Here is a 138386-nt window from a genome sequence, read left to right as displayed (position 1 = left end):
AATAAAATGGTTATAAAAACAGTAATACAATTAGAGTGATAATAATTTGGACAATTTGAATTAGGACAATATGAGACAATAGAGACAAAGTTATGGACAGTCCAGGTACCTTTTTCTGGGCAGCACGAGCCTGAAAAAGGACCCACGTTAACAAAGGATTAAGCCTTAAAAACAATAACCTGTTGCTTATTCATACACGTCATTCATGATGCATAAATTCCATTCGAACACAGGATTCTTTCTGGTCATCGTCATCTTCTTTCTCTTAATCCTTAATGGTGGCATCTTTGAGGCGGGAAGAAGTTCGTTTCTTCTGATAAGAGGGCAATAAATTCTTTTTCTCTGAAAGAGTCAGGTGTCCTGTGGCTGCTGTTTTGCTGCAAGTCCTTTCTTTAAAAAAAGTATCTTACTATCTTTTCTTTAAAAAGAACTATTTTTTCTTTTAAAAAACTCTCCCATAGCACAGTTTCTATTTTAACATTTTTTATAACCTAAAACTACATTGAACACACTACTTAAGAGAATTAACACAGCATTACTTTCTAACACAATGTATATAATATTCATTATAATATTTGCAAAAAGCCAATCATAAAATATGCATTTTTCACAGTAAAGAAATGAAATCCTGTGGCTGAGGGGCCCTCCCAAACTGCAGAAAATGCTGTGGTGTCTCTATGATCACCCTCACAGCATGGCAGAGTTCGGGTGGGGAAGAAATGTGGATTTTTTTTTCCCCCATGGAAGGGGGACAAATTGTCCCTTCACCAGAATGGGTGAAGCTGTTGTGGCTGGAGCTCCTCAAGTGGATAAAAGATTTTACAAACTTGCAGCCGTTCCTAGCTGGAGAAAAGGGGAGCAAAGGCAGATCCAGTAGAGCCAGAAGGTGTTGGAGGGACATGGATTTGATCCCTCTGAGTCAGGGTCAGGAGCTGGCCCCGATCCTGGCCAGGGCTCGGGGGTTCTGTGGCCTGGTCGTGGTGGGTGTTTGTCCTTGCCATGGCCCTGATGCCTTAAGTTTTAGCTTTCATATTTTTCAGATTCTGCGCTGCCTAGGTGTGCAGCTCTGAGCTTCATATTCAGTGTGGTGAGCTCTCTCCACAGAGCAGCTAGACAAAACAATTCCTTTTCTAGCCTGGGGCCAAGGACAACCGATACAAGTTGCAGGCCCAAAAGCATAAACAATGGTGAACTGAGAGAAAAACAGGAAGGATGGGACTTTTTAACGTAAAGATATAATTGGACAATTAACTCCACTATGCTAATGGACCAAAACTTGTAAAAGTGAGAGACCTCGTGGCTGGCCGTCCATTTTGTGACCATTTTGCTCCATCTTGGGTGCAGCCCTGGCTGGGCTCTTGTGTTGCCCAAGGTGGATCCATTGAGGAGATCCTTTTTATAAATCCCTGCTTTATTTTTCTTGTGGGATCTCAGCACATCGTTCCCGATGTCCAGAGATGCCAGGAGAACCCTTGGGGGTCTCGAAAATCCTGGAATGTTGCCAAGAGTGTTTGGTGGCTTGATTTTGATCCATCCACAGAAGTGACAGCAGTTTAAGGACATGAGAATCACTTTAGAGTGAAGGGTGTAAAAGGGACACATTTAGAGGGTGAAATATAAACTTTAAGGTTTTTGGTACAGGGGGGTTATGGAGACAAGATGGAGGGATCAGGGCGTGTCTCGTCCTTCTTCTTTCTTCTTCTTGTCCTCCATCTCCTGTGATGATGTTGGCACTTCGGGATTGGTTTCTGGTGAAGGTGCACTTGCCAACATGGGTGAAAAGCATTGGGAAATAAAGGTAAATATTGTGTACGTAGATTTTAGTATAAAAAGACATGACCGCCCCGTGGGTGGTCAGAGAGTGCCTGTGACTGCTTGCAGGTCAGACCTCTGTTGGGCAGACAGAAAATTTTGTAGATAAGAAACAATAAACAATCAGAAGACCGAAAAGCTGAAGAGTCCAGACTCGTCCTTTGAAACGTGTGCCACCCAAGAACCACCCTACCCGTGTCAGGGCAGAGACAGACAGACAGACAGACCCGACATTTTCTGTCCAGCCTCTGCTCTAGGCCGGCCTTCCCAAGGCACGGGCCTGGCTGGTGTCACCATCACGCAGCCCCGTGACCATTCCTGACCTGCTGGAGCCACTTCTGCCTTTTCCTGTGGCGGGAAGCTCCGGAGGAGGAGTTTGCAAACTCCATTGTTTTGCTGTTCTAGGCAGCTTCTGACTCATGGCAGAGATATTTGCTTTAACTTCACCCTTCGTGTTGGGGAGGGGATGGGAGGGAAGTGTCTCGGGCAGCCCGTGAGGCTGTGACATGTTTGTCCCTGCCGCCCCGGTGAGCTAGGGGCAGCTTTATATCCATGGATATGCAGCTTTTTATCCATGGATATCCATGGAGCAGCTCTGTGCTGGCTCAGAGGCCGATGGGGTTGTCCCCATTGGGGACACTGAGGTGCCCAAAAGCCCCCAAAGCCTAAGGGGACAAACGGCCATTCCTGCTGAGCATCGACCCTGAGGCGCCGCCTTCCAGCCTTGACACGGGGCTGTTTCCTGCCACAAACCCTCCCTCTTCCCGGCTCTTCCCTTCCACTGGGGCTCTTGGTGCGCTCAGAAACTGGGGCAGGAAAAGGGTCCTTCTCAGAAATTGGGGAGGAAAAGGGTCGTTCTCAGAAATTGGGGGAGGAAAAGGGTCCTTCTCAGAAATTGGGAAGGAAAGGGTCCTTCTCAGAAATTGGGAAGGAAAGGGGTCGTTCTCAGAAATTGGGGAAGAAAAGGGTCGTTCTCAGAAATTGGGGAGGAAAAGGGTCGTTCTCAGAAATTGGGAAGGAAAGGGTCGTTCTCAGAAATTGGGAAGGAAAGGGTCGTTCTCAGAAATTGGGGAGGAAAGGGTCGTTCTCAGAAATTGGGAAGGAAAGGGTCGTTCTCAGAAATTGGGGAGGAAAGGGGTCGTTAGCGACTCTTTGCCCAGCTGATAACCTGGCAGGCAGAATTCCCCTGCAAACCTCCAGATCTCTTCTTGGCTTTGCCAAGGAAAAACTGGTCCTGTTTTGTGGGGAGTGCCTTTGGCTGAGGTGGCTCTGAGCCATCCCAAAGCTCCTCTCCTGCTTCACTGGGCACAGCAACTCTCACCTTGCTCTTTCTCCCCTTGCCCAATGGATTGGGGTGGTTTTTAACCCTAGGTTTTCTGTACTTTTTAACAGGCAGCCCCTTGGGAAGCCAGTGCTGTCACCCTGAGGAAGAGGGACAGCTTTGATTCCCTGGATCTAGTCTGGAGAGGGGAAGATGATTACTACAGGAAAAGCAATGGTGTCTATTGCAAGAAGTGCCCTGCAGGTGAGATGGTCTCAGCACTGATCCCACCTCTGCAGCCTCTCCGTGCTCCTGTTCCTGTCCTCGCTCCTCCTGAGGGGCAGCAGGGCTCCAGCTCTGCCCTGCTCCACTGTCATGGATCTAAGCACTCATTTTGGGATTTTCCTTTTCTTGGCTCATTTGCCTCTGAGCTTCGCTGGTGGTGGAATCACAGAATCCTTCAGGTTGGAAAAGCCCTCCAAGGCCACCAAATCCAACCTGTGCCCACTCCCCACCTTGGCACTGAGTGCCATGTCCAGCCCTTCCTGGGGCACCTCCAGGGATGGGCACTCCAACCCTCCCTGGGCAGTGCCAAGCCCTGAGCCCCCTTTCCATGGGGAAATTCCTGCTGTGCCCACCCTGAGCCTGCCCTGGCCCAGCCTGAGGCCGTTCCCTCTGCTCCTGTCCCTGTTCCCTGGAGCACAGCCCGGCCCCCCCGGCTGTGCCCTCCTGGCAGGAGCTGTGCAGAGCCACAAGGGCCCCCTGAGCCTCCTTTGCTCCAGGCTGAGCCCCTGCCCAGCTCCCTCAGCCTCTCCTGGGGCTCCAGGCCCTTCCCTGTGTGTTCAGAGTTTCCCTTTCTCTTCAGGCACCTACCTTACCAAGGAGTGTGAGGAGCAGGGAGGCTCCAGCACGTGTGAGCCCTGTGGACTCGGGGAATACATGGAATATCCCAACGCCTTCCTGTCGTGCCAGGAGTGCTCCAAGTGCAGGGAAGGTACGAGCTGGGGGGAGCAGGGCTGGTGGCTCAGGCTGGGCCCAGCTGAGCTCCCTCAGAGCTCAGTGTCACCTGCAGTGTCCCCAGAGAGTGGCTGGGGCTGCCACATCTGTTAAAGGCCACATCCCTCATGCAAAGCTTGGGCTGAGACTCCACACAGAGCAGGAGGATGAGGCTCCCAGCAGCACTGGCAGCTGCTGGTGGAGTTTGATCCAGGCACTGCTTTTCCCTTGTGGGGCAGGAAAAGGTGGCACTCAACAGCAGGGAGGGACCTCGTCCTGCCCGGGGCTGGGAGAGGAGGAGCCAGGGTGGAGCTGTGTCCCCTCTGTCCCACAGATCAGGTGGAGCTGAGTCCCTGCCAGCCCCAGAGGAACACGGTGTGTGCCTGCAGGAACGGCACCTTCTGCCCCCCGGAGCACCCCTGTGAGATGTGCCAGAAGTGCAAGCCCAGGTGGGTCTGGGGCCGTGGTGGCTCCTGTGGGGTTTGTGCTGCTGAGCCACAGCTGCTGAGCCCGCCCTGTGTCCCCTCTCCCAGGTGTCCCGAGGACCAAGTGATGCTGAAACCCTGCACGCCTTACAGTGACCTCCAGTGTGGTCCTAACATGGCCACGTTCCCCTCCGGTGAGTGGGGCAGCTGGGGGAGGCTGAGGGGTGGGGTGGGAGCTGCTGCTGAGGCTGAAGCAGGAGCAGCTGCTCATACCTTGTTTTATCTGCTTCAGACCTCATGGGCAGCATCATTGCAGGGATGGTTGTGATAGTTGGGATCATGAGTGGGATTGCTTTCTGCTGCTGCAAACGCCACTGCAGCTCCTCAGGTGAGTGCACAGGACCCCTGGAGCACCCACCTTGGCCAGGGGCTCTACACTGGTGTGGGCTGGGTGGGAAGAGAGACCCCAGGAGCACCCACCTGGTGTGGGCTGGGTGGGAACGGAAACCCCAGGAGCACCCACCTGGTGTGGGCTGGGTGGGGAGACCTTAGGAGCACCCACCTGGTGTGGACTGGGTGGGAAGAGAGACCCCAGGAGCACCCACCTGGTGTGGACTGGGTGGGGAGACCTTGGGAGCACCCACCTGGTGTGAGCAGAGTGGGAAGAGAAACCCGGGGAACACCCACCTGGGGTGGGCTGGGTGGGAAGAGAGACCTTGGGAGCACCCACCTGGTGTGGGCAGAGGGACCCCGGGAGCACCCACCTGGTGTGGGCAGAGTGGGAACAGAGAGCCCAGGAACACCCACCTGGTGTGGGCAGAGGGACCCCAGGAGCACCCACCTGGTGTGGGCAGAGTGGGAACAGAGAGCCCAGGAACACCCACCTGGTGTGGGCAGAGTGGGAAGAGGGTCCTGCCTGAGGGAAGTGGGATCACAGCGCTCTTTCCATCTTCCAGGGAGATCCTCGAGCCAGAAGCCCTATGAAATTGTGAGTTCCTGGGATGGCAGGGGGGAATGGCTCTGTTTGTGGGCTGGGGTAATGTCCCCCATTCCCTCTGCTCCCCACTGCTCCCCACTTGGCCAGCAGCTTCTGGGAAGGCTGGAGGAGCAGAGGGATGAGTTTCATCCGGATGGGAAGGCTGGAGGAGCAGGGAGATGAGTTTCATCCGGATGGGAAGGCTGGAGGAGCAGGGAGATGAGTCTCACCCAGAAGTTTCTGGAAGGCTGGAGGAACTGGGGGATGAGTTTCATCTGGTTGGAAAGGCTGGAGGAGCAGGGGATGAGTCTCACTCAGCAGTTTCTGGTAGGCCAGAGGAGCAGGGGATGAGTTTCATCCAGCTGGAGGGACAGGGAGATGAGTTTCATTCGGTTGGAAAGGCTGGAGGAGCAGGGGATGAGTCTCACCCAGCAGTTCCTGGGAAGGCTGGAGGAGCAGAGAGATGAGTTTTATCCAGCTGGAGGGGCAGGGAGATGAGTTTCATCCAGGTAGGAAGGCTGGAGGAGCAGGGGATGAGTCTCACCCAGCAGTTCCTGGGAAGGCTGGAGGAGCAGGGGATGAGTCTCACCCAGCAGTTCCTGGAAAGGCTGGAGGAGCAGGGGATGAGTCTCACCCAGCAGTTCCTGGGAAGGCTGGAGGAGCTGGGGGATGAGTCTCACCCAGCAGTTCCTGGGAAGGTTGGAGGAGCTGGGGGATGAGTCTCACCCAGCAGTTCCTGGGAAGGCTGGAGGAGCAGGGGATGAGTTTCATCCGGTTGGAAAGGCTAGAGGAGCAGGGGATGAGTCTCACCCAGAAGTTTCTGGAAGGCTGGAGGAGCAGGGGACGAGGGTCATCCCTGCAGAGCTGTGGTAGAACTGGGCCAAGCAGAGGAGGCTCTCTGGTGGTGCTCTGGGTGCTTCCAGCCCCCTCCTCAGTGCCATTGACACTTTCCTGGTGGCAGTGCTGGCACATCCAGGATCCACAGTGGAGATCCCAGGGTAGGGGTGGGCTGTGCTCGCCCAGAGCTCCTCCAAGCTCAGGATCCATGCCCTGGGATCCATGGAAGGTTCCTGCCTTCCCAAACCACCACAGTTTGTGTTTCTCCCTTGCCGCTGAACTCCAGTTTCAGAAGCTGCTGTGGTGCAAGACAGAGGACGTGGGGACAGGTGACAACAACCCCAACAAGCAGACAGAGAGGGAAGGGGCACCAGAGAGACAGGTACGTGAGTGGCACCCCCTGCCCCAGCGTGCCAGGCCAAGATCTGAACATCCTGGGGGGCTTCCAGGGCTGGGCTGCTCAGGGAGATGGTGAAGGGTCTCCTTGTGGGGTCAGGATGGCAAAATCTGCTCGTGGCAGTCGAGAGAGTCCTCGGAGGATTTAACGCTGATGCTGAGCAAACACAGCTCTGGTCTCCCCGTCTCAGGGGCTGCTGCCATTGCAGAGAGGAAACATGGATGTCCTGGGCATGGGTGTGATCAGACATGGATGTCCTGGGGCTGGGTGTGGTCAGACATGGATGTCCTGGGGCTGGGTGTGATCAGACATGAATGTCCCAGGGCTGATCAGACATGGATGTCCTGGGGCTGATCAGACATGAATGTCCCAGGGCTGATCAGACATGGATGTCCTGGGGCTGATCAGACATGGATGTCCTGGGCATGGGTAGTGATCTCCTGCCCCAACAGCCCTGGGACAGAGGGAGAGGGTCTCCAATCCCCATTAGTCACACATTGCTGCTGGGGCTTGGTGGGTGCTGTAGGACACTGTCATCGCAGGAGTGACATTGTCATTGCAGGTGATGCTGCCAAGTCAGAGAGAGACACCCTGCAGGACTCTGGTTCCAGCACCAGGGACTGATCCCAGTCGAGGTGAGTGCTGGGGCCCAGGGGAAATGCTGGGGCTGGGATTGCTGTCCCCTCTGCCCATGCTCTGAGCTGTCCCTTTGCCCCTCCAGCGCTGCAGAGCTGCTTTTACACCTTTGGGCAGAAGGTGCCCAAAGCCTACTGGAAGAGATTTGGCCGCAGCCTGAACCTGGAGGACAATGACATCACCATGGACCAGTCCCTGGATGAATTTTACAACATGATGTGCAGGTGGCAGAACAAGGAGGGCTTCAAGGCCTCTGTGAACACCCTGCTGGAGACCCTGGTGCGCCTCAGCCTCAGGGGGGTGGCAGAGGCCCTCAGTGAGTCGCTGGTCCAGGAGGGACATTTTCAGTACGAAACGAGCTGAAGGAGCAGGGCACACGCTCTGCACATGTGAAAGACTCAGAACAGTTGGCTTGTAGCCGTTTGTAGCTGTCCTGTGCTCCTCTGCTTTTGAAGCCATCACGAGTTCAGCTGAGCCAGGAGGAGCTGGTCCTCATGTGAAGCACAAGCCTCAGGCTCCTCTCTGCTGGAGTTACAGGTTCGATGTTCTCGTGGAATCCAAGCTGGTTTCTTGATTTCACTGGGTCAACACCAAGAGATTTAAATAATTTCAATCTGCCTTGGACCAGCTATCTTGGAAGTATTGGTACTACCCAGATTTCTTTGGATGCAGAGAAGGGTTTTTGGCAAACCCGGTGCTTTTGAACTGGATCAACCTTGATTTTCAAAGGATTCCTGGCATCAAGAAATGGCTTCTGCTTCTAGAACATCTCTAAGTAAGCTTCATTCTGCATGCTTGGTGGTTCTGCAAGCTCAGCTGGGGTCTTGGGCTGCTGTTGGTGACCTAAATTTTTAGGTTTTGTTTTTGGATTTTGTTATGTTTTTATTTTTGTTTTTTGTTTACATGGTTCTGCTTGTTCTTAAGAGCCAGTTTAAAACTGCACTTGGAGGGGACAGAGGGAATGATTGATTTGCACAATGGACACTGGGGTTGCCTGGGGAAAGGGACAATGCAGGGGTCACCCAGCCCAGCCCCCTGCCAGGACCAAGGACATCTTCCTCCCCATGAGGCTGCTCCAAGCCCCGTCCAGCCTGACCTTGAGTGATTGCCAGGATGGGGCAGCTTATCTGGGCAGCCTTTACTCAGCCCTTATTTTGAAGGGCTTTTTTGTATAATCTAATATAATGTGAATTTCATTTGGTTTAAAGCTATTCCCATGTCCTGGCACTCCAGGCCCCTGTGCAGCTCTCCTGGAGCCCTTTTAGGTACTGGAAGGGGCTTGAAGGTGTCCCAGAGCCTTCTCTTCTCCAGGCTGGACAATCCCAGCTCTTCCAGCCTGGCTCCAGAGGGGTTCCAGCCCTCGGACCAGCTCCGTGGCCTCCTCTGGATTTGCTCCAGGACTTCCACATCCTTGTGGAGGCCCCAGAGCTGCAGGTGGGGTCTCCCCAGAGCTGAGGAGAAGGGGAAAATCCAGGTTAGCCCCATGGCCGTGGGGTGGCTCTGCTGTCCCTCAGCGTGGAGGGGTGAATGCACAGAGTGTGTGTGTGACTGTGATACCTCCTGCCCATCCCAGGGCAACTTCTCAAGCACTGCACCTCACACAGAGTTCAGGGACAACCTAGCTGAGAAAACAGCTGGGAAAACTACTGCTTTACTTGAGCTGCCACCCCAGCCCAACCCAGTACATTACATGTATGGTGGGAGGGTGCTGAGCACCCTCCCTGCTGCTCCCATTCCCCCACCCTCCAATAAGACAAGCAGAACTTTTGTACGTATTTATTTAGTAATCGTAAACTTTACATATATTAACTTAAAAGCGTTATAAAAATATTGTTTTTGTTATGCATGGTTGTGTGTTTTATACAGAGCTCTGGCCCAGCCAGTCTGCGTCTCCAGTTTTTTACATTTCTGTTTATGAAGGTTTAATTTAAAAAAAAAAAAAATCTTCCTGATTTTCTCGTCTGGTTTGATTTGTTTTCCCCCCAGAACTCTGGTGAGGGGTCTCAATGGCCACCAAGGTCCAGGGTCCCAGTGGACACCAGTTGCTCCACGTGGCACTGAGGACTCAGCCCATGGAATTAATGCTCAGCCACCCCACCAGGAATGGTCCCCACCAGTCCCCAAGGGTCCTTTGTGCCAGGGAAAGCCCTCAGCAGCCATCCTGGCCTTTCTTTACCCCAGACCAGAGCCCCGTGCCAGAGCAGGGGGTGCCACCGTCCCTGTGCCATCGAGGGCTCCGGCTCCACCAGCCAGGGCTCTGTGTGTTGCAGTAGCTGTGTTGCAAATCCATGCAGTGCTTAGTGACAAAAGGGCTCTGCTCAGTCCCCCAAAACGCCCCTGCAGCTGCTCCCCAGCCCCTGCACTGCGCAGGGGCCGTTCAGGAGCGTGGGGCTGGGGTGAAAAGCAGGAGCTGCTGTTGAGCTGCCCGGAGGGGAGGGTTCGTGCCCAGGGGCCCCTCCTGGGCATTGCCCTGTGCCCCTGAGCATGCAGGCCTGGGCACATGCAGGCTTCAGCGCCAGGGCTCGGGTCCTGGCCTGGGCAAGGCAAACAGGACTCAGAAGCAGCGGTGAGTGCCCAGGTTGTGTGAAAAGGAGAGGAAGCCGTGGTCCTACCTGCTCACTGGGGCTGCCGAGGGACACAACACCGAGGGCGAGGAGCCACCTGGCTCCTGCAGCGAGGCTGAGGGCGGCCATGCACAGGGGGAGGCTGCAGGGGCCAGAGGAGCAGTGTGGGGTGGGAGCCACCAGGAGCATCCCTGGGTGCTCCTCCAGCAGCAGCCTCTGCAGGGATGGGCTCCAAGGAGCTTTCCCCATCCCAGCTGGGGAGGTTTGGGTGCCTCCTGCCCTGCCTGGCAGCCCTGCAGGGACACAGGTGGGACAGGCAGAGTCAGTCCGATGGAAAAGCCACCTGGTGTTGTAGCAGGGGTGGGTCCTGCCAGGCCTGGCTGTCCCTGCCCGTCCCAGGAGCGCTGGAAGGGGGGGATGGTATCACCCCAGCCTGGCACAGGGATGTGCCTGTCCAGCTGCTCCTCCCACACACACAGGGACCACGCCGGGCTTTTAAAATACCATTTATTACAATGGAGCCTTCCAGGCTAAAATCCCCAGCCCAGGGCTCAGGGTTGGTTTCTGGTGTGGCAGATTGAGGGAGTGGGTTTGGGTTTGGGGCTTTTTTTTTGCTTTAAGTTTCTGTCTAAACAAAACTGAAGAGTTAAGAACAGGGAGGAGAGGACTCTGGTCCTCTCCATGCCCTGAATTAGGACAAACCCCACTTGTAGGGGAAATCCTGCAGTGCCTGGAGGCATTTGGGGGCCAGGGTCCCCTGCCCTGTGCCTGACCCTGCTGCGAGTCCAAGGGGGTGGCAGGACCCCCACGGTGGCTCCAGGTGGTGAGATGCCATCAGACACCCAAACCACATCCCAGAGCTTCTGGTTCCAAATCCAAGTGGAAGCTGGATGTGTTTCTTCTTCATCTTCATCTTCTTCTTCCTCGTGCTGCTGATGTTCCGAAAAACAAAACCAATTTCCAACGAAAATTCCACACGAAATGAAACCACAGCACAGCCCTGGTGCTCCTGTAAACGCGAGTTCCTCCTGCTGCTCGGGCTCTGCCGGTCCCGCCGCGGGGAGAGCAGGGCTGAGCCCCTCCCCAGCGGCCGCCCCTCTGCTCTGCTGCGGGGCCGCTGCTCCGCCGCTGGGGCAGGGCATCCCGCCCTTCCTCCTCCTCCTCCTCCTCCTCCTCCTCCCCGTCTCCTCCCAGGGCAAGGACGGGGCTTTCAAACCACAGCCGAGGAGGAGGAGGAGGAGGAGGAAGAGGAGGCTGTGGCTGCCGACGATGAAGGAGAGGAAGAAGGGGAGGAGGAGGCGTTCCAGAAGAGCCAGCGCCTCTTGGGCTGCCGTTTGAGGTGGAGGTAGTCTTCCTTCTCCCGCTCCTTCTTCGCCCGCTGGTAGTGATCCTCCTCCTTCAGGTACCACACCGGCGGCCAGCGGTGTTTCTCGAAGTACTCCTGGTTCTCTGCGGGCACACGGGGGCGTGAGGGCGGTGCCGGCACCGCAGGGACCCCCCTGTCACCTCCCCCTGGCTGCCACTCACCTCCCGACATGGCCTTCATGTCGCGGGGGAACTTGCGGCAGACGTTGTTGTAGTTGGTGCAGATGTGGTGCAGGCACCAGTCGGCGAGCTGGTAGGCGCAGTGGAACTGGGGAGGGACGGGACACCAGCTCAGGGCCACCGGGAACGGCCAGGGCTTCACCTCATTGCTCCATGGACATCCAAGGCCAGACCTGGCTGTCCAGCTCCTGGAGCTGCCAGACCCCTCTGTGTCACCTCTGCCCTGCCAGACCCCTCTGTGTCACCTCCTGCTCTTCCAGACCCCTCTGTGTGTCACCTGGAGCTGCCAGACCCCTCTGTGTCACCTCCTGCCCTGCCAGACCCCTCTGAGTCACCTCTGCCCTGCCAGACCCCTCTGTGTGTCACCTGGAGCACCTCTTGCCCTGTCAAACCCCTCTCTGTGTCACCTCCTGCTCTTCCAGACCCCTTTGTGTGTAACCTTGAGCACCCCCAGCCCTCCCAGACCCCTCTGTGTGTCACTCCTTGCCCTGCCAGACCCCTCTGAGTGTCACCTCCAGCCCTGCCAGACCCCTCTGTGTCACCTGGAGCACCTCTCACCCTGTTAGACCCCTCTCTGTGTCACCTCCTGCTCTTCCAGACTCCTCTGTGTGTCACCTTGAGCACCCCCAGCCCTTCCAGACCCCTCTGTGTGTCACTCCTTGCCCTGCCAGACCCCTCTGTGTGTCACCTCCAGCCCTGCCAGACCCCTCTATGTCACCTGGAGCACCTCTCACCCTGTTAGACCCCTCTCTGTGTCACCCCCAGCCCTGCCAGACCCCTCTGTGTGTCACCCCCAGCCCTGCCAGACCCCTTTGTGTGTCACCCCCAGCCCTGCCAGACCCCTCTGTGTCACCTGGAGCACCCCCAGCCCTGCAGCACAGGCTCCTGTCCTACCTGAGCCAGCTCCAGGAACACGAGCACGTCCCCATCGATGTCCACCATCATCTGCGCCGCCTCCATCAGCCCGGTGACCGTGTACTGCTCTGCACAGGGGGACACACACGGGCTCAGGGGTGGCTGGGACGGGGTGACAGCCACCCTGCCGTGCTGCAGCCACCCAGACTCACCTGTGAGAGCCACCAGGTGCGGCAGGCAGAGGCGGTTGGCGAGGATGATGAGCTTCATGTCGTCCAGGTCGGGGCTGGAGCTGAACTGCCCCGTGTACAGGTACTCCAGCACCGCCCGCATGCAGCTCTTGCTGGTGTGAGGGAGTGCCACCTGCCAGACGCACACATTGTCACCTCCTGGCCGTGTCCCCAGCCCTGCCACCCTCCCAGGGGGCTCTCCTCACCTCGTTGGTGGAGCTCTCCACGAAGGGGCCGCCGAACATCGCGGCCATCCAGTCGCAGCTGGAGATGAGCAGGGGCTTGTGGGCACTGATAGCACCATCATCCAGCACGAAGGTGACATCTGGGGACAAGCACAGGGGCGCTGCTGGGACCTGGGGCTCAGCCACAAAACACCTCACCCCAAGGAGAGCAGAGGGAAGGGGACAGATCCTGCCATATCCTCTATTTTTCCCTAAAATATCGCTCATTTTGATCCAGCATTCCCTGCCAGCCCAGAGGAGCTCAGGGGAGAGCCTCAGCAGGCTCTGCCTGTTCCAAGGGTGTTCCCAGGTCACCCCACAGCACATTTACCACATTTGCTAGCAAGGAAATGTGACACCTAAACCTGAGTCCTTGGAGAGCTGGGAAGGAGGCTGGGGATCTCCTGCCTCGCTCTCTGCAGCTTCTCCCAGGGGTGTGCAAGGCCAGCACACATCTGTCCCTGACAGGGACAGCCTGACCATATTAGGATCCATCTCCACGAAACAAATCCAGCCAGAGGGAGGCTGGGACATTCACATCCCCCTGGGATGTCACCTCGTGCTGGTGGCTCGTGGTGCTCGCTGGAAAGCTGGGGAAATCGTACTAAGGGCACTTGCCCCTCATAAATCAGGATGACCCTGTGAAATCCGGGCTGGGAGAGGAGGAAGTCGCCTTTGCAGCTCTTCCATAAATAAACAGAGCTGCTGGACCAACTGAGGAGCAGGAAACCCTGGGGAAGGGCTTCACACTCACTTTCTGAGGGAAAAAAAAGGCGATAAAAATCCCCACACAGCAAAGTGTGACCAAAAACCCTGGGGGAGGCACAGCCGCCCCCTCACACACGGAGCAAAGCCAGGAGCTCTGAGCCCCCACCCGCCCTGTGAGCCCCCAGAAAGGACCAGGCTGCTGCTCCTGGGGCCATACCCGAGAAAGTCCCCTTGGCCAGGCATTCCTTCACCCGGTTGGTCCTCCGGACGTGGAAGGCTTTGGTGATCTCCTGGTTCATGAACGCCTCGTTGTTGAGGATGTTGGCCACCATCATGCGCAGGTCGAACACCTCCAGCAGCTCGGCGATGTGAGCGATGTGCATCAGGTCCCGCTCGTTCTCGTCCAGCTCGCCCGTGTACAGGTACTTCAGCACGGCCCGGAAAGGCCCCGGCTGGATGGACGCGTCCATCTTCACCACCACCATCAGCTTGGACTTGTAGGTCAGCGGGTCCTCGGCCATCTCCTCCTGGATGCTGGTGAAGGCCCTGCTCCACGAGGAGAGGTTCCGGCCGCGCCGCAGCCCGCGCTCGCCGTTCTCGTAGCGGTCGCCCCGCAGGATCCCGTCACTGGTGGAGGCTCTAAGGCACGGTTTGCGCTGGCCGGGTCCGGCCTCCTCGGCGCTCTCGCAGATGTCGAAGCTGGCGGCCCTGAGGAGGAAATCCCGCCCGTGGTGCCTCTCCTCCTGGTGCAGCATCCGCTCGGCGGCCGCCGTGACGGCCGCCCCGAAGCCGTGCCCCGCGCTGCTTTGCTGGTCCTCCTCGCTCAGGTCCATGAGGAACAGGTCGTAAAACTTGGAGGAGGAGGTGGAGAGGTAGATCTTGTGTGCGTAGATTTTGATCTTCTCTTGCAGCACCAGGATGACGTCCGCGCACAGGGGGTCCTCCAGGAGGTGGGCCGGACGCTCCTCATTGTTGGAAGGGGGGTCCGGGACGATGATGATGGGAGGAGGGGGCTTGGGGGGCAGGAAGGGGGCTTGGAGCAGGGGCCGCTGCACGTTGCGCAGGTGGGACTTCCAGAACTGCAGGTGGCGGCGGGAGATGAGGGCGGCACGGATGGCATTGTCAAAGACGTCCTTGACACCAAACTGGGCCACCACGCTCGTCTCGTAATAAGGGATCCCCAGCTCCTTGGCCACCTCCCTGCCCTTCTCTGGGGGAAGGATCTCGTTAGGTTTAATTGGCCTGAAATAGACAGGAGATAATTAATGAAGAGTGTTGGGGAAGATGAAACAGGAAAGCCTTATAAATATGATTGTCTGGCAAAAGATTTTGAGAATATGGAAACTATAAGCGAGACTGAAATGAAAGCAGCTTTGAGATCCCTCAGTTACTGAACAACTGGAAAACAATGGTGTGGCCAGCTGAAGGTGATCCCCTTTTGATGGAACAACACCCTCTGCTCCAAGGGGCAGAGCAGACCCTGCCAGCTTGGCAGAAGGGGCCCAAAGAGGAGTTTGTAGGGTTTAAAATGGAACACAGGATGGTGATGTAATGATTCTTATAGCTGTATGGAAATGCTGTAAGATTTGTATCTTGTACTGGATTGGTTAGTGAGAATTAGAATATTCAACACAGAAGATTTATTGTATTGGAATGGGAACCTCGCTCTCTTACCCTTTTATGCTCCTACCCTTTTTACTCTCTTACCTTTTTACTCCTTTATGCTCTTACCCCTTTTACTCTCTCACCCTCTCATCCTCTCTCCCCCTCTCTTCTCTCAGCCCTGCTCTGAGCTGTGCCTGGCAGCTCCCAGCAGGGCCCTGCCCCCAGGCCCTTTGCAATGAACCCCAAATTCCCCACCTGGCTGCAGAGATCTCTCATCTCCATCCATCCCAACCATCCTACCCCCCAAGCTCTGACAGAAGAGAGCTCTGGAGATAAGGAGGGCAGGCAGGGAGGTCTCTGGGGCACGCGGGTCCCACCTGGCCAGGGGTCGGCGTGCCCGGTTGACGGCCTCCAGGTCGGCGTAGCGCAGGTCGAGCTGGCAGCCCACCAGGATGACGGGGGCGCGGGGGCAGAAGTGTTTGATCTCCGGGTACCACATGGTCTTCACATGGTGCAGGGAGTTGGGGTTGGCGATGGAGAAGCACAAAACCACAACGTCGGACCTGTGAGGGGACAAGGCAGGGGTCAAGGTCCGGTTTGGGGACTCCCTCCCTCCCTCCCTGCCCAGGGTAGCGCCGGGCTCTGCCTGTCCCTACCTGCCGTAGGCAAAGCGCCTGTCCTTGTGGTGGTCACCAAAGGTGTCCCAGAGGCGCAAGGACACGCTGACATCATCTACCACATCCCGGGAGCGCTCCAGCACCTGGGGGAACAGAAACCATCCAGCTCTCCTCAGTCCCTGCGCCTCACCAGGACAACAGCAGGGCTGTTCCCACCGCGGGCAGTCAGCCACAGCCCCACCTCCTCGGGATCCCCACGGGGCGTCCATGAGCCCCCCCAGCCTCCTGGGCAGCCCTCACCTCCTGGCAGACGCGGTACTGGTCGATGGCCCACACCGTGGGCACGTGGGTGGCGAGGAGTTGGTACTGGGTCAAGGTGGCGTTGCAGGCACGGGCACAGATGAGCCGGGTCTTGCCCACCGCGTTGTCCCCGACCACGACGCACTTGATGGTTTCTACGTTTGGCCTCTCATAATCCATGTCAGAATCCATTAATTGGGACCTGCGGGGGGAACGAGGGCTCGGCAAACACAGCCAGGACCAGCCAGGGGCTGTCTCCAGGGCAGCACAGGGGCACAAAGCAGGAGGATGCTGACACTCCCTGGCAGCTCGGGGAAGCTCTGCAGCAGCTGCCCAGCCCTTCCCAGCTCGCTGTGCCCGCCAGTCCCCTTTAAAATTTCATGTTCTGGTGGCAGTGTGGCTGCTGTGCCACGTCAGACACATGGCCTGCGTTGGATTGCGCCCTCCTCCCTCCCAGCTCTCAGGCTCATGCCTGTTCATGTGAGATGAGGCTTTTTTTTTTCCTCTCCCTTCCTCCTCTTCCTTTTCTCCATCTCCAGCATTTGCAAGAGAAGCTTCCAGAGCCGCCTGACTGAGTGCACACACAGGCACTGCCTGGCTCTGCTGTCTGGCAGGGGACACTGACCTGGCCCCCTTTTCCCATCCCATTCCCAAGGGGACATTTGCTCTCAGCTAAGAGCAGCAAGAAGAAACTCCTTAGGTTTCCCAGAGGCTCGGAAGCCACAGGGATTGGGAGAGCTCCTGGGAGCTCTCCTGAGAAAGATGTCGGTGCTGTGGGTGCTGCAAAGCTGATGAGCAGCACCCAGGTGTGCCCAGGTGTGTCACCCATTCCCTGCTCAAAGCCAGAGCCTAAATCAGCCAGAATTAACTCATCACAGCACGAACACGAGGGTTTATGTGGTTTCCAGGGGGAAAAGCACTGAGGGATTGAGGGATACCAAAAAGGACAATTATGTCATTTCCAGGGGGGAAAGCACTGAGGGATTGAGGGATACCAAAAAGGACAAAAAAACCCACATCCCAATTTCTCTGAACTTCCCAAGGCCAGGGATCTCTTCCCCCTTGGTATAACAAGAAGGACAAAAACCCCCACATCCCAATTTCACTGAACTCCCCAATGGCAAAGATCTCTTCCCCCTTGGTATAACAAGAAGGACAAAAACCCCCACATCCCAATTTCTCTGAACTTCCCAAGGCCAGGGATCTCTTCCCCCTCTTGCTCCCTCCTGGCAGCGGCCTCCCGAGCTGCTATAATAAACCACCAGCGCAGTGAGCGAAAATACCCGGTAACGATGGCAACCGAGCCCTGCACGTGGGACCACAGCTCCCCAAACCGGCAGCCTGGCAAGGACTTCCCAATGTTAGCGCCTCCCTCCGTGCACAGCCTCCCTGGGCACACCTGGGGCCCCGAGGGCAGCTGGAGGCAAAGGCAGGTGGCACAAATCCAGGTCACTTCGGGTGCCAGCGCTTCCACACCGGGCTGGTCCCGAGGCAAAACTTCTCTGAGTGGTTGTCACCGCATTCCAGGCCCCCTCCTCCTTTGGGATGCAGGGAATTCATCCCAAGGGCATCGCAAACCAGGAGCAGCAGCAGGGCAGGTGGGCTCCTTCCCCATTAGCCCCTCAAAATCCATTTCCATCCCCCTCTGCTGCCACCCCCTGTCCCCTGCTCCTCCCAGGGATCAGCTGGGCTCTGTAGGACCGGGAGATCTCCGGGGTTGGGGGCTGTGAGTGCTCGGGGAGCTTTGCTGAGGTTATTTTTAGGCCCAGCCGTGCTCCCGAGTCAGCCGAGCTGGTTGGGATGGAGGGGGAAGGCACAGGAATGACAACCGCAGCTGGCACTTGGGATGTTTGTCCCTCGTGGGGAGCTCAGCCCACCCCCAGCCCAGCCAGCTCGGAAAGTCTGGTGCCTCATGGGAATTAAGGGCTAAATCCTTGTGGGATCAGTGCCTGCCGTGAGGAGGGGAAGAGGGGGACAGCAGCAGGGATAAAAAGGGGATCTCAATAAAGCAGAACCTCATTGGGATCTCAATAAAGCAGAACCTCATTGGGGAGCTCTGCTGGCCCCACAGTGGGAGGGTCACAGCCCCTCACCCACAACACCATCCCAGGAGGGGCTGAACCTTCTCAAGCCCCCTCCTCGCCTTCCCCACCATCACTTTTCTCCTGAGAACAGCTCCAAAATCCACCGCAGAGTAAAAATAACCCCAGATGCCGAGAGGTTGGAGTTCCCCCAACCAGAGGAGCAGGGCTGGAGCCAGCAGCCCCCCACCCAAACCACGGGCACCCAGTTCACACCCACACCCCCCAAGGAGAACCCCAAAATTGCTCCTTCCAGGCTCCCAGCCCGCGGTTGCCAAGGCAACTGCACCATCACCCCGGGAGCCGTCGCTTAGCAACTCCCAGGCTCCAAATCCTCCATCCCGCACCTCGCCAGGGGAGGAGAACCCCCAAACCGGGGCGAAACCGCCCCGAAACGGCGGCGATGCCCAAAAATAACGGGGCGCCCGGGGCAGCCGCGGGGTGCGGGAGGAGCGGGGCCCGGCGGCCCCGCGGAAGCAGCCGGGGCTGTGGAGGCCGCGGCGGGAGGCGGTGCGGGAGGAACGGGGCCCCGAGCGGGGCTGCAGCACGGCCGGGCCGGGGGATGCGGCGGGCACCGGGATCGGGGGCGCCGCAATGGGCACGGGGAGCACCGGGAGAGGGTGCGGGAGTTTGGGGAGGGAGCGGGGAGCAGCCGGATTGGGGGCGCGGGGAATTGCGAGGGGTCTCGGGGGTGCTCGGAGCATCTGCGGGGCATCGCAGAGGGGTCGGGGAACACCGGGAGCGGGTGCGGGCATCGCAAAGGGGCTCGGGAGGATCCGGAGCGGGTGCGGGCATCGCAAGGGGTCTCGGGGGTGTTCCGAGCACCCGAACCGGGGCTGTGGGGCATTGGAAAAGGGACAGGAAGCACCGGGAGAGGGTGCGGGGCATCACGAGGAGGTTGGGGGTGCTCGCAGCACCCAGACCGGGGATGCGGGACATGGCAAGGAGACTGGGGAGGACCTAGGCGGGGGATGTGGGGCACCGCAAGGAGGCTCGGGAGAGCTCGGAGAGCCCGATCGGGGCTGCGGGGCACCGCGAGGAGCTTGGGGGTGCTCGGAGCACCCGGGTCGGGGGTGCGGGGCATCGTGAGGCGGACGGGAAGCACCGGGAGGGACACGGCGAGGGGACTGGAGAGCACCGGGAGCCGGCGTGGATGGCACGGCGAGAGGAAGCCGAGCCACCCGGATCGGGGGTGCGGGTGGGCCGGAGGGGCCGGGCCCTCGCCGTGCCCCGTCCGGGAGCCGGGCCGGGCCGGGCCGGGCAGGATGCGCGGAGGCGGAGCGGGGCGCGGGGCGGAAGCGCGGGGGGTGCCCCGGTACTCACACCAACACAGACGAAGCGGCGGCTCCCAGGGGCCGGGGCCGGGCTCGCCCCTCCGGACATGGCCACGGCGCGGCTGGCGCGGCTGGGCTGGGCACGGCTGCGCGGCTCAGGGCCGGGCCCGCGGGGGCCCATGGCGGCGCCTCGGCCGCCCCGATCTCCGCATCCGCGGCCCGCTGCGCTGCGCGGAGCCCTGCGCGGATCGCGGCCCTGCGCGCACCGCCCTGCGCGCTGCAGTCGCGCCCGCCCCGCCTTTCATTCACAAAAAACAAGCGGCCCCGGCCGGGCCCCGCCCCGAGCCCCCCCCGCGGCCGCGCATTGGCTCGGAGAGACACGGGGGGGTCCCGGGGGGGGTACGGGCCCGTCCTGCCGCGCATGGGGACCCTCGGCACGGCCCTTGCAGGAGGCTCCGTTGTGGCCCCCACTCCTGCCCTGGGATCCCCATCCTGCCCCTAAGTCCTGCCCCTGCTTTGCCACGTCCCCCTAAATCCGCCTTGAGACCCCGTAATGTCCTCTCACCCTCCCTTGCAGGGGGCTCCGTCAATTCTGCCTTCGGACCCCCCCGTGTCCCATCGTGTCCCTAATTCTCCCTCCCAGGGGACTCCTCTGTGCCCCCCAATCCTGCCTTCCATGCAACCCCATCCTGCCCCTAAACCTCCCTCTCAGGGGGCTCTGTTGTGGCCCCAATTCTGCCTTGGGACCCCCATCCTGGCCCTAAAATCCTCCCATCCTGGCCCCCAATCCTGCACTCCAGGGATCCCTATGCCCCCTCTGCATGAGACCCCCACCCTGCCCTCCATCCCCTGTGACATCCATAGGGGGGGATGACACCCCCACCCCCCCTATATGTCACCTCCATCTTTCTTCTGCATCCGATTCCCCCCCTCCCCGTGCCCCCCAGTCCTGATCTCTCTGAGACCTTTCCCTGTCCCCAAATTTAGGGAGGTGCCAGCTGCCAGCTGGGCCATGTGTGGTGCTGGGGGTGGAGGAGACCCCTCACAAGCCCCACAGCCCCCCCGGAGCACCCCCAAACCCTCGCAGGGCTTCTGGCGGGGGGGGGGAGGGCGAAGCTGCTCCATCCCTGCGAGCACAGGCCACACGCTGCAGTCCTGCCTTTTTCCCCTTCTCCACGGGGTTTATTGCAGCCCCTCCTCACCCCCAGGGCATCTCCCCGAAATCTGAACCCTCGGGGCACCAAAAAACCTCCGAGTCATCTTTGCAGCGCGGCTGCCGGGAAGGCGGCGGGCACCGCTCTGACCCCGCATATCCGCATCATGTGATCCTCGCCATCCCTGGCCGAGCCTTGCAGCCGCCTCTCCCTGCCCATCCCCGCCGCCGAGCCGCGCTAGGCTCGGCCCCCTGCCTGCCCTGATCCCTGCGCTCGGATCAGGCCCCGGCACTGATGCGGCGCCGCAGCGAACGGCGCAGAGCGCAGCGCTCGCCCGGCCCGGCACGGCCCGGCACGGCCCCCCCAGCCCGGCGCCAGCCTCACCGAACTCGCAGCACGGGGATCTGTCTCTCCATAGCAGAAGGAGATGGAGCCGCTAATGTGGGGAGGGGAAAGCCCTTTTTGGGTTTGGAGGCGGCAGCGGCAGCTCCCGGGATTGCTGTGGAATCGCTGGCCCGGGAGCTGCGAGCAGCCGAGCCGCAGAGCCTGGAGCTTTCTGCTTCTTGGAGTGGGTCACGGGGAAGGAACACGTAAAGCTTGTTTGCCAGCCGCATGATTTGGCTTATTTGCTCTCTTGTAGCAGGTGCTTAATTGTGGAAGAAAGGGTTCCCGGCAGCTTTCTGGGCAGCCAAATTCCCGCCTGCCCCTCTCGCAGCCAGGCAAAACAAAAGCACGATTGTCACCCGCAGGCGGAACGCGCCGGCTGCGGAGCTCGCACGGGCCTCCCTGCCGGCAGAAAAGGTTCCCGAGGCACCGAGGAGGGCACGGGCCGCGGAAAGGGGTCGGGAGCAGCTGTGGAAAGCGTGGGTGCTGCTCACAGCCCCTCTCCTCCCAGGGAGGAGGATAACAAGTCTCAGCTGACTGTTCCCCAGCGAGCCCGTGCTGTGGCATGGCTTAGCATGGAATGGCATGGAATGGCACAGGGTGGCACAGCACAGCTGCCCATGGCATGGCACAGCTGCCCAGTGCCATCCCCCTCCCGCAGTGATCCCCACCAGGGCTGTGGTTAAAAGGCCTTTGCTTCCCGCTCCAATCTCTCCAATTTAAGCCCCTTGAACCTGTCCCCAAGGAATTCCATCAGACCAGCTCCATGATCCTGACTCCACAGCCAAGGCTGAGCTCTGGGGGTCACACCAAACCTCCTTTTTACCCCACAGCATCCTCCCTCCTCCTCCTCCCCAGCCAGGAATGAAGAAGCCCTCAGGATATCCAAGATAGGAGTGGACATTGCTCCAGCCCCAGTAAAATTTATGACGCTCCAGTTTAAAGCCAGGGGCATTTCCACCCCTCCCAGGTGCTGCCAGGACCCTGCCCAGCCTGGCTGGGGACAGGATTCAGCAATGCCAGGACCCTCCCCTGCCAGGACCCTGCCCAGCCTGGCTGGGGACAGGATTCAGCAATCCAAACCCAAACCCAATTTTCCTTATGCTCCTTGGATGCTCTGCAACCGCTGCAGCTTTCCTGGCTCTGCCCCCCACCCTGCCCCCCAAATCCAGCATCATTCACCTTGCAAGGGGCTAAAAGGCTGGCACAGACCAAAGCAATGCATCCCTCACTGGACAAAGCGGATTTAGGACAGGGAGACACCCCAAAAACCCCGGACCACACATTCCCAAAGCCCCCAGCACCAGGACCCTGCCTTTGCCTTTTCTCTGCTGTTTCCACCTCATCCACGGGGAACGGAGGCGTTGCTGTGGCGTGGGTGGGATGGGAGCAAAGAGCAAAGTCCCTGGAGAAAGTGACCGGAGGAGAAGTGCCAGGAGCAGGGGCGGGAGGAGGCAGCAGCAGGTACTTACAGGCTGTGAGCCATGGCTGTCATCTTCCCAGCAGGGCTGCCCTTCCCCGGGCTTTCCATCGCTTTCTCTTGGCAGGCTCTGCAAGGAGAGGGCACAGGGATCTGTGGGACCACCCCAAACACAGACTCACATCCTAAAGCCACCCCCTCCCCACTCGGTGTCACCTCCCCAGCCTGGAGACAGAAAGGTTTTGGGAAGGCAAGGTCTGGGCTGGCCAAGCAGCGTCCTGGTGTGGGGACTGAGCTGTCCCTCGTCTCCCCATTGTCCCCATGTCTTGGTGCCAGCTCTGCCCTCCTCCTGCCACCCTACAAATCAGCCAGAACATGGAACATACACAGACCTGTCCCCTGCTCTGGAGGTTCCACAGGGACAACCTCCCCTCAGCCCCAGCGGGGCTCTCCCAGCTCCCACCCCCTGTCCAGGCACCTCACCCTTGGCCTAAGAGCCTTCCCTGTGGATCTGAGCTCCCTGGGCAGTGCCTGGCTCCTGGGGTGGCCAGCAGGCCACCGAGTCCCCTGGCATGGTGGCTTTGGCCAAGGCTCTGGAGTGAGGCAGGGCAAGGGGCTGTCCCTCCTTCCCCGTCACTGCATCCTGCACACGTCAGGGGCAGAGTCCAGCCGGGGATTTGCTCCTGCAAAGCCAGCAGAGTGCTGGCTCCTGGCAGGGAGTGGGCTCCAGGCACCCACCACGGTGCTGGATCCATCCATGGATTCACCAGGAGGAGCAGCAAGGGTCACCCCTCTGTTTTGCTTCTCTAAAATCCCAAATGCTGCAGTTTTGCTGCCTGGATGAGGCTACAAGGAGCCTCCTTGCTCAGGACAGCTGCTCCAAGCACCCCATGGGCCCCCCAGGCCCATCAGCAGCCAGGGAGGGAGGGGCAGCTCCAAAAAAATGTCATTTACAGGCTCAGTATCCGACTGGAGCCAGGAGAAATCTTCAACCAGAACTTTGCAAAGATGGCAGAATCCAACCCTGGTGGGGGAACAGTGGGGACAAAAGGACACATTGGGATGTGCCACCACACTGGTGGGGAGCAGAGCCTGGGAAAAGGCTGATACCAGAAGGAAGGGTCTAAAACAAGCAAAAAAAGAACATTTTTGCACCTTCCATCCCTGCCCTGCCCAAGCAGCAGGGGCTGTCTGAGAGCCGGGAGTTTGGGGGGCTCTGGAAATTCCCTGCATGCAGGAATTCTCTGCCCCAGCTGGATCCCATCTCCCAGCCCTGGAATCAGGCACCTGACACGGCCAGGGTGACAGCTCTCCCTGCCATCCATAGGGCTGCAGAGCTCCAGGGAGGCATCACTCAGCTTATAAATATTTAAACCCAGAAGGAGCCGTGTACTCCTGTAAAACGCAACTCCTTGCACAAGCCCAGATCCCTTCGCCCCAGCGCTGAGCTAATCAACATTTGGGGCTCTCCAGACGGATCTTTTGCAGCTAAAAACCAGGTCAGGGCGAAACTCAAGGTCTTGTTCCATCCGTGCAGGATTTCTGCACCCTCCAGCTGGGATGTGTTGCATTTACCACCCCAGGGGTGCAGAAAGAGCTGCTGGGGTGGAATCACAGCCGAGGTTGCGCTTCCAGCTGTTTGTTCCCGACACTCCAGGCAGGTTTTGGGGGGCACAGCCGGCCCCACGCTCTGGGAGAGGCTGCAGCTGCAGCCTGGAGCACTGACAGGCTGCTCCAGGCAGGATTCACAGTTTCATACAGCATTAAGAGCTGCTGACGCCTCGTGAAAAAACTGTGAAAAGCTTCTATTTTGGGGAAAGTTCCTCTTATAACGGTGCATCCTGTGGCTTCTCTGTTTCCCTTTTTCTCCTGGTTTCTCTTGCTACGGAGAGCAGAGCAGAAAATAGGAGGATAATGTTGCCAACCGGCCTGGGCTCTTCGTCAGAAAAGGAAAATAACCCTCCAAGCCACCCCCGGCCAAGGAATTCATTCTCATGCCGCACCTGGGTGGGGACCTGGGGCGAGAAGGGAGAAAATGGGACCCTCCTGGGACTTGTTTTTGGGCACAGAGCGTGACAGGGCTTGGTGGGGATTGGATATTTCCTGATGAGGGGAAAGTGCTGGTTTTGCTTGGTTTAGACCTTTCCCTCTGGTGTCAGATCTTTCCTGGACTCTCCTCCCCAGTCTGCTCCCAGCCAGTGTGGCGGCACCCATCTCCCACTATTCCCCCATTAAAAAATAAAAGGGATTAAAACATCAAAGAACCAGGAGTCTGTCTCCAAGCAACTGTCTCCAAGTAGGGATGGAGAGCAGAGAAGGAGAAGCTGAGTGGGGAGAAAACTTCTGGAGAGAGGGAGGGAGAGAGGGAACAGCAGGAAAAGAGGGACGTGGGGGTGAGAGCACTGAGGAGCAGGCAGGAGCCCCGGGGCAGGAGGATCTCCCTCTTTCCTCATCCAAGCCCTGGCTTGTGAAACAGCTCTGGGTTCCCAAAGGCACTTCCACACCCCGAGGGTGAGTGAGGCAGCACTGCCTCTGCCCCTGCCCCTGCCCCGCAGGGCACAAAGGCAGGGAGGTGACCCAGACCTGGGTGGCTGCATGGCCGTGGTGGTGACCTGCCAGGACAGCCCTGAGTGCCTTCATGGCCGTGCTGCTCACCTGCCAGGAGCCACCAAGAACCCTGAGAGCCTTCATGGCTGTGCTGCTGACCTGCCAAGAGCCACCAACAGCTCTGAATGGCTGCATGGCCATGCTGGTGGTCTGCCAAGAGCCACCAACAGCCCTGAGAGCCTTCATGGCTGTGCTGCTCACCTGCCAGGAGCTGCCAACAACTTGGACTGGCTGCATGGCCCTGCTGGTGACCTGCCAGGACAGCCCTGAGCACCTTCATGGCCATGCTGATCGCCTGCCAGGAGCCACCAACAGCCCTGAGTGCCTTCATGGCCGTGCTGCTCACCTGCCAGGAGAGCCCTGAGTGCCTTCATGGCCGTGCTGATCGCTTGCCAGGAGCTGCCAACAACTTGGACTGGCTGCATGGCCCTGCAGGTGACCTGCCAGGAGCCACCAACAGCCCTGGGTGGCTGCATGGCCCTGATGGTGACCTGCCAGGACAGCCCTGAGCACCTTCATGGCCATGCTGGTGGTGTGTCAGGAGCCACCAACAGCCCTGATTTCTAAAAAGGCAAAGTGCTAAAGCACAGGTCACCTGTGCCAGGGCCTTTCCTCCTTCACAGGGAACAATTCCCAGTTCCCAATCTCCCACCCATCCCTGCCCTCTGGCACTGGGAGCCATTCCCTGGCTCCTGTCCCTCCATCCCTTGTCCCCAGTCCCTCTCCAGCTCTCCTGGAGCCCCTTCAGGCCCTGCCAGGGGCTCTGAGCTCTCCCTGGAGCCTTCTCCTCTCCAGGGGAACATTTGTGGTTGTGCTGCTGACCTGCCAGGACAGCCCTGAGTGCCTTTGTGGTTGTGCTGCTGACCTGCCAGGAGCTGCCAACAGCCGTGACCAAAACAGCAAGCAGCGCCCAGGGAGAGCCGCTGGCTTCATCTCAGCTTTATCTCGGTTTTATCTCCCTTCCAGTGGGAGAGCGGGGCCAAATTCCACGCTGGAAAACTCCTTGCCCGCACATCTCGGTGTCTCCTCACACGTGGCTCTGCCTGAGCAGCCTCTTCTCTGCCCTGAGGGCCACCAGGGCACCCCACAGATCCCACACCCCAATTCCCGGCAGCTCCAAGGGGTCGTGGGGGAAGGAGGAGCTGCGGGAGCCGCCTGCATCGCCCCTGGGCACCGGGAAAAGCCTTGAGGGCGCTTGGAGCCGTTCCTAGGGCAGGATCCAGCCCTTCTCCCGCACATCTCGGTGTCCCTCACACGTGTCTCTCTCTGCCTGAGCAGCCTCCTCTCCGCCCTGAGGGCCACCAGGGCACCCCACAGATCCCACACCCCAATTCCCGACAGCTCCAAGGGGTCGTGGGGGAAGGAGGAGCTGCCAGTGCCACCCACACCGGAGGGGCTGCATCGCCCCCGGGCACCGGGGAAAGCCTCGAGGGCGCTTGGAGCCGTTCCTAGGGCAGATCCAGCCCTTCTCCCGCACAATTCCCGCATCTCCCAACTCTCTGAGGCTTTGCGTTCCCCCACAAATTCCGGCGCCCTCTCCATGCCCCAAGGGCGCTCCCGGGGCCACGGGGGATGATTCGCTCCGGGTCTCCGGGGTTACCTGAGCGCAGCGCCCTGCTCTGCTCTGCTCTGTCCCGCGGCTCTTCCTTCCCTCCTGCTCCAGCAGCCGCCTTCCCTTTCCAGGTGCAAACTAGCCCGGACAGGCAGCACCCATTTTTATACGCTCGCCCATGTGATCCAAACAAATGCCCTAGGGATGAGTTTTTGCACTGACACAACTCAAGGGGCTGGGACTAAAAACCTGTTGGACCACAATCCCAGCTCAACGGACAGGAATTTTCCACTCGGAGCCGTTCAGGCCGGCTCTGGGTGCGCCGGGGCCTGCGTCTCCCTGCTACCCCCCCAAAAAAATCCCATTTTTTTCCCCTGCAGTTCCCAAGTCTTTCAGACTCGTTCCTAATTGTTTCCTCTACTACAGCTGGAGAAAACGAACCATGGGATGGTTCCACGGAGGAAGGGATGGATGGGAAATGTGAAGGAATATGTTTGAGGCACTGATTGCATCTAAATTCTGCAAAGCTTTTAATTTTCCCATGATCTGTGGGAAAAAACAAACAAACAAACAAACAAACAAACCCCCACAGCAGCAGATGGCAGCTAGGGTGAGAAATGGGGAGAATCCTTTGCTCCTGGAAAAGGAAACTGGCCTGGGAATAGCACTCCTGCACAGGTTGGAAGGGGATTTTGGAGCTGCCCAGCCTGAGCCCCCTGCTCTGAGATGTTCCTCAGGGATGCAGGGAAGGAATCAGGTCCCAGGTGAGTCCGAGTGACCAGAAATGGCCGGGATGGGAACTGGGAAAGAGAGGGTGAGCTCTGAACGGGTGAGTCAATGGGAACCGAGGCAGCAGCGGGGAAATGGCCACGGGCCACGGAAAGGAGGCACGAGCGTGACTCAGTGGGACCCAGCGGTGACTCCGTGGGAAAGGAGGGAGCCCATGGGATAATGGGGCAGCACCGAATGGGATAATGGGGCAGGAGGGGCCCCTCGAACGCGATCCTCTCGCTGGAGAGCGCTGGCACGGGAGCCAGGGCTGGAGCTGATCCCGATGGGTTTGATAAGAGCAGGAACGTGCAGCTCGGCACACACGGGGCCAGCGCTTGCCTCACCTCCACCCTGAGGTGCCGGGGTGTTCTGGCCTCGCTGCAGGCACAGCTTTGCTCCGGCTCGGCTTGGGGAGGCAACTCGGGGGGATTTTTCCGCCTAATTTGGTGGCAGGCACTAAAAGGCCACGTTTTGCAGGGTCACAGAGCGAGGGAAGCGTTCCCAGCCCGGAGCAAGGGCGGGTTTGCAGCCCCGTCTCGGAGCATCTGCAAATGGCCCCAGTCTCGCCCAAATTGCTCCCAAATGGTCGCCCTGGGGGGATCCCAGCCCTGGGGCTCTGCCAGAGCCGGCTGGGCACAGGCTCAGCCCTGGCACTGGGGGTACTGGTGCTGGAAGGAGGGGTGGGTGGAAAAGGGAGGCCCGGCTGGCTGTGCTGGGGAGCCCAGGCTGTTTTCTGTCGCTTGGCAGCTCAGGGGTTTTTGGGGTGTAGAGGCAGCGACTCTGTGACCCTGCTGGTGTGGGGAACTGTAAATAGGGGAGATTTTGGGGTCCCCTTCAGAGCCAGGGGGCCAAGGGGCTGAGATAAAACATTTGGGCAGGGGAGAAGCTGGAAAATGTTCTGGAAAAGGTGCTCACGCTGAAGGATATGGGAAGTGCCCTCACCCCCTTCCAGCCCCCAAACTGGTTTTGGGGCATCATGAGGGGGTTCAGGGCTTCCCAGGAAAGCACCACCGCTGGGACTCAGCTGTGAGCTCGTTAAAGCTCCACCAGCCCCTGCTGCAAACCAGTTAAACCCATTTAGGGAAGGGTTAAGCCAGTTCAGAGTGATTTGGGAGCCCATTGATGCAAAGGTTAATCTGGTATAAGTGCATCAACAGCGGGGATTTGAACCAATTTAACTGTTCCAGCTCCAGGTTTTCCCTGCAGGATTTGGGGAAGCGCCCAGCCTGTGCTGCCCTTCCTGCAGAGAGCCTTGGGAAGAGGGAGAAAACGAACCGGGGACGGAAGGGAAGAGCCTGCTGGAGGCTGAGCGTGGAACGCTGCCGTTCGTAGCCCAGCCCTGCCCAGCCGGGGCTCCAGCGGTGCCCAGCTGGCACAGGGGAGCAGCAGGGTGGGCACCGCGACCCTCCCAGGCCAGCCCAGCTCGTGGGACCGGGCTGAGCCCGAGCTGAGTCAGAGCAGAGGATGCTCCTTCCTCATCCCGGCTCCTCATTATCCCGCTGCCCCAGGGCTTTCCCACGAGCCTCATCCCATCCAGCCGGGCCCTGGCACCTGCGGGAGGTGTTTGTTTATTTTTTGCTGTCATCGCTGAAGGGCTGTAATCACAATTAGAGCGTCCACGAGGCACGGGGCAGAGATTCATCTCCTTTCCAAGGCCGCCGTGCCCAGGAGAGTGGGAGGGAAAGAGGGAAAAGGTGGAAACGCTTCTCTGCCGATCCCTGGGGAGAGCGGCGGGGTTGGCAGAGGTCACACCGGAGGGTTTCTCAATGCTTTCCCTCCGAGCTGCTGTCGCGTGTCGGTGTTGCAGCAATTCCCGGAGGCTTTTGCCGGCTGCAGGAGCCGGGAGTGGGGAGTGCTTAATGCAGGGATGTTCCTTAATGCAGGAATTCGGGAAGTTCCAGAGGGGCTCAGCGTGTAGGAACCGAGGGATGGGACCGGGATTGGGGCGGGCTGGGCCGGGCCGGGCCCGGGGATGAGAATCGGGAGCTGCCAGGCTGCGGAGCTGCTGCCGGAGGAGAAGCGGCTCCCGCACCGCTCTGCGCTGCCTTGTGACTGCGAAATGAATGTGCTTAATATAGGCCAAGTGAAAACATTCTGCCCAAAATAGAAGCCCTTCCCCAGAAAGCGCCGCAGCTCCGGCAGGAGCAGTCACAAGGTACCTGCCGAGGCGCAGGGGCTGTGCCAGGTGTGCCGCGCTGCACATCCCCTCCCGCTGTCCCCAAGGTCACCTCCCCCGGCTGCAGCTCCCCCCGGCCCTCCCCCGGCTGCCAGAGGAGTTCAGGGATGGGGATTTGGGCTGGGACTGGGGTGGGCTGCAGGAGTGATGGGGTGGGGGCCGCATCCCCGAATCCTGTGATCCCAGGGTGCTGCAGGGGATGGGAGTGGGATCATTCCTGCTCCTGCTGGACCTGAGGTTTGGGATGGGAAGGGGGCAGCTCTGGGGGCTGCAGCCAGGCTTGGAGGGCTCCCAGAGGAGTTCAGGGATGGGGATGTGGGGTTGGGATTGGGGTGGGGTGCGGGGGTGATGGGGTGGGGGCCGCATCCCCGAATCCTGTGATCCCAGGGTGCTGCAGGGGATGGGATTGGATGAGATGGGATTGGGATCATTCCTGCTCCTGCTGGACCTGAGGTTTGGGATGGGAAGGGGGCGGCTCTGGGGGCTGCAGCCGGGCTTGGAGGGCTCCCAGAGGAGTTCAGGGATGGGGATTTGGGCTGGGACTGGGGTGGGGTGCGGGGGTGATGGGGTGGGGGCTGCATCCCCGAATCCTGTGATCCCAGGGGTGGTGCAGGGGATGGGATTGGGATCATTCCTGCTCCTGCTGGACCCGAGGTTTGGGATGGGAAGGGGGCGGCTCTGGGGGCTGCAGCCGGGCTCGGGGGGCTCGCTCAGCTCTGTGCTGTTCCCCAGAAATATCAGACATTCCTCTTCTGCTGCTGGAATACCCGGCTGTGTCAGAGGAAGGAGGGCGATGCCAGGGAAGGGTTTGGGGGTCACAGCAGCCCCAGGGCTGCTCTGCTGCTGGGTTTGTGCTGCACTGGCAGCTCCTCCTGTCGGGATCCGTGCAGCAGCCGAGCTGCTGCCAGCTCCAAAGGCAAAAAGCATCCTGGATCCCTTCCCTGATCCCACTGAGATTCCTGTGGGATCTCTGGGGGCTCTGGGCTGTCCCCTGCGGTCACTCCTGACCTTCCTGGTGACAAGGTTTAATCCAGCTCGACCAGGCACAGCTGCCAGCCAGGAAAATGGGCCAGGAGGGGCTGAGAGTTCAGCGCTGGAGCTTTGGCAGGTATCAAGGGAAAAGCCAGAAATCCTCCCCTCTTAATCTCAGGCTGTGCCAGGGATCTGCATTCGGTGTCTAAAGCTCTGCTGTTCCAGCCTGCGGCTCACAGGAGGGGTTTGGGTGGATAAATTCAACCCCCTCACTCCAGATTTTGCCTCAGCATCTTCTGAATGCTGGAAAAACCCAAAATTCCCTTTAACACGTGGCTCAGCCGTTTTATGCTGTGGGGTCTTTAACCCCTGCCCCTAAAGTGGCTCTGGACAAACCCAGGGGAACTCCCAGCCCCATAAATCTGTCACATCCCTGAAATCCATTTAAAAATTCCCCAAGGAGCAGAGCCAGCCCCGCAAATGGCTTCGGATGCAAATTTATGGCAGCTGAAAATGCCACATGGAGCAAATTTATGGCGTGGCCTGGGCCAAGTGGGGTTTTTGATTCACAAAGCTCTTGCCCAGGGGCTTGGCCAGGACAAGGTGAAGGCGACCTTGGGGTGGTTGGCTTGGAGCAGGGACCGAGTTCTTGGCCAGAGAAGGAGGGAAATGTGAGGACAACCCATGGAGAAGGGAGATAAGAGGCACAGGGAGCCAGGGCACAGCTGGAGCTGCTGAGTGAGGAGAGAGGATGTGGGTTTTGTTTCCTTTTCTGATTGCTGGGCTTCCTGCAAGGCCCAAATTGAGGGAATTCCCCAGGCCACGAGGCTCTTGGCTTGGTGCTGCTTTGCTGCTTGGTATCAGCAGTGTAAATACATTTTTTTAGTGATTTTTCAGCCTGTAGGTGTTGGTTTTTTTTGGAGTTGCTCGGGTGATTTGCTCAGTGGACTCTGGGGCATGGAGGTGCCACCTGGAAAAAAATCAGATTTCTTGGCTTGGTGCTGCCTTGCTGCTTGGTATCAGCAGTGTAAATACATTTTTTTAGTGATTTTTCAGCCTGTAGGTGTTGGTTTTTTTTGGAGTTCCTCAGATGATTTGCTCAGTGGACTCTGGGGCATGGAGGTGCCACCTGGAAAAATTCAGATTTCTTCCCAAATGAGAATAAAGTGCTGGATTACTGAAGGAAGATCTGATGCTTGTGGGTCGTGTTGGTAGCCCAAGGAGCATTTTTATTGCTCAGAAATAATTTTGCTTGTGAACAGCAAAATAAATCCTTGTTTTCCAGAGCTTTGGCTCGCTGGTGAGGAAGGATTTGAGGTTTTAATGGCTTCAGTGGTGACTTAAAAATTTTGTCCAGCCTGAAACTGGGAGCAAGGAAACCCCCACGGGACTGGAGACACCAGGGCACGGTGGTGTCACCTCCCTGTCCCTACAGGCCATTCATGCCCAGGGACAGCTGAGACATCAACAAAACGGGATGGGAGTGAGCTGAAAATTCCAAGAAAATGACAAAATGGCTTTTTTATGGAGCAGGGAGAGCAGAAACACCGGGGTGGGCACTGGTTTATCTGGGTTTCACATCAACAGGAAGCCAGCCCCGGCTGGAGGGGGGGAAGTTCCAAACAATGCTTTCTTGGGAAGAGAAAACAAGATTTCAATGAACTTCTAAGTGAAACTCTGCTCGGGAAGTGACGGTTCTGCATTAAATAAACAAAGAGCTGGAGGCTTTGCACGGGTGGGGGAGCTCTGAGAGCTCCTCACTCTCAGCTGATGGTCATGGGGAACCTCGACAATTTTCTATTTTTGCCTCAGCTGGATCTTAAAGCTCCTCTGAGGAATATTGTGGCCCCTTGGCAGCGATGGGAGAGCGCCCATGTGGGATGTGCTGGGGGTTTTTGCCTCCTCTGCCCCCTCCTTTCCCTCTCCAAGCCCCATTTGTGGCCCCGTGGCTCAGCCCAGGTGGAACTTGGCTCCCAGCTGGGCTGATTTGGCTTTCACGGGTGCTTTGTTGCTGTTAAAACAAGCCCCAGACTTCTCCCTCCCTTCCCTGCCTTCAGGTGGTTGACTTTTATTAAGAGCTTTTTAATCTTTGATATTAACAGGAAAATAATTTCCTCGGCTCCCTCTCTGTTTTGCCAGCTCTGAGAGGCTTTTGAGCAGCTTTTGGAGCTGTTTGCTGGGGATGAAAATGCAAAATATATTTATTTTTGTATCTGTATTGAAATATCTGCTCCCAAATGAATTGATGTTGGGACTGCAGTAATTTTATTCCATTGATTCCTTCATTTGATTAATTAAATTAATCTTGTGCTGATTACTTTGAAAGCTCTACTTTATTTATTATTTATCATTTATTATTAATTTTTTTATTTTAATTTAATTTTTATTTATTTATTATTATTATATAATTTTGTTTGGTTTGGGTTTTTAAAAATTTTTTTTCCAGAATATTGGGAAATATCCCTCATGAAAGCTGGGAGAACTGAGGGGTTTTAAACAGGTTTTCAATGGTGTTTTTTACCCAAATTTTGAAGCACAAGGCAGCATTCTCTTTGTTTCTCATCCCAGCCTGGAATGAGGGGGGAATTCCTGGACTTCCCTGGGCTCTGAACATCACACCCAGCACAGTGCCAGAGGCTTCCCAGCTGGAAAAACCAGATTCCTGCAGTCCCACAGGGTTTAGTCAGGACAGGGAACCTGGGAACACCCTGGGGTGGCCGGGACAGGAGCTGAGCTTGGGTCTCATGCCCTGGAAAGGCTGACCTGGAACAGAGACTGGGCAGAGCTAAAGAACAAAGCAGGGATTTATTAAAAGGATCTCCTGCATGGGTCCACCTTGGGCAGCACAAGAGCCCAGCCAGGGCTGCACCCAAAATGAACCAAAATGGTCCCAAAATGAACCCAGGATGAACCAAAATGGTCCCAAAATGAACCCAAAATGAACCAAAATGGTCCCAAAATGAACCCAAGATGAACCAAAATGGTCCCAAAACAAACCCAAAGTGAACTAAAGTGGTCCCAAAATGAACCCAGGATGAACCAAAATGGTCCCAAAATTAACCCAAAGTGAACCAAAATGGTCCCAAAATGAACCCAAGGTGAACCAAAATGGTCCCAAAATGAACCCAAAGTGAATGAAAATGGTCCCAAAATGAACCCAAAGGGAACCAAAGTGGTCCCAAAATGAACCCAAAGTGAATGAAAATGGTCCCAAAATGAACCCAAGGTGAACCAAAATGGTCCCAAAACAAACCCAAAGTGAATGAAAATGGTCCCAAAATGAACCCAGGATGAACCAAAATGGTCCCAAAATGAACCCAGGATGAACCAAAATGGTCCCAAAATGAACCCAAGGTGAACCAAAATGGTCACAAAATGAACCCAAGATGAACCAAAATGGTCACAAAATGAACCCAAAGTGAATGAAAATGGTCCCAAAATGAACCCAAAGTGAACGAAAATGGTCCCAAAATGAACCCAAAGTGAATGAAAATGGTCCCAAAATGAACCCAAGGTGAACCAAAATGGTCCCAAAATGAACCCAAGATGAACCAAAATGGTCCCAAAACGAACCCAAAGTGAATGAAAATGGTCCCAAAATGAACCCAAGGTGAACCAAAATGGTCCCAAAATGAATCCAGGATGAACCTAAATGGTCCCAAAATGAACCCAGGATGAACCAAAATGGTCCCAAAATGAACCCAAAGTGAACCAAAATGGTCCCAAAATGCACAACAGGCCATGGGTCTCTCACTTTTATAAGTTTTGGTCTATCAGCCCATTGGAGTCCGTGGTCCAATTCCAGGTTTGTGTTACCAAGTCCCACCCTGGTTTTGTCTCTTCAGCCCACCTTGTTTGTGTTCCTGTGTTGGTTGTCCTTGGTCCCCAGCTGGAGCAGGAATTGTTTTGTCTCCCTGCTCTGTGCCCAGAGCTCAGCATCCCCCAAAATGAAACCCAGACCCACCCACTCAAGCAGCACAGAAACTGAAAAACACAAAATCTCAGACCTGAGGTATCATTTCCCCCACCCCAGGAGCCGTTTTGACACCAAATCTGCCTTTTCCTACAGCAGGATCCTCTCCAGAGGGGAAAATGCTGCCTGCAGCCTCTCCCAGGGATTTTCCTGCTTCTCCCAGGCACAAGCAGGAGGAGGAGGAGGATGGAGGAGGAGGATGCTGGTGGCAATCACCCATCCCTGGGGTCACATTTCCAGAAATGTGGCAGGGACAGCAAAGCCAGCAGCTCTGGAGTCACCCTGGCCTGGGTTTGGAGACCACAGGGGTTTAAAAATTAAATATTCCAGCGGTTTCCTGCCCCTCGGGAGCATCACACAGCAGAGGATGTCTGGCCCTGGCATTTTTCCATGGATTTTTCATCCTGGTAGAAGCTGTACAAGTTTCCTGCTGCCCTTTAAACTCTCTCCTGAGTGGAGAGAATACAATCTTTGTTTAAAAAACCTTTTTTTTTAATTTTATTTTTTTTTTATTAGGGAGGAAGCCATGGTTCATCTTACATAGGAAGATGAAAAATTGTAAAATTTTACATTTTTAAAAATGCTCCCATGAGTTTTGCTTCCTGAGCATCCCTGGGAGATCCCTCTGCACCTTTTCCATTGGCAAAACCTTTTGGGCTGATTTTGGCTCTGCAAAGGGTTTTTCTCAGCCTCTGGAGACTGAAAGAGGCTTCACATGAGACTAAAAATAGAATAAAAGGTTTTAAAGTGTCTCTCTCATCTGGGCTTGGGGGGAAAAAAAAATCCCTGTTCTGAGTTCATCCCATTTTGGGTTCTTGGTGCTGTTTGGGGACCTCTGCAGAGGGTTAACCACAAAAAAAAAAAAACAACAAAACACTGCAAAGGGTCTGGAGAGGATCCTGAGGGAGACCTCGGGCCATGGAGCTGCTCCAGGGCTGGAGCCCCTCTGGATCCTGGGAGAGCTGGGGGTGTTCAGAGGGGAAGGGAAGGATCCAGGGAGAGCTTCCAGCACATTCCAGGGCATGAAGGGGCTCCAGGAGTGCTGGAGAGGGACTGGGGACAAGGGATGGAGGGACAGGACCCAGGGAATGGCTCCAAACTGGGAAAGAGGAGATTTGGGTGGGATATTGGGAAAGAATGAGTGTGGGGAGGGGCTGGGATGGAATTCCCAGGGAGCTGGGGCTGCCCCTGGATCCCTGAAGTGCCCAAGGTGAGTTTGGAGCACCCTGGGGCAGTGGGAGGTGTCCCTGCCATGACAGGGGTGGCTCTGGATGGGATTTGAATCCCTTCCAACCCAAACCATTCCATGATTTTCTGACACCTGGGAGCTGAGTTTGCACAGACAGGACAGGGGAACTCTTCACTCACCCACCAGGTGAGCAGTTTCTCACCTGGAAAAGGAACCAAAAATGCTGGAATTCTGCCAGGGAAGCCAGGGAATGGCTTCCACTGCCAGAGGGCAGGGATGGATGGGATTTTGGGATGGAATTCCCAGGGAGCCGTGGCTGCCCCTGGATCCCTGAAGGGTCCAAGGCGAGTTTGGAGCACCCTGGGACAGTGGGAGGTGTCCCTGCTCTGGGATGGGATTTCAGGTCCTTCCATCCCAAACCATTCCATGTTTTGCCAGGAGTTCCTTGCCCACATCTCCACCTCTCCCGGTGCCCAGCTCCCTGCCCTGCCCCTTGCTCAGCTTCCATCCACATCCCCAATTCTCCAAGGAAATTCTGCCTTCCTCACCATTCCTCACCACATTTCTGGGCATTTTCTGCTGATCACCAGCTTTGCCTGTTACTGGACACCCCGAATTTCCAACCCCCCCCATCCATGTGAGGATGCAAACCCCAAACCTGACTCAGCCCGGCATTCCTGGGAAAAGCCTGACTCACGTGAGCCCATTTGCCGGCTCAGGGCTTTAATTACGGGCTGTGCCCATCTCGGCAGCGTGGGAACGGGACCCATTAAGCCCCTAAAAGCTCCCGATCATTCCCAATCCATTAATGTTCCTAATTAGTTAAACCCGGCCGCCTCTCTCCCCTCGCCGGGCTCGCTCGTGTTCTCCGAGCGTGCAGCCACAGCTCCATTATGTAACGATCCCCTCGCTGCTGGAATCCCAACTCACACCGGGCTCTTCCCCACTATTATTTTATTTCATTTACTCGCATGTGCCTCTTCCCCGGAGCCCATCAGGCAATGGGCGAGCAGGGCAGACCCGAGTGGGGCTCGCAGCGCTCCTGACCAGCCCGAGGAGCTGCGGGGGCGGTTGGGGGGCAGCGCCCGGGGGTTGGGGCAGCGCCCGGGGCCGTTCGGGGCCGTTGGGGCGGTTGCCGGGGGTTAAAAGCCGTTGGCAGAGCCGGAGCAGCTGCCTGCCCCTTCCCTGGGCTTTGACTTTCGTTCCCGGTCCCTGTGTCCCTTCCTGCCAAGGAAACCATCTCCACGGCAACCTCAAACCTCCGGGCTGTGCCTCGGAGCTGCTCTGCCGTCCCCAGGACCCCGGTAAGTGGCTCTCTGGTGGCCCGGGGCTGCGAGGTTTGGCTGCTGGGCTCGGCAGGGGGGTGCGGGACCCGACCCCCGTGTCCCCTTGTCCCCGTGTCCCCTTCGAGGTTTAAAAAGGGGTGGCCAGAAGGTGGGAAAAGCGCTGGAGGGGGTGGCTGGGTCAGCCTTGGCTTGGGGACATGTCCTGCTGTCCTGGCTGGGTGCGTGTCCTCGCACGGACCACAGCCAGCCCTGATCCCGATTTTCCGTGGGGTTTGGGAGAGCAGCAGGTGGGGATGGGGATTCTGTCCCCTCTTGTGTCCCCGGGATGGCTGCGGTGTCACCACGTGGGGACATTCCCGGGGCCACGTGGAGGGGAACAAGCGCCAGCCCTGTGGGAAAGGCTCCTCCGAGCTGGGCTGGGCTCGGGATTGCCTGGAAAAATCAATTTCTCCTGGAAAAGAAGAGCAGGAAAAGGAGTTCTGGAATAAATGGGATTCAAGTTGTGGAGCTGCAGGAGGAAATGATGGACGAGTGTCGGATTAGGTTCTTTTTTGACTCCGAGATGCGGTAACTGAGAGGTTTGCATCTGTTTGTGTGAAAAATGCCAATCACTTGTTTTTAGAATTTTAAAAGTTTAATAGTAATAAAATGGTTATAAAAATAGCAATATAATTAGAGTAATAAAAATTTGGACAATTTGGATTGGGACAATACAAGACAATAAAAGCAAAGAGTTACAGACAGTCCGGGTACCTCTTTCTGGGCAAAATAAACCCGAAAAAGGCCCCACGTTAACAGAGGATTAACCCTTAAAAACAACAGCCTGTTGCATATTCATCCATGATGCATAAATTCCATTCAAACAAAGGATTCCGTCTGGGCAGTGTCAGCTTCTTCCTCTGAATCCTGATGGCTCTTCAGGGCTGAGCAAGGCAGGAAGAAGTTCATTTCTTCTGATAATGGAGCAATAAATTCTCTTTCTCTGAAAGATTCAGGTGTCCTGTGCCTGCTATCTGGTGCAGGTACCTCATTCCTCTCTTTAAAAAATATCCCACATACATAGTTTCTGTTTTAACTACAAAAGTTCTATTTTAACTACAAAACCACATTTACCATCCTATTAAAATGTTAATACAGCACTACTAATCAATACAACATAATACATATAGTAAATATCTGCTTAGGGCCATATAATATGCACTTTTCACAGCTTGCAAGCCTTGAGATAAGAAACTTAGAAATACCATAGAATAGGACAGACTTAGTTGAGAAATATAACTAGAAATAAGTTTCAAGGATGGCCTCACAAATAAAACTAAATACTTTAGAGAAATAGAACTGTGAAAGATGCATTATAGTAAAAGCCACGAGGAGTAATTCTAGATAATGAACTTGAAAGCATTTACAGTATGGCATGGCAAAAGCTGATAGGCCAAAAAATGTATTGTAATATATGTATTGTATAATACGTATCTTGCATATCTATGTATTATATATGTTATATATATTATATATATGTTATAATATATATAACATATATAATATATATGTTATATATTATATATTATATACATAATATACAATATAGTATATTATATATTATATTTTCATTATTTTATTATTATATTATTAATTATATTATATTATGTATTTCTATATTGTTATATATTTCAATTATTAGAATAATATTATAATTTTATTATTTTATATATATTGTATATTTTTATATTTATATATATAGTATGTTTTAATTGTGATTAAAAAATCGTTGGCTTCTGATTGTAATGGTGTGAGTTTTAACAATTGAATATATATAATATATAAAAAATAATATATATTATAGCTATATAATATGTATGAATATATAATATAAATATATAAATAAAATGTATGTAGAAATTGAATTATATCTGTATTGCCTCACCCTTCACATGACACTACAAACAGAATAAAAGGTTTTGAAGTGTCTCTCAGTTACCCCATCTCTAAATCAAAGCAGGACCTGATCCTACAGACCAGGGCTGGGCTGGGGCTGGTTTGGGCTGGGGGTGCTGGCTCCCCCGGGGCTGACCCTGCTGTCCCCATGTCCCCAGGGCAGGATGAAGCTGCTGGGGGCCGTGCTGGTGGCGCTGTCCCTGCTCCTGCCGGGCGCCTGGGCCAGCGAGGCCTCCCGGACCTGCATCTTCCAGACCCTCAGCGAGTCCGACCACGAGTTCTGCAGGTGAGCCACGCTCTGGGGCCTCTGTCACTGCCATTCCCTTTGTGTCACCTCCTGCCTGGCCTGGCCTGGCCTCTGTCACTGCCATTCCCTTTGTGTCACCTCCTACCCAGCCTGGCCTGGCCTCTGTCACTGCCCAACCCGGCCATTCCCTTTGTGTCACCTCCTACCCAGCCTGGCCTCTGTCACTGCCATTCCCTTTGTGTCACCTCCTACCCGGCCTGGCCTGGCCTGGCCTCTGTCACTGCCCAACCTGACCATTCCCTTTGTGTCACCTCCTGCCTGGCCTCTGTCTCCTGCCTGTCCCTGGCCTGGCCTGGCCTCTGTCACTGCCCAACCCGGCCATTCCCTTTGTGTCACCTCCTTCCTGGCCTGGCCTCTGTCCCCAGCTTGGCCATTCCCTTTGTGTCACCTCCTACCCGGCCTGGCCTGGCCTCTGTCACTGCCCAACCCGGCCATTCCCTTTGTGTCACCTCCTTCCTGGCCTGGCCTCCGTCCCCAGCCTGGCCTGGCCTGGCCTCTGTCACTGCCCAACCCGGCCATTCCCTTTGTGTCACCTCCTTCCTGGCCTGGCCTCCGTCCCCAGCCTGGCCCCGGCCTGGCCTCTGTCCCCTGCCTTTCCACGGCCTGGCCTCTGTCCCCAGCTTGGCCATTCCCTTTGTGTCACCTCCTACCCGGCCTGGCCTGGCCTGGCCTCTGTCCCCAGCCTGGCCATTCCCTCTGTGTCACCTCCTGCCTGGCCTCTGTCCCCGGCCTGGCCTGGCCTCTGTCACTTGCCCAGCCTGGCCATTCCCTCTGTGTCACCTCCTGCCTGGCCTGGCCTCTGTCCCCTGCCTGTCCCCAGCCTGGCCTCTGTCCCCAGCTTGGCCATTCCCTCTGTGTCACCTCCTACCCAACCTGGTCTCTGTCCCCTGCCTGTCCCCGGCCTGGCCTGGCCTCTGTCACCTGCCCAGCCTGGCCATTCCCTTTGTGTCACCTCCTGCCCAGCCCGGCCATTCCCTTCGTGTCACCTCCTGGCACAGTTCATCCCAGTGTCCCCTTGCTGTGAGTTTTGGCTGTTTTCCTCCTTTTCCTCCTTTTCCTCCTTTTCCTCCTTTTCCTCCTTTTCCTCCTTTTCCTCCTTTTCCTCCTTTTCCTCCTTTTCCTCCTTTTCCTCCTTTTCCTCCTTTTCCTCCTTTTCCTCCTTTTCCTCCTTTTCCTCCTTTTCCTCCTTTTCCTCCTTTTCCTCCTTTTCCTCCTTTTCCTCCTTTTCCTCCTTTTCCTCCTTTTCCTCCTTTTCCTCCTTTTCCTCCTTTTCCTCCTTTTCCTCCTTTTCCTCCTTTTCCTCCTTTTCCTCCTTTTCCTCCTTTTCCTCCTTTTCCTCCTTTTCCTCCTTTTCCTCCTTTTCCTCCTTTTCCTCCTTTTCCTCCTTTTCCTCCTTTTCCTCCTTTTCCTCCTTTTCCTCCTTTTCCTCCTTTTCCTCCTTTTCCTCCTTTTCCTCCTTTTCCTCCTTTTCCTCCTTTTCCTCCTTTTCCTCCTTTTCCTCCTTTTCCTCCTTTTCCTCCTTTTCCTCCTTTTCCTCCTTTTCCTCCTTTTCCTCCTTTTCCTCCTTTTCCTCCTTTTCCTCCTTTTCCTCCTTTTCCTCCTTTTCCTCCTTTTCCTCCTTTTCCTCCTTTTCCTCCTTTTCCTCCTTTTCCTCCTTTTCCTCCTTTTCCTCCTTTTCCTCCTTTTCCTCCTTTTCCTCCTTTTCCTCCTTTTCCTCCTTTTCCTCCTTTTCCTCCTTTTCCCTGGGTCTGGCATTCTCTGGGGTTGTTCCCCAGCTGTGCAGAGGCTCTGGAAGTGGCTTTGGCAGCAGCAGGGATGTCAGAAGTTTTCCATGGAAAGCTTCAGAGGAAGGAGGCTGCTTTTGCATGGAATGCTGGAATGCTTTGGGTGGGAAGGGGTCCTAAAACCCATCCAGCTCCAACCCCAACTATCCCAGGCCTTAAAACCCATCCAGCTCCAACTATCCCAGGCCCCAAAACCCATCCAGCTCCAACCTCAACTATGCCAGGCCTTAAAACCCATCCAGCTCCAGCTCCAAATATTCCAGGCCCTAAAACCCATCCAGCCCCAACTATCCCAGGCCTTGAAACCCATCCAGCTCCAACTATCCCAGGCCCTAAAACCCATCCAGCTCCAACTCCAACTATCCCAGGCCCTAAAACCCATCCAGCTCCAACTATGCCAGGCCCTAAAACCCATCCAGCTCCAACACCAACTACCCCAGGCCCCAAAACCCATCCAGCTCCAACCTCAACTATCCCAGGCCCTAAAACCCATCCAGCTCCAACCCCAACTATCCCAGGCCCTAAAACCCATCCAGCTCCAACCTCAACTATCCCAGGCCTTAAAACCCATCCAGCTCCAACCCCAACTATCCCAGGCCTTAAAACCCATCCGGCTCCAACCCCAAGTATCCCAGGCCTTAAAACCCATCCAGCTCCAACCCCAGCTATCCCAGGCTGATCCAAGCTGGCCTTGGACACTTCCAGGGGTGAGGCAGCCACAGCTCCTCTGGGGATCCCATCCCAGCCCCTCCCCACCCTCCCAGGGAGGAATTCCTTCCCAAAATCTCCTGAAGAGCACACCAGGAGCACAGGAATTCAAATGTTCTTCAGCAGATTTAAGGAAGGAATTTCTAATTATAATCATTTATAATAGTTCATAATAATTCCCGTTCTCCCACCCTTTCACCCTGCTGGCATTCCCAACCCCATCCCAAGCCTGCCCTGGCACCCATTCCCACCTCCAGGCTCATTTTGCTCCCTGTCCCCTTTTTCCAGGGGGGATTTGGAAATCATCTACCCCGAGGTGGGCGACGTGAGCTGCTCCTACATCCCCAAGTGCCACGGGTACCGCCAGAAGCTCAGCGAGGAGTGGGGCAAGCCCCGCGTCCGCTACCCCTGGGCCAAGAAGGTGAGGCCCCATTCTGCTTTTCCTGGGGTCAGGGGGACTTTAGGAGCTTTTTTCCCACTTTTCTTCATTGATTCAGGTGTTTGGTTGGAGGCTGTGGATAAATGGAATTGCCTTTTTTTGTGATTTTTTTGTAATTTATTTTTAATTTTTTTCCCTACACTGTGGCCATTAAATTACCTTTTCTCACATTCAGACTTTTTTTACTACTGAAAAAACTTTTGTATTTTTATATTTATATCTATAGTTCATATTATACTTTATTATTTGTATACTCTATTTCTATTTCATTTCTATTTCATTTCTATTTCATTTCTATTTCATTTCTATGTATTTTATTTCTATTTTATAATTTTTATATTTCATAATGTTTATATATTTCTTACTTTTATATATTTTTATATTTTTGCATTTCTTTTTTTAATTTTATATTTTATATTTTTTCCTTTGGCCATTTACTAAATAATTATCTTTTCGTACATCATACCCATTTTACAGCTATTCCAGCCACGTTGTAGCCATTTAATGAATTCTTTTCACCATATCACCACATTTCAATTTCGAATATTTGCTGCATTGTAACCATTATTTCTCCTATAAATGCAGTAATTTATAATTTCCCCTACATTCACTTTTAAAACAATTAATTAAATTTTAATATACTGTGACCATTTAAGTGGCCAGAGCATAGCAAAGCAATTAAGTTATTTTTTCCTGCTACATGTGGCCACTTCGTAATTTATTTTTTTGCTATTTGTGGCCTCCTAATGATTTAATTTTGTGCTCCATCACGGCTATTTTAAAAAAGGAATTAAATGGCCACAATGTAGGAAAAATAGGAATTAAGTGGCCAGAAGTAGAGAAAAATTTAATTAATTTAATATCTATGTTGTGGCTACTGAATATTTATAATTTTTGCTACATTTTGGCCATTTCAATTTAGTTTCCTCTACTTTGACCATTTAATTTTTGGTATATTCTGACCACTGGATTTTTTTTGCAGTCCATTGTGGCAGTTTCATTTTGTTGCCACAACTCAGCCAAAAAAAAACCAAAAAAACCCAAAACAACAAAAAAAAAAACCCAAAAAATTCAATCTGAAATTTTCCACCGCGGATTTAAATTTTACAAATTTTTTTAGTCAACTTTTCAAAGCCCTCCTGGCTTCAGGGTGGGATTTGGGATCCGCTATGGGATTCGGTATCGCGGGTGGGATTTGGGATTTGACATGGAATTTGGGATCCGCGATGGGATTTGACATGGAATTTGGGATCGGCGATGAGATTTTGGATTTGGGATGGGATCGGCGATGGGATTTGGGATTTGCGATGGGATCGGCGTTGGAATTTGGGATTTGGGATCGCGGGTGGGGGGGAATCCCGGTGCTGCTGTTCCCCCTCGTCACCACCAGGTGGCAGCATTGAACTGCCCGAGCTCCAGCGCCGCCCGGACTGGGAGGAACTGGGATGAACTGGGATGAACTGGGAGCGCCGGGATCTGTGCTGAGCGTGCCGCGGGCACTGGGAGGGGACAATAAATGGGGTGGCTATGGGGTATTTTAGGGGACACCCCGCGCCGTGCCCTGCTGTGATCCCAAATCCGTCCCAGGATGCAGCATCGTCTCGTAGCGTTCCCAAATCCCAGCGGAGTCCTCGCTGGCACCCCAAAACCGCCCTCTCCCAATAATTTCTGTAATTCCCATGGCCAGCTCCAGCCCTGGGAGCTGCTCAGGGAGAAGTCAGCTCTGCTGGCGTTACCTCGGAGTGTGAACAATCCGTTTTTCCGGCTCTTCCCCCCCAGTCTGGGAAGTCTCTTCCCTCTGCGGATCACATGGTTGGAAGGAGAACTTTTCCCTAAAGATGTCTGATTCTCCAAAAAAAACAAAACAAAACAAAAATCCCCCTTCCTGGCAGTGGCTGCTGCACGCAGACCCATCCCCGGCTTTCCAGGAGTTTGAAGTTTCCCAGGCATGGATGTGGGCAGTTGTTTTTCCTTTAATTTTACTCCTGGAAAGCAAAGCAGGGCCGGGAGAAGGGAGGGGACTCTCCGGGGATGGAACGCGGCTGCCGGCGGCTGTGGGAAGGATTTTGGGGAGCAGAGCCAGACCCTGCCAGGCTGTGCCAGTGGGATGCGGGCTGAGCGTCCCAGAATCCACAAAAAGCAGGGAAGGCTGAGCCGGGAGCTCGGGGGTGGCACCTGTTTATTTCGGGATGGAATTCCAGCTGTGCCTCGGGGGTGGCAGGTCCCCAGGGAGCCCCTGGCATGGGCGGCGGCTCCCGCTGGCACCGGGAGCGGCTCCGCTGAGGATTTGGCACCGTTTCCTTCCGAGACATCTCGGCACATCTTGCGCTGAGGCGGCATCTGAGGACACGGGGCCCCGCTGCCTCCCGAGCTTTGGGGTGGGTTTCTCCTCTGGCCTTCCCCAAAAATGCCTCCCCAGCTCTGCACAGCTGGGAATGATCCAGCTGCTGTGCCCAGAGTTCATTCTGCACGACCTTAAACCTCCTCAGTTTTGGGTTTTTTTCTAATAGGAATATACAATTTTTTTACTCCTGAACCCCTAAGGATGCTTTGGGATAATCTTTTTCCCTCTTAAGCTCACCCTAAATTGAGTGGGAACAAGAGCTTGTGGCATGAGAGTTGTTTTTATGCTTTATGTGGGTATTTCTAAACCCCGGAAATTTGATTATTCCTAATTTATTCCCAAATGGGAGTGGGAAAATTTGGCAAAGCGAGGAGATCTCCATCTCCCTGTGGTGCTCCAGTGGGATGCTCCAGCTCAGTGATCCTGGATGGGGTGGGGAGGGCTGGCTGAAGGGCTGGAGATGCTTTTCCCATCCAAATCCGTGGCAGAAAATCTCGGGGTTTGAGGATGCAAACTTGTGTAGGAAGTGTCGGCTCTCTGTGGAACACTTTGTCTCTTCAAGAAAAACAACCACCAAAAAAGCCAAATGCGGAGTGTTTGTTTTTCTCTCTAGAAATATTTATCAGTTTTCTGAAAAGGGGGGGGGGGGAATGGGAGGTTTCCCATTCTTGTCCCAGATATTTGGGATGTGTTTGGGGTCACCTTTGTGCCCAAGGTGTGTCCCTGCAGCTCCTCAGGGAAGGGAACATCGATGGTTTGGGGTGAGGAGCTGGAAGTGGGGTGGCATCTTGCAAATTTGAGCTCTGACGGCAGCAAAATCTGGCCTGGGGGACTTCAATGCATCACTTTAGGGTGGATTTGAATATTTTGTCATGTTTAAACACTGAGCTGTCAAACCCAGCTTTATCAAACATCAATTTACTGCCCAAAAAAACCCATTTGGGGGCAATTTTTAGTGCCATGAGGGCACCTGTTGTGTGTGGGGGCATCTCAGTGAGCAATAGGCTCAGGGAAGGGAGTCAGGGATGCACTGCCAGGGACAGGAGAGGGGTTCTGGATGGATGGAGACCCTGGAAAACCTTGAACTGCCCTGTCCTGGTGGGCAAAGATCTGGGAATATCTCTCAGGAGATCAGCTCTGGGATGTTCGGGATGTTCAGTCCATGGGAGATCAGCTCTGGGATGTTCAGGATGTTTGATCTGTGGGAGATCAGCCCTGGTGTGTTTGGGATGTTCAATCCATGGGAGATGCAACCCTGGGATATTCAATCCGTGGGAGATCAGCTCTGGGATGTTCAGGATGCCGAATCCATGGGAGATCATCCCTGGGATGTTGAGGATGTTCAATCCATGGGAGATCAACCCTGGAATGTTCAGGATGTTCAATCCATGGGAGATGCAACCCTCATATGTTCAGGATGTTCAATCCATGGGAGATGCAACCCTGGGATATTCAATCCATGGGAGATCAGCCCTGGGATGTTCAGGATGTTCAATCTGTGGGAGATGCAACCCTCAGATGTTCAGGATGTTCAATCCATGGGAGATCAGCTCTGGGATGTTGAGGATGTTCAGTCCATGGGAGATGCAACCCTCAGATGTTCAGCATGTTCAATCTGTGGGAGATCAGCCCTGAGTTGTTTAGAATGTTTGATCCATGGGAGATGCAACCCTGGGATGTTCAATCCATGGGAGATGCAACCCTCAGATGTTCAGGATGTTCAGTCCATGGGAGATGCAACCCCGGGATGTTCAATCCATGGGAGTTCAGCCCTGGAATGTCCAATCCTCACTGCAAAACTCTCCTGAGCACATCCCAATCCTCCTTTGGGTCCCACTGCACAGACCTGACCTCCAAACCCCAAACACTCCAGTACCCAGAGCACCTTCCCAAAACCCCCAACCCGGGAGCTGCTGGGGGCCCTTTCCCAGCCCAGGGAAGCAGGAGAACATCTGGGAGGACGGGAAACGCGGCCTCCTTGTCCTGCCTCGATATTGCTTTGCTCAAGCAAAAATAAATTGGAAAAGAAAATTGGCCCTTGCAGCAATTTGGGGCAGTTTCTCGATTGTGCAGCGTGGCAAAGCCCCCGACGGTGATGGATCGCTGCATTAACCCAAAGCTGCGTCCCCTGATTCCCTTTTATTACCACTCGTGGTGGCAGACAGAAAAACAGATTACACTGGAGATCAAATCGATAGGAACTTTATTTACTGGCCTTTTAAAAACATATTTCTGGGCTTTATAAAAACATACGGCAGATGCCAGGGATGGGCCTTGTCTCCTTGTTAAAAAGCAATTTACCTGTGCTGGAGCTGCTACCTTTTACCTGCTCCTCCAGATTTGTTTTCATCCCAAGCTTTGACAACTTCCTTAGAGGCTTCTTTAGGCCGTGCCATCACTTTTTTAGGATACAGGAAGGAATTGGATTTTTTTTTTTTTTTCACAACAAAATCTAGAAATAAAGTGTTTTTCTCAGGGTTTCTACCCCAAACTCAACTTTTTAAAACTTGTTTTTGCAAGCAGCCAATTTGCACATCCCTGAGCTCAGCTCCTTCCTGCTGCTCCTCAGCTCTCTGGGATAAAGACATTTCCAAGCTGGGATGAAATGGGGCTGGGGAGGCAGCTGGAAAATCCCCCCCAGCTGTGTGACCCATGGGATGGGACCCTCAGGGCTGCCTTTGAGCTTTCTGTGCCTCAACCTGTGACCAGCACCCAGGGCTGGGGCTGTGGGGCTGGAGAGGTCCTGGGAATGGGAGCTGTGCCCCTGGGAATGGGAGCCCAGGGAGGGAAGAGCAGGAGGAGGAGTTTCTTCCAAGAACCCGCAGAAAATCCACTCTGGTTCTTTTCCCTGATTCTCCCCCTTTTGTGAAGCACTTGGTGGCCTGGCTGGGGACAGGCCTGGCTTGGGACAAGCCTGATTCATAAAGAGTTTTGTGTTCCCATTATTTGGGCACTCGTTTGTGTGAAGAAATTCATTTCTTTTAACAAAGGCAAGGGCAGCTTTGTTCCATCTCCTCCCGGGATGTGCTGCAGGGGTGGCAGGAGGGGACGCGCAGCTGGCTGGGGAGGGACCTTTTTGTGGCACTCAGGTTCCGTGCCCGCCTTGCTGGAGAAGATGGTTGGAAGCAGAAGATTTCTGACAGTTTGTGTATCCCTGCTGGCTCATGGAGCCGTCTGGAGCTGAGGAGCCTCCAGCGTGGTTTTCTCCCTCTCTCAATCCTGTCTGGGCTCCTCAGAAACAATGGCCCAACATTCCTCGCCTCTGCTGTCAGCCGAGATTCCCGGGATGGGCCCAGGCCCCCGGTGATGAGCCCCTCCCTGCTGGGTTGGGTTCCCATGCCCTGGGATCGCTGCGTGGCATTCCAGCACCCCCGAATTCACAGGGGGAATGGTGTGAGGGATCTCAGCTTCCACAGGGCCTCTTTGAGGGCTTTGGAGCGGGGTGGCAAAGCCAAAATGAATGTGTGTGCTGAGGGCTCTGCGTGCTGCCTCAGCCCTGTCCTCTGCTGACCCCGTGCCACCGTTCCATGGGGGATTTACTGGGATGTGATCCCTCTGAGCCAAGCACTGCTCAAATTCCCATCCTTCTGGGGAGCAGGAAGGTTTTTCCCCTTGATGGGAACGGCTGGAGTGGTTCACCGACATCACAGGGGTGTTGTCCCCCACTGGGCCCCGGTGCCACTGGAGGGGACCGGGGGGCAGCTGGTGCCACACGCCAGGAGAGCCTGGTTCCATGAGCAATCCTGGCAGGAACGTCACTTCTCATCCATCTCCTGACCTGCCCGTCCTCTGGACCTTTAACCACCCTGGACAAACATCATTGCCCCGAAGGGGGAGGCCGGGAAGCACCTCCAGGTCATCCCCGTGCCTCGGCATCCCCTGCTCGCTCCTCGTTTTCCGCAGCAAAGAAAAAAAAAATGTTTGAAGGCGCCGCTGATTTTTCCCTTTGATCCCTGTAAACACTATACAGTAATCAAAGTTTAAGCTGCTTTGGGTGAAATAATTGCTTAACAATCATATAAGACAAAGTGATTCAACAAATGACAATTAGGACTTGTGATCTACAGAACAGATGCATTCAGTGTAGCATATTATAATGTGCTAATAGGAGATTGACAGCACAATAATAGGAGAGAACAGCCACTCAGCCTATAATTCCCAACCAAATGTGAGGCTGTCCACAGAGCTCAAATCCGAACAGGCTGTAAAATTAGAGGTAAGAAGGCACAAGTTTCACAAAGACTCATTAGCAGGTTGGCTGTGAATTTCCAAGGAAGGGGGGAAAATTCCTGCTGGAGGATTTACTCGCGAAAGGAAGGAAGGGGAGGGGGGGAACCTCAACCTCCGCACGTCTTTACGCTGGGAATGAGTAACCTCGATCACACTGGGCTCCAACAGGCTGGAACTGTTGCCGGATGCCAGCCAGGCTTGGGAGCAGAGGGCGGGTCCGGGCACGTCGTGCGGGGGATGCACCGAGCAGACACCGGTGTGAAGGACCAAACGAAATGAGGATTGATATGAGCACGGAGCTCCACCGGGCGTTCCCGACGGGAATTGGGCACTTCCCAAGCCTTAAATGATACTGATGGGTGACAGGGGCACCCTTTAGCCCTGTCCATGGCAATTAAGGCTTGTGCTTTCTCTTCTCTGTGGGGACATGGAGGGATGGGGACGTGTGCGGGAGCGGAGCTGTCAATCTCCACAGCCCTGGCACATGCGGAGGCAGGAGCTGGGATCCATCCCTGAGCCCCTCCACACCCTGGGATAACATTCTCTGTGTGCTGCTCTCTCCTCTCTCCTTCCTTCCTTCCAGAGAGATCAAAGGAACTTAAAATTCCCAGCTCTGGTGACAAAACAGATTTCAGCTCGTCTCGTCCTTCCCGTGCCCCGCGCACGTGTTCCACCAATGTGGAATTTGGCCATATTTTATTATTAAATAAACATGCCAGAAAATGCACTTTTTGTGCATGGGGGAGGATGAGAAGGTTTGGTAATTAAAACTTCCATCCATCAACGCTTTGCTCCCAGAGATAATTGTGTGGCTCCCGCAGATGGATGTTTTGTATGGAATTAACCAGTGGGAATTGGTGCTGCTGTGTCTGAGGGGATGGGATGTGCCAGGGGCTGCCCAGGATTCCAGTGGAATATCCTGGGGAAGGTGTGATCATGCTCTGGTTGGGAATTTGTTGGGAATTTTGCTTTTTGTCTCAGTTTATTGCACAGGCAGGTGCTTTAGATCCACTTTATTTTCACCTGCAAATCCCAAAACTGCAGGGATGCACCTGTCAGGTGGGTCTGGCATAAAAAATATAGATTTTACATGAATTTTATTAATTGCAGAGCCAAACTGAGTTGTAGAAACAGATAAGTCTGTTGAAAACAATATGATTTTTCTTTCCCCTTGCCCCATCTTTGGATTTTCCCGGCATGCCCAGCCTGTGATGTGCCAGTGTGGGTGTCGTGGGGCACTTGGCATTTCAGAGCCTTTAGCCAAGGTGACACTGGAGAAAAAGCTGCAAAGATCCCTCCCCTCATCCCATCTCCAGGATTTATTTTTGAGGAGACCCTTAGGAAGTGCTGCCCCCGCAGAGGCTGGAGCCCATCTGGGTTTCAGAGCTTGCACGGGGTGATCGATGGCAGATCAATGAGCCCCAAGGGGACCTGTCACCCTCGTGGTGTCTCCTGACATGCCCCAGACCCGCCTGGGCTGTTTCAGAAGGAATTAATGGCATTTTGGGTGGGCAGGAGGGTTTATAGCAGCAGGCAGGTTCCTCCCGATGCTCCTGGCACTTGAAAATGGAATTTGCGGGGTTTGGAATTGTGTTTAATTATGGGGGAGCTGGGTATGGCTCCCCTTCATCTTCCTGGCATCCTCCTCATTCTCCCAGCTCCTCCTGATTCTGTGGAGCTTCTCTGCTCTGGCCTTGGGCAATTTTTGGGCTGGGAAAGGCTCCAGGACCTCTGGAACTCTGGGCTGGGTGTGCTGGGGGGGTCTTTGCTCCGTCACTCTCCCCACTCCAGGCAGGTGTTGCTCTCCCTGATTTTCAGAGGGCTCTGGGAGCAGCCAGGCTCTCCTGGCTTTCCCTGGGATGTGACGAGCTGCTGGATACACGGCTGAAAAATCTGGGAATTGGGAATTGCCAGGTGCTGGGTGGAGGGCAGGAGGTGTGGGAGAGGCGTTTGCCTGGCAAACACACCCTGACCCTGCTGCCACCCTCCCGTGGGATTATCCAAGCATCTCCCGGCCCAGCTCTGGCATCTGGGATGCCTCGAGCCTGCTCCAAGCCCGAATTTTGGCAGCAGATGCCCCTGAGCAGCCCTTGCCAGGTCCCTTCCTGGCAGGAAATCCTGCTCTGTCCTGCTCTGCCGCTCCAGCTGCACTTCCCAAACATCACCTCCCACTGCAGGGAGCATCCCGGGGAGCTCAGCCCCAGCCCTGGGCTCGGAGCATCATTCCCGGGAGCCTTCCCTCCTCCCCTGCAGCCTCTTCCCCGGTGCCTCCCCGCCAGCACAGGAGCCTTTTTTCCATGGATGAGTAATTCTTCCCAATTTGGGGGCTCCTTCCTGCGCTGTAACAACCCCGAGCTCGCCTGCCTTTTTCTTTTTCCAGCTGCCATCTCCAGCAGAAATTCCCCCTTTTTTTCTTTTTTTTTTTTTCTTTTTTTTCCCCGGCAGGAGGGGAGGGGCTGGGAGGAGGGGGGGGGGGATCTCGGTTATACAATCCGGGGTTGGGGCGACTATTTTGGATCCCTCCTTCCTGCCTCCAAATTGCAGCTCCGAATGTGACAAGTTACAAAACACTTGAGTCATTTCTCTCTCTCTCTCTCTCTCTCGCGCGCGCGTTGCCTTTTTCCCCCACAAGGGTTTGGGTTGGTTTAAATGGAGAAAAAAAAAAAAAAAGAAAGAAAAAAGCAGGATGGGGATGGGAATGGGGATGGGGATGGGGATGGGGAGGGGGGAAAAGGCGGCTCCCAGCCCGGGGGGCTGCGGGCAGCCCCCACGCAGGGGAACTCGCGGGGCTGTTTATGTAAGATGCTCATGTTCTGCTGAGCTGCAGCGAGAGCTGTTGTCGATTCCCAGGAAAACCCACGGCTGCCCACGTAGGATCTCCCGAGCAGGGTTGTGTAACGGGGAGCCAGGCAGCCGGGGGGGGGGTCGGGGGGGGTCGGGAGATCCTGCCTGGGGAGGGGGGAAAGCAGGGATGGCTGCGTGTGAAGGAGTGGGAAAAGTCCGTGGTGCCGGGGAAAACGCGGCTGCTGGGATGTGCTGCGGTGCCTCAGCAGGAGGTTTTGGGGTGCTCTGGGCTGCTCTCACCTCTCAGCACAGATTTGGAATTATTTGAGTCACTGGGTGACTTCCCAGCATCCCTGTTTCCTTTGGATCTTGGGAGGAAAGGGATTTTTGTGATGAGATTCAGTGTTGGAGTAGAAGAAAACATCAGCGATGGTTTGGTGGAGGAGGTGGCCTGATCCTGAGCACTCCTGGATCGTCCCAAGGGGAGGTTCAGGTTGGATTTCAGCAGGAATTTCCCTATGGGAAGGGTTGTTAAACCTTGGAAGGGGAGGTTTGGAGTCCCCGTCCCTGGGGGTGTGCAAGGAACACCCAGATGTGGCACACAGTGACAAAGTGGGGATGGGGCACAGCTGGGACTCGGTGATCCTGGAGCTCTTTTCCAACCTGAATGATCCAAGGATTTGGGAAAAAATCCCTCCTTTCCCTCTGTCCCCAGTGGATCTGCACCACCAGCCTCAAAACCCGAGGGAGAGGCTCCAAACCAGCTCTGCACCCCACCAAAATCACCATTTCAATGCTTTTTTCCCTAAATCCCAAAAATCCGGGAATGCAGGTGGCTTGTGCTGCTCCAGCCCGTGAGGAGAGGAGCCCTCTCGAGGTGCTGGGATGGGAGCTGCGTGTGTTACATTTTTATCCCTATTTATTCATGCAGAGCCGAGGCGCGGGGCGAGGCGCCCTGCTCGGGAGCGCTGCTCTCCATGAGAATGCTCCTTCATTTACATCCTCCCTCCTTCCCCACAACTGAACTTATCCCAGTTATTTTTATTCCTCATGTGTATTTTTTTTTTTTTTCATTAAAAAAAAAAAAAAAGATTGGGGGAAGGGGAGGAGAAAAGAAAAAAAAAAAAAAAAACAAAAACCCAAGCATCACCACCCGTCTAAATTCACCTTATTTTTACTTCTATTAAAATTTCCCCTCTGGAATTTTGATAAGCCAGAAAAAAATGAGGCACACGAGAGAGCTTCACCTGAGGGGAGAGCAGAGGCCCGGGGATGAGGGGGAGGAATGTGTTTTGGGGCAAAGAGTAAGTTTAGAACTATTTTTCTCTTAACTGGAGCACTTAGCTGCACTGCAAGCCATTCATCTTGTGCTTTAATAACTCATTCTCCCTGTGAGATGGGATATCACAGCCCTGGATATTGCTTTTCTTGGGATCCAGGATCAAAGATGAATCTGCTTCCTCTTATAAAATACGTTTTCATTGGGATTGAAATAGTTTTCTACACCCTGATTTTCCCCTGTATTTTGGGTGTTGAGCTCTTCTTTGCCCCAGATCCCCTTGCTGGCCTGGTATTTATTCATTTCCCTTCCCAAACGATGGAAACACAAATTCCCTCATTTCCCCCCATCCCGGGGGAGCTCCAAGTGCTGCCATTCACCTCGGGCTGTCTCTAATCAATCAATAAATCAGATATTTATGATTTATAGAGGATATTTTACATCCTGGGGTCTCCCTTGCTGTCGCATTTTTGGGGTGCCACGGGCTTTGTGACAATTTTATCCTTTTCCTGCCACTTTTTAATCAACAATCCGTCCCCTGGAGCAAACATTTCCCTGTGCAGCAGCTTGTGCTTGTCCCCTGGGGGTGTGACGAGTGTGCAGGGCCTGGATTGCGGGCTGGGGAAGGAGGCTGGCAGCGCTCGGAATCCTGGAAGGTTTTTTCTGGGAGCAGAGGGAGCTCTCGGCTCGCGACTCCGCCGCTTTTCCCGGCGCCGCCTCGCCGGGATGAAAAAATCCTGAAACAAAACTTCTCCCTTTCATGTTCCCCTCGGCCCGACTGTCTCTTAACTACGCATTTGATCTCGGCATCTCCGCGAGAAGGTTCAGAGCCCGATCGGGAATGAATGGGAAGCAGGAATTAAGCCGCGGATCAAAGCGTGGGGAGCGGAGCGCGGCGGTGGCCGGGGGGGACGCGCTGTGGTGGCACCGAGGGGACACGGGGGACACGGCCGGGGGGCTGCTGCCACCCAGCACAGCCCGGGGGACACGGGGTCAGGCGCCCTGACAAGAGGGGGCGTCACCTCCCGTGCCCGGGGCTCCAGGGGTTTTCCAGGCTTTGGGAATGCTGGAGGCAGCCGCGCTTCACGCACGGATGGGAATTCCCTCGTTAAACAAATATTTGGGCAGTGGGGAGAGGAGGGGAGGCAGCAGTGCTGCTGAGGCCCTCAAAATGCTGGGTTCCTAAAATACTGAGCCCACCAAAATGCTGAGCCCACCAAAATGCTGCACTGCCCCAAAATGCTGAGCCCCTAAAATGCTGCACTCCCCCCCAAAATAATGGACCCCCCAAAATGCTGCGCTGCCCCAAAATGCTGAGACCCCAAAATGCTGAGCCCCCCAAAATGCTGCACTCCCCCCCAAAATAATGGACCCCCCAAAATGCTGCACTGCCCCAAAATGCTGAGACCCCAAAATGCTGAGCCCACCAAAATTCTGGGGTCCCCAGAATGCTTCATTCCCCCAAAATGCTTCACTCTCCCAAAATGCTGAGCCCCCAAAATGCTGAATCCCCAAAAATGCTGAGCCCCCAAAATGCTGAGCCCCCCAAAATGCTGAGCCCCCAAAATGCTGCACTGCCCCAAAATGCTGAGCCCACCAAAATGATAGGGTCCCCAAAATGCTGAGCCCCCAAAATGCTGAGCCCACCAAAATTCTGGGGTCCCCAGAATGCTTCATTCCCCCAAAATACTTCATTCTCCCAAAATGCTGAGCCCCCAAAATGCTGAGCCCCCCAAATGCTGCACTCCCCGCCAAAATAATGGCACCCCACAAAATGCTGCACTTCCCCAAAATGCTGCGCTATCCCCAAATGCTGAGCCCCCCAAAATGCTGCACTGCCCCAAAATGCTGAGCCCACCAAAATGCTGGGGTCCCCAGAATGCTTCACTTTCCCAAAATGCTGAGCCCCCAAAATGCTGAGCCCCCCCAGAAAGCTTCAGTCTCCCAAAATGCTGAGTCCCCAAAAATGCTGAGCCCCCAAAATGCGGCACTGCCCCAAAACGCTGACCCCACCAAAATGATGGGGTCCCTAAAATGCTGCATTCCTCCCAAAATGCTGAGCCCCCCCAAAATGCTGCACACCCCCAAAATGCTGAGCCCACCAAAATGATGGGGTCCCCAAAATGCTGAGCCCCACAAAATACTGCAGACCCCAAAATGCTCAGCCCACCAAAATGCTGAGGCCCCCAAAATGATGAGCCCCACAAAATGCTGCACTCTCTCCTCAAAATGCTGAACTCCCCAAAATGTTGAGCCCCCAAATGCTGCAGACCCCCAAATTGCTGAGCCCCCCACAAAATGCTGCAGATCTCCAAAATGCTGAGCCCCCAAATGCTGCACTCCCCCAAATTGCTGAGCCCCCCACAAAATACTGCAGCTCCCCAAAATTCTGAGCCCTTCAAAATTCTACGGAGCCCAAAATGCTGCAGCTCCTTGAGATACTTCAGCCCCCAAAATGCTGCAATCCCTTAGGATGCTCAGCCCCCCAAGATGCCCCAGGTCCCCAAAAATTCTGCATCCCTTAAGAGGCTGCCCAGCCCCTTCCCCATCCCTCACAGCCCAGAGGAGGGCAATGACAGAGCCAGGATTACCCTGGGGTGGCAGCAGTGTCTTGCACCCACCAGATTTGCAAAATCAGAGTTTTTCTCCCCTTAAACTGTTAAATTCCTGTCTGGACCCGGCTGTTTTGGGGGGATAATCCTGGATGGGAACAGGGGGCACGTGCTGGGCCCTGGAGTCAGGATTGAGTTGGGACTTTGCCCTGGTTTGTGGGGCAGCTGCTGGACCTCGTCCCCTCCTCGCTGCTCCCAGGAGTTCTCTCTCCTCACAGAGGGCCAGGTCACAGCAGCCTTGGGATTTGCCAGATTTCTTCCAGCTGGAGTGAAAAGCCTGGGAATTTGGGTGGAGAGCTGGCCATGAGGGAGATCAGGGCTCCTGGTGGCTGGGAACAGGAGCAGCTTGGCTGCTGGATTGTGGTCAGTTTGGCCTTTTCCTTTTCCTTTCCTTTTCCTTTTCCTTTTCCTTTTCCTTTTCCTTTTCCTTTTCCTTTTCCTTTTCCTTTTCCTTTTCCTTTTCCTTTCCCTTTCCCTTTCCCTTTTCCTTGGGGTATCCATGAGATGAGCTGGTCCACAAGAGGCTGCTGGCAGAGGGAGCTGCTGTCTGGCACCTTTCCCTTTGGAAAGTGAAGGAATGTTTGGCAAAGTGGACTTTTGTTACCTTTTGGTCTTCTCTTGTTGGCATGTCACTGTAGGGACAGAGGAGAGATGAGCAAAGCCACTCTGGCCCCTGCAGTGACTGCAGCCTTCACACACGTGGTTTTCCCAGCAAAATCCAGTATTTGGGATAGGGATACCTGCAGGTGGATGGGAGAATCCCTGTGGGGTCCCTACCTGAGCAATGCCACCCACACCCCACACAGGCACCCGGAGTTTAAACCCTAACAGATACCATCTTTCCAGGAAAATCCTTTAAAAACCATGTAACCACCTACATCCAGGGCAGGAATTGCACTTTTCCCAAGGGCTTGAGGCCACAAGGCAGAGCTGTGGCCAAGGAAAGTCTCAGCCTCCTCTTTGCACACCTCAACACACCAAAAAACCTCCTCCACGAGGCCAAGCGTGCAATTAAAACCCCACTACACACACACACAAACCCGTGGCAGCCTCCAAACAGTGAATTAAACGAGGATGAAAGGCAAATGCCAGCTCTGGCAAAACCCTAGGAAAGGAGCCATCAGCTCTCTGCAGCGTCCTGGGAATTTCAAACCACGCCAATGGAATTTGGCCGCTCCATTTCATTCGCTGTCAATCAGCGTCGCTGCTACTGATGCTTCCTCCTCGTTTGAGATTCCCCCATTTCTTTTGGCGATGCCCAGAGCGCAGTTGTATCCCAGCCAGGCAGCCCTCACCACCAAGCGATTAAATCAGCGGGAAAAAACCCAGGAGAGACATCTCCTCTCAGACATAATAGTAAAACAGGGGGCGGCAGGGAGGGAGGGGGGCGACGGCTCCGGGTCTATTTCTGCTCTGATGTGTCCTGGCACCGCCGGAGCCTTCCCCGGGTGCTGAGCTGTGCTGGTGATCACCGGCTGCAGGTGGCAAAGAGGGATGTGCAGGGAAGGCTTCTGCACCAAGCTGGGTTTTCCTGGTGTTCCAAAGTCCCTGGGTCTGGGGGTTGGTTCTGTTTTGGGGCCTGGTTTGGGTTCTGTCCTGCTGCAGCCGTGCTGGGTTCCTGTGGGTGCTGTCGCTGTCTGGAGGGATTGGGGTGTTGGGGAATGTGAGCGTCACAGCAGCGCCTGAGCATTCTGACATGCAAGGGTCCTGATCCCTGAGCATCCTGATAGCTGAGGGTCCTGATCCCTGAGCACCTTGATCCCTGAGCATCCTGATCCTTGGGCATTCCAACCCCTGAACATCCTGATCCTTGGGCAACCTGATCCCTGAGCATCCTGATCCTTGGGCATCCTGATCTCTGAGAACCCTGATCCTTGGGCAACCTGATCCCTGAGCATCCTGATCCTTGGGCATTCCAACCCCTGAACATCCTGATCCTTGGGCATCCTGATCCCTGAACATCCTGATCCTTGGGCATCCTGATCCTTGGGCATCCCAACCCCTGAACATCTTGATCCCTGAACATCCTGATCCTTGGGCATCCTGATCCTTGGGCATCCTGATCCTTGGGCATCCCTATCCTTAGGCATCCCAACACCTGAACATCCTGATCCTTGTGCAACCTGATCTCTGAGCATCCTGATCCCTGAGCACCTTGATCCTTGGGCACCCTGATCCTTGGCCATCCTGATCTCTGAGAACCCTGATCCTTGGGCATCCTGATCCTTGGGCATTCCCACCCCTGAACATCCTGATCCCTGAACATCCTGATCCCTGAACATTCTGATCCCTGAACATCCTGATCCCTGAACACTTGGCCCCTGGGCATCCTGATACTTGGGCATCCTGACCCCTAAATATCCTGACCCTTGAACATCCTGATTTCCAAGCATCCAATCCTCTGAGCATCGTGACCCCTGAGCACCCTGGCTCTGAGCATCCCTCTCTCCAAGCATCCTGACCCCTGAGCATCCCAACCCCCAATTATCCCAGCCTCTGAGCATCCTGACCTCTGAGCATCCTAACTCCCAAGCATTCCATCCTCCAAGTCCCCCAGCTGTTGAACATCCTGCCCCTCCAGCATCCTGCCTCCAAGCATCCCTGGCCCTGAGCATCCTGGCCCCATGCCTTCCTCGGGGGCAGCTTCCTCCCAGCCTCTAAAATCAAGTGCTTTAATAACAGGCTGTAAAAGGACCATGGAGAGAGTGGGGAAATAATTGTGTGATTCAGGGTTATCAGTTCACCAAGTGTTTCCTGGCCTGGATTTGGCCATTCCCAGGATAAAACTGAGTGATGAGGGTTGCTTTAATGAAAATGCCTGTCCCTAGGAGACACCAGTGTGACCATTCCAACCCTGTTGTGTCCAAGTGCTCCTGAACCCCTTTTTCCTGCAGGAATTTTCAGCAGCAGCATGACCCTGGCTTTGTGTGTGTCAGTCCTGGGCTGTTGGAAATTACTTTTATTTGTTTTATGGCTGTTTTTATTTCTTTTTAAGGATTTTATCTTTAAACATAAAGATTTAGGAAATCCCACACTTCTCATCACATCCCTGGGGCAGCTCCAGCCACTGCCACCACACCTGGCTGTGTCCCGAGTGGCAAAGCTGGGCTCAGATCCCAGCTTTTCCCACACAAAACAAAACCTCTGGGGCTGGGAATCCTAAACTTGCCATCCCAGAGGACCATCCACGAGTGCTGCACATCCGGGCTGGGGAGTGACGGCTCTGGGGGGTTGTTTGTTTGGGAAACAGGATCAGAAATAAGCCCTGGAGTTGTGGTGTGGCCCCAGCACAGGGCTGGGCCAGCCACTGCTTTTCCATTCCAGAAATGTCACTGAGTCACGAATGACTCAGAATTATAATGGGAGACATTTCCAACCCTGTGCATGACTCGGAGACGTCTTCCAGGGATATTAGAGCTGTTTGTAAAGTCCAGGCCTTGCCCTGGCGCTGTCCCTCCCTCCCTGGCTGCTCGGTGTCCCCCCCTTGGCCAAGGTGACAGCCCAGCATGTGGTGGCAGCCGGGATGTGGCTGAGGATGCTCCTCTGTGTCCTGCAGGATCAGGGGGACATTCTGTGGGATCAGGGGGATGCATTAACACTCCCCATCAGGTGGCAGGTGTCTATTAAAGTGACTCCCATCACCGCTGCCTCTGGCCTGCCCTTGACCCGGGGCTGGCCCAGCAGACAGCTCCGTGTCACGCGTGACCCCCGTGGGTGACCTCAGCGCCAAGGTGGCCACGGCTCCCGGGATTTTGGCTGCCAGAGGGGGGGATCCGTGTCTGAGCATCATCAGGGTTCACTCTGCTGCCCTTCCCTCCCATTCCCACGCAGGGAAGTTTCCCTCCTGCTCCTGGATGATGGGAAAGGGACAGGTCGATGAGGTGTCCCCCCCTCAGGGATGCGGTGGCACCGAGGGGCAGCGCTCTCCTCAGAGATTCCTCAGCGCCTCCTCTTCCCACAGCTCACCTCATCCCGGCCTCCAGAGCCAATTAATTAAGCAGGAATGAATTTAAGGAGGCATTTGATCCAGTCAGACCAGTTCAGGGCTCTGGGTTCCTGTGGGTGCTGTCGCTGTCTGGAGGGATTGGGGTGTTGGGGAATGTGAGCGTCACAGCAGCACCTGAGCATTCTGACATGCAAGGGTCCTGATCCTTGGGCAACCTGATCCCTGAGCATCCTGATCCTTGGGCAACCTGATCCCTGAACATCCTGATCCCTGAACATCCTGATCCTTGGGCATCCTGATCCTTGGGCATCCCAACCCCTGAACATCCTGATCCTTGGGCAACCTGATCCTTGGCCATTCTTATCTCTGAGCATCCTGATCCTTGGGCATCCTGATCCCTGAACATCCTGATCCTTGGGCATCCTGATCCTTGGGCATCCTGATCTCTGAGAACCCTGATCCTTGGGCATCCTGATCCTTGGGCATCCCCACCCCTGAACATCCTGATCCCTGAACATCCTGATCCCTGAACATCCTGATCCCTGAACATCCTGATGCCGTGAGCCGGGCTCAGGGAGCCGCGCGCTTCCCTCCTCGTTGGAAATACTTTCTCACCAAATAGCATTAAATATTCCTGAGCTGTGAACATCTTGGACTGATTTTATTTTCCATAAATAAACTTGTTGGGAGATATTTGGAGATGGGCCTAAGCTGCAGAGCTTGGACTGGCTCCCAAATCTCGCTGCTGTTTGGGCTCGAGGGGTTGGTTCAGGATTGTTTCGAGCTTTATTTCGGTTTCATGGAGTTGGGATTGAAGACGTGCCCTCAAACAGGACCCTCTCAGTGCTTTCCCAAAACCCCTGATCCCATCAAATGCTGTTGATGACAGGAGAGGGGATCACAAGTGTCCTCTCCCCTCCAGACATGGCTTTAGGGTTATAACTATAGGGGGTGGGCATTTTGGAAGCAGCATTTCCAGTGGGATCAGCTGGATTCTTCCAGAGGTAGCAAATCCCAGTTTATTGGCCTGGGACCATGGATGCTCCGTGTTTTAGGCACTGTGGGGTTTTGGGGTACAAATCCTTCCTCATCACACAGACAAGATGCCCCTTGCCCAGCTGGAGATGCCTCCAGCCTATCCCAGCTCCTTGCTGGAAATTTGTTGCTCTCCAGATTGGACAAAGAAAAGCAGAAAAAGAGAGATTAAAAAAAAAAGAAAAAAACCCCCAAACAATGATGTTTATTTATTTTCCAGTGGGGAAATGAAGTGGGAGAGCTGCAAGGACATGTTTGCAAACCTGCTCCTGGCACAGCTCACCCAGAGGAGGCCGGATCCGGATCCGTGGGGCAGGGACGTTTAATTCCCATCCTTCCCCAGCAGGGCCGAGCATTTCCCGCCTGTCCCTGCACTTGATTAACAGTGACAAGGACAGGATTGCTCTTTTGGTGAGCGCACATGCTCCCCAAACCCCCGGCCATCCCTCAGCCTCGCCTTCCCTTCTTCTCCCTCAATCCCCAGGTTTATTCCGGGGGAAGAGGAGTCTAATCCGCCCTGTAAACTCTGTCACATCCTCATTAATTTGGCCATGTCTCCCTCGCTCGCCTTAGGGAAGCATCACATTTTTAACGAGGCTCCGGGCGGGGCACGGGCTTCATTTTGACAGCTGAGGTGGGAAAGGTGCAGCGTCAGGGCTCGGGCAGCTCCGGGGGCTGCGTTCCTTCGGCAGCTCCGGGAACCTGGAGTTTCTTCCCGGCTTCTTCCCTCACCTGGGCTGAGGCCACTGCTCCCGAATTTCCTGGGGGGTTAAAGCTGAGATGGGCACAGACCCAGAGCCCAGGGTGCTGCTGGTTTCCATGATTCCATGGGGTTGGCACTGCCATCCCAGTGTGAGGCACTTCCCAACCTTTAGGAGAACCCCGTGGCTCAGGACCAGCTGCCTGGGCTAATTCTGGCCAATTCTGGTTTTTTCCCCCCCATTATTCCTAAATTCAAACATTTTGTAATGAAATCTCATGGCATGGTCTTAATTGCAAAGATTATTGGGAATATATTCAAAATAATCTTTCATACATTACATATATTCCCAAATATTTTTATACGTATTATATATATTCCTAATATTTTATATATATTATGTATTTTCCTAATATTCCAAATATATTAAATATATATTATGTATATTCCCAATATATTATATATATAATGTATTTTCCCAATATTCCAAATATATAATATATATAATGTATATTCCCAATATATTATATACATTATGCATTTTCCTAATATTCCAAATATATTATATCTATATTATGTATATTCCAAATATAGTATATATATATATATAAAATGTATTTTCCCAGTATTCCATATATATAATATATATATAATGTATATTCCCAATATATTATATATTATATATTTCCCCGATTTATTATATATATTATTTATATTCCAAATATATTATATGTATTATGTATTCCCCCATTTTTATATATAATATTTATATTCCCAATATATTATATATATTATGTATTTCCCCAATTTATTATATATAATATTTATATTCCAAATATATTATATATAACATAGCTTTCCTATACATTTATTTTCTATTCCATCTATTTAATGCTGTATCTGGCCCTGCACCCCTGAGTGTTTTTGTGCTCAGGGCAAGGATCCCTGGCTTTTCTGTGTAGGGCCAGTGGCTGATCCGTGGGGATCTTGCTCCATCCTGGGAGCTCTTCTAACCCATTCTAATGCAAATGTGCATTAGCTGATAATCGGAATGTTGAGTGGATTATTTCACCCCCAGACGAGCTGCTGCAAGGTCCTTTTTTTTTTTTTCCTTTAAATATATTAAACCAAAAGAGAAAAAAAAATCCAAACCAGTCCACCCTGCCACAAAAAAACCCAATTTGGGATTAGGATTGATCCCTGGGGATCTGGGCAGGAAGCAGGATCTCTCTTTTTCCCTCTCGAGGCCATAAATAAATGAAGAGCCACGACCTGGTGACACCCTCTAACAGCTTTATGGCGTGTGCACCGTAATTGCACCAGCAAACATTTGTGTTGTAATTAAAGCCAGGAGCCACCAAACCATGAGAAATCAATTAAAAGGAATCCTGCCTGTGGGAGCAGAATCCCAGCCCTCCTGCCTGTCCTGCTAAGATGCTGCTTCATCCTTTCCCTCCACCCCCCAAAAAAATCCCCCTGAAATCGCCCTAAATGGGGATTTTTCCTCCCAGTCTCCTGGATGCTGGAGCATCCCTGCCCTGTGGTGTCCCAGCCTCGTTGCTGGTGTTGATTTTGGTGGATTTTGGGAGTGGAGGGGTTGCCCTGAGTGTGTCCCCAATGTCCACATGGGATGTGGGTTTTTTTGGGAGCAGCCACAGGTTGGATGGTTGGGTAAAAAGCACCTGGTTCAGCTCCTGCCACGAGAAACGTGCAGGAAATGGGCATTTTTTCCAGCAGGGTTTGAATTTTGGGGTATAAACAGGGAAGGGACATCAGCTCTTAGGAAGAGGCCCCTGCTGTGGGATCTCGGTAAAAAATATTTAGGGATAATGGGAGAAATCTACACCCATCTGTCCCCAGAAGTGGCTTTAGGATTTTTTAGGGTTTGGGTATAAACACGGAAAGGAGATCAGCCCTTAGGAACAGGACGCTGCTGTAAAATCTCATTAAAAAATGTTTAGGGACAGTGGGAGAAATCTACACCCATCTATCCCCAGAAAGGGCTTTGGGTTTAGTATAAAAAGGGAAGGGCCATCCCACTGCAGGAATCTTGGAATGCTGCTGTTGCCTCTGCTCCAACCCCTCTCATCCTCCCCAAACCCCCTCTCACCCCAGGAGCAGCTTTTGGCTGAACCCATCACCCCAAAAAGCGGGATTTGGCTGAAAACTGCCATCCCCCCCATCCTGGACACTCCACCCACAGAGATCCAACTCCCCCCATGCTCCAGGAGCTTGGAGAAAGGAGCTGAATGCACCAAAACAAACCCTTTCCCTGCACGTGTGGCTGCTTCCCCCGGGAGAGGCTGAAAGAGAGACTGAAGCGCATGTGACAGATGTTAATCGCATCATTTAATGCACTCCTGGAAGGCACTTGGATACAGGGATGGGGAGGAGCAGGAGAATGGAGCATTGTCTCCCATTTCCTGCAGCATCCCCCGGGAATGGATAACCCCAGGATGCACAGCTCACCCAGGGGACTGAGGGAGGTGGGAATGGCAGCGAGGAAATTCGGGAGTTTTCTGGTGAATGCGCTCCTTTTGGTACAACAGAGTGATAAAAAAGGCAGAGAAATCGGTTTGGTTTGGTTTCCAAAGGGCTCTCTGGGGGGGAAAGTGGAGACGGTGAAGTTGGGATGGTGGGATCACTTCTGATCCACAGCCTGGACCAAACATGGTTACAGGAGAGGGAAAAATGGGGATTCAGGGATCATGGCTGGCCCACATCTGAGCATCCCTGGAGAAAACAGAGGATACAGGAGAGGGGAAATGGGGATGGAGGAATCACACCTGAACATCCCTGGAGAAAACAGGGGATACAGGAGAGGGGAAATAAGGATGGAGGAATCACACCTGAACATCCCTGGAGCAAGCAGGGGATACAGGAGAGGGGAAATAGGAATGGAGGAAACACACCTGAACATCCCTGGAGAAAACAGGGAATACGGGAGAGGGGAAATAAGGATGGAGGAATCACACCTGAACATCCCTGGAGCAAGCAGGGAATACAGGAGAGGGGAATAGGGATGGAGGAATCACACCTGATCCTACCTGAAAATCCCTGGAGCAAACAGGAAATGTAGAAGGGAAAATAAGGATCACTTTTGATCCATTCCTGGGCATCCCTGGAGCAAGCAGGGAATACAGGAGATGGGAAATAGGGATGGTGGGATCACTTCTGATCCACAGCCTGGGCCAAACATGGGTACAGGAGAGGGAAAAATAATGATGGAGGGATCTCACCTGACCCACACCTGAACATCCCTGGGGTACACAGGGAATACAGGAGAGGAGGAAATAGGGATGGAGGGATCACATCTGATCCATACCTGAGCATCCCTGGAGGAAACATGGATACAGGAAAGGGGGAGATAGGAATGAAGGGATTTCACCTGACCCACACCTGGCTGTCCCTGGAGCAAACAGTGATACAGGAGAGGAGGAAAGAAGGAGGGTGGGATCATGTCTGGTCCATATCTGAGCATCCCTGGAGCAAACATGGATACAGGAGAAAGGAAATAGGGATGGAGGGATCATGTCTGATCCACACCTGGGCATCCCTGGAGAAAACAGGTAATAGAGAAGAGGGGGAAATAGGGATGGAGGGGTCAGATCTGATCCACACCTGAACATCCCTGGACTAGAATTGGATACAGGAGAGGGGAAAATAAGGATGGAGGGATCAGATCTGATCCACACCTGAGCATCTCTAGACCAAACACAGATACAGGAGAAGGGAAATAGGGATGGAGGGATCATGTCTGATCCACACCTGAACATCCCTGGACTAGAATTGGATACAGGAGAGGGGAAAATAAGGATGGAGGGATCATGCCTGATGCACACCTGAGCATCCCTGTACAGAATGAGAGATACAAGAAGGAAAATTATTAGGGAAGGATCATTCCTGATGCACACCTGAGCATCCCTGGAGCAAACACCTCCTGCTTGGCCTGGGGAACGATGAAACCCCACCCGATCTCCATCGTGGGTGGCTTGGGGAGGGGAATTGCATTTCCAAGGCAGGAGCAGCATCCCATGGGCTGCTTCCCTGATTGAATTCCCCCTTGGTGACCCGGGCAGGTAATTGAGGCTCAGGGGAGCCGGGGCAGATGGCACCCCCTGGAAATCAGCACCTCCAGGCACCCCCTGAGCCGGGCAGCAATTGAGGCCAGCTGACTTCAAGGTGCCTCAAAGTAATCAACTTATTGCCTAATAGATTTCTCAGTCATGAATTCCCCGTGCTCCAGATGCCCCCCAATCAGAGCAATTATGGATTTAAATGGAGCTGGAATCCGTGGTGCAGAAAATGCCCGTTTTAGCGGGAGATTGGCCAGAGGTGAGGGACCTGTAACACCCCTGGTAATGAAAGCTCTTCACAGCTTGCCGTGTTCCACCCGGGAATAATTGCTGCAGCCTGTGATACGGATCCGGCTGCGTTAATGATGCCCTGTTCCTTTCACAGGACTCATTTCAGCTTTCCCCCGGTTTTTTCTTTGGTTTTGGCTTTGGTTTGTTTTTTGTTTTGGGTTTTTTTTGTTTTTTTTTTTTCCCCCGGGATTTCAAAGAGCCGAGGCATGGTGGGAATTACCGCGTTAACGCGGCTGTTGTGGGGCTCGGGGTGTTTCCAAATGTTGTTCCCGGGATCCATTAACAAAGTGCCGGGGATCAGGAGCCTCGGGAGAGGGTGGCTGGAGGGGAATGGAGCGTGACACGGGTGTCATCCCTCCGTCCATCCCGGCTGGAATTGATTCGCCCTGACAGGATGGATTTATCAGAACAAAACACACATCAGGAATTAAAATTAAAAAAAAAAAAAAATTAAAAAAAAAATTGGATTGGAAATAAAACTCCCATTAACTTCCAAATGAAAACCACATCCAAGGGAGACAGCTGGCTTCTCCTCTGAGTTTATTATTAAATATTTTACCAGGGAGGGAAGTTCTGAGCTGAGCATCTTTTCCCTCCTGTTCCTGGCAAGAGCAGTTTGTGTGGAGGGAGGGTGAGCTCTTGGTTGTTTTCCCGAAGCTCTTTCTGGGGGTAGCTGGGTGTAGATTTCTCCCATTATTCGTAAATTTAAACAGCTTTTTAATGAGATCCTAAGGCAGCGTCCTATTCCTAAGTAATATTGAGAATATATCTTCCAATATATCTCCATCTGGAATATAATCTATATTTCCATGCAGCACATATATAGAATATGTAAACATTATATAGATAATACATAGAGAATATACAGAGAATATATAGAGAATAGAGTCTGTATTTCCATGTAGAATATATTTTAAAATTCTAGAAATATATGTTAAAATATACAAATATATATTACATATGGAAATATATAATATAGAATATTTATTCCAAATATATATTTATTATGCATTATATAATATGTATAATGTATTATATATGTTATATATTATACATTATACATTATATATTATATATTATATATTATATATTATATATTTTTGTATATAATATACATATTATATATTTTTGTATATAATATACATATTATATATATGTAATTTTTTATATATAATATATATTATATTATATATATTATATCTATTTTTTATTTGGTGCATAGGGGTGGGAGAAAGGCCTTGTCTGTTCTTTTGGATGCTCACAACTCAGCAGCAGCAAACTCGCAGCGCTGCGAGGGGGTTCCAGCAGGTAAATGATGCCGTGGGCGGGTCGGTGCCGCATCCCCAGGGATGGAGCCGGACCGAGCAGCTCCGGCCGCTCCTGAAACGCTTTAATTTCGCCCCAAATGGAACCGAGATGTGTTTTTTCCCTCCGTGGCTGTGCTCCCAAGGGGTCCCGGGATTAATTTCCTGGGGTGACCCTGGGGGCCGCAGCCGCCTGACCCCTGCCCGAGGGGTCGCGGGAGGGAGCGGAGGGGACCCGCGGCCGCCCATCAGGAGCTGGGGGCGCTCCGCGCTTTGGACAGCGCGGAAATGGCATTTCCACCTCATCCGAGCCCGCAGCGGCCCCGCCGAGCCGGGATTCAATTAGCGGCCCTGGCAGCACCGTCCCCGGGGACAGCGGTGTCACCGTCCCCCCACCAGCCCGGGACCCCCGGTGGCCTCGGGGGCGGCCTCGGGTCCCTGCGGAGGGGTCGGGGTGTGCTGGGGAATGAGCAATGAGCAGGGGGACAGCAATGGGGGGTTGAGGTGCTGTGAGCTCCCCAGGACAAGGTGGGAGATGAGAATTTGACTTCATCTTCTCAGAAGGCTGATTTATTATCTTATTTCATGATTTCATTTAATACTTTATTATTTTATTTCATTATATTATTATTATGTATTTTATATTATTTTATTTTATTATATATTTCATTATTTTAATATAGATTATTTTATATATTTCATTATATTATATATTATATAATATATATTATATTATATTATATTATATTATATTATATTATATTATATTATATTATATTATATTATATTATTATATACTAAAACTACACTAAAGAAAGAGACAGGAGACATCAGAAGGCTGCAAAATTGCAAAAGAATGAATAATAAAAACCCATGACTGACCAGAGTCTCAGCACAGCTGGATTGGGATTGGTCATTAAATTCAAACAATTCACATGCTGGGTAAACAGTTCTCTGAATCACATTCCAAGGCAGCAAAACAGGGAGAAACTGAAGCTTCCCAGCTTCCCAGGAGAAGAAATCCTGATGAAGGGATTTTTCATAAAATATCATGGTGACAGGAGATTGTAGGAATGGGAATTTACCCCTGTAAGGAATCAGGCCGTGGATTTTCTCTTGGAGCAGAGCTGGGGTTTGCTACCCTGAGCATGGTCCCATGTCCCCCTCTCCACGCAGGGCATGGGCAGAGCCATAGGGCCCTCTCCATGTCTGGATGATTTTAAGGCTGATCCCAGCGGAGGAGGGGATGGGAGAGAGGCTGGGGAGAAGCCAGGGAGGCTCCTGTGAGTGCCAGGTTCTGCTGTGAGATCCCTCACAAGGAGCACAGGGACATCTGCTGGGACAGTGGCCCCGCTCCTGACATGGGCCATGCTCAGGTCACCTGGATTTCCCACAGCCAGGGTCTGTCCCCATCCCCAGATCCTCCTCCCTCAGAACCACAGAATGGTTGAGGTTGGAAAAGGCCTCTGGGATCACTGAGTCCAACCTGTGCCCACTCCCCACCTGGAGTTCCACCTCCAGGAATTCCTGGGACCCCTCCAGGGATGGGCACTCCAGCCCTCCCTGGGCAGTGCCAAGCCCTGAGCCCCCTTTCCATGGGGAAATTCCTGCAGTGCCCACCCTGAGCCTGCCCTGGCCCAGCCTGAGGCCGTTCCCTCTGCTCCTGTCCCTGTTCCCTGGAGCACAGCCCGGCCCCCCCGGCTGTGCCCTCCTGGCAGGAGCTGTGCAGAGCCACAAGGGCCCCCTGAGCCTCCTTTGCTCCAGGCTGAGCCCCTGCCCAGCTCCCTCAGCCTCTCCTGGGGCTCCAGACCCTTCCCCAGCTCCATTTCTCCGTTTGGGACAGTCTGGGACACGTGTGCTGGGTGTTTGGCACCATGCACAGCCTCGATCCCAGCCAGGATTGTGACACTGGGATAATTCCACTTGTGCTGGAGCCTGTGAAAATGCTCTTTCTTTTCACAGAGCAGAATCTAATCCAGAAAAAGAAGAAAACACTCATTATTTAATTTTCCCCAGTATTTTTGTGTGCTCATGGGATTTTAATGGTATTAATTATTATTTAATTTGCACTTTGGCAATTCATTTGTGCTGAGCTATTCTCGTATTTGAGAGCCAGCGATGCTCAATCCCTTTTGCATCTCCATTCATGCTGCTGCTCTCCAGCCCTTCTTCCCAGGTATCCACGCCTCCCTCAGTCCCATCTTTCTTCCAAGTACTCATCCTGTCCCATCCAAAGCATCTCCTCATTGTCCACCTCTCCCTTTATCTGATTTTCTTTATAATCTCCAGCTACCAGACCCCAGCTGGGAAAGTCCCAGCAAGGATCATCAGCTTGGAGTCACAGCATGGGGGAGCTGGTGCCTCCTGGGGGTTCTTGGTGCAGAACCCCCATCCCTGTCTCCATGGAAACATCCCTCTAACCCCTCTCAAGCATCCATAAATCTCCATCCTTCACTTCCATGTGAGGATCCCTAAATCCCCATCCCTCCACCTCCATGAGCATCCATCTCTTAATTCCCCTCTCTCCATCTCCACACATTCCAAAACATTCTTCCATCCACATTCCACGATATTCTTCCATTCCATTCTTCCACTGACAGCATCCTTCCAGCCCTCCATCCCCATGAGAGAATCCTTCCATCTCCACACAGAGCATCCTCCATTCCTGTCCCTCCAGCTCCTCATGAGCATCACTCCATGTCCACAGAAGAATTCATCCATCTCCATGTGAGGATTCCTCCATTCCCATCCCTCCGTCTCCATGTGAGGATTCCTCCATTCCCATCCCTCCATCTCCATGTGAGGATTCCTCCATTCCCATCCCTCCATCTCCATGCGAACATTCCTCCATTCCCATCCCTCCATCTCCATGAGAGATTCCTCCATCCCCATCCCTCCAGCTCCACAGGAGCATCCCTTCATCTCCATGTGAGCATCCCTCCTTTTCCATGTGAACATCTCTCCTTTTCCATGTGAACATCCTTTCATCTTCTCCATTTCCATGTGCACATCTATTCATCCCAGGCAAGGCTCCCTCCCTTCCCCTCCATTCCCCTCCATTCCCCTCCATTCCCATCATTCCAGCTCCATAGGAGCATCCCTCCACCCCCAGCCCCTCAATTTCTGTGTGAGCATCCCTGCATCCCATGCAAAAACCTCTCCATCCCCATCTCTCCATTTCCGGGTGCCCATCCCTCCATCCCCTTCCAACCTCCCTCCATCCCATTCCAGCCTCCTTCCATACCATTCCAGCCTCCTTCCACCCCATTCCAGCCTCTCAATTCTATTCCAATCTCCCTCCACCTTATTCCAGCCTCCCTCCATCCCCTTCCAGCCTCTCTCCATCTCATTTCAGCCTCTCAATTCTATTCCAACCTCCTTCAATCCCATTCCAGCCTCCCTCCATCCCATTCCAACCTCCTTCGATCCCATTCCAGCCTCTCTCCATCCCATTCCAGCCTCTCTCCATCCCATTCCAGCCTCTCTCCATCCCCTTCCAAGCTCCTTCCATCCCATTCCAGCCTCCCTCCATCCCATTCCAACCTCCTTCCATCCCATTCCAGCCTCTCTCCATCCCATTCCAGCCTCCTTCCACCCCATTCCAGCCCCCCTCCATCCTCATCCTCACATTTCCAAGCCAGCATCCCTTCATCCCATCGAGCCTCCCTCCATCCCCCTCCATCCCCGCCACTTCCCCAGATAATGAGAGCGAGTTTAAAAAACTTAAAGCCTCTTCCTGCCCGCGGTGAGTGACACAAATGGAGTTCATATTTAATCATCTGTTAACTCGTTGTCTATTATAGCTCTTTAATAGCACCAGAGATATTCTTAATGAAGCATGATTTAAGGTATTTACAGCTCTAGGACCGACAGACATCACTCACAGTGTGCAGGTAATGAGGCGTAAAACAGCTCTGGAAACCGTAAAAATGGGAGAGAGAGAGCGAGGAGGGAGAGAAAGCAGGCGAGGAGTTCGGAGCTGAATTGTTCCAGGGTTTGTTTTAAAATGTTTAGGCATTTAAAGTCATTTCAGCTTCGCCGAGGTGTCTGGTAGCACCGAGTTCAGCAATTCCCAGCGCTGAGAACCCCTGCCTTGCCAGGAGGGGTCTGGGCCCCCGATGCTCCCGAGCTGAGACATCTCAGGAATCATGGGAGGGAGCAGGGAAAAAGCTTTTGAGGGTCCCCAAGGGCCTTGTGGGTGCATGGGAGCAAAGCCTGGAATTTCTGGGTGCAGTTTCCCCTTTGTTTTCCCACTTGGTGGCCCAGCTCACGGAGGGGACACCATGACCCTTCCCTTTGCTGGCCTGCAAATGCCACCCCTGTGCAACGCTTTTATTTTCTTATTTTTTTCCCCCAGAAAAAGGAAAAAAAAAATTAAAAAACCCATCAGAACCCAAGCCAAGTTTTGCAAAATAATTTGTGACGGAGGTGCCATTCTGCATCAAAATATTGTGTAGAAAATGTCAAATGTCACCAATCCATGTGTCCCTCCGCGTGATAGTAATTGGGCTGGAAGGCTGCGCTCTGCCACCGCGGCCGCTGGCCGCCTCCTCCTCCTCCTCCTCCTCACTCTCGGCTCGGGAGATGTCGCTTCCCGAGTCCGTCCCGGCTGCCCCGCCCGGCCGCGGTGTCCCCAGCCCGGGGACGAGTGCGCGGTGCTCATTAGGCTGCAGTGGTGACAAACAGCTCCGGGGAAAAGGGGGGCACGGGGCGGCAGCTGGAGCGGGCTGGAGCCGTTCTCGGGGTGTTGGTTCCCTCCTGCATTTGGGACGGGTGGCCCCATTCCCTGGTGTTTTCCCCTTGAGGGTTTTGGTGGAATCGCCTCGATTTGGGGAAGCCAAAGCAGAGCCTCAGTGGGGTCTCTGATTGAGGAATCACAGCCTGTTGCTCCTCTCCCTCCCCAGAAGTGCTCCAGAGGCACTGTCACCTGCATTCCTAGCACCATGGACACTTTGGAATATTTATCCCACTTTCTGCCTGGTTGTGTTGGGTGTGTAACACCCCCGCTGCTGTTTTATTGCTGCTATGAGGGAAAACAAACTGTTCTTTTAGAGCAAATAATCCATTCCTTAAAGCATCCCAAGCCCTTAATCTGGGAACAGACCTTTCACACACACTCCTTAACCATCCTGGATGAATCAATCCTCATTAGGACATTAGGCTGCATAAATATTTGGCCGGTGAGGGAGCCCCAAGGGAGAGCAGAGGGATGGGGAGAGTTGCAGTTGGAAATTCAATGAAGTTCCCTTGGGCAGCGGGAGCCAGGCCTGGGAGAGCTGGGTCAAGCCTTCAGCCGGTGCCACTTGTCCCCTTGGGCAAGTCCTGCGGAGCAGGGTTAATTTTGCTGACCTGTTTCTTTGCCCGTGGAAGTGGCGAGGTGCAGGTGGAAGGGGAGGAGGTGAAATCCTGCCGCGCTCGGCAGCTCCTTCCCCAAGCCACAGCACAACTCGGTCACAAACAATTTCTCTGCCGCCGAGGAAGGAGCTGGAATTTCTCTCTGGCGAGGCAGCAGCAGCAGAATTGCGAAGCCGGTGCCTGTTATAGAAACTTTTTAGTACTGGGGACAAGCCAAGAAAAAAGCCCAGATTGATCTCAAATCTCAGCTGGTGCTGGCGGCGCTTCCACCTCCGACTCCTGCTCTGGTGGGACGTGAGCTGGACCCTCCAAGCATCCCTGAGGAGAGCTGGGATGTTTCCCAGTGTTCTGGGTACTCTTCCCAGCTCCCTGCCCAGCTCTGGAAAGTGATTTGGGGATAAATTGAGGTTTTTTTGTTTGTAATTGCATAAACCCAGCTCTTCCCCAGCTCCTTCCCCCGTCCCATCTCCGCACCAGTGGGACCAGCCTGGATCATCTCATGCCATCAAAATCCTTCCCAGCAGGATAATCCAGGCTGGGGCAATGCCAGGCTGCAGCTCCCAGGGAGGTGAAAGGTTTTTTGGCTCAGATACCATCACAACCTGTCTGTGATTTCCATGATTTCCTTCAGCACCCAGGGAAATTCCTTAGGAGCTGTCAAGGATGTGGTGGCAATGGGGCAGCTGGAAATTTCACCTCATCCCTTGAGTGGTGAGGGGCTGGTGCAGGGAACATCCTGTGCTGTGGGTGTGCACAGCTCTGAGGGATGGGTGAGCTGGGAGGATCCAGACTGGATCCATCCAAACCTCTCCATTCCCATGGTGGGGAATGGCTGGTTGGGGCTTGGCCCAGTTTTGGGATGGAATTCCTACAGCAAAGCTTGGCCACCATCCATCTCCCCTCCACAGAATAAAGCCCATTTTAATCCATTTTTCCTCCATGCCCTGGATAAAGGGATGCCAACGGGATGGACACACCAGCACAGTCACCCCTGGGCTCACCCAGCTCCAGGCCCAGCCCAAGTTGGGTATCCCTGGCAGGGCAGAGCCCCAGGGCTGCCGAAAACACCCGAGCACTGCATGTGTGCTGCTTCCATGTGCGCTGGTTTCCAAGGAAACCGCTCGCTCTACATGTGTGTCACTTAACACCCTATTTGCTTTCATTTGGATAAGTCTTTAATTCCTGAGCAGCCCCGGCTCGGCGGGATCTGTTGAGCTCCGTGTGTATCCTCAGTGCACAAAATCCCTCTCCTGCCCACCTGCCTCTTGGAAAAGTCGCTGCCTGCTCGGAGCGAGTTTCCTAAACCTGTGCCTAATTGGAGCAGCTAATGCTTTCTGCAGGAATAACTGGGTATTTTGCTGCTGCTTCCCCCTCTAGAAACAATTAGCAGGGAAAACACGGAATGCAGGGCTCTTGTCACCTGCCACCAGCTCTGCTGCTCCAGCTTTGTGTCAGGTGGAGGAGCAGGGCAAGAACGCCCCTTCCCAGGGGTGTGGGGGGCAAAGCTGGGCGGTGCAGGTGTGGGTTTGAGTCCTTGGGAAGGCAGCAGCTCCTGTCAGTGGTTAAATGTTGATTTTAAAGTGTCCTAGGGTGAGGAAGCAGGGAAAGGGTGGCCATGGAAGGGTGACCCAGTTGGTGTCACACACCAGCCTGGAGAAGGGAAGGATCAAGGGAGAGCTCAGAGCCCCTTGCAGGGCCTGAAGGGGCTCCAGGGGAGCTGGAGAGGGACTGGGGACAAGGGATGGAGGGACAGGACCCAGGGAGTGACTTCCCATTGCCAGAGAGATGGGATATCGGGAAGGAATTCCTGGCTAGGAGGAGAAGAAAGGGCTGGGATGGAATTCCCAGAGGAGCTGTGGCTTCCCCTGGATCCCTGGGAGTGTCCAAGGCCAGGTTGGAGCAGCCTGGGACAGTGGAAGGTGTGGAATTCAAGTTCTCTTCGCAGCCAAACCATTCCATGATCCCATGACACCGATAGGACACACTGGGTGCTGCACTCCAGCAGCTCCTCCACGGCTTGGGCCAAGCAGGAATGAGAGACAAAGCTTTTGGGGTGTTTTTCTCCCCCAAATTTTCATTCAAAGTGGCTTTTTCTTCCCTCTCTCCCTTCCTCCCTTCCCTTTGCACAGCAAGATGCCTCCTGTTCTCGTGCACTGGAGGAATTTTCTGATCTAAAGCCACTTTCCTCCTCTCCCAAAATCCCTGGGGGTGGCTCATGTTTGTAAAGCTGAGCAGCTCCCGTGTCACTTGGGGCTGGCTCCCGTCTGCAGCCCTGACAGCAGCTAATGCTGTTAGCCTGTGTCGAGGAGGGATTTCAGCATCAAAAACCCCCAAAATCACCACACTCGGGCTGCTCTGCTGCTTGCAAGCAGTTCTAAACCATCCCCCCGTGTTTGGGGTGCCTGGCATGGCCCTGGGAGGTCACACAGGGGGTTTTGGGGTGCCTTTGGGGGCTGCTGCAGCCTCAGGAGCGGCGCAGGATGAGCAGCCTGGATTAACTCGGCTCGGGGAGGGCTTTGCTATCTTTAGGTGGAAGGTGAGGGATTGTGGCTCTTAGGGTGGCCGGCAGGTGAGGAGAGAGAAAAATCCCCCAGGGCCAGCCCTGCTCAGGGCTCTGACCCCAGCTCCTGTCCCCACCGGGGTCTGCCCTGCCGGCCCCCGGCCGCGTGCGCTGTCACCTTTCTAGGCCACAATCTGTCCCCAATTCCAAGCCTGCTGTTAGCTTCACTTGCACTCTATTCTCGTGTTTGCTGTTATTTTTTAACACTTTTTTTTTTTCCTCCCCATTTTTTTCCTTTTTTTTTTTTTAATAATTTTTTTTTTTTTTCTTGCATAAAAACACTATCCTCTCCCCAGAGCCTGCCTGGAGCGAAGGCATGGTCTGTACAACTGCAATTATTTCGAAGAACAGATGGAGTGAGGAGCAGAAAGTCTGTTAATAGTAATAGAAATGCTACATGTTAACCTGGACAGCACACGATGACAGTCCCATGACTACACGTTCTGTTCCCACCAGCTGGGCTCCGAGCGGAGCCGAGAGATTCAGAAACGCCGAGCTCGGCTCCGCACCCTCCCCAAAGTTAGAGCTCAAATTCCTTCACACTTCCAGCGTAGGGTTTTTGGGTTGTCGGGCTTCTTCTCCCCCTCCCCTCCTCCTCCTTCCTATTAAACGCTGATTTCGGCGCTGTTAAGGAATTTTGCTGCTTCTTCCCTTTTTTTTTTTTTTTTTTCTCTCTCAGCCTTCTGCAGCTGGGAGCGTGGTGGGGATGGTGGTGGCGGCTCAGCCTCGAGGTCCTGACCTTCAGCCTCACGTGGTGACACCAGCACGGCCCCTTTCCCACCTTTCCCACGCTCACATCTGCAGGCTCGGTGTAATTCCCCCACCCTGGGTGATGCCAGGCTGGGCTTTGTGGAGCGGGGCAGCGGCGCTCCCGGGCGGGGCACTTCGAGTTTGGGATTTTCTCTGCGACTGTTGCAAGCTAAACGGGTTGAAATCTGCATTTTCTGGTTAAAAGTGGTGCTCCCTGCGGTCTTCAAGAGGTTTATGAGACGTGTGGGATGCCAAGGGAGGGGGGCACGGGTTGTGGCAACATCCCAGGGGGTTTTTGCCTCTTTATCCCAACCTGAGGTTGGGAAACAGAGCAAAAATATTGAGTCAGCCCCAGGAACCTCACTGTGCAAATCCCTGCCAGGTTTCACAGGACAGGGGACGCAGCCACAGAGCTCCAGCTAATTCCAGTGGGAATTGCAGGGCTAAATCCCAGGGCTGCTGGTGACAGCCCAGCCCCCGGGGCGGCTGGAGCGGAGCCTGGCTCCCTGACAGACGCACCTGGAGATTTCATTCGGATATAGATCCCTTAATCTGCGTGCTTGAGGGATAATCTGGTGCCTGAGGTCCTGCCAAATCCCTGGAGATCAGCAGGTTTTCCTTTCAGAGGTCACTTCCAACCCAGCTCCATCCTCAGCAGACCAAAATACCCACGTGGGCTCTGTGCTGGTGGCACCTTTGGGTGCTGGGTACCCTCAGTGGGGGCCTGGGCTGGGCTGGGAGGGTTTCCTGGGGGCTAAACCTGTGTTATCCATAAATCCCAGCTCTCTTTGCCCAATTCCATCACCCAGGAGTGGTACCTGACCCCCAGGTGCTGCTCGTTGCAGCATCCCAGGAACATCTTTTGGTTATTTTGGGATGTTTGGGGTAGAGTTTGGCTCCCCACAACCACCCCCATGGAGGGTACCCAGCTTGTCCCCAACCAACTCTGGATCCCAAAAATACCAGAGGGGCTGAAATCCTGTGCCTCAGTGGGATGTGGTGAGAAGCAGAGGGAATTCTCCTTGGTGCCTTTTCTTTGGAGGAGGCAGAACCTGCATTGTTCCTCTGGAAAGATTTGGGATTAAATCATCCCCAGGTGATTTGTGGCCTCCCCTGGTGCCCATTCCTCGCTTACCTCTGGGGTGATACCACCAGAGCTGGGGAAGAGTGGAAAAATGTGGGTTTGGGGGCTTTTTGCTGTCACCCCATGGCCACAGCATCCCCCTCTCCTCTCTTGCAGAACAAGAAATACGTCCTGGTGATGGTGGACCCCGATGCTCCCAACAGAGAGAACCCCCGGCTGCGCTTCTGGAGGCACTGGCTGGTCACCGACATCCTGGTGAGTCCATGGGGACCATTCCCAACATCCAGGGAGGGCTGGAATCCCAGGGGATGCAAACTCCTCCTGGGATCATTCCCAAGCATCCAGGGAGGGCTGGAATCCCATGGGATGCAAACTCCTCCTGGAGAAACCCCGGAGGGGAGGACGAGTGTTTGCCAGAGAAATGTAAATGGTGCTGGGCGTGTAGGTAGGGAAGTGCTTCCTCAGGCTATAAAGAGCCAGGCTGGTCCAAAAATATTGCTGCTTGGGTTTTTGGGGTTTTTTTTTTTCCCTCCTTCTCCTAAGGAAATGCTGGAAAAAAAGCCCAAAAAACACTTTGCCAACTCCCCACCACCGGTTTTCTCTGCGGAGACAACGCGTCCTTCCAAACAGCTCCTGCTGCTGGTTGAGTTTTAGGCTTAAAAAAGTGGGTTTGGTGAAAATCTCAATTAGTTTTCTAGTTTTTGATTTTTTTTTTTTTTTTTGGATTAAAAATGGTTTGAACTCAGTGAGAAAACAAGGGGGGAAATGAGTTTGGGATGAACTGTGGCACTTCCCAGCACTGTGTCCATGGGATGAGTCCTTCTCCCTGTCCCAGTGTGTCACGGCTTTGCTCCCAGAAATATCTTGGAAAAGCAGTTTTTTCCCTTCCTGCTTGTTTTTATGTTTCAAAAAATGAGATGTTGCAGCCCTAAATCAATCTAACTGATAATCTGGGTACTAAAGCCTAATTAAGATATCAATTAATTTGCAGTACGCATTTAACAAGAAATATTGCGTCGTTCTCCTCTATTATTCTCTGAAATTACTGCTGAGGGCTCTTTGTACAGATACCTTAATTAGACTTTTTATTGTTAATGGGCATATTAAGCAAATTAAAACAGGATATTAATACTTTCCATGGATTCCATAATTGGCTGAAAAATAGGAAGCATCGGGAATAATTGCAAGAATTTGTGTACAGGGCTTGGGGTTTTTTTTTCATGTTGTTTTGTGTTTTTATCCTTCACAGAAACCCTTCTGCATTTCTAACAACAGGGTCCTGAAAGTCTCTCATTAATTTTAATATTTACCAAACGCAAAGGAGCCCAAGCTCCTGTGTTTCCTTCTGTACACAGATCCTTCGGAGCCGTTCCCTCTTGCTAATTATTGTGGTTTTCCTTTTTTTTTTTTTTTTTTCTTTGGACTGTAAAATCCTTTAAGCAAAGAAGGGAAATGTGGGATTCAAACCTCCAGCACAAATGGGAGGTGGGATTTTTTCCCCTGGCGTTTGAGTGATTCCAGTTGTGATCTCTAAGGTCAAAAATTCTGTATTAGGCCATGAAAGAGGGCAGGAAAAAGGACATTTTTGGGAGGGAAAAGGGTTTTTCCCTATCTGCCAAGGATGGGGTGGATCCCAGCCCCAACAATTCCTTAAGCTTTCTTATCACGAGATAAATAGATTTATAAATATAAACACACATATCCGAGCAGGGATTTGGCCTCTGTGCTCTTGATGGTCCCTTCCAACGTGAGACATTCACTGATTCCATGCAATATTCTATATAAAACCTATATATTGATATGATCCCTATAATGATGGGATAAATATATCCCCTCTATCTCCCGTGGGTGTGTGTATATGTATCTCTCCTCTACACACACAGAAACGCGTATAAATCCCCCAAATCCCACAAATGCCCAATAAACCACCAAAAAATCCTCCCCTATCCCATGAGGACGCAGGGACCAAACCCCGTCAGCTCGGTGCCCGTGGCTGGGGGTGCAGTGGGGGGGTCCTGGCGTGGCTGGGAGGAGTTTTCCCAATCCCCCAGCCCCAAATCCGGGTGCGGAGCCGGCGGGCTCAGCCACATGGTGTCTCGTTGAGATGCAGATCCTTGGGGGGATATGGAAGTCTTGGCTCCGAGGAGCTTCAGCTGACAGCCTTATTTGCACACTGGCTCTAAAATAACCGTGTAGGCTTTACATGACACCTTCTGTTGCTTTGGTGCAGAGAGGGGCTTGCAAGTGCCTTTCTCCGGGAGGGATGGGGCGGCCGGTGCCGTGCCGGGGGGCTGGAGGAGCACCCGCGCCCGCCGGTGCCCCGGTGTCACCCCAGCGTCGCCCAGTGTCACCCCAGTATCAGCCAGTGTCACCCCAGTATCACCCAGTGTCACCCCAGCGTCGCCCAGTGTCACCCCAGTATCAGCCAGTGTCACCCCAGCGTCGCCCAGTGTCACCCCAGTATCAGCCAGTGTCACCCCAGTATCACCCAGTGTCACCCCAGCATCGCCCAGTGTCACCCCAGCATCACCCAGTGTCACCCCAGCGTCTCCCAGAGTCACCCCAGCATCTCCCAGTGTCACCCCAGTATCACCCAGTGTCACCCCAGCGTCACCCAGTGTCACCCCAGCGTCGCCTAGTGTCACCCCAGTATCACCCAGTGTCACTCCAGTATCAGCCAGTGTCACCCCAGCATCGCCCAGTGTCACCCCAGTATCAGCCAGTGTCACACCAGCATCGCCCAGTGTTACCCCAGCGTCGTCCAATGTCACCCCAGCATCTCCCAGTGTCACCCCAGCATCAGCCAGTGTCACCCCAGCGTCGCCCAGTGTCACCCCAGCGTCACCCAGTGTCACCCCAGGGTGCCAGCAGTGCTTGGGTACCACCCCAGTATCACCCAGTGTCACCCAGTGTCGCCCAGTGTCACCCCAGCACCGAGCCAGCATCACCCCAGTATCACCCAGTGTCACCCCAGTATCGCCCAGTAGTGCTTGGGTACCCCCCCAGTATCATCCAGTGTCACTCCAGTGTGGACAGCAGTGCTTGGGTTCCCCCTCAGCATCACCCAGCAGTGCTTGGTACCCCACCAGTATCACCCAGTGTCACCCTAGTATCACCCAGTATCACCCAGCAGTGCTTGGTACCACCCCAGTATCACCCAGCGTCACTCCAGCATTGCCCAGCATTACCCAGCAGTGCTTGGTACCCCACCAGTATCACCCAGTATCACCCAGCAGTGCTTGGTACCACCCCAGTATCACCCAGCGTCACTCCAGCATTGCCCAGCATTACCCAGCAGTGCTTGGTACCCCACCAGTATCACCCAGTATCACCCAGCAGTGCTTGGTACCACCCCAGTGTCACCCCAGTGTTGCCCAGCATCACTTGGGTATCACCCCAGCATCACCCAGCATCACCTGGGTACTGCCCTGGCTTTGCCCCAGCATCACCCAGCATCACAGGAATCACATGGGTGTCACTCTGGCATCCCCCCAGCATCCCTTGGGTATCAGCCCAGCATTACCCCAGCATCCCTTTGGTATCACCCCAGCATCCCTTGGATATCACTCTGGCATCCCTTGGGTACCACCCTGGCATCCCTTGGGTACCACCCCAGCATCCCTCAGGTGTCACCCTGGCATCCCTTGGGTACCACCCCAGCATCCCTTTGGTATCACTCCAGTCTCTCACCAGCATCACTTAGATATTGTCCCAGCATCACCCCAGCATCCCTTGGGTACTACCCCAGCATCTCTTGGGTATCAGCCCAGCATCCCTTGGGTACCACCCTGGCATCCCTTTGATATCACCCTGGCATCTCATGGGTATCACCCCAGCATCCCTTGGGTATCACCCCAGCATCTCTTGGGTGATATCCCTTGAATATCACTCTGGCATCCCTTGGGTGCCACCCCAGCATCTCTTGGGTGTCACCCTGGCATCCCTTGAATATCACTCTGGCATCCCTTGGGTGTCACCCCAGCATCCCCTTCACGTCACCCTGGCATCCCTTGGGTACCACCCCAGCATCCCTTGGGTACCACCCCAGCATCCCTTGGGTGTCACCCCAGCCTCCCCCCAGCATCACTTGTGTATCGCCCTGGCATCCCTCTGGCATCACCCAGGCTTTGCCATCCCCCAGTTTGGAGGGAAGCAGCTCCAGCAGCACTAAATGCCACTCCTGGGTGCTGCAGTACTTTGGCACGCCACCAACTTTGGGGTTTGGCTTGGGATTTGCTCTCCCAGGTGGGTTTTTGGGATGGAACCATCCCATCCCCTGGGCGCCGCTCGCCATTCCTTATCAGCCGCTGCTCCGTCGCTGCTCCGATTGTCAAACACGAGAGATGCTTTCACTCCTATTCAAAATAATTTAAATAAAAATGTTGCTACAAAGTGGAATAATATCTTTTGATGAATGTTTTTAAAGCCCTTTAGGTTTTCATGGTAATTTGCAGTGTAAAATTATTTAGAGATAAGAGCCAAATTAGCTCTTATAGGCGGAGGTCGATATGTCCCGTTATCCATGGAAGCAGTGTTTAAATATAATCAGCCTTTACTCTAATGCAGCATAATTGTTCATTTGAAATAGCTTTTTTTTCTCTCTTTTTTTTTTTTTACTCCATTCAATGAGTCATTAAAATATTCAAAGGATAATGCAGTGAATTGGAAATGAATTTATCACATTATCCTGTACATACTGTAGAGCATCAGGTAACCAGGCAGAGTCGGAACTGGTTTACAGCGAATCCCCAGTAAACAAGGTTTTCCATTTTGTATTCAGTGGGGAAAGAAAAAGAAGGGAGAAAATACTGCCCTTCAAATGGAAAGCTTTCCATCTTTATTCCCCCTCCTTGGGGAGGAGGAAGGGGGAGGGCGAGAGCAGCGAATTTGTACTCCACTAAAGCCTCGCCGCTTTAACTTTATTTTTATCAAAATATGTTTGTAACAGAAAGTCGTTATGGAAACGGGTTCTGCCAGCCGGGAGAAATCCTGCGCCAGGATGGAACCGAGCAGGACCCGCCGGGCTCTGCTGCCACCAGCACCGCTTGGATCAGCCCTGAACCCCTTCCCAGGGCAGGGCACTGGGGAAACTGAGGCACGGAGCTGCCACAGGCAGCTCTGGGGTGGCACAGAGGAAGCGCATCCAATGGTTTGGAAGTGGAGCCATTCCCACCCATGGCTCAGCCCGGCCTTCCCCCCACCGTGGGTGCAGCTCCCGCTGCTCCAGCCCCTTCTGTGGCTTTGTAGGGCAGAGTGGGGATGCCAGGGATGGGCACTGGCACATTTGGGGGCTGAGGGATGGTGGCACCGCTGTCCCCAGAGGTGCTGGCAGCGCCGCTGGCCTTCCCCGCCGTGTCCGCGCTGTCACCGCGCGCGGCGGCGCCGTTGATAAACAGGCTCCAGGTTGCAAGTGTCACCATAGAAACAGGTGCTGTCTTAAGCAAACAAGGGCTTTATTAACCTTAAAAATTATGGGGTTTTTGCACGAGGGAAGGATGGAAATGGAGCTGCAGGGCGCAGGCTGCTCGCCTGTGCCCATGGCCCTGTCCCCTGGCTCTGTCCCCATCCCAAAGGGACGGGTGCTCTGCAGGAAACTTTTCCTCTCTAGCACATGGAACTCAGCTCCAGCTTCTCCAGAGTGCTGGATTTATCAAAAATCAGAGAGATCAGCTGTTAATTGCTGGCTGCTGCCGTTCCAGCTCCCCAGCTACTGGGTGAAGAGCTGTAGGGACACCTTGGGGACACTTTTGCCAAGCACTCGTGGTCCAGGTGCATTCACCATCCCAGCAGGAGAAAAAAGTCAGGGCAAGGAATGATTTTAATCATTAATTGATACTAGGAGGGGGGAATATCAGCTTTTGGGAGCCCTGCAGACAGAGGGGTTCCACATTTTGGGATCTGCTGGAGGTGCTGGGGCAGCTTTCCTTGGCTGTGCTGTGCAGCATCCATGGTTCCCACAGATGTCTGGAATTGTGGGATCGCTGATCCTCACCTCACTGAGGGGGAGAAGGGGCAGATGTAGGAGTTGGTGCCTTGCTATTGTTCCTCCTCGCTGGAGCCCTCTCGACTCTGCTTTTTGGTGATGAAACCGAGGGTTTGAAAGGGAAAGAACAGAGGGAAATGTTGGTTTAATTGATGACTTGGCTCCTCAGAATACTCAGTTCCCTGGTGTGAGTTTCTGTCGCTGCTCGTTAATGAAGCCTTTATTAATAAAAGAAATTAAAGAAAAAAGAAAAAACAACACAAAGTAAGTAAAGAGAGTGCAGCTCAGGGGGAAGTTTTCTTTGCTCTCCAAGCTCCTATGGAATCAATTCTTCCCTGTGAGGGTGGTGAGGCCCTGGGATGGATTTCCTAGAGAAGCTGTGGCTGCCCCTGGATCCTTGGAAGTGTCCAAGGCCAGGTTGGGCAGGATTTGGAGCAACCTGGGACAGTGAAAGATGTCCCTGCCCATGGAATGGATGAGATTTCAGGCCCTTCCCACCCAAACCACTCTTGATTTAATGAATTTCTCATCCTGAGAGATGTTTGGAAGGAGATTCTGTGCCTGGAAGGAGGTTGTGGACTGGCAGGGACCAGTTTCTTCTCCCAGGTATCAAATGACAGGACAAAAGTCGTGCTAGGAGAGGTTGAGGTTGGCTTTTGGGAAGATTTGTTCCCTGTGAAAGTTGTCCAGCCCAGGGCAGTGTGGGGTCACTGTTCCAGCAGGGATTTTAAAGCCATGTGGATGTGGCAGTTGGGGACATGGTTTGGTGCTGGCCCTGGCAGTGTTGGGGGATTGGACTCTGATCTTCAAGGGCTTTTCCAACCCCAACAATTCCATGATTCCATCTCTGCTGGGGTTCTCTGTCCAGAGGGAAGTTCTGTCCTGGGATGCTGAGGGTTGATCCCAGTGCTGCACCCCTGCAAATCCCAGCATTCCCACCCCACAGGAGCTGCTGGCTCAGCTCCCCTGCTCGGCTTTGTGCTCACCTGGAGTGTAATTAACACTGCCAGGTAATTGCACTCCCAAAAGCCCTGGGAGAGCTGTCACTGAGCAATTCCCACTGGCACGGCAGGAGCTGGAAGCACCCGTGGGACCAGCAACGGCTCTGCTGAATTTTGGGAATGGCCACCCCAGAGCAGGGCCAGGGAGGATGGAGAGCGTTGCTTGCACCCTTTGGGGAGTAGGAAAAAGGGGGAAAGCAGCCCAAAATCTCCCTTCCTTCTGGGAGGGAGGGTAGGGCTGGCCTGGGACAGCAGCCATGGCTTCATTCCCTGGCTCATCCCTTGGGAATGCTGCTCCCTGCTCCCGGAGCCAGGCTGGGCACAGAGGAGCCTTTCAGGATTATTGTCATGGATCCCTGATGAACGGGGTGTTAACGAGGCTCAGGGAGGCTCCCGGGGCTGCTCGGATTTATCCACAGCCCAGCCTTGTCCTGACCCTGCCGTTCCCCAGGGATGAATTCAGGGTGAAGCCACAGCACCTGCCAGGTTTTGGGGTTATTTGGGATTCTTCCACAATGGCCAGGAGTTGCTCCCTCTGCTCTGTGTCCACAGCAAGGATCGTTATCCAGATGGGAATTCAGGTTTTTTTTCCCTCGATGCTTCTGTTTCATTTAACATGCAGAGGCTACTAATTTGTCACAATTCAATAAAGCCAAGGTTACAAACACCCTGGCTGCTGTTTATTTAAACGATGGTTTGTTAATTAGCTCCTTATGACGAGGAGAGAATAAATCAGATAAAACCTACCAAAAAAAAACTGGCAGGGAGAGATTTTGCAGATTAATTTTATTTTCCAGCTGAGGTATTCCTGGCAGCCAAGCTCCCACTTCCATCCCAAGCTGCTTCCCTGTGCGGGTGCAGGTGTGTGAGGCCCTGGGATGATTCTTGGCCTCGCTTACCAGGGGTACAAAAAGGACTTTTCTGGCTCTTTTCTGGCTCTTTTCTGGCTTTTTTCTGCTGTTGGGTTCGATCCCTCCAACATGGACACGGTGGGGGGGTGACCCTCTGCCATTTCAGTTTTCCCTCTGTTTAATCGGAGGAAGTTTGGGATGGAATCAAAACTCAGATCCTGAATAAAGTTGATGCAGTTGGGAGTTCAGGGAAGGTTCATCCGTCACCATTAGCAGCGCCGTGCTCCGACCCCATGGCTGGCTCCTGTCACCAACCCGTCCCACCACCACGGGAAAATTCCATTTACAACCTGCAAAACCTGACCGTGGATGGGATTCCTTACAAACTCCTGCCTGTGTCCCCTATCTGGGGACACTTGTGAGCATCCAGGGACCTCGGGAGCGTCCTGGTGGCCGGAGGAGAGCGCCGGAGCCGGGCGTACCTCGCGGAAGAGACACTGATCAATGATTAATCGGGCATGTGTGGTTGTGTGGGAGCGATTTGTGTTGGAGGAGGGAACTCCTACAGCACCCCGGTCATGAATCATTTGAAGAGCAAATTTGTGCAGTTACCAAGGGAACGGAAGAAAGGAAGGGACTTCCCTTGCCGAAATGACTCGCGCTCTGATGCGGCTGAGAAAATCGCTCCAAAAAAAAAAAAAAAAAAAAAAAAGGGAAAGGGAAGGAAAAAAAAAAAAGAAAAAAAAAAGGAGTCGAAGCTGTGACTAAGCAGCAGAAGTTATGTAAAGTGCTCGCTGGGAAGTGCAGGGGAGGGACAGCACATCCTGCCGCTGCCCACGGCGGTGGCGGGGGGCGGCCGCCGGCCCCTTCTCGCCTCCCCGGGGAGCGGGGGCGAAGCCGCGGCTGGGCCGGGCCCGCGCCCGCCTCTCGCCCTGGCTCAGGGCCGCTTGCCAAGGCTGGGGAAGAGCCTCGGGGTCCCCCTGGAGTGGGGCAGTGTCGCCAGGCTGGGACTGCCACGCGTGTGCCACGCTCGGTGTCACCCTGTGTCGCTGTCCCCAGGGAGGGGTCCTACCCACCTGGGCAGCTTTGGGGTGCTCGGGACCCCTCTGGTGCGTGCAGCTGGGGTTTTCCATAGGGAATGGATGTGGGAGCGATGTTTGCATGGGGCTCATGGTGATGACCTCGCCGTGGCCAATTTGTCACATCTCAGTCAGGACTGGAGCGGTGGCCGAGGGTGGGATCCACCCGCGGTGTCACCCTCTGTCGCTGTCCCCAGGGAGGTGTCCTGCTCTCCTGGGCAGTTTTGGGGTGCTTGGGGCCCCTCTTTCACCTGGGTGCGTGCAGCTGGGATTTTCCATAAGGAATGGATGTGGGAAGCGATGTTTGCACGGGGCTCATGGTGATGACCTCGCCGTGGCCAATTTGTCACATCTCAGTCAGGACTGGAGCGGTGGCCGAGGGTGGGATCCTCTGCTCTGCTCCCCGGGCAAGGGCCAAATACTCATTTTGGGGCTCAGCACCCAAATTTAACGGTGCTCACCCAAATTTGAGGATGCTCAGCCAAATACTCATTTGGGGCTCAGCACCCAAATTTAACGGTGCTCACCCAAATTTGAGGATGCTCAGCCAAATACTCATTTGGGGCTCAGCACCCAAATTTAACGGTGCTCACCCAAATTTGAGGATGCTCAGCCAAATACTCATTTTGGGGCTCAGCATCCAAATTTAACAGTGCTCACCCAAATTTGAGGATGCTCAGCCAAATACTCATTTTGGGGCTCAGCACCCAGATTTAACGGTGCTCGCCCAAATTTGAGGATGCTCATCCAAAGGGCACCAAAGCACCAACCGCCCCTCCAGGCAGGGGATGCGCGGGGCACCTTCAAACCCCAGGAATGCTTTTCCCTGGGAAAAAAAAAAGTTCCCCTGGGGCTGTGCAAGGCAGAGCAGCGAAGGCTGCGGCAGCAGAGAGATCCGCAGCAGCAGCGGCGGCATCGCCGGAAAGATGCTTGGGATCTTTCCAGCTTCCGCCCGGGAGCCCCCGAGCCCGGCGGGGAGCCGCGATCGCTCCCGAAAAGGGAATGCAGAGGCAGCTGCACGGTGAAGGAAAACCCTCTGCCTGCCCTCCCCTGGTGCCACAGACACCCGGTGTCTGAGCGATTAGTCACCGCCGAGGCTTCCCTCCTCCACAGCAGAGCCTGTCCCCCCACACAGGGAGCCAGCGGAATGCTTAATTGGAGTTCCTCACACCTACCCGGGGGTAGCCTGAAACTGAAGTGACAGCGCCGAGAGAAGCGCTGGAGTCAGACCCCGGAGCTGCGGGTTGCTATGGAGTCCCCGGGTTTGGATTTTAGGAGGAAAGGAAAGGAATTGTGTGGATGGGTGGATGGGTGGTGGTCCCGATGGGAGGATGCTGCCAGGGTGATCCCGTGGGATGGGGAAGGTGCAGGGCTCATCCCTGAGGGGTTCGGCTCCTTGAGGGAATGCTCGGCCCCAGAAAGGTGTCTTGTGCCCCATAAATGTGTCAGGATTTGGGATTGATGGGGAACTCTGTAAGGCTTCTGAATCCTGGGGATGGCAGGGCAGGGAAGCTCATCCCTGAATCCTGGGCATGGAAATGGGTAGGGAAACTTATCCCTGAATTCTGGGCATGGAAAGGGATAGGGAAACTTGTCCCTGAATTCTGTGGATGGAAAGGGTCAGGGAAACTTGTCCCTGAATCCTGTGTAGGGGCAGGGAAACTCATCCCTGAATTCTGAACATGGAAAGGGGTAGGGAAACTCATCCCTGAATTCTGGGGATGGAAAGGGTCAGGGAAACTTGTCCCTGAATCCTGTGTAGGGCAGGGGCAGGGAAACTCATCCCTGAATTCTGAACATGGAAAGGGGTAGGGAAACTTATCCCTGAATTCTGTGCAGGGGCAGGGAAACTCATCTCTGAATTCCGAACATGGAAAGGGTCAGGGAAACTTATCCCTGAATCCCGGCAAAGGCAGGGCAGGGAAATCTACCCCTGTATCCTGTGTGGGGCAGGGAAGATCATCCCTGAATCCTGGGGATGGAATGGGGTAGGAAAACTCATCCCTGAATTCTGAACATGGAAAGGGATAGGGAAACTTATGCCTGAATTCTGGGCATGGAAAGGGTCAGGGAAACTTATCATTGAATTCTGGGCATGGAAAGGGTCAGGGAAACTTATCCCTGAATCCTGGGGATGGAATGGGGTAGGAAAGCTCATCCTTAAATTCTGGGGATGGAAAGGGGCAGGGAAGGTCATCCCTGAATCCTGTGTAGGGCAAGGGTAGGGAAACTCATTCCTTCATCCTAGGGATGGCAGGGCAGGGAAACTCATCCCTGAATCCTGGGGATGGAATGGGGTAGGGAAGCTCATCCCTAAATTCTGGGGATGGAAAGGGGCAGGGAAACTTATCCCTGTGTCTCATGTAGGGTAGGAGCAGGGAAGCTCATCCCTGAATCCTGGGGATTGCAGGGCAGGGAAACTCATCTTTGAATCCATCTTTGGGGATGGAATGGGGTAGGAAATCAGATCCCTGAATCTCATGTGTGGGAAGGGGTAAGAAAACTCATTCCTTCATTCTGCAGTATGGGAATGGGCCAGGGAAGCTCATCCCTGAGTCCTGGGCATGGAGAAGGGTAGAAAAGCTCCTCTTGCCTTCCATGCACAAGGAAAAGGGCAGGAAAGCTGATCCCTGCATCCCATGCTTGGGAAGGAGTAGGAAAACTCCTTCCTTCACTCTGCAGGCTGGGAAGGGAGGAGGGAAGCTCATCCCTGCATCCTGTGGATGGGAGGGGGTAGGAAAACTCCTTCCTTCACTCTGCAGGCTGGGAAGGGGGTAGGGATCCCTGCATCCTGTGCGGGGGAGGAGCTTGGGAAGCTCAGCATGGCTGGGAGCATCCCACGGGATCCAGGCAAGGCTTTTCCTACCCAATGAACTTTGGAACTCTCAGATGCAGCAGGAAAGCCCCTGGTGACCGAGTCCTGGGGCTGGGATATCTGTCCTGGGGTGGGATGTCTGTCCTGGGGTGGGATGTCTGTCCCAGGGGTGGGATGTCTGTCCCAGGGTTGGGATATCTGTCCCAGGGGTTGGAAGTCTGTCCTGGGGTGGGATGTCTGTCCTGGGGCTGGGATGTCTGTCCCAGGGTTGGGATATCTGTCCCAGGGGTTGGAAGTCTGTCCTGAGGTGGGATGTCTGTCCCAGGGGTGGGATGTCTGTCCTGGGGTTGGGATGTCTGTCCCAGGGGTGGGACGTCTGTCCTGGGGTTGGGATATCTGTCCTGGGGTTGGGATATCTGTCCTGGGGTTGGGATGTGTGTCCTGGGGTGGGATGTCTGTCCCGGGGTGGGATGTCTGTCCTGGGGTGGGATGTCTGTCCTGGGGTGGGATGTCTGTCCTGGGGTGGGATATCTGTCCCAGGGGTGGGATGTCTGTCCTGGGGTTGGGATATCTGTCCTGGGCTGGGATATCTGTCCTGGGGTTGGGATGTCTGTCCTGGGGTGGGATATCTGTCCTGGGGTTGGGATATCTGTCCTGGGGTGGGATATCTGTCCTGGGGTGGGATGTCTGTCCTGGGGCTGGGATATCTGTCCTGGGGCTGGGATATCTGTCCTGGGCTGGGATATCTGTCCTGGGGTTGGGATGTCTGTCCTGGGGTTGGGATGTCTGTCCCAGGGTTGGGATGTCTGTCCCAGGGGTGGCAGGACAAGTCTCCACACAGCCTGGATCTGGAGGAGGCAGCAGGGCTGGAGTTGGACCAAAGGATTCATTTTCCTGCCTGAAATTCCCAGTGAGGATTTTAAGGCCTTTAAACCCAGTTCCTCCTCCCAGTAGGGCCAAGCACCACATTCTGGTTTGATCAGCCAAGGGGACAAAGCAGCACTGGGACCCCCCTAAATGTCCCATCCCCCTCTCATAGCAGCCCATCGCTTCATCTTCCTCCAAAATATGTTTGGCTTCAACTTCCAGGTGGTTTTTTTTTAATTTAAAATGTGGAGAGTGGGGTCCCAGGACCTGAGTCCCCCCCAGTGCCCCTCACTTGGGGGAGCCTGGATGTTTGCCTTCCCTCAGGAGAGGGAAATTACGGCTTCATTCCCGTCAGGAACAACTTATTTTCCTCAAAACAGAGCAGGAAAACAGGATATCATTTGTGGTTTCATGAAAAAGTCATCTTCTTCTTCTGCTTTTTTTTTTTATTCTCGTCACTTTAGGTTCTATTTAAAATTTGGGTATTCTGAGATGGAAAGTTATTTCAAAAGGGCAAAAACACGTCAAGCTCCAGAAAACGGTGAAATCAGCTCCATGGTGGCTTTTTTTAAAAATTTTTTATGGTTTTTTTGGAAGCACAGTTCTCCCCCAAACTCCCCCAGTGCAGGATCCTGCATTTGTCCCAGTGCTGCTCAAGGAACATCCTGGTACCAAAATGCCATTTTTCACCCCGATCTCTCACTCAGCTGATGCCCTGGGTGTATTCCTGAGGGATTTTCCTCCCTCCAGAGCCTTGAACCCGACCTCAAACCCGCGGGGGTGGCGAGGGACGATCGTTGCAGCCCCATCGATCCGGCTAAAGGGCCCCTTATCGATAAGGCATCGACTCTCACGGGGCATTCCCACCTTAAAAAGATCATCTAGAAGCGAGAGCTTTCGCTTCCCAGTGATTAATTAGTGGCTTGTAAGCGGCTGGGGAAGGAGGTGGCCGGTAAATGCGAGAACAATTAAATCCGCAGTGCCCCAACGCCTCCGAGCCCTCGCATCGATTTCCCTCGGCCGCCTCTGGGCTGGGCTGAGCCGGGATCGAATCCCCCAAGCACGGGGGAAAAAATGACTTTTCCCGGCCTGGGAAGCGCTGCTGGCTCTCGGTGTGCAGGAGCAGCGGCCGGCTCAGGGCTCCCCTGCCGAACGCGATGGGTTCGTTCAACGAGAGGGATGGAACAAGGTAGGAGAGCGAGGGAAAACCCTCCGCTGGCTTCCCTTGATGAACTGAGCTAATTTCTCTCTTAATGGTTAGCTCCGGAGCTGAATGTGAGGCTTTCCTCCTGCACAGCAAACCCTCTCCCACACACAGACAAATAGGCTGAATATTTAATTGGAATTCCTCACACCTACAGGGTAAAGCCTTGTCAGTAGAAATAGAGCCCATCGCCAGCTGGCATCCCCGCACGCCACCCACCTTCGCTCGGAAAAAGAAATCCCTCCCCGTCCTCCCCTCTTTCCCACACACCCACAGCACCCCCCGGCCACGCAGGAGCTGCCCCAGCTCCCGGGATCCCTCCCTGCGATGGGGATGCCCGGGCAGCACCCAGGTCCTGCCAGGAGGAGACGCCGGTGTCATCCCCTGCTGGGGGCAGCCCCATGGCAGAGCCCCCCATGGAAATTGGGGACTGGTGGCAGGGGATGGGGAGCACCAGAGGGCACTGCCGGGCTGTCCCTCCGTGCCATCCCTGCCAGCCCAGAGCGCTGGGAGAAGCAAATCCCAGCCCTGGGGAGCACGGAGAGGGTGGTGGCTGCCAGGGGGATGTGGAGTTCCCTGTTTGCCAGCCTTGGGGGTGGGAAAAGCACGGCTTTCATTCCCCAGAATGACTTTGCTTCCTGTCCCCGTGCTCTCCTGGCTGCTGTGGGATGGGATCCATGTGGTAGCACTGCCATGGAATGCAGGACCTCCAGGTTCCCCTTTTGGGGCAGGTTCTGGAGTGTCCCTTGGGGCTGCAGGTGAGGGTAACCCAGCCCAGAGGAATCCCCCAGTTCAGATTTTCCAGGGATGGATGAAGTGGGAGGAGGAAGGAGCCACCCTGTGTCCCCCCCTGCACCAGGAGGGACCACCCAGTGCCAGGCAGAGCATGGTGCCATCCCTGTGGCTGTACTGTCCCCCTGGTGGCACTGTCCCCCTGGTGGCACTGTCCCCATGGTGGCACTGTCCCTGGGATGGCACTGCACAGCCAGACCCTCCCCTTATCTCTGGGAAGGTCGGGGATGGGGCTGTGTGTTCCCAGCTGGATGCACAGCCCAGGCCTACAGGATTTGGGGTGGGATGATGGCAGTGCAGGGACAGGGATGCTCCATCCTGATCCTTCCTGTCCCTTGGGATCACCAGGATGGAGGAGCTGCTGGAATGGCCCTGCCTGTCCTGCCCCTGCCCCTTCCCACCTCCATCCTGTGGGGCAGTTCTGGCTCCAGAGCGTCCCTGGGCAGGAGCTCCTCTTTTGAGGGATGTGGAATCTCCCAGAGGAGGAGGAGGAGGAGGAGGAAGGCATTGGGTCATGACTCCTGGGACACTCCAGCACCTCACTCTGCCTTTTGTGCTCTGGACTCTGCCTGGGAGAGCAGCACTTGCATCCCCCTCACTCCCCCAAATTTCCTTTGCTTTCCCAAGGAACTGCTCTTTTCTCATCCCCCTCTTTTCCTTTTCTGCTCTTCTTCCCTCTCTCCTTCTCGTACCTCTCTCATCCCAGGTTTCAAAGACCCCCCCCCACCCATCCCCTGCAGGGACCTGCCACCATCTGTGGTTTTTCTTTTTCCCTTTTATTTTTCCCCCTCTTTTTAAAGTTTCCCGTGTCTTTGTCTTAACGAGCCAGGTTAAATATTCTGTAATCGGTGTAATAATACACCTGGACCCGCTCGCGAGATATCTGCCTTTTGTACTGCGACAGGACATTAATAGTAATTATTCTGCTTTGTAATTGGAGCTTTAAATACTAATTCAAACAGCCAGAGGAAAACCAATTAGTGCTAATTTATCTCTATGTGTTTTGGAGAGCCTGTGTCTGTCATACTGTGAAGAAATAGGTTGGTAATTAGTACAGTTGGGTGGTAGATAGAAGTAATTATCAGATTCTTTCATGTTCTTTAAAGGAAGAGGGAAAAAAAAAAAGAAAGAAAGAAGAAAACTCTAAAGGCTGCATGACTCTTCCTTTCCGAGGAAGTTTGCACCTTGAAGGAAGGGCCCAGCCAGCGCCGGCTCCAAGCGACGTTCCCGACATTCCCGATGTTCCTGCCCGGATCTCTGGGCACCTGGTGCCACATGGAGCAGGACTGACCCTGGGAATGGGGTGTGTGGGCATGGACAGGGCACCCACGGCCTCGTGGGGAGCTTTAGCAGGGCAGGGGGGTGGCACTGGAGTGACACAGCAGTGACAAAGTGTCCGTGGCAGGAGGAGCTGCGCCCTCGGGATGGACAGAGGGACGGTCCTGGGGCTGAATCCAGGGATAGGAACAGAGCTGGGCAGGGTCTGGAGCCCCAGGAGAGGCTGAGGGAGCTGGGCAGGGTCTGGAGCCCCAGGAGAGGCTGAGGGAGCTGGGCAGGGTCTGGAGCCCCAGGAGAGGCTGAGGGAGCTGGGCAGGGGCTCAGCCTGGAGCAAAGGAGGCTCAGGGGGCCCTTGTGGCTCTGCACAGCTCCTGCCAGGAGGGCACAGCCGGGGGGGCCGGGCTGTGCTCCAGGGAACAGGGACAGGAGCAGAGGGAACGGCCTCAGGCTGGGCCAGGGCAGGCTCAGGGTGGGCACTGCAGGAATTTCCCCATGGAAAGGGGGCTCAGGGCTTGGCACTGCCCAGGGAGGGCTGGAGTGCCCATCCCTGGAGGTGCCCCAGGAAGGGCTGGACATGGCACTCAGTGCCAAGGTGGGAATCGGGCACAGGTTGGACTCAGTGACCTTGGAGGGTTTTTCCAAGCAGAACAATTCCATGGTTCTGTGATTCTGTGGCCTCTGCTTTTGAGCTGTGACCTGAGCATGTGAATCCAGCTCCATTTATTTGAGCCATAACTCCTCTTTGTGACTCCCACCCTGCACTTTTGGGCCAGGCCCCACATTTATGGAGCCAGCCCTGGGCATTTAGAATCCTTCAATCCCAGAATGGTTTGGGTTGGAAGAGACCTTCAATCCCATCCCATCCACCCCTGCCATGGCAGGGACACCTCCCACCATCCCAGGGTGCTCCAGCCTGGCCTTGGGCACTTCCAGGAATGGAGCAGCCACAGCTCCTCTGGGAATTCCATCCCAGGGCCTCCTCACCCTCCCAGGGAGGAATTCCTTCCATGTATCTGAGCTAAATTTCCCCTCTTTCCATTTGAATCCATTATTCCTTGTCCTGGCACTAAAATTCCGGATGAAAAGTCCATCTCCCTCTTCCTTGGAGCCCCTTCAGACCCCCTGGAATGTTCTGGGAGGCAGCAAAGTTGCTGTTTGAGGCAGATCCTCTGTGTTTGAGCCGTTTCTCACAAATTTCAGCCACACCTCGCGCTTTTGGGCCAAACCTTGAGCATTTGGGGGAATATTTATGGTCCAACAGCCCTTGTGCCCCTCATCTGTGTCCTCAGCAGCTCTTCCCAGCTTTCCCATGGTTTCCCAGGAGGAAGCAGCAGGTTCCTTGAGGACACCCAGGCCTGTCACACGCTGCTCTTTTATTTTTCCACTTCTTGGATGAGAAGATCGCGAGGTTTGAGGATTTATTTGTGGTTACTTCAATCTCCCCCCTCCGCCCAAGTTGTGCTATTAAAAAAATAAATAATTCATGGAGTAGTTGTTCCCCCCATCAGGAATTCTGGCCGAGCCAGACCAGGAGTGCAGCAGGATCTGCAGGAATTCATTAATGGCCCATTCTGTGTTTCCTTTCCCCTTTAAAACCCCAGTGGAGTTACCTTGGTAATAATAAAGTGCATGATTCCAGGAGGGAGGGAACAGGTTCTTATTTGGATTAAACGGATTTCTCCTCCTCCCCTCTTTTTACCCCTTTTTATTCCTGCCAATTTAAAAAAAAAAAATTGTTTAGGGGGAAGAAAAAAAATTATAAGCAAATGTTAACGCTGGAAAGGAGGAAAAAAAACCCACATTTTTTTCCAGGGAGGGGAGAAAATGCTTTTAGAAGTGTTCTATGCAAAGAGATGCCGGGGGGCACGATATATCAAAGAAAATATAATACACCCAGGTTAAAACTAATGATTGCCATATAATTAGATGTGAAGCATTGTGCTATAAATGTGTATTCTTCAGCGTGCTGTGATTTTACTGTAAGAGAGAGAGAGAGAAAGAAAGACAGAAAAACACAGAACCCAGCAACATACTATAAAAAGCACTCTGTTGACTTTTCGGCTGTTTAGTATTCCTTGCCCGTACTCCCCCGGGAGTATGTAATTAGTGCTTTATGAAGAGTGCATTTAAAGCAGTTTAATATTCACCTCATTCAGTCTGAAACAATGTGATCACTGCTTAGACAAATCACTGCTCCTCACTGACATCCTCTGTCAGAACATTACCTCTGAAAAGACCTTTCAAGAGGCTCTGATGTTAATTAGTTGTCTGTCATGGATAAACAGAGCAGTGAGCAGAAGGGCTGCGCCAGGCCACAGACACACAGGGAAATACTGGGAATGCTCTGGGATTTTTTTTTTCATCCTCTCTCTCTCTCTCTCTCCTCCTTTTTGTGAAAATTCCTGGCTTTCTCCCCCGGCTTCGCAGAGTTTGGCACGGCCTGGAGTGGAGCCTGGGTTTTCCCAGGGTTGGGTGAAATCCTTGGGATGCTGAGCCAGGCTGGCACTGCCAGAGAGGTGCTGGCAGATCCCAAACAGATGCAGGAGCACCTGCTGAGCTGCCCTGCTGTGGCCCAGAGTGGGAACACCCCAGTGCTGTATCCCAGTGCCACATCCCAGTGCCACATCCCAGTGCTGTATCCCAGTGCCACATCCCCGTGCTGTATCCCAGTGCCACATCCCCGTGCCAAATCCCAGTGCCACATCCCTGTGCCACATCCCCGTGCCACATCCCAGTGCCACATCCCCGTGCCACATCCCAGTGCCACATCCCAGTGCCACATCCCAGTGCCACATCCCAGTGCTGTATCCCAGTGCCACATCCCAGTGCTGTATCCCAGTGCCACATCCCCGTGCCAAATCCCAGTGCCATATCCCAATTCCACATCCCTGTGCCACATCCCAGTGCCACATCCCAGTGCCACATCCCAGTGCCACATCCCTGTGCCACATCCCAGTGCCATATCCCAGTGCCACATCCCAGTGCCACATCCCTGTGCCACATCCCAGTGCCACATCCCAGTGCTGTATCCCAGTGCTGTATCCCAGTGCCACATCCCAGTGCCACATCCCAGTGCTGTATCCCAGTGCCACATCCCAATTCCACATCCCAGTGCCACATCCCAGTGCTGTATCCCAGTGCCACACCCCAGTGCCACATCCCAGTGCTGTATCCCAGTGCCACATCCCAGTGCCACATCCCAGTGCCACATCCCAGTGCCACATCCCAGTGCCATATCACAGTGCCACATCCCAGCGCTATATCCCAATTCCACATCCCAGTACCATATCCCAGTTCCATATCCCAGACCTGTATCCCAGTGCCACATCCCAGTGTCACATCCCAGTTCCATATCCCACTGCTCTATCCCAGTTCCACATCCCAGTTCCATATCCCAGTGCCACATCCCAGTGCCACATCCCACTGCTCTATCCCAATTCCACGTCCCAATTCCACATCCCAGTTCCACATCCCAGTGCCAAATCCCAGTGCCAAATCCCACTGCTATATCCCAATGCCAATTCCCCATTCCATCTCCCAGTTCCATGTCCCAGTCCCATACCCCTCTGCTATATCCCCAGATCATATCCCAGTTCCATATGGCAGCCCTGCCTCCCAGACAACATCCCAGCCCTACATCCCAAACCTGGATCCCAGCCCTTCATCCCACCCCGTGTCCCTGTGCTATATCCACCCCTGCATCCTGGCCCCTCATCCCAATAATGCATCCCAGCCCTGCATCCCAATGCTACATCCCAATATTTCATCTCCACCCTGCATCCCAGTGCTAAATCCCGGCCCTGCATCCCAACATTGCATCCCAACCCTGCATCCCAATGCCACATCCCAATCCCAGTCCTGCATCCCAGCCCTACATCTCCTTTTTGCAGCCCAAAGTGGCTCTTCAGCCATTCCAACAGACTCTTCCCTCTTTCCATTGTGTGTAAAATGTTGGATTACGTGGTCACCTCATCCCAGATGCTCCTGGTTTTCACTTCTCAGGAAAACCCAGCAGGTCTGGGGCAGTGCTCATCCCCATCCAGTGCCATCCCTGCAGGATGCTCCCCCTGCCAGCCCTGAAGCTGGAATTCCTCCTTCCCTGGAGCAGCTCCTTCCCTGTGTGCATCCCTGAGTCTTTCCCGTGTCCCTCTGAGCATTCCCAGTGTCCCCTCGAGGGTTTCAGGTGGATTCAAGGCACGGTCCCAGGAGCTGCTCCTGGCTCTGCTCGTGGCTCCTTTGGGCTCCATGGTTGGCATGGAGGGTTTGGAATCACAGGAATTCCATTACCAGCCCCCACCTGGCAGCTCCCAGGTTTTTGGGAGCCAAATCCAGCAAACCCAACACTTCCCAGGGCCAAGGGAGCCACAAGCTCCTCGCTGAGGGGTTTAAGGGGCCCCAGCACCATCTTTTCCCTCTGGGAAGGAGCAGACACAGAAGCTGCTCCCTCTGCTCCTGGGAATGACAGCCAAGGTTTGAAACCTGGGGTGGGTTTGGGTGAGAGCCCCCACAGCCCATGAGGGGCTCCATCCCCATGCACATCCCATCCTGCAGCACGGAGCATCCCCGTGGGCACCTTCCAGAGCCTTCCCAGCCTCCAAGCACCCTCCAGCTCAGGGTTTTTCCCCTTTTCCCTCCCTTTTCCAGCAGTTTGTTTCCCTGGCTCTCTTAGTCACGAAGGTGAGGCCCTGACAGAGACACAGACATCAAAAACAAGAGGTGATGAAACGCCAGGAATAATTAAGTTGCACTAAATCACCGGGCCTGGCGGAACGCTGCCAGGGAGCTCGGGAAAACTGGAGCACCACAAGTTATTATTAATAACCACCCTGGTGAACAACAACCTATTTCACACCTGTTTTTTGGGAAGGGGTTGGGATGGGGACAGAACCTCCAGCGTGGGGGGCAGCAGGGTGAGGTTTCCTCCTCACATCCCAGGATATCCCAGCCCGGATCCATCCCAGGATGTTCCAGCGCGGTCTGGGCTGAGCCCAGAGCAAGTCTGCTCCCGCCAGGGCTCCTCCATGCAACCCCAGGCCTTACGTAAGGGCAGCTTTATCCTCCCTCCATCGGGGCCCGGCCTGCAGCTCCTGTTCCCAGTGTGTGGGTGAGCCACTCGCCCCGGGCTGGGAATTGCACAGCTCCTGCACCTCTGCCTTGCTCCACGCATGCAAGGGCTGCAATTCCCGATGGGCAGCTGATAGCAGGCCAGGCTGCCAGCCCTGGATTTGTTGGGTGTTTGGGATGTGTTTCCCTCACACTCCATCAGGATTTATGCTTGGGAAGGGGTTGTTGGATGCACAGGATTGGCTGCCCCACAGCCTCACCTTGGTTGTGTGGTTTAAGGTCCAGCCATCACTGCTGGAGGTGCTGGTGGAAGGGAAGCTCTAATTCCCAAAAATCTGGAATGCACCTCTGCCTTTCTCCACACATGCAAGCAGCTGCAATTCCTGATGGGCAGCTGATAGCAGGCCAGGCTGCCAGCCCTGGATTTGTAGGGTGTTTGGGATGTGTTTCCCTCACACTCCATCAGGATTTATCTTTGGAAATGCTTGGGAAGGGGTTGTTGGATGTGCAGGATTTGCTGCCCCGCAAATGGTAGCGGGAGGAGTAGGGAAAATTCTAGGTTGAATAGGAGGAAGAGAATGGCTACTAGGAAGAAGCAGATTGAGAAGGGGAGTCCAGCAGATCCCAGGGGGTTGAATCTGCATTTGTATGGGGATAGTTTTTCTGAGTCAGGGGTTATTTGGGCGAGTCAAAAGTTGAGTGCAGTTAGGAGGATGCTTAGGGTCAGTATGAATAGGATTATGTTTATTACTCTTCTCTGGGCTTAAACCAGATTCTAAGGATTGGAAGTCGATTGTAATTAATACACTAGAAGAGTAAGATCCTCATCAGGAGATAGAAATGTAGAGGAATAATCATACAATGCCTACAAAGTGTCAGTATCAGGTGGCTCACCTTGGTTGAGTGGTTTAAGGTCCAGCCATCTCTGCTGGAGGTGCTGGTGGAAGGGATGCTCCAATTCCCAAAAATCTGGGATGTCGCTGTGATTTTTGAGGAGAGAAAAGAGATTTTAATGCAAAGATTCCTTCTGAGGCAACGCTTTACCTCATGCAGCTTTAGGGTTTGATCCCACTTGGCTCCATCTCTGCAAGAGCCCAGACAGGTTCAGGCTTTTGGGCTGATTTCGGGTGCCACGTGGCCGTGGGTTAAACCTCAGCCCCAATTCCCACCATCTTTGCCACCAGGTTTCATCAGGAAAACCATCCAGAGCTGGTCAAAATCCTCCCTGGCGGGGTAAACCCAAGGGTGTCGAAATTTGGGAGAGTTGTAAATCTCGTGTGTTTGTAAAATCTTTAAGCCTCCGTCTGCAACGCGCAGGTAAACCTTTAATTCCCTGACAATACCGAGCTAACTCCCAGCTAAATCCTTAATTCCCGTGCACCTTAGTCCTGTGGATTCTTCTGCCTGTCTGCAGCCCAGGTCTTGTCTGTAGCATCCATCTTTGGGTGTGGAAAAATCCCCCAAAATTGCTGTGCCCAAAGTTGTGGTGCTGGAAAAATCTCCCCAAAATTGCTGTGCCCAAGGTTCTGGTGGTGGAAAAATCTCCCCAGAATTGCTGTGCCCAAAGTTGTGGTGCTGGAAAAATCTCCCCAAAATTGCTGTGCCCAAGGTTCTGGTGGTGGAAAAATCTCCCCAGAATTGCTGTGCCCAAAGTTGTGGTGCTGGAAAAAATCCCTCAAAAATTGCTGTGCCCAAGGTTCTGGTGCTGGAAAAGAATTCCCCAAAAATTGCTGTCCCCAAGGTTCTGGTGCTGGAAAAATCCCCCAAAATTTCTGTGCCCAAGGTTCTGGTGCTGGAAAAATCTCCCCAGAATTGCTGTGCCCAAAGTTGTGGTGCTGGAAAAAATCCCTCAAAAATTGCTGTGCCCAAGGTTCTGGTGCTGGAAAAATCTCCCCAGAATTGCTGTGCCCAAAGTTGTGGTGCTGGAAAAAATCCCTCAAAAATTGCTGTGCCCAAGGTTCTGGTGCTGGAAAAATCTCCCCAGAATTGCTGTGCCCAAAGTTCTGGTGCTGGAAAAATCCCCCAAAATTTCTGTGCCCAAGGTTCTGGTGCTGGAAAAATCTCCCCAGAATTGCTGTGCCCAAAGTTCTGGTGCTGGAAAAATCCCCCAAAATTTCTGTGCCCAAGGTTCTGGTGCCTGAAAAACCCCCAAACATGTACCCAAGGTTCTGGTGGTGGAAAAATCTCCCCAGAATTGCTGTGCCCAAAGTTGTGGTGCTGGAAAAAATCCCTCAAAAATTGCTGTGCCCTGGGTTCTGATGCTGGAAAAAACACCCCATAAATGTGCCCAAGGTTCTGGCGCTGGAGAAATCCTTCAAAATTGGTTTCCCCAAGGTTCTAGTGCTGGAAAAATCCCTCCAAAATTGCTGTGCCCAAAGTTCTGATGCTGGAAAAATCCCACCCCCCCTAAATGTGCTCAAGGTTCTGGTGCTGGAAAAATCCCCCCCAAAATTGCTGTGCCCAAAGTTCTTGTGCTGGAAAAAACACCCCAAAAATCATTGTGCCCAAGGTTCTGGTGCTGGAAAAATCCCCCAGAAATGTGCCCAAGGTTCTAGGGGTTTTGCTCTGTTGATCAAAACCTCTGAAATGCTCTTGCAACTCTTAAGATTGGGAATAATGAGGGATCCTGCATCCCTGCAGCGGCCGGTGCCTGCCCTGAGGTCACAACGAGCAGGAGGATGAGGAGGATGGGGAAAAGGCCCCAGTTTGGGGTTCCAGCCCTTCTGAAGGACATTGGCTGTGACAGGTGGCAACGTGGGGATGATCCCAGTGCTGCTGGGGTGGCACCACAGCTGCTGACAGACTTTGCCCCTGATCCAACCAGATCAGATGCCGGGCCAGGGCGCAGCTGTGGGGCCCCGTGCAGGTGGAGGGGACACCAAGGAGCCCAACGGGTTTGGGAGCTCCTCAGTGATGACAGCCAGGCTGGGATTGGGATTGCTCCACGCGGGTCCCCGCCGCTGGCAGGACATTTCCCAACCTGGAGAAACCTGTACAGACGACCACCCTGTCTTAGGCAATTTTCCTGACTCAAGATCCCATCCCAAATCAGCAGGAGATGGATCTCTGCTGCCTCTTGCAACACAACTCCATCCAAACTGGTTTTCCCATTAATTAATCCTTTCTCCAGTGATTTTTTTTTTCCCATTTTTATTTTTTTGGTGACTGTGGGTGCTGTTGGCTCTTTAGGAGGGTGTTTGGTGCTGGTTTTCCTTGGATGGGGATCTGAGCCCAGCAGCACAGATGAGCCAAAATTGTGTCTTTTAGGACACAATTCCTGAGGCAGGAGGGAAGGGAATGATTCCTCTTGGAACTGGGCAGGTGACACACAGGGAGGGACCGTCCAGCAGCCTTTTTGTTAATATTGGTGTCCCAAATATTGATCTGGAACAAACCCAGAGGACAGCACCACGTTCATCCCCTTGGATCTACAGATGATTTCTGAAGGGTGAATATTTTTATAGAGGAGTGAGAAGTTGCTGATTTATTTAAGTGCCCAGCAAACCACAGAAATGTGGAATAGCCTGAGCTGGAAGGGACCCACAAGGATCAAGGGCAATGATCCCAGTGGGCTAAAAACTCTTAATTAATCACATATCCCAAATATATCTGGAAGCATCTGTTGTGATCTCTTGCCCAACCCATTTATAAATTAATTTGGGGGTCTTGGGCACCACCCGCCGCCACCTCACCTGTGTCCTGCCAGGTCCTGTGCCAGGTCCTGGCAGCTGAAGGGTTACTCAGCCCCATCTGCTCAGCTCCCCATTTCACAAGGGCGGGTTCGGAGTTTTACTACAAGTTTCAGACAATGAAGGTGTGTCTGCGCTCCGAGCCTCGTTTGCCCGTTGTGTAGGCGTCGGGTTCAGCGCCGTCTTGTCAACACTTGAATATGTTGAGCATCACTCACGGGGCATTCTGTAAGAAACCTATTAAGTTAATTACCGAGGCTGTGTGTGAGAGAGAGAGAGAGCGTGTGTGCTGCTCCTCCTGTAAAAAATTTGGCTTTCTTCGTTGCAAGACACTTGTGATGCAAGCCCCGGGCTCTCGGTGTGATGACATCTCGTCTGCTGCTGTAACTGAGCCGGGGCTCGGGCGAGCTGCCTGCCAGGGAGGGGGGTCCAGGGAGGACCCCCCCACTCGTCCTGCCTTGGGGACACCCACCCGAACACTGGGTCCAGCCCCGGGGGGGAACTGGGGTGTAAATCCTAAATCTGTGGGGTTTGAGCTCAGAGTGGTGTGGGGGGAGTTTGAGCATCTCAGCTCCTGTTGATGTTTCTGCTTTTACGTTTCTGCTCCATCCAAATTCCTGGGAAAACGCAGTTTCACAGGATCCTGGAGTGGTTTGGGTTGGAAGGGACCTTAAAACTCATCTCATTCCATTCCACCCGACCAGGGTGTTCCAAACCCCATCCGACCTGGCCTTGGGCACTTCCCAGGCTGGGGCAGCCACAGCTTCTCTGGGAGACCCCTTGGTTTGGGATCAGGGCTGGGGAAAGACCTCTTGCTCTTTATATTTGCACCACCATCCTCAAGCACCCCAAAATAATCCGGGCTGGAGTTGAGGGGGCTATTTTGGGGTGCTGGGAGGTCCAAGCTTGGTTTGGGAAGGGGATGGAGCAGGAGGAGGCTCCATGTGGGGGACACCCCTTGTGTTTCTCCTCTCCCTGCTTCCCACCGGGGTGGGGAAGGGGCTCTGGGTCTCCCGGAGGGGCGCAGGGCTGTTGGAGCGATGCTGGAGCTCCGTGATGAGCAGCACGTGCTGCTCCAACCCGGCCATCCCTTCCCGGCTTTTCCCCCGCATCCCTTCCCAGCCCGGCTGGAACGGGGCCGCCCCCAAAATACGTTAAAAAATAAGAAAAAAAAAAAGGAGTTTTTTGAATTTTTTCACTCTCCGGAGCCCGAGCCAGGGCAGGGAGCGGGGCGAGCGCTGGCTCCCCGCTCCCGAGGTGGTTTTTTTGGGTTTTATTTTTTGGGAGGCGCTGCACAAACAGCCCCCGGCGCTTACACGAGCCCCAGGTAGGGCGGCTCTGCCCCCTCCTCGAGCATCCCACGGGAGCCCGGATCCGTTGGACTTTTATGGAAGAAAGGGAAGTCCGTGGCACCGGCGGAGCGGCTTTGGCAGGCGAGCAGCGGCAGCAGCGCTCCCGTTAACCCCTCATCCTCCTCCTGCTGCTGCTGCTGCTGCATTTTTGAGGGGGGATCAGCAGCTCCGCCAAGAACCTGCGGGCCGTGGGATGCTCAGCAGCCAAAAAACTCCAAATAAAGCTGCGTTTGGCTCCTCTTCATTAAACAAATCCGCGCAAAGCGCTCCTGAGCATCCCATCCTTCCCGAGCACCCCCACCCCAGGCGGGAGGGAAAAGTGAGGAAAAACTTGTGCAGCTCCAGAGAAAGTTTCCGGTTGGAGTTTGCGCCGTCCCAAGGGCAGCTCTGGACTCTCCCTCCGAGTGCTGCCAATTCCAGCGGTCAGGAAGCGGCCTGGGGGGGTTTTGGGGGAGAGGAGAGGCCGAGCCCGCCCGGATGCGCTGGCGGGGGCCGGGCAGCGCCGTCCCCTCCCGGCCGGGGCTGTCGTCAGCGGGGGCGAAAGGGAGAAATTTGAATTTTTGGCCAGCGGAAGGAAGTGAAAAGCAAAAAAAAACCAAAAAAACAAAAAACCAAACCCCCCCCCAAAAAAAAAAAACCAAAAAAACCCAAACCCCACAAAAAAAAAAACAACAAAAACAAAAAAAAAAAAAAAAACAACAAAAAACAAAAAACAAAAAAACCAAAAACTAAACAGACAAAAAAACCAAAAAAAAACCCAAAAAAACCCAAAAAACAAACAAACAAGAAAACCCCAAAAAACCCAAAAAAACCAAACAAAAAACCCCTAAAAAAACACCAAAAACAAACACAAAAAAACCAAAAAAACAAACAACAAAAGCAAAAAAAACCCAAAACAAAACAAAAACCCAAAGCAAACAAAAAAAGAAAACAAAAAAACCCCAACCCCCCCCCCAAAATAAAAACAAAACAAAAAAACAAAACAAAAAAAACACAAAAACACCCCCAAAAAGCGTCAGAGGAATAAACGAGCCCCCCCAAGCCCAAGCTCTCGCTCCCATCAGATTAGGGAAGCCGAAATAGCCAAATTGGCCCAGAGCGGGAGCAGGACTGGCACGCGCGGGCTTTGATCCTCCCCCGCGCCCGGGACGGGGCCTGGGACGGGGATCAGACACCCCAGGCAGGAGGAATTTGCAGGGGAGGGTTCTGGGAGCAGCCCCAGCCCCCCCAGGCCGCTTGGGGTGGGTTCGGTGCCGTGTGGGGTCTGGGGCGGGGATGGGCTCAGGGTCCGGCCCCAAATCCCACCGGGATCTGTTGGTGGTCAGGGCTGGGTGCAAGCCCCAAAATCAGCCCAGCACAGCCAGAAAGGGCAGGGGGGGTTCTTCCCTCTCTGCCCCACTCTGGGGACACCCCAGCTGCAGCTCGGGGTCCCCAACGTCACAAGGACGTGGAGCTGCTGGAATGAGCCCAGAGGGGAACATGGAGCTGGAACCAGGGCTGGAGCCAGGCTGGGAGAGCTGGGAATGCTCACCTGGAGCAGGGAAGGCTCCAGGGAGAGCTCAGAGACCCTTGCAGGGCCTGAAGGGGCTCCAGGAGAGCTGCAGAGGGACTGGGGACACAGGCAATGGCATCAAACTGGGAAAAGTGAGATTGGGGTGGGATTTTTGGAAGGAATGGGTGTGGGGAGGGGTTGGGATGGAATTCCCAGAGCAGCTGTGGCTGCCCCTGGATCCCTGGGAGTGCCCAAGGGAGCAGGGAAAGCTCCAGGGACACCTCAGAGCCCCTTGCAGGGCCTGAAGGGGCTCCAGGAGAGCTGCAGAGGGACTGGGGACAAGGATGGAGGGACAGGAGCCAGGGAATGGCTCCCAGTGCCAGAGGGCAGGGATGGATGGGAGATTGGGAATTGGGAATTCCTGGCTGTGAGGGTGGGGAGGGGCTGGGATGGAATTCCCAGAGCAGCTGGGGCTGCCCCTGGATCCCTGGCAGTGCCCAAGGCCAAGCTGTAGCCCCCTGGGACATGGGAGGTGTCCCTGCCATGGCAGGGGTGGCACTGGATGGGTTTAAATCCCTTCCCACCAAACCATTCTGGGATTCCAGGCTGGCTGTGCCTCACAGAGGGATGAGTGGCTCAGAGGTGAGGCCCTCGTGCCCCAGGGCCGTGGTTGTTGCTGGTGACCACAGCCTGGCACTGGGAATGTGCCAGCGCTTCCCAACCAGCACAGGAAACCATCCCTGTCCCCAAAGGTGACACAGCAGCAGAGCCTCCCCAGGGATGCATCCCAAGGGAAGGTTCCAGTGCAGGCTCCGCTCTCATGCACACAGAATTCAGGCTACGGGCCTTTAACTGACTGAATTAGGCAAAATTTGGTGTTTCTCCAAGAATCCTCCGGAAATCTGCTGCTGGAAAAGCAAACTCATCTTAAAGCTGCACGCACACAGGGCGAGCAAGTTTTCCACTCTCGGGGAGTGGGATGGAAAAGACCTTCCCAGTCCTACCCAGACCTTTCTTCTGGCCAGGTCAAGCTTGTTCCTCCTGCTGGAATCTCAGGGGCTTTGTGGAGACCTCTTGGAGTTCCCCTTTCTTGGGAGCTCTCGTGGCATTTTGGGGATGTCCCATCAGAACTGGGGGTGACGGGGGAGACCCAAAGGAGCCCAGATCCATGGGGTGGATGAAGGGAGGTCCTGGTGTGTAAGAGCCTAAATGAGGGATGTGGGACTCCAGGCAGCTCTCCAAAATGCAGCTTATTGTATCCAAAATGCAGTTTATTGTATCCAGAATGCAGTTTATTGTACACAAAATGCAGTTTATTATATCCAAAATGCAGTTTATTGTATCCAGAATGCAGTTTATTGTACACAAAATGCAGTTTACTGTATATAAAATGCAGTTTATTGTATCCAAAATGCAGCTTATTGTATACAAAATGCAGTTTATTCCATCCAAGGGGTCACAGCAGTCCAGGGTGGTGGGTGACAGAGCTGTGCCCACAGCTGTCAGCTCCAGCTGCAGGCAGGCCTGGAGACCCTTTGGTTTTGGTTACAATGCATTATTTACTTTTCTTTTGGTTACAATGCATTATTTACTTTTCTTTGCTGAGCATCTTAATGCAGTAGAACCAATCTATACCTGAACTATTACCTATAGCCTATTATAACTACTGTAATTTCCATATTCATGGTACTGTTCTCCAATCACTAACAGTCAGTGCATTACAGTTTAAGCCAGAAGTTGTTTTTCAGTTTTCTTGCAGTGGAAAATTCTGAGACTTTTTTCTCCTTGACACTTTGCTGCCTTGTTTGCCTGTGCTCTCTCCCTGCTTGGTACAAACATCTTCTTGTTTGGGGTGGGTTTATCCTTTGCTCTAAGCCATAAAAACCCCTTCTAACTCACACACCCTTTGCCTCCTTGGTTATCCAGTGAGACTGGCTCAGCAATTCTTTTCTTCTATATCCAAACTTGCTTCCATCTCTATTCCTTCTTCAGATTCTACATTTAAAAATCTTTCTGCCAAGCACACAAATCTGTGAGACTTCCCTGTCAAACTCTCATCCTTCCCAACACTGGTGGAGCTCCTGGGAAGGGCTGGGCTGGTGACAAAGCCCAGGGCACCAAATGCAGGCGTGGTCTCACCTGGGTGTCACAAATGGCATTTGAACAGTGATGGGCACAAAGTACCCTTGTCTTTGTGCCTGAGCCATCCTCATCCCCTCCTCTTCCTCCTCCTCCTCCAGATCCAGCACCATTTCCCACCCCAGCAGAGCAGCATCCCACTGAGGAGGTGGGCGATGCTCCAGGGGGGTCCTGGCCGGATCCTGAGCCGGACAAATCCCAGCGCAGCCCTGCCGTGGCGGGGCCAGCCCCGGGCCAGCGGGTCAGGGTGATTCATGCGGCAGCCAGCTCCGCCGGGAGCTCATTGCGACACCGCGGGGCTGCTGGAGGCAGCCAGCGCCGAGCCCGGCATCCAGGCAGCCTCTAACACACCCCTGGGGTTGCTATCAACATCCCTGTTGTTCTTAGCAATCGCATCCCTCGTTTATCATCCCGGCTTTACAGCAGCTGCCCAGGGGCCGGGGCGGGACCGTGCAGGGCTTGGGGTGCAGCCACCCCCCAATCCCCGGGGTCCAGAGCGTGGCAAGCAGGGAGTGAACAACCATCGCCACAGCCTGGAGCAGCCATCATTGGTTCAGCCATCATTTTATTCAACTTCCATTTTATTCAACTTCCATTTTATTCAACTTCCATTTTATTCCACCATCATTGGTTCAACCATCATTTTATTCCACTTCCATTTTATTCAACTTCCATTTTATTCCACCATCATTGGTTCAACCATCATTTTATTCAACTTCCATTTTATTTAACTTCCATTTTATTCAACTTCCATTTTATTCCACCATCATTGGTTCAACCATCATTTTATTCCACTTCCATTTTATTCAACTTCCATTTTATTCCACCATCATTGGTTCAACCATCATTTTATTCAACTTCCATTTTATTCAGCCATGGTTGGTTCAACCTTCATTTTATTCCACTTCCATTTTCTTTAACTTAGATTTTATTCAACCTCCATCTCACTCAGCTTTCTCACTTCAGCAAACCCCTGGTGCTTCCCTGCAGGGATGCAGAGGAAGGGGTAGCAGGGAAACTCCTCCATGAAGTTTCTTGGCAAAGCCACCAGCCTTGACTCCCAAATCCAGCGTTCCAACCCATGCCAGGAGTGTCCTGGCAAAGCCACATCTCCCCTGCCCTCCCACATCAGCCCTGCTGCATTTTTGGGAAGGGAGCCCAGCATCCTGCATCCCATCCCCACCCCCAGCTGCCTCCACAATCCTGCAGGTGTTTTGTAAAAAAAAAAAACACAACCAAAACAACAAAATCCCTCTCCTTTTCCAACACAAATGTTTTGTCTGAGGTTTCAAAACGCTCCCGGTGTCATCACAGCCTCCTCCTCCCCTCTGGCTCAGACCCCTCACCTATATCCTGCAGGAAAGGTGCAGATGGGCACAGCAGCCCAAGCTGGGCAGGGATCAGTGTCTGGCTGGAAAGGCACCCAGCAGAGCCTCCCTCATTGCACAGGGAGATGCTGGCACTGGGAATTCCATCCTGGGGCTGCCAGGAGGGAGCCAGGAGCCTGGGAAGGTCCCTGCCAGGGATGGTTCAGGTTCTGGAGTGCAGGGGTTTATTTCTAGATTAAGAAAAGCTTGCAAAAGCCAGGCACAGAGGTGATTTATGTTTATTTTGCTCAGTTAATAACCTGTGGCACGTCCTCCCCTGGGGCGTTAGGGTGGATCAGACAAAGCTGCATTTAAATTACAACCGTGCCCGATATTTATTTTTTAATATATTTTTATGGTCGCCTTCCCCATTTATCGTGAGCTAGAAAAACGTAGAGGCCGTGCCAAGAGCTGCCTAAGGATCCTAAAGGCTGGAGGGGCAAATCCTTGGAGTTCAGACCCTGCAAAAGTGGGAGAGGCTCTTCAGATCTGTGTTGGAGAGGGGACATTCCTGGGCCTGCTCCAACCTGAGCCTCCCAATGGTGACAATGGGACCCCTCCTGCTCCTTGGGGACCCTCAGCACATTTTCCCAGGAGTTGTGATGAGCCTCAGAGAATTTTTTGGGATGAGGGTGTGCAGTCAGTGTTGATCAGTGCCTGCTGGGACAGGGTGTCCTTGCATGATTTGGGGTTAAAATCACCCACTATTGGTGCTTGTGGTTGTGTCAGTCCTCAAACACAAATCCAACCCACCCAGGTGTAGCTTTCCTGAGGTTCTGGATCTGCCCTGGAAAGAAGTTCCCTGTAGAAGGAAAAGTGCCTTCTCCACTCTTTTTCTGCCTGGATGGGGCTCAGATCACAGTGGTTTCTCAATGTTTCAGGTGCAGAGTGACAGGGAACAAGTCAAATATCGCTTGGAATGGTGAAATTCCATGAACATAAAATGTAATAAATTAAAACAATGGGCTCTGGTAAGGGGGTTGGCAGCTGGAGATGATTCCAGGTGTCCCATCCTCCTTGGGGACCACAGGGCTGGACTGGACATCCCTGGAGCCTGTGAGTGGAGCAGGAGGCTCTGGAGAGAGCATTGACTCCCATTCCATACAAAGCAAAGTCTGGGCAGTGAGGATCCAGGTGGGAAGTTTGGATGGAGAAAGTTTTCTTTTTCCTTCCCTTGGCGTGCAGGGAAATTCTGGGAATCGTTCCTGCCTCAGGCCTGGGGCGGCCTGACCACGTCTCCAGCTGTGCCCAGAGAGTGAAACCAGCTCAAAGCACGAAGCCAGGCCCTGAGTCATGCCAGATCCAGGAACTGGGGCTCTGGGGAAGCACCAGAGCAGGAGGCTGAGGAGAAGCTTTGGGCTGGGGAAGCTGGGCTGGCCCCAGCAGGAAGGGGAGGTTTCTCTGGAGCTGGGGTGTGATGGGATCCGACCTCTGTGGGGTCTTGTCCCTGCCCTGGGAATGCTGTCAAAACGCTTTGGAGTGATAGAGCAGCCAGGAGAGGCCATTCCCAATGAAACCTTTCCCATCCTGGTTCTTGCATGAAAACTATTTCTGTGTTTCTCCGTATTTTTTCCTCTTTCTCCCAATTTCTTTCTCGACGGAGAGCCCACGCCAATCCAGCGGCACAGCAGGGCTGGCATAATGGGATGTGACATTTCTCATCACAAAAGGACTCTCAGGCTCGGGGCTGACAGGCTCCTCCAGGCACCAAACCCCGGCTGGAGGCTGACAGGAAAAGCAAGGCCGGGCTGAGAGCGAGAGGGTCGTGGGCGAGCCAGAGCCCTCTGGGAGCATCCCCTGCCCCAGATGCAGCACTAGAATCCCACTAGAAGTGAGCTGCTGCTCAAACAGGCAGCTGAGCTGGGAAATGCCAGAGTTTGGGAGTGCTGGGAGCTGCCCAGGCCCTGCCCTGCTCTGTCCTGGCCTCCCTGAGCACGGGGATAATTGGAGGGAGAGTTTCTCTTGGATGGCTCTTTGCTCACATGCTTCTTGTTGGAAAGCAGGACGAGCCTGGATGTTTCTGGGAGCTGGGGGAGGAGTGGTCCTCCCCAGTCCTGCTGGCTTTGGTGGGGAGGAGGAAACCCCAAACCCTTCACCTTCCTCGGCAAGGACACGGTGGAACAGATCCAGATCCACCTGCAATTAGCATCTCATCCTTTTATTCCCCGTTCCAGCCTCGCAGGGAAGCTGGGTTGCCATCCCAGCGGCTCTGCCTTTGCCGGGATGCTGAGCCAATTCCTCCATCCTGACCTCATTGCAAAGATCACAGCGACTGAGGAGAACAAACCTGGGCTCCCGCTGGGCCGGCTTTGAAGCCGCTCAGCCCCATCAAACTCCCGCTCGTGAGGAGCAGTGCGGGAGGAGCCGCGGCTGTTTGGGATCAGCTTCCCCTCGGATAATCGTTGGTTAATGCCGGGCCGGGCCCTTCCCATGGGATGCAGCCCCCGCACCTGGCTGAGCCCCCCCGGTGTCCCGAGGTCCCCGGGGCCGGGTTGGGACGCGCTCCCGGCGAGGCAGGAGCAGCCCAGCCCTGCTCGGCTGCGCTTCCCCGGGTCCCATCCGTCATCTGTTTGTCCTGGTCCCCTGCCAGCGATTGTGCCGATTCCCACACCCACTTTCCATAAACCCTCCGTCCTCGCCCGGGCGAATCGCTGGCGAGAGCTCGCCACCCATCCCTTTCCCCTCCTCTCCGATGGGATCAGACACGTTCTGGAGGGGGGGAAGAAAGGGAAGGGGGTGAAAAGAAAACAAAAAAGATCAAGAGGAAAACACAAGGTGACTCACCGCCTTTAATTTATTTGTGTTTATTTATTTATTCCCCCCACCCTCGGCTGCGACGTGCAGGCAGCAGCGAGGGCTGCCCAGGGAGCCTCGCTCGGTGCCCAGGGCACCAGAAACGACCGGGATAAAATCCCCCACTCCTTTGGCCGAGGAAAAGATCGCGGAGAGCAGCTCCTGGCGCTCGAACGGCGTGGCACAGATTTTTCAGCTTTCCCAGGTCTCTGCACGAGCATCCCGTGCCCCGCCGCAGACCGGAGGGTGGGAATATCTAATTCCACCTCCTACACCGTGTCCTCGGCAGGGGAAAGAGAGAAAGAGGAGTTAAAAGGCTGGGAAGCTCAAATGGTGTCATTAGGAACTATTAATGCTCTCATAAAAGGGCATTAATAAACGCGGCAGCTCATCAGTGTCCATTAGCTCGGCTCGTGGCAGGGATCTTTGGGAGCTGCCGGAGTGTGATGCTCCCCTCGCCCTCACCGGCGTGTCAGCAAAGGGGAAAGGGGCTGGAGGGGGGGTTCTTCCTCCGACAAACCATTCCCCGAGCAAAAAACAAGGAGAAAATGTCACAGGGCGTCACACCCCACCTCTCCAATCCCTCCCGTATCCCGGCAGCCGTGCCCAGAGCTTGCTCCTTGCTCCCAGGATTGCTGTTTACTATCAAAGGGAAAAAGAAAAAAAAATAAATAAAGAGGCAGGCAGGGTTTGGAGCGCTCATCCCGACTTTCTCCCTCCTCCCGCCCTCTTCCTGTTCTTGCCTCTTAAAAAGGAGTTTTATCCTTTGACTCTCCCATGCCCGGGGCTAGCGAGGAAGCCGCAGCATCTCGGGGCGAGCCGGCAGCCCACAGCAGCGGGCAGGGCACGGGGAGGAGGCCCTGCCCGGCCTGATAAGCCCCTGGCAAAGCCAGGAATAGCAGCGCGGTCCCCGCACGGCAGCGATGCTGCCAGGAGCGGAGAGAAACCCGCAGTCCGTGCCTTTGAAGAGCTGGGGCTGGCAGCCGGCCCGGCTGCACGGAGAGCTCGGGATGGGCTCGGGATGGGCTCGGGATGAGCTTGGAAAGGGCTCGGGATGAGCTTGGAAAGGGCTCAGGATGAGTTTGGAATGAGCTCGGGATGGGCTCGGGATGAGTTTGGAATGAGCTCGGGATGAGCATGGAATGAGCTCGGGATGGGCTCAGGACGAGCTTGGAATGAGCTCGGGATGAGCATGGAATGGGCTCAGGACGAGCTCGGGATGAGCTCGGGATGGGCTCGGGATGAGCTCGGGATGAGCTCGGGATGAGCTCGGGATGCGCCGGCAGTTTCCCCCCCCCGCCCCTGTGGGCAGCAGCACATCTGGGGGAGCAGGCACAGCTGGAGGGCTGGGGCACGTGCGCACATCTGGGCGGAGGAGGGGCGAGCCCGTGTGGGGCTGGCGGGGCACATCTGGATGGGCGCTGCCGAGCATCTGGGCGGAGCCGGTGTGCACATCTGGAGGGCAGGGGTTTGCACATCTGGATGGCGCTGCTCTGCACATCTGGGCAGGGCCACAGCAGCCCCACGGCCCCGCGCGTCCCCTCAGGCACCCCCTGGGTGTTTCTCTCCTCACATCCTGCCCTGCTTTCCCCTCCCGCTGCCATCCCAGGCACCCGGACCTGCCCAGGTCCTCACTCATCTCCTCCCTGTCACGGGCAGATCTCAGCTGCAGCCGAGCCAGAGTCAGGGAGCCGAAATCCCAGGATCCCTGGTGACCTTTGGTGTGCCAGGGGCAGCTGGCAGGAGGCTGTCCCCAGCCGTGACTCAGGGCAGAGCAGTTTCCTTTGGAGGGAAAGGGAAGCTTTGATCGCAGGGAGCCGAGGCACCAAACCCTGCTCCCCACGTGCACCTTTGCTGGGAGTTATCTGAGGCATCTTTTTTTTTTTTGGGATAATAACTCCCAGGGCAGGTTAGGACGGAGGAGGCCTGGCAGAGGAGCGTGTGTGGGCAGGACTGGAATAACGGGTGCTGTAGGAGAGGATTCACCAGCGCTGGGAGGTTGGGAATGGCCGGGAATAGCACAGCAGGTCAGGGGTGAGGTGGGATGTGCAGGGCCAGGATGTGCATGCAGCTCCTGGTGTTGTCCCTTTGTCAACCATGCAGTCCCCACAGGATGCTGGGTGTCCCAGGAAAGGCCATCCCAGGGCAGGGGTGGAGAGCCAAGCCTGCAGTGGGACAAGCTCTGCGAGCAGGAGAGCAAAGCCAGAGCTTTGTTATGGGAATGATGCTGGAAATCAGCACAATTCCACCTGGAATGGGCCAGCTCTCCCAAATGCTGGTGTGCTGAGCAGCACTGAGGCTTTTAAGGGAATTACTGTGGCTTTCCCAGGGTGCCACATTCCCTGGGTCTCCAGACTGTGAGCAGTCTCTGTGTGCAGGTGACAGCAGTGTCAGCTGTGCCAGGGCATTGTGGATCAAGCCCTAAATCCCAAATAGCCAAAGAAAAGCCCTGGCACGCTCCTTCCCACCCACCTGAAGAAAATTCTCTTTACAAGGAAGTGATGAGAGAATGATCTTTACGAGGCAAACACACGAAAGGTTGGGAAATGAATCCCTGGGGAGAAGTGGGCACAGCTGTGGGGGCACCCTCTGTGTGTTTCTCCTGAAGATGCCAGGTTCACCTAACCAAGCTCTTTTTGTCCTTTCAGGGTTCGGATCTGAGGGTTGGGAAGATCAAAGGGAAGGTCCTGACAGGTGAGTGCAGACCCAAATGGGTGGTGGGGTCTCAGGGTGGCAGTGCTGGCTGGGGTGGGCACACACAACACGAGGGAGGAACACAAGGGGAGACACAAGGAGCTCCCTAGGGCACAGCTGGGCACTGTCTGAAATAGGAGCCACTTTTTCTCTAACTTTTTCTAGAGGCAAAAGTGGTTTAAAAACTCCCCAGCGGTTGGAAAGGCTCCAAACCAGTGTAAAAAGAGGGGGGAGGGATAAAACCCAAAAGAAAAACACAAGATAAAAGTGGGTGAATCCCAACAACTCCTGTGATGTTGCAGGAACAAAGACTTTCAGTTCTAAACGGGCCAGACGTGGCTCAGGGAGGTCACAGCCCAGGGGAGAGGGGCTGGGGCTCCCCTGGCTCCTGCTGGAGCTTCAGCCCCTTGGTGTCACATCCTCCTGTCCCTGATGGAGACCAAGGGTGGCTGTGCTGTGCATCCCATGGATGTCCCTTTGCTCTGTCCTCAGCAGCTGGACATGCCCTGAGCCAGCTGTGGGCCCCACATCCGGGCAGCTGTGCCCTGCTCCCTCCCAGCCTGGAGCACAGCGTGGACCCCAAAATCCCCCTGGGGCAGCCCAAGGGGTGCTGGCCATGCCCTGCTGGGGGCTGGGGGCCCAGGTTTGTCCCCCTGCCCAGGGGAGGGCGCAGACAGGGGAAGGGGATGGATGGAGGAGGGGTCAGGGTGGTCCGGGATGTGGTGAGGAATTGTTTTGGGGGAACCCCTGAGCTGTTCCACAGGGAGGGGTCCTGCATGGGAGAGCTGATCCCAGCCTGCAGGAGGGTGGTGGAGACTGGTTCTGGTGGGAGTTGGAGCTCAGAGGGACACCCAGCCCTTCTCTTGTGCACCCCAGATTACAGCCGGCCCAAGCCCTCCCGCTACAGCGGCTACCACCGCTACCAGTTCCGCCTGTACCGGCAATCGCAGCACCAGACCATCTCCCTGAGCTCCGAGGAGCAGCAATCGCTGGGTAAGGACCCGCCTGGCCCTGATCCCCGCCCCGAGGGGCTGTTCCAGGGCTGTGGGCAACGCCGCGGGCTGGGGATGCCCGGCTCGGTGCAAAGGGATCCTCCCAGGGGACGTGGGTGAGGTGTTAAATCCTTGCCAGGCAGCAGAAACCCTTGGAAAGCGTCTGGTAACGGCCTGGCTAGCGGGACCGGCAGCAGGGAGAGATGTGGGCTGTGAAATGCAGCCCTTGCTGGCACATCCCCCCCAGCCCCAGCCGCGGGAGTTGCATCAGCGGCTCCTCGGAGCGGGCGGATAAGGATCAGCGGCGGCGAAGGTTTAGCAAGGGATTGCTCAAACCGGGCTGACACAACGCCCGCCAACTCCCAGCTCCTCCCAAAACCTTTCACGGAAGGGATGGAGCAGCCGAGACCCCCGAAATGCCAAGGGAAGCGTTGCTGCTGCTCCATGCTGGGGCTGCGGGAGCCCGGGATGGGCAGGGATCCATCGCGCCCCGTGCCAGGCGTGGGTTCCTCCCTGCCCTGCCTGGAACTCGGCGCTCTGTGCCTCACGTGGCCTCCACAAGGGAAATTTCAAAACTTTCCCAGCTGGGACCACATGAGCAGGGCTCGACGGGCAGGTCAGGTCGGTGCGTCTGGGCTGCTCTGCCTGACTCAGCCCGTGCCTGGTAACGCACAGCGGCCGGCCCGGAGCGGGGGCTGCCCCGGGGGGCTCGCACACAGCCCCTGCCCCTTCCCTGGCTCTGAGCCGCGGTGCTGAGCCCATGGCCGGAGCGGGATGAGGCTGCCACGAGGCTCCCTGCGGGTTGTCCCTGCCCTTGGCTTGGTTTTCTGGCTCATTAGCTCCGCTTCTTAATGACCCCGCCGATGTCACCCCCCTGCCAGCCCCTCATTCCCGCTGGGAGGAGGGGGCTGTGCGTTGTCCCCACGTTCCCACCGGAGCTGGGGAGGAAAGCAGAGACACCACCAGGGAGCTTTTTCCAGATAAATCCTCTTTTCAGCGGGATTTGTGGCTCCAGCCCCCCAGATGTCCCCCCACTGTCCCCAGGGCGGGGGTGGCCGGGCATTCCCCAGCTGCCGCTGTCCCCATCCCATCTGTGCTTCCCAGCCCTTCCCGCACTTCCTGGGAAAGACCCAGAGGATATTTTGGATATTTTTCCACGGGATCCAATGCCTCAGCATCGTTTGTCAGCAGCTGTGGGGGTCTGGCAGGGAGACTCGGTTAAAGGTTATTTTTAACCCTTGCACTGCTGCATCACATCCTCGGCCTGGCCGGGGGATGCTGCTGGGTTCAGACACCAACAGCCCATCATCTTTATTCCCAGGGAATGAGCCCTAAAAGCAGCCAAAGGATGAGATTTTGGTGTCTCAAGGGTTTTAAATAAATCCATCCCCAAGGCAGTGGGATGAACGCCGATGGATCTGCTGGCGCCTCCAGCCCTGTGGTGCACAGGCAGCACACAGGGAGGAGGAGCAGACACCTTGGCAGAAGGTGGGAACAAGGAGGGGGTGACCCCAATCCCAAAGGATCCCAAAGGATGAGAGCCCAGCCCGGGCTCTGCCTGGCTCCTCTCCTGCAGCAGAAGCGCTGCAGGTTCTCCTGGCGATGCCGCAGGCACAGTTTGCATCCTTGCTCAGAATTTCCCATCTTATTTGGCCTCAAATGAACCCCTTCTTGCTGCTTTCACTCCGTCCTGCATCTGGTGACAGCGACATCTGTGTCTCACCGAGGCTGGGGACACCCTTCATCCCCAGCCCTGGACAGGGACGTGTCCTGGCCAGGCACAGGGAGTGGCACTGGCCCATGCCAGCCTCGGGATGTGTCCAGCCTCCAGTGCTGCATCCCCGTGCTGGGCATCCCTCCCTCTGGCAGCTCATCCCCTGGCAGAGCTGAGCCCCACCAGAGCGTTTCTGTTGAGCTCCCAGAAAAATTCAATTCCCTGCTGGCACTGGGCCTGTTCAGGCGGCCGGGCCAGGCAAGGCCGAGCCGGGGAGGTGACAGTGCCAGGCGGGATGGCAGGAGCTCGGCCGGAGCCTCCAGAAGAGGGCACTAAACCAGGACCTGCCCGCGTCGCCTGTCCCTGCTCCTGGAAAAGATCCCTGGGAACTGAAAACGCGAGGGGCAACAGCGAGCGTGGAAAACAAATCCCGGCTTCTCCTCCCTCCTTGCCTGGCTGTGCAGAGGGAGTGGGGACATTTCCACCCTGCCGTGGGGGTGTCCCGGTTGGGGTGGCACTGACGGGCACAGGTGGGTGCTGGGAGGGCTGCAGGACCTGGACACGTCCCCCTGTCACCCGTGACAAGGTGGAAATCTGTTGTTTATGGCCGGGGTGTTTCTCCGGGGTGACTCTTGAGCAGAAATCTTGTTTCACCAGGGTAAAAACCACTCTGGTCCTTCCCTGTGAGTGTTTCTGATCAATCCAGCACCAGCCAGCTCTGTGTGACCTCAGGCAAAAAACTCAGAGCCTCAGTTTCTCCTCTGGAGTCTGATTCACTTCAGTTTTTGGCTGTACCACTAAATTGTCACCGAGCAGCAGCTCTGTCCCCGCTCAGTACCAAAGGTGGGGACGTTTGGGGTGTCCCCACAGCTCTTCCTGTCCCTCACCCCACTTCCCTCGCAGCCAGGAGTGTTACAAGCCGTGCCTGTGTTGTTTTGGGGAGATGCAAGATAATAAATTGTGGTCTGTGAAATGTCACAGCCGCCGTCGCATCCCGAGGCCACCACAGGCTCTCGATCCACGGGAAATCCCTCAGCTGGGGGAATCCAGGCACCCACCAGACCCCGGCTGTGGTGCTGGGCAAGTAAAGTTCCCCCACGGCTTTCATCGAGGAGGATCTTTAATTAGCACAAAATCTTGAGGTTTAATTTCACCTGAGTTCATCCCTGTGCTTCCACCTCTTCCCATCAGCTCTGGCAAGCTGGGGAGATGCTCCCACATTCCCAAAGCCCCTCCTGCCCTGGAAAGGTGTTTTAGAACCGGGAATGGATTTTTTCCCTCCCAGAAATTTTGCCTCCAGGATCAGGGATGGGGATGAGCCCGGCCAGCCTGTGGCTCCATCCCTCTCCAGCTCTAGCTCCGGATCCGGATCGGGGCCGCATTGACTCATGAGCCGACCTTGTGCGCCTCCAATCCGATCCACCCAGCTGGAAAATCGGGTTGGACTGGGCCCCGGCGGGGAGGGAAAGGCTGCGGCCGGGACGGGAGGCGGCAAAGGGCTGCGGGGAGAGCACGGTGCCGGCCCGAGTCCCCGGGTGTCACTTAATGGTGACCAAAGCAGCTGCCGGCCTCCCGCCCACCTCCGCTGGGACATCATTAATCTTGGCAGAGAAGCATCAGGGCTCCCATCAGGAGAACATCGCCGCTGATGAGGCTGATAAATTACAGCCGGGGGGCCGGGGGAGGAGGGGACCGGCGTTTGGGGGTGGGCAGGAGGCGAGGGCAGCGCTGGGAAACCTGTGCGATCACAGGGATGCCGAGCTCCCCCAGCCCAGCGGTTGCCTCGTGCCTCAGTTTCCCCATCGGGTGCTCCGGGCTCAGGCGGCCGCGCACGTGTGGGTGTCAGCGGGCACTCCTCTTCCTCCGGCGGGTGTGCAGATAAGAGCCAAGTGGGATGATTTAATCCTTTGGGAAATGAGCTTGAAAACGGACCAAGCCACGGATGAAACGCCGTATTGTTTATGGCAGGGAGAGGGGACGGTGGCACCGCGACCTCGGCTCCCCGGCCGGCCCCCTGCCCCTTTCCCGGCTCCGTGATCCCGGTGACTCACAGTGCCCAGCCCGGGGAGCCAGCTGGGTGATTTGGGATCGCTGGCACAGGGAGCTGGCCACGCCGGGACGGGGCACCCGCTTTGGGGATGCACCCGAGGGGTTGGATTTGGTGTGGGGGGACCCAGCGCCCCAAATCCGGCACCTCCCGGTGCATCCCCCCCCCCCGCCGGCCACACCCGCGGCTGCCCCGGGGCTTTCCCTGGCCGGGCCGGGCACGATCGGTGCCAGGGCAGGTTGGAAAGTAGGTCAGGAAAAACCCCGGCCCTGCAGCCCCGCAGAGGCTCTGCCTCCCCCGGCTCCTTTCATCCTCCCCTCCGGAGGCTCCGCACATCAGCGGCAGCTCGGGCACCCCTGGGAGCCGGGGGTGCCGCGTCTCGCTCCCACCCCGGCCCCGCGGGGCACCCGCGCTTCTCCCGGGGGGTTCCCAGCGCTTTGAAAGCTCCGGATGAAAGGCACCCACCAGGCACAGCGGGAGCGGCCCCGCGGAGCTCCTGCCCCTGGTGCCGCCTTCACCGGGACCCCCAGCACGGAGGGGGCTGGGCTGGGACCCCCAGAGAGGAGCTGCCCCTCCTGCCGAGCTGGAATTTGGGGCTCGTGGCTCTGTGGCCCGGCTGGAGGCGACCCCAGTGCGGGACCTTGGGACCGTCCTCGCTCTCGGCTTGGTTTGTGTCCTCGGAGGGTGGCAGGGGACACCTGGGAGCCTGCAGCAGCAGCCTGGTGCATTCCAACACCTCATCCCAGCCGGAATGTGGGATGCAGCTCCTTGCCGAGCATCCTGGGAGCTCCTTCCTGGCCCTGGAGCATCCCGCAGCTCCAGGGTGCGCTGCCGTCACCAGAGAATCTCCAGAGCTTTTTTTGGAGCTCCGGGCCCGAGGTGGGGAGCAGGTGGGAGCTCCAGCAGCTCCCCCAGCCATCAGCACCCCTCGGAGGTGATGCAGCAGCTCAGGTTTTGCTCAGCACTTTTGCAAGAGCAAAGGGGACGCTGTGCTCCAGTCGGGGCCGAGATGTGGCAGCAGATAAAAGCTGCCAGGCTGCCTCGTGACATTAAAGAGCAGCCAGGAAGAGGAGAGGACAGGTTTCAGATAAACAACGGGCCCCTTTCCCCACAAGGAGGGGCAGCGTGAGCTGTTTGGGCGCCAGGGAAAGCCCCCCCGGTCAGGGCAGGATGCTCCCACAGCCACCAGCCAGACACAGGCGCGGTGCCCGAGCCCGGCAGGGCTCAGGGGGATTTCTGCCCCACAGGGGCCGGGTGTGAGGGAATCCCTCCTGCCTCTCGACCTGGAGAGAGTTTCCCTGCTGCCTACGTGGGAAAAGCCACAGCTGGACCCGGCAGAGGCTGCCCCAGAGCTCCGGGATGCTGGGTCAGGGCAGGCAGCGGGGGAGGAGGGTCAGGAATGAGGAACGCCCTGGGCTCCAGCAGCCTGAGGAGCAGCAGCTCAGTGAATGCCACTCGGGGCACGGGGGATCTCCTGTGACATCCCCAGGGGGATTTCCCGCCAGGCCAGCCCCGGGGTGGGCTCGTAGGAAGCCGTAGGAAGGTTTGCTCCAAAGGTCAGGGGGCAGGAGAGGAGCCTGGCACCCCCAGGACGCTCAGAGTGGGGTCCCCGTGACTCCTGGCTGGCCCTGGGGCCTCCTGGGGTGTGCAGGACGTGGTTTGGGGCAGAGCAGCAGCTGCTCAGGGCTGCTCCCCTCTCCAGCCCTGCTCAGCCCCTTTTCCTCTCTCCCCAGGCACCTGGGACTTGAAGGACTTCGTGGAGGATTTTCACCTGGGCCACCCCGTGGCCGCAACCCAGTTCCTCACCAAAAACTGCAAGGATTAACTGCAGTCATCCCTGCCTTGCCCTGCACATCCCCAGAGCCCAGAGCCACCTCTGCCCGGAGCAGAGGGGACCCCAGACCCACTGAGGATGATCCCACCCTGCTCCCAGCCCAGAGCCACAGCCCCAACCCCTCCCTTCCCACAGCCAAGTTCTCTTTCCCTCTGGGGAACGTCCCAGCTCGCCCGGTTATCCCAGGAATTCTGGCATCTCCCCTTCTCCCCCCTTCACCCCATTTCTGACTTGACCCCCTGCATGTCCCCCTGGCACTTTGGGGACTTTGAGTTTGATGCCTGCAGCTTCTTGAATAAAGTTTGGATGGAGCACACGGGGCTCTGTGGTGGCAGCGAGCGCGGGCAGGGGCAGTGCCAGGTGAGTTTGGCATTTTGGGATCTGTGGGCAATGGGAGCAGGGGGTGGCCAGCCAGACCCTCGTTTAGGTGACCCCAGGGTCACCCAGGGGGGACAGGGACAGTGATGCCTGTCCAGGGGTCCCTTGTGGCACCGTGTGGGAACCGGGCACTGCCCCGGCCCTGCCCTGCCTTTGCCCTCAGCCCGTTTCTCTTGGAAAGCAAAACCAAAATTAAAGGCATAAATCAGCAGAGCTCTGCCTACTGGCCACTTAGCCAGACCTCCCCTTTAATTAGCTCCTTAATTAGGCTTTCATCTAAGACTCAGTTTTCTCCAAGGCTCAGATTCACCCGCCTGCAGCTCCTCCTTGGAGCACATCCCGGTGTCTGCGCTGTGACAAAGCCACCTCTGTCCTGCCCATGGCCAGGAATAATTTTCCCCCTGGAACAAACCATGGAGAGCAGGAGCCCAGGACATTCTGCAGGCAGGGGAAACTGAGGCACGAGGGAACGACTGGCTCAGGGCTGGGCAGGGAGGCCTGGGGTCCCTCAGAGGGGTTGTGATGCTCTGGTTGCTGCATCTCAGCTCTGCTTCAGTGCCTGGTGTGGAACAGAGCAACCTGATCCCGAAAAAACATCTCTGTGCCATCCTGCTGCCACCTTCCCTGGGCCCTGGCAGTGAGAGCAGATTTCAGTCCTGCCTGGGGGCTTGAACGTGGATTTCAGTCCTGCACTGGAGGGTTAAATGTGGATTTCAGTCCTCCACTGGGGGGTTAAATGTGGATTTTTAGTCCTGCACTGGGGGGTTAAATGTGGATTTCAATCCTGGGGTGTTAAACATGGATTTCAATTCTGCACTGGGAGTTAAATGTGAATTTCAGTCCTGCACTGGAGGGTTAAATGTAGATTTCAGTCCTGCACTGGGGGGTTAAACTTGGATTTTCAGTCCTGCACTGGGGGGTTAAACTTGGATTTTCAGTCCTGGTTTGTTAAACAGAGATTTCAGTCCTGCATTGGGGGTTTAAATGTGAATTTCAGTCCTGCACTGGGGTTTAAATGTGAATTTCAGTCCTGTATTGGGGGGTCAAACATGGATTTTCAGTCCTGCATTGGGGGGTTATATTTGAGTTTCAGTCCTGCATTGGGGGGTTATATTTGAGTTTCAGTCCTGCACTGGGAGGTTAAACTCGGCTGGGACTTTCCCTCCAGGAAGTGGCTCTTTGCCTCAGAGGGGCTGAATCACACGGGGTCCTGCAGAGCTCTGTCCCCTCCAGGGAGGATCTGGGTGTCCAAGGGGGTGCAGGAGCAGGATCCAGCCTTGCCCTGGGCACACAAGGCTGGGTGAAGCTGCAGGAGCCGGCGGGAAGGAAAGCAACAAAAAAAGGAAGCTGGGTAACACCACAACCCAGGGAAAAAAAAACATGAACCCCGCTGCCACTGGCGCTAAGATTAGCAGCAGAGGAAATGACACTGAGATGTCATGGAAGTCTGCTAAAGTTGGATTTCTCCTTTTTCTATCCTGCCCTCAGAGCAGGGTGTAATTGGCCCGGCAGATGGGAGCGAGGTTTGGTGTAAATGAGAGGTCAGGCCTGGGCTGACATCCTGAGCCAAACTCCAGCAGCCTCCCCTCCCTGCTCCTCGTGCCTGCCCTGGTTATTTTGGGTGGAGAAAAGGCAATGGGGTGTTTGTCCTTCTAGGAAATGATCACCATTGTTCCTGGGTTTAACTGGGGATGGGACAAATTGAGCTGGGCTGGGATTGGGATCGCTGGGAGCCAGAGTGATCAGTGTGACACTGATGGGATGGGATGGAAATGGAAATAGGAATGGGAATGGGGGCAAAGATGGAGAATGGGGATGAGGGGATAGATGGATAGATGGGGTGGAGATGGAAATGGAGGTGGGGATGTGGATGGGACAGATGGGAAATGGAATGGACAGCAAGGATGGGAGTGAGGTGAAGATGGAGAAGGAGAAGGGAGTGGAGATGAGGTTGGGGATGGGATGAAGATGGAGTGGGGATGGAGGAACATGAATGGAGATGAGGATGGGGATAGGATGGAGATGGAGATAAAATGGGATGGAAATGGGATGGAGATAAAATAGGATGGGGATTGAGAATGGGGACTGAGAGTGAAACAGGGATGAGGATGGGGAGGGGGAATGGAAATGAGGGTGGAGATGGAGATGGGGATGGAGATGGAGATGGGGATGGGGACAGGAATGATCAGACCAGGAACCTGCCCAATATCCCTGTGCTGGGATGATCCCTGCCAGGACCCAGCACCGGGGCCTTGTGGGGGCACTCGGGGCTGCAAACGCAGCAGCCCTGGCCAGGCCTGCACCACAAACTCTCACTGGGATGCACACAAGGCCTCCACGGTGTGGAAAATATTAATTGTGGTTTTCTGGTTCACTTTTCGATTATTTAGAAAGAGTGAAGGAAAAAACTCCCAAGGAGGAAGCCACGTACACTCACTTGGTGCTGGTCCCACCCCCTTTATCTCTCCTTCCATTCGCTCACCATTGGTGCGAGAGAGAAAAGAGAAGCTGAGCCTCTCAGCTGCCTAAATGTAGAAAGTTTTGCTTCTAAATCAGTTTGTGATGGAAAGGAAACACGTCACGTCCCTGGGGAAGTGGCTGGTTTTGAGCAGCCACAACCCCAGTGCCGAGTGCTGCAATGGAACAGCCCAACACTGAAATAGCTCCACGCTCTGTTATTGTCACCCAGAGAAGTTTTTTTTTTCACTGTCTAGGTGTCATTTTTAGCCTCCAGAGGAAATTTTATTTGTATTTGTTACCTCGACTTTCCACTGTCGTGGCTTCATGACTTTTTCATGTGAAGGGCTGGGAGAAAACAGAGTTGGGTGAGTTCAGGTATGGGACCCACAGCACCAAGGGCACATCCCAGGAATTCCAGCATGGATTCACCAGCCCTGCAGAGCCCAGCTGCATTCCAAGGTCACAAACCCATGGAAACACAGAATGCCAGGGATTCTGGGGGGCTGTGAGCTGAGCTGAGCCCAGGCATGGCTGTGGGATGGACACAGCTCCCCTTTGCTCACCCAGGATGGGGCTTTGAACTGGGTTTGGGCAATTCCAGCCCCTCCCTGAAGCAAACCCACCCACTCCATGGCATGACTGAGGGAGAAGAGGACGTGGAGTTTAAAAATTAACAATGAACTCGTGAAAATTGAGTGTTCCTGGTGAGAAACAGCAGCACCCAGCAGCACATGGGGGGGTGTTCCTTGCCAAAACTGGGCTGGAGGCCAGGAGAAGCTCGTGCTAAACACGAGCCCTAAGTCAACAGGATAACAATTACCAGGTTTTAATAATCACTGAAATAATTGATGGGAGAAAGTCTCAGCCCCTGGGTCTGATGCAGAGGGCTCACCCCAGGAAAATGCAGATTTAAGGCCGGAGCAGGTACTGGGGGACCCCCAAAGCCTGGGTGGCACCTGGGGATGGCACAGGGACAGCCCAGCTGGCAGGAGCTCGGCAGTGCCAGGCAGCAGCTCCCCCTCAGCCAGGGACTTGCTCAAGAAGGGATTAGCAGGATCAGCTGATGATGATCTAAGCGCATAACTATATCAACCTGCGAATTAATTCTGATATCTCACACCTCGGAGCTCCTCTATCTGCACATCTCTGCACTCCTCAAGCGTTCCCTGAGCTAAGCCCGGCTGCACCCCCCCGGGAAATAGGTCAGGAGGGATAATCCCCAAATCCCCACGTGCTGCTGGGGCCGAGCAGCGCTGCCCGATTTGGGAGCCGACGTGGGAGAATCCCCCGGCCAGCTGAGCCCCACGGGATGCTGAGGCACCGGCTCTGCACGTCAGCCAGGGGTGGGCGATGCTGGGATGATCCAGTGAGGAGCTCCCAGCCTTCATCCTCGTGCTGGGCACTCACAGAGCCCCGGTCTGGGGTCCTCCCGTGCCACGGGGATGGGGATGGGGATGGGGATGGGGATGGGGATGGGGATGGGGCAGGAGCCTGCACTGGGAGCTGCTGCTGGGCTTGGGCGGGCCCTGGCAGAGGCAGCTGGGCCGTGGCAGGAATTTAGGGCTCCTGAAGTAATAGGTGAGGCAGGAAAGGCGAGGACAGGGATGTGTCTCCCCACCTCTGTGTCCCTGCCAGCGGGTCCTGCAGTGATGGTTTCATTAATTAGTAATAATTAATTATTATTGGGTTTCCAACATGCTGTATGATATCAGAGGAGCTTTGTGGGGCTGTCTGGGGATCCAGGGCCAGAGCTGGTTTGGTTTTGGGGTCCTGGACCCCCATCCTGCTCACTGGACCATTCAGCCATCCTGGGATGCAAATTCCAGCTGTTCCTGAGGGAAAGCAGCAGCTCAGCTGTGCCCAGAGGCGCTGTGGGCATCCTGGGATGAGCATTCAAGGGATGCTCAGCGGGGAGAAACTCAGCGCAGGTTTTGTTTCCTCTTTCAGCTGCTCCCCGAGCCGCTTTGAGCCGGGTTTGTCGGCGGCAGTGGGAAGCTCCCAGCCTCTCCCACTCCTCCGGGAGCCACGAGCACCTTCAGATGTGGTTTGCCCCAAAACGCTCCTCGGCAGAACAAAACCGACCAAAGCGTTTTTGATACGGGGGTCCCAGCGCAGGAGCTGCCGTGCCTGGCACTGCCCTGTTTACCCCGGCTGGCTGCGGGATGAGGGGGATGCCCGGCGGGCTTTGCATGCCCAGGTGTGGTGGAAGGAGGCGATGCTGGCTCTGCCGGCGCTCCCCGGGCAGCACGGGCGGCCTCGCCCCGCGGCCCCGGCCCGGCCTGTCCTCACTTGCCGGCTGCTCTCGCTTCCCATTCCCTGCCCGCAGCCCCGCGGCTCCTCAGCCAACCTCACATTTCCTCATTGCTAGGAAATGGCAAATTCCCCCCGGGCTGGTTTCAATGGCTCACGGATCCCTCGCCTTTGGCCTCTGCCCAGTTTCTCCTGGGCTGGTGGAGCTCAGCCTTCGGGAGCAGCGCTTTTTCCCAGGCATGCAGCCTTTGGAATTCTCTGTCTGGGAGGACACCCCGCCCCTGGGACCGGGCTGGATTCACCCCTCTGTGCTGACACAACACCGAGCCCTTTTTCCGCTGGACGTGGTGGATTTGGGGGTTCTGACGTCCTCTGCTCCTCTCTGTGCTCACATCTCCCCCGTGTTGTCACGGCACAGCTCTGGGAGCTGTCATTCCAGGGTCCAGTTCCTCTTCTGCTTCTTGGTTTCATGTTAAAAAACGCCTTTGTGGTCTCCCCCTGCAAACCCCTCATGGGGTCACTCCAGGGCTCCTTCCTGGGGCCACCACACCGAGGTTGCTGCTGGTCCCATAAAATCATCCTTGGGTTTGCAGCCTGCTCTGCTCCTGATCCCTGGCTGGAATCCCATCCTTCCCACCCTCGGGACCACTTTCACTCTGGGCCTGCTCTGCAGTTTCCCTGTTAATCAGCTGTCTCCTTATCTCCAGGTCACACCACGCCAGCTGCCCTGCTATTGTTCCCCAGCTGGATAATAACAGGAAGGGCTTGGAAAACCAGACCTGAGTCGGACTGAGGTGACCCAGAGGTCCCAGCTCCCCCAGAGCACTCAGCAGCCCCTTGCTGGCACAACCTGGAGCCCCCCACCAACCCCTGGGAGCAGCCAGGGTTGTGGGGTTGGGGTCCCCCAGCCCAGAGTTGGGGTAGGAGTCATCCAACAACTCCTGGGAGCAGTGAGAGCTGTGGGCTTGGAGTCCCCCACCCCGGAGTTATGGGGTTGGAGTCCCCCACCCCAGAGTTGTGGGGTTGGAGGAGTCCCCTACCCCAGAGTTATGGGGTTGGAGTCTCCCACCAATCCCTGGGAGCAGTGGGAGGTTGTGGGTTGGAGTTCCCTACCCCAGAGCTACAGGGTTGGGGTCCCCCATCTCAGAGTTGTGGGGTTGGAGGAGTCCCCCACCCCAGAGTTATGGGGTTGGGGTCCCCCACCAATCCCTGGGAGCAGTGGGAGGTTGTGGGTTGGAGTCCCCCACCCCAGAGTTGTGGAGTTGCAGTCCCTCATCCCGGAGTTATGGGATTGGAGTCCCTCACCCCCAGGAGCAGCAGGAAGTTGTGGGATGCTCTTTGGGAAGAGCCTTCCCCCCTCCAGCAGCTCAAACACTCCTGCAAGGTGCATGCCTGGCCTCCAGCCATCTCCCAGGGCTGTTCCCTTCAGGAACCAAGCCTGGCCACCCAGAACCCATTTCCCAGCATCAGCAAGATGTTTGGAGCTCTGTTCCAAAGGGCTTTTCCTCCCCATCCCAAGATGTTCATCCTGCTGCCACACAGGGTGAGGCAGGGCTGATCCCTGCCTTGCCACGGGGGAAACTGAGGCAGGAAATGGCTTCCCACAGGCACCCACAACGCTCCCATAGCTGCCCCCACCAGCCACCCTGGGGTTTGGCTTATGGGGATCCATTCTTTGGGATCCACCCAGGGACACCCCAGGGCAGCAAGTTCTGCCTGTGGGTCCCCTGCAGGAGGAGGGAGATGCCAGGCTCCCTTTCCAAGAGGGAGATGCCCATCTCCGTTTCCATGAGGGAGATGCCAGTCTCCTTTTCCATGAGGGAGATGCCAGTCTCCTTTTCCATGAGGGAAATGCCCATCTCCTTTTCCATGCATATTTCAGTGCGAGTGTTTCCAAATATTTCCGGAGGAGGAGGAGGAGGAGGAGGGTGTGGAGTTTTCACAGGCAAATCAGGAAAACCAAGGTGAGGCAGGAGCCCTGGGAAGGACACAGGCCAGGAGGGTGTTGGTGTGGGATCAGGAAGGCTGCCCAGCAGTTTCTCCTGGCTGAAGTTCCCTCAGTGAGAGTTTGGCCTGAAATGAGGATTTCCCACACAGAAAGTCTCTCCTCCCCCAGAAATTCCAGATTACCCTGAATCCCATCCCTGCCAGTGCTGAGCACCTTTCATGCCAGGCCATGCAGTGCTCAGAGAACAAACTGCTGGTGCTGCAGCCACATCTGGGCAGCTGTTGTTTGCCAGGACAGCTCTGAAGTGTCACAGCAGCTCGGCACCTGCAAACAAAACGAAACAAAACAAAACTCAACTCACACCCTGAGTAACCACCGCGGCTTGATCAGATACCCCCGCGACGCCCACCCCGTGGTTTGGGTGGCTCGGGGTGTGTTTTTTCCCTCTCCAAACTGCTCGAGCAGAGTTTGTGTTGCCGACCATCGAGGCAGCCGCCCACACGCGCGGCCCTGGCGCAGTCGTCCCCCGGGGGTAGGAGGCCGGTGACCTTTCAGGTCCCCACCAGCCACACTCTGTTTACGACTCCGTGACCTTACCAGCCCCAGATCTGCATCTGCAGCGAATCCAAGGAGGAAAAGCTCCTCGCTCTGGTTTGTGCCTCAGGCTCCGAGCCTGAGCATCCTTTGTAATCCAGGATGAGGTGACAATGCTGGTGATCATCGCCATCATTACAGATGATCCCTCTCTCCCTCGGCGGACTTAAAAGCCTGAAACACAGAACCGTGCCCCGTGTGGAGCTTTCCAGAGCTCCTGAGACCCCGAACGGGAGCAGCTCGTGATGTCCCCCAGCCTTCAGGGCTCAGCTCAAGTGAATTTTCGGGAGCGAGCAGCCCATCAGCCTGGCCACAAGGCACGAAAACGGGGCTCGCCTTCCCTTGTCTGTAGGTACAATTAAGCTGCCGTTAATTAGGTGAAAAACCCTGACGAGTTCCCCTTTTCGAAGCCCGGGGGTCCCCCAGGATGTGCGGCCCGCAGCACCTGCAGGGTTCCCGCACATGAATCAGGGCCCGGTGGGTCACAAGACCGAGAGGAGCGGGGAGAAGTCTCCCGTCAGGTGACAGCACCCAGGGGACAGGGGGACAGGGTCCCGGTCCCGGGGGGCCCAGCGGGGTTTTGGGGATGGGGTGTGGCCGCTCTCAGCATCGCACGGCCCCGAGGGAGGGTCGCGGTGGGAGCTGGGGGCTCTCGGTTCCTCGCCAGCACCGGGGTGGGTGTCACGGGAACGGGGCAGGGTGGGACATGGTTAAATAATGTCACCGCTTGTCACAAGCCCTGCACGGGATGCTGGGAGGTGAGGGGAGATGGGGCAACGCTGGTGCGGGACACTTGGGATTGAGGAGGGACGGCAGCAATTAATGGAATTCTGGAATGCTTGGGCTGGGGAGGGGCCTTAAAGCTCGCCCAGTGCCAACCCCTGCCATGGGCAGGGGCACCTCCCACTGTCCCCGGCTGCTCCAAGCCCTGTCCATCCTGGCCTTGGGCACTGCCAGGGCAGCCACAGCTTCTCTGGGAATTCCATCCCAGCCCCTTCCCACTCTCACAGCCAGGAATTCCCAATTCCCAGTATCCCATCCATCCCTGCCCCCTGGCACTGGGAGCCATTCCCTGGCTCCTGTCCCTCCATCCCTTGTCCCCAGTCCCTCTCCAGCTCCCCTGGTGCCCCTTCAGGCCCTGGCAGGGGCTCTGAGCTCTCCCTGGAGCTTTCCCTGCTCCAGATGAGCACTCCCAGCTCTGCCAGCCTGGCTCCAGAGCAGAGGGGCTCCAGCCCTGGGGCAGCTCCATGTTCTCCTCTGCTGCCCGGACCTGGAGCCAGCACCGCAGGTGGGGTCTCACCTGAGCGGGGCAGGGGGCAGATCCATGGGCAGGGAATGCCAGCAGTGATGATCCAGGTCACCAAAACACCTGGATCAGGACGGGGTTCACACGGGCAGGTGTGTGGGATGACGAAAAAAGAGTGAAAGCTCTCGGCTGCAGACTCCATCCAGCCTGGGCTGGAATTTAAAACCATCCGGAGCCGTCCCAGGTGAGTCTCTCTCTGTTCCCCCCCCACCTTGGGTGAAGAGCTGTGCTCGGGATGCTCTGACCCATTAAGCTGAGCTGTAACTAAGCCAGTCCAACCCCCATGCGGCCGTTTCCGTGCCAGTCTGAGTCTGCCTCGGTTTATTTTGGCTCAAGGCCGTTCCCAATCAAACCGCTGTCAGTGCCGGAGCTGTCCCGCTCTCCCCAGCCGGCTTTAGCGGCAGGTCCTCATGACTCAGGAGCTTTAAACCCAGCCTAAACCCTACCGCGAGGCTTTGGGGTGCACCCACAGCCCCAGCAGCCCCGAGCGGGCAGGAGCCAGCCGCATTCCCAGCGGGAAGCAGGTGCCACTGCCGTGTCACTGTCACCCTCGGGGGACAGACACCCACCCGGGCCGGGGTGAGCCGAGCGTGGGGCTGGCACCCGTGGGGATGCGGAGTTTTCCAGAGCAGGGCGAGGAGCTGCTTGCCCTGGAGCAGGAATTCCCCGCGGGACCCTCGCCCGTGGGTGCCGATAAGGCTGAACAAACCCGCAGCCTCCGCTACAAATCGGGAGGAACCGGGTGGTGGTGTTGGTTCCGGACACAATTAAGGGTTGAGGAGGGGTGGTTTAATTCTGGGGGGGGTCCCTGCTCTGACCCGCGGGGCCGTGGGAGCCGGACACTCAGCGGGGGCCCCGCAGCACCAACCGCAGGGTTGGGGAGGGGTGGTTTCATTTGGGGGGGTCCCTGCTCTGGCCTCCGGAGCCGGACACACAGCGGGGGCCCCGCAGCATCCCCGGCGCTGCGGCTGCGGGCGCGCTCCCACCGTGGGAATGCGGTGACGGGGGAGGACCCCCGGGGCACGGGGGTGTCAGCGGGACCCCCTCCTCACCCCCGCGCCTCGGGGCGGTGCTGCCCGGGGGGGGGCGGGCTGTGGATCCCCCTCCGCGCCCCGCGCCCGCCCCGCACCTCGGCAGCGCCGGGGGCGCCGGAACCGGCGGCCAAAGAAGGGAGCGGAGGCGGGGCCGGATCCAGGCCTTGTATGGCGCTTCCCCTCGGCCGCCCGCCCGCCGCCGCCCCGCGCTCCCCCCCCGTTCCCCCTCCCGCCGCCGCCGCCGCCGCCGCCGCCGCCGCGCTCCCCCCGGGCCGCGCCGGGCCACGGGCGGGGGATGCGCTGGGCAGGGGGGGCTGCGGCTGGGGGGGCGGCGGGAGGGGGCCGGGTGGGGTGAGAGACCGAGAGAGAGGGGTAAAAACAAGGAGAGTGTCCTGCCAAGGATGGGGGTGAACAGGGTGCGAGGGAAGGGGGCTCTGTGCAGGATGGGGGGGTCTGAGAAGAGTGGGGGGCTCTACACAGGGTGGGGGCTCTGCACAGCATGGGGGGCTCTGCACAGCATGGGGGGCTCTGCACAGCATGGGGGTCCTGTGCAAGATGTGGGGGCTCTACAAAGGGTGGGGGCTCCGCACAGGATGGGGGCTCTGCACAGGGTAGGGGGAATTTCTAGTGGAAGGAGGGGTCGGTCAATGGAGGGGCTCCACTGCAGGGTTGGGGTTGCAGCGCCTGGGGGGCTGCAGTGAACGAGCGGCCCTGGAGTGCACGGGGGCCCTGAAGTGGATGTGAGGGGCCTTGAAGTGAATGTGGGGCGCTCTGAAGTGAATGGTGACCCTGAAGTTGGTGAACACACGGGCCCCTCCTCCCCCCGCGGTCACAAAGAGCCCAAGTCGGGGCTCGCTGCCCCCCACCCCCGAGAACGCTGCCCCTGCCCCGAGCGGCTGCGACAATGCCCGGGCCCCGGGGCACCTCCTGAGCCCCCGGTGTGCCCGTGCCCCGCGTCCCCGCGGCCACTGCCCGGTCCCCTCCCGCCGCAGCCCTCCCGTAGCCCGGATTTCACTCCCATGGCAAAGCCGGCCCTGCAGGAATTGGGTAAGTGGAGCTATTGCAACACAGCATTTTTCCATACATTTGCTATATAACTCGGAGGGTTTTAAAGATAGCATCAGTTGGCACACTTAGCACGAAACCACCTAATTACTGACGCCTTGGAAGTGCCAAACTTTTAAAGGGGGGAGGTGAGGTTAAAATCACAGGCGACCAACAAGTGTTACCTGTTTTTAAAGTATTCCAAGCTCTGTTCTCCACGGGAGTCGGGACATGGGGAGGGGGCGGCTCGGGGCTGAGCCATCCCCTCTGTCACCACTGGCCACCACACCGAGGGGCTGGAGGCTTCTGCAGCCCCCCTACTCTGACCCTCTCCTTCCCACCAAACTCCACTGCCTGGCGCTGTGGCTTTCCCTGCACAGCTCCCATCCCGTTCCTGTGCCAGCCCGGGCTGCGGGATGGGGTTTCTGGCCGGTCCTGGCCTCCAGTGGAGGAAAAAACCCTCCCGGTACGAGCCTGGCTGTGAGCAGCCCCGGGGGCGGCCGCAGGGTCAGGCTGGGCGGGGGCGGGCGCTGTCCCCGCGCCCCCGCTGCTCCCCGGGGATGATCCGGGCTGGAAGGGCTGGAGCCGCCGCCCGCCCTGCTCAGGGGACGGCACCGCTCGGCGGGCGCGGGGGATGCAGCGCAGAGGGGGAGACCCCGGCCCGGTGCCCCGTGCCCGGTGCCCCGTGCAGGGTGCCCTGTGCCCAGGGCCCGGTGCAGAGTGCCCGGTGCAGGATGCCTGATGCACGGCCGCTCCCCTGGACTGGGTGACAAGTGCAGGATGCCCGGTGCCCGGTGCCCTGCACAGGGTTCCTGCTGCCCTCTGCCCGGTGCGGGCAGCCTGGTACCCCGTGCACGATGCCCGGTGCGTGTGCAGGAAGCCCGGTACCCCTCATCCGGTGCGGGATGCCCAGGTCCCGGTCCCCACTGCCCCGTGCAGGGTGCCCGGTCCCGGGTACCCCCTCCCCGATGCAGCACGCCTGGTGCCCGACCCCCTTTGCCCGGCGTCCAGTGCCCCGTCCCCTTCGCCAGATGCAGGAAGCCCGGTTGCCGGTCCCCCCAGCCCGGTATCCGGTGCCCGGTTCCCCTTGCCCGGTGCAGGGTGCCCGGTTCCCCCGGGCCGGTCCCCTGTCCCCCGTCCCCGCGCTCGCCGGCCCCGCTTCCTGCTCTCCCCAACGTTCCATTGTGCGGAGCTTCCATTGTGACGTCTCGGCCTCGGCTCGGCTTTGTCTGTCCATATATGGGCAGCTACGTCACGGAGCGCTCCCGCATAAAGGCCCCGCGGAGTCCCCGGCGGAGCAGTCGGGCGGCAGAGAAGGAACCGGCGAGCGGAGCGGGGCCGAGCGCGGGGGAAGCGGGGCCGGGGCCGGGAGCCGGCGAGAGAGAGAGAGAGAGAGAGGAGGGGTTAAATCCTCCCCCCCCCCCCCCACCACCCCCCCAGCTTCTACAACCACATCTGCCAGCCAGATCGCCCCCTCCCCCTCGAGGAAACACCACCAAGGGACCCACGGAGGACCGCGCCCCCCCCGCGCCCCCTCCTCCGCGGCCACCCCCAGCCCCCCCCCCCGCCTCCTCCTCCTCCCCCCCGCCGCCCCCGCCCCAACTTTTCTTCTTGCATGATTTCCCTCGCACGGATTTGCCACTCGGATGTTGTTTCCTCGGGAGCCGAGCTCGGAGCCACGTTGAACCAGCCTTTTCCTCCAGTGCTATGACAGGCAAACTACTGGAGAAGCTGCCGGGGACCATGAACACTTTGATGAACCAATTGCCTGACAATCTGTACCCAGAGGAGATCCCCAACTCTTTGAATATCTTCTCCAGCACCAGCGACTCGGTGGCTCACTACAACCAGATGGCTGCAGGTAAAGCGGGAGGGAAGGAAAATGGGGAAAAGGCAGGAGCAGGGGGGGAGCCGGTGGGGCGAGGAGGAGGATGCTGTGGGTAGGGTGTCATGGAGCCTCGGAGGGAAGGGAAGAGCTGGGGCTGGGGAGCGTCCCCCCCCCGCACCCACCCACCCCTTTCCTCGCCGTGTCTCCGCGCGATCGCTGCAGGGCTCCGCCGAGCGCTGCCGCCGCCGAGCCGCCGCCGCAGGTACGGGGACGGCGGCCGGGCTCCGTGGGGAGGAGAGCCCGGGTGGAAAAGCCGGAGGGCCGAGGGGACGAGGGGAAGGCCGGGCACCCCCGTGTCGCGCAGGGGCCGCCCGCCCGCGCCGGGATCCGCGCGGGTGCGGAGGCGCCGCGGACGCGCGTGGCCGTGGCAGCCGCCCCCCCACACCCCGCAGCGGCGGCGGCGGCAGCGTGGGCTCCCCGGGACGCGGCGCCGACTTTCCCGGAGCGCGGGGCTGGGGGAAACGGGGAGGGAGGGGGGGGGACAGGAGAGAGGGAGGATCTGGGGGGGGGGGGACAGGTGAGCGCCGAGGGCGGCGGGGGCGGGTGCTCCCCGCGTGTCCCCGCTCCCACGCGGAGCCCCGCCGGGCTAAACCCCCCCTCCCCATCCCCATCCCCATCCCCGTGTTTCTCCTCGCCGGGGCTCGGCGCAGGGAAGGCGGCGAGTTGGTAACGGCGTCGGCGGCCGCAGCCCCGGCTCCGCGGAGTGCCCAGCGCTGCCGGGGCTGGACGGGGAGGAAGCCTACCTGTAGCCGCAGGTACCTCCTTCCTCCGGCGGCGCGGCGGTGGGGTGTCCCCCCCACCCACCCACCCACCCACCCCGGGCAGCTCCTCGCGGGGGCGGCGCGGGCGGCCCCGCATCGTCGGGACCCCCGGCAGGCAGCGCCGCATATGCGGGGTGGAAGCCGCGAGGGGAAGGCGGGGAGCGAGGCGTGGGGGAACTGGCGCATCCCCGCTCCCCGGAGCATCCCCCGGAGCATCCCCCGGTGCATCCCCGGGCCCTCCCGGCTTACCCTGCCCCGCTTCTCTCGCACTTTGCAGATAATGTTATGGACATTGGCTTAGCGAACGAAAAGGCCGGTCAGGAATTGTCCTCCTACTCGGGCACTTTTCAACCCGCCCCGGGCAACAAGACTGTCACCTACCTGGGGAAATTCGCTTTTGACTCGCCCTCCAACTGGTGCCAGGACAACATCATCAGCCTGATGAGCGCCGGCATCCTGGGGGTGCCGCCGTCCTCGGGCGCGCTCACCAGCACGCAGAGCTCGGCGGGCAGCATGGGGCCGCCGCAGGGCGAGGTGGACCAGATGTACCCCGCGCTGCCGCCCTACTCCTCCTGCAGTGACCTCTACCCAGAGCCCGTCTCGTTCCACGACCCCCAGAGCAACCCTGGCCTGACCTACTCCCCCCAGGATTACCAGGCGGCCAAGCCCGCCTTGGACAGCAACCTCTTCCCCATGATCCCAGACTATAACCTCTACCACCACCCCAACGACATGGGCACCATCACGGAGCACAAACCCTTCCAGAGCTTGGACCCCATCCGCGTCAACCCGCCCCCCATAACCCCGCTGGAGACCATCAAGGCCTTCAAGGACAAGCAGATCCACCCGGGTTTCGGGGGGCTGCCGCAGCCGCCCCTCACGCTCAAGCCCATCCGACCCCGCAAGTATCCCAACCGGCCCAGCAAGACGCCGCTGCACGAGCGGCCCCACGCCTGCCCGGCCGAGGGCTGCGACCGCCGCTTCTCCCGCTCCGACGAGCTCACCCGTCACCTCCGCATCCACACGGGCCACAAGCCCTTCCAGTGCCGCATCTGCATGCGGAGCTTCAGCCGCAGCGACCACCTCACCACCCACATCCGCACCCACACCGGCGAGAAGCCCTTCGCCTGCGAGTTCTGCGGCCGCAAGTTCGCCCGCTCCGACGAGCGCAAGCGGCACGCCAAGATCCACCTCAAGCAGAAGGAGAAGAAGGCCGAGAAGGGCTCGGGTGTGCAGCCCCCCGCCGCGCCCCCCGCCGCCACCGCCACCACCTCGCCCCCCGTCGCCCTCGCCCCCGCCGTCACCACGTGCGCTTGAGGGATTGTGGGGGGCGGCGCGGTGGCACCCCTTCTCCTCCCCTTGCCCTCGGCACCGCTCCGGGGGGAACCCCACGGTGTTCAGGATACCGGGGTTGTGCTGCGACGGGTCCGCTCTGCCCGCACCCGGATTGACCGGGTCCAGGCTGCCCGCACCTGGATCCTGCCTGCACTTGGATCGATGGGACCCGCACTGCCCGCACCCGGATTGCCCGGACTCGCGCTGCCCGCGCTGGGATTGCTCGCAGCACCTGGATCCCGGCTGCCTGCTCCTGCACCTTCCACATCCCGGCTGCTTCCACCTGCACCGCCCGGGGCCGGGCCCCCGCACTGCCTGGATCCCGGCCGCCTGCTCCCGCACCTCCCGGATCCCGGCTGCCCGCACCGCCCGGGCCGGGCCGCCCGCACCCTCCTTGCCCGGCTCTCCCGGCTCCCTGCTCCCGCACCTGGATTACTCGCACCGCCCGGATCCCGGCTGGATTGCCCCATCCCGCCTCTCCCGCACCCCACGGCCCTCACCCGGCACCTCCCGGCTCCATCCCGCCCGCACCCGCCGGCCCGGCTCCGGGCTGCCCGGGCGGCCCACCCGGGAATGATCCCGGCTGACCTGGATCCCGGGGCTCGGTCCGACCCCCCCGCCCTGCCGGGGCTGGCGGCTCCAGGATCGGCCCCCCCGGTCCCGTCCTGCCCGGCTCCCCCAGGGCCGGGCGCTCCAGGATCCGTGAGGGGATGCATGGATGGATGATGGATGGATGGATGGATGGATGGATGGATGGATGGATGGATGGAGCTGATCTGGCTCCTCTCCTCGCTGGGCCTGGAGCCCCCGTTGCCCCCCCGGCCCCGTGTCCCCCCCGTGTCCCCAAGCACCGGCTCCCCGTGTTGGAGGTAAGAGGGCTCAGCCCCCCGAGCCAGGCTGGGGGGGCGGGGGGCGGCTCTGCGGGTCCCCCCAACTCCGGGGGGCGGCGGGGAGCGATGTCCCGGCAGCAGCTTTTGGGTTTGTTTTCTTATTTTTGTTTTCTTTTCCTTTTATTATTTTTTTTTCTTTGTTTTCAGCAGAAGGGAAATTCTTTACAGAAATACAGGGAAAAAAAACAAAAAGCACCCCAGTATTTTGCTGAATACTTTTTATAATGTGAGATATTTTTATTTTATTTTATTTGGTCACTTTAAAACAACCACCCAACTATGGAGGAGAAAAATCAATTAGTCCTCTATTTTATTATTATTTTTTTTTCTTTCTCCTTCTGGTATGTGCATGTCATTGCATGACTGCTCTGATTTTTTTCTTCTTTTGTTTTAATAAAACTGTGCTCAGACATTTAAGCTAAACTAAGCAAAAATAATAATGACTTAAAAACAAAAAAAAATCTTTGTTGCCAAAAGGTCGTGCTATCCAGGTTTGATGTCTGCATGTGAAAAAAAAAACACAAAAAAACACATTAAAAACGTACAAAAAATAAAGAGAAGAGGAAGAATGCAGTCTAATTTATGTGAACTGAAAGGAACAAAAAAAAAAAAACAAACCACAATCAGGTTTAACCACACAAACCTAAGGGAATGATATTTTTTGAGAGACTTTTGTATAAAGTTGAGTACTTAGAGAAAAAAAAATCATACCAGATGTAATATATTTTGTGGATGTTTTTATTTCTTGGATTTATAGTACCTTATACTAAGGTTAAAAAAAAAATTATGCTTGATATTGTGAAAAGGTGATAATTTTCACACACATTTCATTTGCTCATTTGTCATGTTGTAATGCAAATATGATAGTTAATGCATACAGCATTTTTAAGGGAAAAAATCAGAAATATTGAACTGATGTATTGTTGTACCATTTGCACTGTGAGCAAATGCTAATGCAGTAAATATATTGTGTTTGCTGACAATCAAAATCTGTAGTAAATATCTTTATTTGCTTAAATTGATCTATATTGGTTTGGAAAGTAAAAAAACCAAGGTTTTAATGTGTAAGGGGAGTGTAAAAAGGGTTGAAATGTGCAGGGAAGTGGGTGCGTTTCTCTTTACGGGCGACTTTGAAACCTGTCTGTACAGAATTTTTTTTCCTAGTGCTGTATTTCCTTAAATATTATTTTTTATATGATTTTTTAAAAAAGTAACCCACTTTTTTTCTCAGTCCCCCTCCCTCTGCTTCAGTTCTATCCGCAGGACGGCACAGCGAGACCCCGCTGGGTGACCCCGACGGCGACCGGCTCCATCCTCGCGTCCCGTCTTTCCCGGGATGGGGGACACCAGACCGGGATGGGGGAACCCCGCCAGGATGGGGGCACCTAACTGGGATGGGGGAACCCGACTGGGATGGGGGGCACCCCTCCAGGATGGTGGAACCCCACTGCGATGGGGGCACCAGACCGGGATGGGGGAACCCGACCAGGATGGGGGAACCCGACCAGGATGGGGGACATCCCACTGGGATGGGGGACATCCCACTGGGATGGGGGAACCCAACCAGGATGGGGGAACCCAACCAGGATGGGGGCACCCGACCGGGATGGGGGCACCCGACTGGCATGGGGAACACCCAACTGGGATGGGGTCACCCCACCTGGATGGGGGGAATCCCTCCGGGATGGGGGAACCCAACCAGGATAGGGGCACCCCACTGGGATGGGGGCACCTGACTGGCATGGGGAGCACCCAACTGGGATGGGGTCACCCCAGCGGGATGGGGGGAACCCAACCTGGATGGGGGAACCCAACCGGGATGGGGGAACCCCACGGGGACGGGGGGAACCCCACCAGGATGGGAGCACCCCACTGGCATGGGGAACCCCACCAGGATGGGGGCACCCAACCAGGATAGGGGACATCCCACTTGGATGGGGTCACCTGACTGGCATGGGGAGCACCCACCTGGGATGGGGAACCCCACCGGGATGGGGGAACCCGACCAGGTTGGGGGAACCCAACTGGGATGGGGCCACCAGACCGGGATGGGGGGAGCCCACCTGGCATGGGGACACCCAACCAGCATGTGGGAACCCAATCAGCATGGGGGCACCCACCCTCTCCCCAAAACTCCGCCGTGTCCTTGCTTTGCCCTTGACCCCCCATCCTGTTTTTCTCCGCTCGTGCCGCCGCCGCCCTGACCCCGTCACCATTTTGCCGGCGGCTTCCGCGGCTGCCGGGATAACTTTGGGCCACCAAAGAGGATCCAAAGAGGATCGCGCCGCTTCAGCCGGTAATGCCCCCGCGCCCTTCGCCTGCCAAATCGCCCCGGGGACAGCGCCTGCAGGGGATTTTTTTTCCCAGCCTGGATCGCTCGGGATAAAAATAAATCGCTGGGTTTCAGCGCTGGCGCTCGCACGGGCACGAGGAACGAGTGGGAGAAGGAGTTTGGAGGCGCTTGCATGTTTGGAGTGGTGGCGTGTCATGGTTGGATCCTTCCCCGGGTTTGGGATGGAGCCGGAATTTCGGAGTTGGGATTGTGCTGGAGGATCCCAGACCGGGGTCTGGGAGTCCCTTGGTGCGCGCGGGTCCAGCTCTGCGTGACCGGTTGAGTGTCCCACAAGTGTCCCCTTCCCAAGGCCTTGCTGGCAGTGCTGGTGGCTGGCAGTGGCACCGTGGTCTTTCCTGGTGTTCCCAGGGTATGAAAGTGTTGGCAATGTTGTCAGATTTCCTGCTTTTTGATTTGGATCTGCAGCCAGGCCTGGAAAAGCTGCTGCTCTGACCATTCCAGGGTGTTTGTTGAGCTCCGTGGCTTGGAAAGGCTTTAATTTTGGGGAAAATCCAGGCTCTGATGGTGACTCAGGGCACAGCTGGCCCAGACAGGGACGGCATCTTGTGGTGTTGAGGACTTGCTTTGGTGCTGCACCAGGTCTCTGTGTTGATTCTTGGAGTGTTTGGTGGCCACGTGAGGCTGGATTGGGATGAGCTGGGATTGTCCTTCCCTGTGTGCTCTGGAGGTCCTGCAGCCAGCAGGGCCTGCGGGATGGTTTGGAAGCCATCGGTATCCCCGTGGTGTCCCCATGTGTGGCTCAAGTGGG

The 138386-nt window shown here is 55.4% G+C and overlaps 4 protein-coding genes and 1 long non-coding RNA gene across 14 annotated transcripts in view; 3 read left to right on the top strand and 2 right to left on the bottom strand.

Moving 5' to 3' along the window:
* The window catches only part of LOC139603864 (tumor necrosis factor receptor superfamily member 26-like), a 12453-nt gene extending 3161 nt beyond the window's left edge, over nucleotides 1–9292 (top strand). The window contains exons 2-10 of one of the 5 annotated variants that reach the window (XM_071454867.1): nucleotides 3205–3337; nucleotides 3939–4067; nucleotides 4404–4518; nucleotides 4603–4688; nucleotides 4787–4882; nucleotides 5451–5482; nucleotides 6594–6689; nucleotides 7267–7339; nucleotides 7426–9292. In XM_071454867.1, coding sequence (XP_071310968.1) covers nucleotides 3205–3337; nucleotides 3939–4067; nucleotides 4404–4518; nucleotides 4603–4688; nucleotides 4787–4882; nucleotides 5451–5482; nucleotides 6594–6689; nucleotides 7267–7339; nucleotides 7426–7703 — 1038 coding nt within the window. In that variant the 3' untranslated portion in view covers nucleotides 7704–9292. The other 4 variants (XM_071454870.1, XM_071454866.1, XM_071454865.1 and 1 more) reach the window with 4 other exon arrangements.
* A 1102-nt stretch (nucleotides 9293–10394) lies between these two features.
* On the bottom strand, nucleotides 10395–21215 carry RHOBTB2 (Rho related BTB domain containing 2). Of its 4 annotated transcripts, none has more exons than XM_071454864.1 (10): nucleotides 20882–21206; nucleotides 15989–16190; nucleotides 15728–15831; nucleotides 15449–15634; nucleotides 13684–14708; nucleotides 12741–12859; nucleotides 12517–12667; nucleotides 12344–12432; nucleotides 11432–11537; nucleotides 10395–11353 (listed from the first exon to the last, which is right to left on the bottom strand). In XM_071454864.1, exons 1-10 carry the CDS (start codon nucleotides 21109–21111, stop codon nucleotides 11115–11117), a joined length of 2451 nt encoding a protein of 816 aa, XP_071310965.1. In that variant the 5' UTR covers nucleotides 21112–21206; the 3' UTR covers nucleotides 10395–11114. The 4 variants fall into 4 exon arrangements, with proteins under 4 accessions (XP_071310965.1, XP_071310963.1, XP_071310964.1 ...); XM_071454862.1 differs by lacking the exon at nucleotides 20882–21206 and adding an exon at nucleotides 19393–19814; XM_071454863.1 differs by having other exon boundaries at nucleotides 12344–12667; nucleotides 20882–21215.
* A 15039-nt stretch (nucleotides 21216–36254) lies between these two features.
* Nucleotides 36255–119711, top strand: PEBP4 (phosphatidylethanolamine binding protein 4). The gene is made up of 7 exons (XM_071454706.1): nucleotides 36255–36845; nucleotides 38921–39048; nucleotides 41850–41982; nucleotides 76507–76605; nucleotides 112765–112810; nucleotides 113687–113803; nucleotides 119297–119711. The coding sequence occupies exons 2-7, from the start codon at nucleotides 38927–38929 to the stop codon at nucleotides 119386–119388; spliced, it is 609 nt and encodes a 202-aa protein (XP_071310807.1). The 5' UTR covers nucleotides 36255–36845; nucleotides 38921–38926; the 3' UTR covers nucleotides 119389–119711.
* A 5969-nt stretch (nucleotides 119712–125680) lies between these two features.
* LOC139603784 (uncharacterized) lies at nucleotides 125681–131440 on the bottom strand. The gene is made up of 3 exons (XR_011683800.1): nucleotides 127031–131440; nucleotides 126647–126757; nucleotides 125681–126463 (listed from the first exon to the last, which is right to left on the bottom strand). It is a non-coding gene; the product is annotated as an uncharacterized lncRNA (long non-coding RNA).
* A 129-nt stretch (nucleotides 131441–131569) lies between these two features.
* On the top strand, nucleotides 131570–136274 carry EGR3 (early growth response 3). 3 transcript variants are annotated; one of them, XM_071454712.1, is made up of 2 exons: nucleotides 131570–132272; nucleotides 133338–136274. In XM_071454712.1, exons 1-2 carry the CDS (start codon nucleotides 131651–131653, stop codon nucleotides 134375–134377), a joined length of 1662 nt encoding a protein of 553 aa, XP_071310813.1. In that variant the 5' UTR covers nucleotides 131570–131650; the 3' UTR covers nucleotides 134378–136274. The 3 variants fall into 3 exon arrangements, with proteins under 3 accessions (XP_071310813.1, XP_071310814.1, XP_071310815.1); XM_071454713.1 differs by lacking the exon at nucleotides 131570–132272 and adding an exon at nucleotides 132378–132501; XM_071454714.1 differs by lacking the exon at nucleotides 131570–132272 and adding an exon at nucleotides 132817–133054.
* The last annotated feature ends 2112 nt before the right edge of the window (nucleotides 136275–138386 follow it).

This window comes from Agelaius tricolor, unplaced genomic scaffold (genome assembly GCF_023055355.1).
Source record: "Agelaius tricolor isolate 1412-34295 unplaced genomic scaffold, bAgeTri1.0.p SCAF_41, whole genome shotgun sequence".
NCBI lineage: Eukaryota > Metazoa > Chordata > Aves > Passeriformes > Icteridae > Agelaius > Agelaius tricolor.
The sequence above is the reverse complement of the archived record's forward strand: the minus strand, read 5'-3'. Positions and strand labels throughout refer to the sequence as shown.

Bases quoted from the DNA above. Each gene is read 5' to 3' on its own strand.
- RHOBTB2 (XM_071454861.1), bottom strand. From the start codon at position 19,766: ATGCGCGGCAGGACGGGCCCGTACCCCCCCCGGGACCCCCCCGTGTCT. The intron at 12,668-12,740 runs GTGAGGAGAGCC...TGCGTCTGGCAG, and splicing joins TGGAGAGCTCCACCAACGAG to GTGGCACTCCCTCACACCAG. The intron at 11,354-11,431 runs GTGAGTGGCAGC...GTGTGCCCGCAG, and splicing joins CATGAAGGCCATGTCGGGAG to AGAACCAGGAGTACTTCGAG.
- EGR3 (XM_071454712.1), top strand. From the start codon at position 131,651: ATGGGCAGCTACGTCACGGAGCGCTCCCGCATAAAGGCCCCGCGGAGT. The intron at 132,273-133,337 runs GTAAAGCGGGAG...CGCACTTTGCAG, and splicing joins CTACAACCAGATGGCTGCAG to ATAATGTTATGGACATTGGC.
- PEBP4 (XM_071454706.1), top strand. From the start codon at position 38,927: ATGAAGCTGCTGGGGGCCGTGCTGGTGGCGCTGTCCCTGCTCCTGCCG. The intron at 76,606-112,764 runs GTGAGTCCATGG...TTGTCCTTTCAG, and splicing joins GGCTGGTCACCGACATCCTG to GGTTCGGATCTGAGGGTTGG. The intron at 112,811-113,686 runs GTGAGTGCAGAC...TGTGCACCCCAG, and splicing joins CAAAGGGAAGGTCCTGACAG to ATTACAGCCGGCCCAAGCCC.